This window comes from Clupea harengus, chromosome 5 (assembly GCF_900700415.2).
Source record: "Clupea harengus chromosome 5, Ch_v2.0.2, whole genome shotgun sequence".
NCBI lineage: Eukaryota > Metazoa > Chordata > Actinopteri > Clupeiformes > Clupeidae > Clupea > Clupea harengus.
In genome coordinates this window covers 27,041,986-27,171,476 of record NC_045156.1, presented here as the reverse complement: position 1 = coordinate 27,171,476, position 129,491 = coordinate 27,041,986, and the positions used below count along the sequence as shown (strand labels likewise).

At 44.7% G+C, this 129,491-nt stretch overlaps 3 protein-coding genes across 5 annotated transcripts in view; all 3 read right to left on the bottom strand.

The window, feature by feature from the left end:
- erc2 (ELKS/RAB6-interacting/CAST family member 2) overlaps positions 1-12,128 on the bottom strand; it is a gene marked incomplete at its 3' end in the record, with an annotated part of 39,458 nt that extends 27,330 nt beyond the window's left edge. Inside the window, exons 1-2 of the mRNA XM_031568576.2 lie at positions 12,065-12,128; positions 5,830-6,656 (exon numbers count right to left, since the gene is read on the bottom strand). Coding sequence (XP_031424436.2) covers positions 5,830-6,513 — 684 coding nt within the window. The remainder of the gene's footprint in view (positions 1-5,829; positions 6,657-12,064) is intronic.
- Positions 12,129-43,702: 31,574 nt separating this feature from the next.
- bsnb (bassoon (presynaptic cytomatrix protein) b) lies at positions 43,703-115,030 on the bottom strand. The gene is made up of 12 exons (XM_031568353.2): positions 114,692-115,030; positions 105,943-106,306; positions 94,005-94,919; positions 66,433-66,897; positions 59,558-65,923; positions 56,133-58,221; positions 54,597-55,687; positions 54,333-54,438; positions 53,969-54,100; positions 51,827-51,882; positions 51,598-51,702; positions 43,703-46,964 (listed from the first exon to the last, which is right to left on the bottom strand). The coding sequence occupies exons 1-10, from the start codon at positions 114,868-114,870 to the stop codon at positions 51,842-51,844; spliced, it is 11,748 nt and encodes a 3,915-aa protein (XP_031424213.1). The 5' UTR covers positions 114,871-115,030; the 3' UTR covers positions 43,703-46,964; positions 51,598-51,702; positions 51,827-51,841.
- A 3,379-nt stretch (positions 115,031-118,409) lies between these two features.
- bap1 (BRCA1 associated protein-1 (ubiquitin carboxy-terminal hydrolase)) lies at positions 118,410-127,848 on the bottom strand. 3 transcript variants are annotated; one of them, XM_012831168.3, is made up of 17 exons: positions 127,633-127,848; positions 126,916-126,945; positions 126,758-126,812; positions 126,509-126,641; positions 126,135-126,254; positions 125,958-126,019; positions 125,708-125,850; positions 125,255-125,333; positions 125,006-125,138; positions 124,503-124,641; positions 123,679-123,869; positions 123,230-123,363; positions 122,591-123,096; positions 121,866-122,050; positions 121,084-121,176; positions 120,412-120,484; positions 118,410-119,363 (listed from the first exon to the last, which is right to left on the bottom strand). In XM_012831168.3, the coding sequence occupies exons 1-17, from the start codon at positions 127,667-127,669 to the stop codon at positions 119,230-119,232; spliced, it is 2,247 nt and encodes a 748-aa protein (XP_012686622.2). In that variant the 5' UTR covers positions 127,670-127,848; the 3' UTR covers positions 118,410-119,229. The 3 variants fall into 3 exon arrangements, with proteins under 3 accessions (XP_012686622.2, XP_031424244.1, XP_031424245.1); XM_031568384.2 differs by having other exon boundaries at positions 121,866-122,044; XM_031568385.2 differs by having other exon boundaries at positions 125,015-125,138.
- Positions 127,849-129,491: the final 1,643 nt, after the last annotated feature.

Below are 129,491 nucleotides of genomic sequence, written 5' to 3'. Positions count from 1 at the left end.
ACAGACACAGACACACACACACACACACACACAGACACACACACACACACACACACACACACACACACAGACACACACACACAGACACACACACACACACACGGGCAGACAGACCTCTGAGACTACAGCACAGGCACAGGCACAGGCACAGGCACAGACACAGACACACACAGACACACACACACAGACACACACACACACACACACACACACACACACAGACACAGACACACACACACACAGACACACACACACAGACACACACACACACACGGGCAGACAGACCTCTGAGACTACAGCACAGGCACAGGCACAGGCACAGGCTGATGAAACTAAACTGGCCTGGCACCCTTCGCCTGCCCTCAGACCTTCCTCCTCCTTCCTCTTGTCTCCTCCAGTCCGTTGCCCCGTTCTGCCGGGCTTTCTGCTCCACCTCCCGTGCCCTCTGCCTGCGCGCTCTCTACCGACGTCTCGGCCTCGGCCTCGGCACACGCACACCGCACGATCTCCTTTCATCTCTCTTTCACTGCCACTGATCTCCTGAAGGAATCAGAACAGAGAGAGAGAGAGAGAGAGAGAGAGCGAGCGGGGGGGGGGGGGAAGCAAAGGAAGCCGCCTCCACACGGTCTCCACCGATCCGGCTCTCTTCAGTTCAGTGCTCTGGAGGAAGACAGCTGCGTGTTTCAGGAGGCTGGTTTCCCCCGGTGCTGCATGGCTCCGTTGAGGTCATGGCAAGCAAGGTGTAGTGTAGTGCATGCATACTGTATGATGGGTAAGCTGGTGGGATAAAAGGCTGCATGAGACACTGCATGAGCCAGCCTGTTTTGAGTGTCCGTATGTTTTTTATGAAGTGTCTTTGTTTCTCCGAGGCTCATAGAAGGCAACTGTATCTGTAGGCTATCTATAGGTCGGTGGGATTAGACAGGCCAGGCAGTCTAGTGTGGAACCGGATGGCACAGCAATCCCGATCAACCTCATCAAGCACTTATCTTGGCAGTTATCAGTTCCTTTTCTCACAGGCATCACTCCGTTTGGGTGACATGCTGGAGGTTTTTAGAGGGAGAACAGGATGAATGAGCCACACTCTGCCCACTCTCTTACCCCCAGGAGCACCATTGGACATGTGTGTTTGCTGTGCGCAAGCAAACAGGGCCCGGAGCCAAAAGTGCTTTGCAATGCAGATCTACCGTCAGCCTCTCTCCTTCTGACTGAGACATGGATGCGAAATGGCTCCGTGCTTGCAGAGAGAGCATGGCATGGAATGTGGAACACATAATCTTTACAGTCAAGTACCTGCTGAGAGCCTGGTAGAGGGGCTTTCATATGAATTGTGCTTCGCACGAGGGGTCCTTTATCCATGTGGGGAGATTTTTCTGTAATTGATGCCTTAAGGCATGGGGTGTTGGGTTCTACCATATTATTATTGCAACTCTAAAAAGCAGTATGCGATTTTGGTTCATATGTGGCTATACACTCTGCAGTGTGAGGTGTCGTGTACAGGTGTTTCTGACTGCATTTTCCTGCTGTGAGTTCGAAATTATGAGTGTCGACATGCCGACTAAGTACTGTCCTGAGTCGGTGTAATGTGGCACGCTTAACGCCACAGGGGGAAGATCCCCCAAGCGACCCCATCCTGAAAACATGTCACCCAACAACATTCAACAGAATACAGCAAGCAGATCTCAAACATTCTCGTGTTTCTGCCCAGTCAAGAGGAAGAGAAGCATGTCTCTACATCCACATCCTGATTTTTCCCATCCGAAAATATGCAACAGACAAAACTATTGCACCAAGCAGTCAGCCAGAATCCAGCAGCGGTTAGTTCCAGTGCAGTGCAGGCTGATTCAGAGAAAAAGAAATCAGGTTAGGCCAGCTAATGCCATCCGCTCAGCTGCGACAGAAGTTAAATTACTGTTAAATTACTGCTGTTCACGCTAATCTTCAGTTGTCTTTGTCTCCTGCCCTGTTCATATCACCAGGCTTTCATGTGTGGACACAGAGTCAGAGTCAGAGTCAAAGACGGCACGAGCGCTTGTGACTACACAACACGGCTTGTTAGCATCTTGGCTGTGTCCTCTCCCTCACGTTCCCAACACCTAGGGTCGTCCAGGAGACGTCGCTGAGACAGTCACCCACAGCGCCGCAGTCATAAGCCATCCCATAATTAGCGGATTGATTTGCCCTTCAACTTAGCCGGGCCCGGTCAGGCCCAAACACTTGCCCGAGTGAACCGTGGGATAGCGGAGCCCCACTCTCCGAACGCAGCGCTACAAATGAGCAGTAGCACACTGGCAAGGCGCAGCTGTTCACAACAAGCCTACAGACACACCTCATTCATTAGAAGTGTACCTCCCGGGAGATAACGATCATTTACAGCGTCGGAAGGGAATCTAATGAAGAGGGACAGGGGGGGGGGGGGGGGGATGGACTCTGTGCCACTGCCGCCACGCGTGCACTCATCCCCTTGGTCTTCAGACGATCGGCACATACACACACACACGCCAGCGCTCACATCAACAGCACCCAGGCCGCGTGATGACTGATCTCTAAGAGACCGACAGATCACACATGCAGTCAAAATATATCTTTCAATTTGTATTTCCATATACATTACATCGTTTTCTGTTTTCTGTTATCCGGGCCGATACCCTTGAATTCTTTTTATTTGTGTTTGTTGTTTTCGGATGGTCTTCCGCTACTTTGCAAATCAATGCTTAAGGCTCTAGAATTACTGCTATGCCACTATACTGCTTTATCAGGCTGAGATTTCAGAGTGAGTCACCAGGGCCTGGCGTGTTACAAAGGGGGAGGGGATTTTTCACAGAAAGATGGGTTTGCTGCCCCTGTTTTACACTATTCATTATTATAACTTGTTGGATTGGAAGAGATTTCCGAAGATTGGCCATGCAAATCTAATGTTTATGTCTCCTGGTCTTTGATTTACAAGGGAATTCAAGTTGATTGTCTGTATTGAGGTTTATGAGTTAAAAAGTCCTGTGGATTAAATGGAAGCTGAGTACTACTGGTAATTCCACTTTGAAATGCCAAGATGAATTCTGCAATTTGATCATTATCAGGAACAAAGGAAAAATACTGAAGGAATGTTTTTCTATACAACAATTGTGTATTGAAATTGAAAATTTAAGTGGTATTGAATCGGAAACAATATACACAAAGATGCGTAATCAATGGCTTCTTGTGAAAATACTGTCCTCATTTATAACACAGAACAACTATACAAGATCAGATTTCAGACATCAATTACCTACCAGTGAAATACACCCACACTGACAATACATGATTGGTTAAGTGGATGTCTAAAGCTACACAACCACTAGCACATTCACACACAAACAGCACAGAGCAATTCACATGCACACACACACACACACGCACACACGCTCACACACACACACACACTCACACACACACGCACAGACACACACACACACATATATATATATATATATACACAGCACATAGGCCACTGTCCCTTTCTCTCACACACTCACAGGAAACGTGTGTTTAGCCAGGGGCTTCGTTAGCACAGGCTATTAGATCTGCAGAGACCTAGTCGTTTCTCCTCCACCCCCAGCCGCTTGCGGGTCAGTGGGTTTCTCCTGAGAGGCCTTTTGCCATAGCTCTCAGTGCCATAGCTCTCAGTGCGCTTTGACAGTGACAGTTGGCACCAAAATAAGACCCTGGCCTGGATACACTCTGCTGATGAGATAAAGGATACACAGACAAGGGGGTGCATAGATAACCCGCGACCACTCTGCTAGAAAAGACAGTGAAGGAAAGGCTGTTTTCTTTTGTGACACACACTCTATCAATATTTTAGAGAACCGGGCATTTTTTGTCCAAAAACAGCAATAAATAACTATGACCAATGAAATCTCTCAAATATGCATCATCATGTCTTAAAGCAAATGCAAACACACACACACACTGGGCCTAATAGATGACAGGACAGTGTCATAACCTTGAGAGTTAGCGTATGTGTCTGTGTGCGTCTGCTGAGCTCAAAAATGCGCTGCCTGTCTGAGGCTGTTAAAGAGCCTGGGGAGATCCGCTGCTCAGGCGCAGGCAGACCCACCTGCATGCACAACCCCAGGTATGCTCTACAAGTTCTGACCACACAGAGCTCCATCATGGTGGTCCCCATATGCTGCCTGACAATGAGTAAGCCTCCATACTACTAATAGCCTACTAGACAATGAATGGATTCAGTTTTCTTTCTTATATTATTAAGGACAGTGCTGTACAGTGGACAGTGCTGTAACCGTGACAATTAGCGAATGTTATGTGCATCCTGCTAAGCTCTGTCAGTTAAGATTTTAGATTTTAGTGCTCTTCCACACAACTCTCTCACACAGCTTTCTCTATTCCTATATGTATCATATTTCCTCTTCATAATGCATGCTACAAATACATTTCTGCATCAGTGAATGGGTCAGTGAATGCCATACGGTGCCCTACAGGAGTGAGACAAACACAGGTGAGTTGAGATGAGAGAGTGAGAGAAAGACAGCATGACAGAGGGAAAAGACAGCCCATCAGAATGAGATTAGTCTGAGCAAGAGGAAAGGAGTTACAGAACGAGAGAGAGAACCAAAGAAGAGAGATAAAAAAGGCAGCACGATATAGACAAAAAGAGAGATGTAGAGAGGGAGCATAAGGGATAAACAGAGATAGGAAGAGAGGTAGAGAAGACTGTACACACCCCCCCCCCCCCCCCAAGAACGTTTTGTCCTTGACACTCCTCTCCTGGCCCTACAAAGTGAGTGATGTAACTAGGCCACATCTCCTCACTCTCATCCATGCAGAAAGACAGCGAGAGACAGAGAGGAGAGAGCAGCAGAGTGCTAGAGAGGGAGATATAGAGCAGCAGAGAGACAGCAGAGTAGGACCGTTTCAAACCAGCCAAAGGTCACCTGTAGTGACAGGCAAAGACACCTGTAGGACGAGCATCTGGCAGATGCTTACAAAAAAACGCGATGATTTAATCACATCCGCAATGGCATATTTGCAGTCATTTCACCTCCTCTGCCAAAATATTTTTTAAATCCTGTATCTGTCCCCAGTAATCCCTATATCACCACTCATCAAGAGCTTGGCAAGGCCATAATCCTACAAGATCACAGCACAAAACTGTAAACCTCTTTGACACATTGCAATAACCGTTTTTTGAAATACTCCAGGAAATTCAAGAAATGTGGACAAATCATAGCAGTGGAATGAAATCATTACCATTTGCCACAAATGTGTAGTGCACCCAATCAGCCATCCATTTCACAACTGACTGGGCCAACTGAACCTCTGCATGCTCCTCATCTTTTGAACCACATGTAATATAACTGTCCTATAACAATCAGCTGTTGAAGTGACTCCAGCACCAAAGGACAATATAAAAAGATAGCCACTCTACAAGCAAGTGTGTGTTTGGGTAATTTTTTTTTATATCTGTGTGGATGCAATTGCAATAGTTGACACTATCACATAACCTGTGCTCTTCATTACATCAAAGTGAAAAATGTAAAAAAAAAAAAAAAAACATACTACGTACACCTACTTAATATGTATGTACACATACTACATACACATACTTTAAGTGGATGTAGTGCTTCATCAATTTGAGTTCTTTTAGCGCTTCTCATGATGGGTGATACCCAAACTAATCATTCCAATAAGGGGTTTGCCATGTGCAGACAAACAATTCCTGTGAGAAAGACAGCGAAGGACATCAACAGAAAGACAGAGCGGAAATGTGTGTAGAACATAGAATGCAGTCAATTATCAGAAGGGAGAGAGAGAGAAGGTATCTCTGACCTGGTTCTCTTCATGGGTGATCCTCATCTGCTCCTTGAGCACGGAGGTGCGTGCAGCCTCCTCCTTCCGCATGACCCTCTCCTTCTTCAGCTCGGGGCTCCAGAAGCTCTTGATGCTGTTGGCCGAGGACCCCAGCTTGGTGTCCTTGTGGTCGAGCTCGCGGCGCAGCAGCTCGTTCTCCCGCTGCATCTCCCGAAGCTGCGCCTGCATCTCCAGGATCTCGCCGCCGCCGCGCACCGCCTGCCGCAGCAGGGCCGAGGGCGTGCCGTGGTGGTGGTGGTGCAGCATGGACAGCGAGCCCAGGTCGCTGTAGCCCAGCAGGTCGATGTGCGAGTGCGGCAGCCCCGCCGTGGCGATGTTGGGCGTGCTGCCCATGGCGGTGACGCGGCCGCCGTACATGGCGCGGTTGGACGAGCGGCCCAATGTCATGGTGCCCCGCGGGTAGGTGGCGTGGTGGCTGACGCCCAGGCCCTCGTGGTCGCTCAGGTACATGGGACCGGAGGTGGCGTAGGCGGCGTTGAGGGACTGGATGTTCTCCATGGAGAGGGTCTTCCCCCCGCCGCCGCTGCCGCTGCCGCCTCCGCTGTGGGCGCGCCGGTGACCCAGCCGCGGCGAGCGGGGGAGTCGCGGCGAGCGGGCAGGGCTGCTCTCCAGGTGGCTGACTGTTCGGGCGCTCCCGTACATCTCTACCACCTATCCACCGAACCCCACCTGCGAATGGCTGCGACTGGACACCCCGGGGAGCGTGTGTGTGAGGGCGACGCTGATAGGAGGCTCTGCCCTCTCACTGGAACACATCAGCTGCCTGCCGCTGCCTGCCTGCCTGCCTGCTGCGTGAGAGAGAGAGAGAGGAGAGAGGGTGAGGGTAAGTGAGAGAGAGCAGGGAGGGAGAGAACAACAGAAAAGGAGTCGCTCCAGGTGGAGAAGCCTGTGTCTGTGTAATACTGCCACAGCTTGTTATGAAGGTGAGAGCAACAGCTGTGGGCCAAAGGGCTGCAGATCCCTGAGATGATGATTGAGTCGCCAGGCGTTGGCTTTGAGAACATCAGTATGAATACTAATTCCAAGGTAAGCCCACTGAGATATACAGACTATCCCCTCAAGATGTAGTGTTCCCATTTTCATTATCTCTGACCTACTGTTGACATTTACATTTACATTTAGTCATTTAGCAGACGCTTTTGTCCAAAGCGACGTACAAGGGAGAGAATATTCAAGCTACGAGCAATAGAACCTGGTGTAACAATAAATAAATACTACTTTACATAAGAAATATAACAAAATGAAATAAAAAAGAAAGAAAGAAGTGCAGAAATGTAACTGCTGTAATTGCAAGTTACTAGTCGAAGTGCCAGTTAGGACGGGAAGTGCTCTCTGAAGAGTTGGGTCTTCAAAAGCTTCTTAAAGGTAGAGAGGGACGCCCCTGCTCTGGTAGTGCTGGGTAGTTCATTCCACCAACGTGGAACTACAAATGAGAATAGTCTGGACTGCCGTACTTGCACAGACGGCAGTGCCAAACGACGCTCACTAGAAGAGCGCAGCATCCTGGGTGTAACATTTGCCCTTGTTGAGCGATGACACTGTATATACACACTCAAATACACACGGTCATGTGAATACTACTACTACACACACACACACACTTTTTGATATAAATATTCTACAGTTAACATCATATGTGAGTTAATGAACAAATACTGTGAAAAGAGGTTTCATAATGCTGGCTCTAAAAAATGCACGTATAAAAACTCACATATAGGATGGTGCTTGAATCAGATAGTGAGTTGTAAGTCTTAGATAGTTTCAATCGATATTCATACTGTACATTTATATTGTCGTATAAATCCTAAAAAATGACTGACAAGATGCCAGTTCAGTTTAACTACCCACAATCGAATCAAAAACCTCATATGTGGTGATTTATTTTTGTACAAATGGCTTCAATCAAAACTCTCAGGTCATACAAGCGACTCAGTTTGAATCCTAATGCAGTACAAAGTCAAGCAGGTCACATGCCAACAATGATGTCATTGTGTAACTGACAACTAAAAACTAGTATTCCTCTGTTCTACTGTCTGTTCTACTGTTTAGCCATAGCCATTTCCTCCATTCAGTCAACCGTCTCAAGTACACAGCATGTGTGTGTGAAGTTTATCTGTTTCACCTCAAAAGGCCTGCTGCTGGCTATCGTTCTCGTCCTGCTGGGGTGTGGAAGACTACAGCCCCAGAAAGCCGTTCAGCAGAGAGGAGACCTTAAAATGGCTGCTGCTGCTGTCTTTTCCCATTTTGTCTCTGATTACGGAGGAGGACGTGTTGCACGCACAGATTAGCCACCCACATTGCCTCACTCTCCACCCTCAGAGGAGACTAAAGATCCGTTAATAATGTGTCGTTGTTTGTATGAAGGACCATCAGCCCCAAACCCTGCACTCAGCCCTGGTCAGACCCACAGTGGTCTAATAATAGTGTCAGGTCAGACCAAGTTTAGTAACACACTCTCCCCTCAAAAATATCCATCCTTTGGACTGGGATGTTTGAAAAGAGCCTTAACATGCTTGTTGTGCTATTGTGAATTACAGTACTAAGTAGCTAAGGCAGATTTGTAATGAGATGTAGTGCGTCATCAGATAGAGGAAAAAAAAATGCTTAGATTTAACATTTTATCCTTTCAGGACCTCTTTCTCTATATCGATTTATCAATTTCATCCTTTTAGTCAATTTGTCATGTGCAGACACCTCTTTAAAATGTTGGCATGGAAACCATGCCCAAGAAGTTAAAAATAGCACACCTGTCTCTAATATGTACCACCCAAATCCTCTGGCCTAGCAGGGATACGTCCTTGTGCCGAGCAAAAGAAGAATGAACTGAGGCTGCAGATGGCATGGTCAACTGGTCATCTGCATGGCATCCATGCCAGGGCAATGACACCATCATCCTTCCGGAAACTTCGCTCCCCATTGAGCATCATGACAAATTCTACACCCAATTCTACAGTATTATTGGAAAATGTCACCATCTTGGTGCACTGCACAATGCAGTCCATGTGGGCACTTATGCAACTTATATAACATCTACAAAAAATGACTAAAAATACAGTGAACAAGGATATATTTGTCTGTGCTATGTAAGATTCACAGAAGCAATGTGATGTAAAGGACTGTTGTTGGCAAAACAGAATACTCACAAAATCATGCCCCAAACATCCAGAGAGTAGCAATGGAATGAATAATCATATCACTACATATCCTTAAACAGACTGCTGGGAATTATATAGTGGGTCTATCCACCCACTGCAGGACACCAAATTGAACCCTTTCGTGCTATTTATTCTCATCGTAAGGTGCCATTGTAATAAATGACTTGTGGCATTATCAGCTGTCAGCCACACGGGCCATTATTATCAAGGTTATTAGGAAATGTCCGTTATTATACCACAGCTAGATTAATTTCCCTGTTCTGAAACGTTCTCGATGTGTGTCGATTTTTATATTTATATATATATTTGCACAGCTCTGAAGTAGTGGCAGTTTTTTTGACCGTATTACTTACATACATTCTGACCTGATACTTATCTTCGATTCCACCAGCAGTGTCTACACAAAATATGTCCAACAACGCCATATAAGCAATGTATTCATGTATCCAACTGTCCATGGGGAATATAGGCTAGTCACAGAGTCGGGAGACAGAGGTTCAATTTAAACATATACACACCTTCTACACTAGACACAAAACAATGAAAACTGTCTGTGTGAAGTCAGATGGCATGCATGGGCAAAAAAACGAACTTGACAAGCTAGGTAGTTTAAAGTAGCTCCCCCTGATTATCTTCAAATTCATTTAGATGGTATGTCATCATGTGAAGGACGGATAATCACACCTGTCATCTCCACTAACTGCCCAGTCTATGGACTATGTAGTTCTGTGGATAATCTTAAGAACAAATCTAAAGAAAGTTTTCACAGCACAACATTGACTATATTGCCAAAACGACACCAATTAGCACCCTGACAAGCTTTCATTAGTGCCTATTACAAATAGGCTGGACACATTTAGTTAACTCGACTGATTGTGTTAAAATAGCTTCCATCTATTCTGAAATCCCTATTTGAACTGTTCAGATACATGCCACATACTGTATCTGAGTGGGAGTTAGAGCATCCATATTGAAGATATTCAAGAAGGAAGGTAAAAGCAAGAAAAACTAATATTGACAAGGCGGGATCTGAGTGGGATCATTGTTTCTTAAATGTGTAAAAAAAAAAATAGCACTGAATAGGCTACTTGCAAACAGATAGAACTGTCTTTTTCATTGCATCTAAAGCAATGGAAGGCAGTAGGCCAAGAGACAGGCAAACAATATTAGCCATACTGATTAAACCTTAATTTGATCTGAGTGATATGCACTGATGGGAGCCCTCTCAGCTACCCATTAGCCACTCTTTGTGCTGTCTTAGGTCTCACAGAATTATCAACAATTCTTTTGAATCTCAAGCTTTGGACAAATAAAAAACTAGGACACGTGTATCCGATGACATCGTGTGACACTGCGACTTTTAAAAAATTGGGGTTTTATTTCCAAATATTTGTTGAGAGTGTCTCGGTCTGCTTCTTTCTCCGAATTACTACATACGATTTATGGGCCAAAAATCGATCTTCGTCGACAAAACTAAGGTCTCTTGCAATCTGCCTGGACACGTCTCGCCGGTCCATGCCCCCCCCCCCCCATTCGGAAGTGAAATCCTGGGCAGACGCGCAGCTGTAGAGGCAGCGGAGATAAATTACTCGAGCTTTAGAGCAGCACTGAAGGAAATACCGGTGGCATTTCAGAAATGGAAGTCTCCCGAACCGATGCAGCTGCAGAATAAGTATAGCTTATCCAGGAGTTTCATCAGTGTAGACAACTGACTACTGACATAGCCTTCATCCCAGACGTTATGCCCATCTTCAGTAGGCGCGGCCCCTCAGTGACATCAAATAATTATTCGTCAATGTGCCTCTCGGTGCAACTGTCAAACACATGAGCTAACAATAAAGAATCAACAGCTTCAGTAACCAAGCAATGCATCCAACTCCCTCTCTACAGGGTTACCGGACATATTCGGTTATGATACGAGATGTTGCCTATTAACACTACATGCGCGTCAGTCTGTTCAGCACACCATAAGGAACTGAAGCAGAGATGCACTTGCCGATGGTCTGTAAATGGCACTGTCATTTCAGCTGCATAACCTAAAAAGGCATGGATTTAGGCCTGGGTCTCTGATGGCGTCCGACGCATTAGGCTCAATCATGGTGTTAATGTTAGCCTAATTTATGAAAGAAAACATGCTGGTGATTTAAACTACAAATTCTGGTAGACACACAACCTTCCTGAGCCCTCCTGCTGCCATTGTTAATTGGCCGTCTTAAAGAGGTTGCCATTCCAAGTGGACTCCTTCGCTGTCACTCACGTGAAATGGCAATTTATGTGAGGGTTAGTTAGAATACCACGTTATTTTAATCTATAGGCTAAATTAACAGAATGTACCGGTACTCGAATAGCGACGTTGAATACTACCCATCCCAAATATTACACTACAATGCCTGAGTACTGACAGTGTTGCCAATGGACAAAAAATGAATCCGGACTCATGAAGCACAGCCTATGGTTTAATGGTTTCAAAACGCTCACTCCAAGGCATTAATATACTACTAATATCCTGCATTAAATAGGGAATACTGTGAAATATCATTACATGCTGTCTGATTCTTGGATGGTGAAAAGCTGCTACGCTTTAAGATGAAAAGCAAAGATAGTCCAAGATCCACATGATTTCGCTTTAGAATGTTAGACGACCGAACAATTAGCCTATTATCAGTAGGCTACTCCTTGAGCAACTAGACAGGTGACTGCAGTAGCATTCATTTTCCCTTCATCGACAACTGTACAAAATTGACTAATTCTATTCAACAGATTGTTTACAGAATCGCTGCCTATCGGGCGAAGACATCGCGGTTTACCTCGATTCGCTTTTGCGCTCCACAATTTCAAAGCCACAGATAGCTGTGATTCTCTGCGAACGTTTGCCTGTGCACCAGAGCATCTTCGTTTGCCATTGTACCTTACAATACAGCTTTGAATCATTAAACAACATCGAGTAAAACCCAGATAACATATGTATTTAGTGTAGGTATGTGTAGTGTAGATATAGTGACATGTATCGGGTCTACAGATGCACATATCCATACAACCTTTTTAACGGTAATTCCTCTCCATCACGGCGCCGAGAACATGTCTTGCTGCCTCCATTCACCCGAGTCTCTCAGCATCCGGCGCCGTCATTGGGCCACGGACACGCGCTCCGTTCCTTTACTCACTCTAGCGTCAGCTCAGCTACCGTTAAAGGGACAGTTGGCTTATATATGTGTTTGCCGACTTGCATTAAAGCAAGATAAAGCTGTCTTTTGAAGCAGCCAGACAAGATGGGCAATTTCACTTTTACAAAATCAGGTTACAGACACTATTGTAAGGATCTTTGGTGTGATAAATCTGAATATCTGGTTTTTCTGAATGCATTATAAATTAGACTGTAGCATGTGTGCCTTGATCATTGAGTTAATAAAAATCACCTCTAGATCAATAAACATATAATGACTATATTTGATAGCTACCTCCTGCATGTATATGCGTTGTATAGTGTATGAGTGGCAGAGAGAGAATCTTTGTATGTATGTATTCATTTGGATGCGCATGCATGCATGCATGCAAGTGTTCATGTGCAGAAAGGGTAGGCTACACCTTGCTTGAAGGAAGATCACAGATGGAATCATGTGACTTGCCAACTGTGACCCATCTGAGCATCTTCCCCCAAACATGCTTCTTGGAGATCTCTTAGACTGTTATTGAAACACGCTAAAGTTGGTCTCTGATAGGCTAGTTTCTTTGCTTTTCACGTCCCTCTCCTCAAAAAGAAGAGAATGAAAGAAGTTTTGTGGGTTTTGCAAGACATCAGACTAATCATCATCGGACACAACCCTTTGCACACCGACCTCATTAAGGTGTGTTTGTTGCCTTTTGTTGGGAGGGTTGAACATACAGCCCCTATCTCCTCCTTTTAGTGTGTGTTCAATCCTGATATGTGTTACCCTGCCAATCACATCAGGCCATGTGTGGTCTTCCATAATTGGCTTTGCAGCCAGAGGGTCCTCTGTGATTGGTCTGGCATGCAGCATGGAGTCTCTGCTGCTCTGGTGCTGTCCTCGGGGGCAGAGCTGGGAGGGACCATCTGCTTCAGAGCAACTCCTCAGGAGCCAAGGCAGCATTGCTCTAACGCATCACAGCTTCATAGCTCTGTGCTGCTGCTAAGGGGCAAGGCAGCATTGCTATAACGCCTCACAGCTTCATAGCTCTGTGCTGCTGCTAAGGGGCAAGGCAGCATTGCTATAACGCCTCAGGAGCCAAGGCAGCATTGCTATAACGCCTCACAGCTTCATAGCTCTGTGCTGCTGCTAAGGGGCAAGGCAGCATTGCTCTAACTCCTCAGGACGCAAGGCAGCATTGCTATAACGCATCACAGCTTCATAGCTCTGTGCTGCTGCTAAGGGGCAAGGCAGCATTGCTATAACGCCTCACAGCTTCATAGCTCTGTGCTGCTGCTAAGGGGCAAGGCAGCATTGCTATAACGCATCACAGCTTCATAGCTCTGTGCTGCTGCTAAGGGGCAAGGCAGCATTGCTATAACGCCTCACAGCTTCACAGCTCTGTGCTGCTGCTAAGGGGCAAGGCAGCATTGCTATAACGCCTCACAGCTTCATAGCTCTGTGCTGCTGCTAAGGGGCAAGGCAGCATTGCTATAACGCCTCACAGCTTCATAGCTCTGTGCTGCTGCTAAGGGGCAAGGCAGCATTGCTAAAACGCCTCACAGCTTCATAGCTCTGTGCTGCTGCTAAGGGGCAAGGCAGCATTGCTATAACGCCTCACAGCTTCATAGCTCTGTGCTGCTGCTAAGGGGCAAGGCAGCATTGCTCTAACTCCTCAGGAGCCAAGGCAGCATTGCTATAACTCCTCACAGCTATGAGCTCTGTGCTGCTGCTCTGTGCTGCTGCTAAGGGGCAAGGCAGCATTGCTATAACGCCTCACAGCTTCATAGCTCTGTGCTGCTGCTAAGGGGCAAGGCAGCATTGCTCTAACTCCTCAGGAGCCAAGGCAGCATTGCTATAACTCCTCACAGCTATGAGCTCTGTGCTGCTGCTCTGTGCTGCTGCTAAGGGGCAAGGCAGCATTGCTATAACGCCTCACAGCTTCATAGCTCTGTGCTGCTGCTAAGGGGCAAGGCAGCATTCCTATAACGCCTCACAGCTTCATAGCTCTGTGCTGCTGCTAAGGGGCAAGGCAGCATTGCTAAAACGCATCACATCTGCATCTGTGCTGCTGCTTATGCGCTTATGAAGGCTTCCTTTTTTGTGTACGAGGGCTTTTGAAGCCCACATACATTAATCCGAAAGTCGTCAACCTTATGAAAACAAGTGTTTGAAATTCTGCCCATATGGCAGACACCCACAGGAGTCTTTTGTCAGTAAATGATGGTTGCATTTGATGGTTGTAGTGTGTTGGTGTCTGAACGGTGTTGTGGAGACAGTTTAGGGGTGGGCTGTTTCCATGGAGATCCCCATGACTCCTTATGGAGCAGTGAATCAGCGTTTCCCAGATAATAACGGTAAATCACAGCAGTCGAAGGCCTCCTGTATTCAGCCCTGCTCTGAAGTGAATCAAATTGAAATATGACATTGGAGACACCATGAAGCATTTTGTTCACATTTGCTTGGAATTCTAGGGCAGAATGTCTTACCGCAGAGGCAGTCACCATTGTGAGAAAACATATTTCTGTGATTGTCAAGCATGCTGCAGTGTGTGACATCACAGTTTTTTTTCTTTTGGAGGTGGTTGGTCTGAGTAATGCTGGCACCTGATTTCCCTCTGCATATGTGTGCACGCACGCACGCACGCACACACACACACACACACACACACTCACTCATGCAAACGCACACACACACACACACACGCATACTCACACATGCAAACGCACGCACACACACTCACACATGCAAACGCACACACACATACTCACACATGCAAATGCACACACATACACACACACACCCTGCAAGCAGTGCTGGTGTCATAACTTTCCAAGCCAATGTCAATGATAACTTATTGTGACAGGAGGCAGGCAGAGGAACTTTAGGCATCACCAAGGCCAAGGTTTCACACACACACACACACACACACACACACACACATCTACCTCCACACAATGCATAGTGCAATGGCACCCTTTGACCAGCATTTTACCAATTTAAAAGGCATTTATCACAGCTTTTACTGTAAAAGTGTGAAAGAAAAAAATAATGAAGTAAATAAAACCTCTGAAAGATTAAACCCCAACAGACAGAAAGTTGCACACACGCACATACGTAGACCCACGTGATATGTTAAAGAGAAATATACCTTTTCCCATCACCACCTCTGGCCTCATTGGTTAATCTGGCCATTTCCCTTAGATGGCAATCAATATCAGGCTATTGATTTTCTGAGCTTCCAGGCTAAGTCTGATTCTCACAAAGGAGAAATAAAGCGTTACTCCTTTACAGTGCACTGCCAATGGTAAAACGTTGTTTTAATTATCAAAGAGCCAGCTATTGATCGAATAGCGTTGAGAAGATAAACTCAGATCAGTCTGATTGAGGACCAGATGAAGGAAAAAGCACAGTGTAGACTCTAGAGTCAACTATAGAATGCTTGCTGTTCATTTCTCTTGTCATCATTACACACAGACAGACTCTGGTTCAAAGCCTTTCCTTTCCTGCTGCTCTTTGCTGACCTCTTGTGGTTGTCAGACACACATGCCAAAATCCAACCTGTACATACAGGGGCACAACTACTCATTTATTGAGGGGTATGCAACATCCAATCAATATTGCCCCCCCTCCCCATTGGACATTCCTTTATCTGTTGTTATAGTTGGAAGGAATTGTTGGAAGGTTCTTGATTAGCCTATGAAGTTCAAATTCAAGGCTGCTTTACTAGCATGACTTTACACACAATGGCCACACAGTACAATGATAATGTATAGGACATATAACAGTAAATTAATAATGATACACACAATAACAACTTCAACTGTAGCAGTATAGAGAAAAGAGGCAAATGTTTAAGGTGCCGTGTGTAGTTTTTAGTGACGTCTACCTTCCCTCTCCGTGTCACTTTCCTGCGCCCCCTGCCCCTCCATGGTTCTCAGCTCCTCCCAGTTGTTTGTATCCACCAATGGTTCACAGGGTGGGAGGTGCCGTGTCATTACTTGTGGATCATTCAGAATTTCCATGACCTCACCCAGTTTCTGAGTGTGTAGCCAGTGAGATCCTGGGTGTAACCACAAGTTAAACAAGTGTTGCGTTTTGCCTTACTTAGAACAAAGAAGTTGCCCATGATCTTGAACTGTTTTATTATATAGTCAAACTCTTCCCAACCAGATTTGTGGTCACTTTAGATGACAGGAGAACTTTACTCTATCTGTTAGATATCTGTAAATTGATTTTTTGTGACAATAACAAAAATTGATAGTATAACACAGAGTACTTTAATATCTATTCAAAGAATGATACCAAGTCTACTGTTTGTTTCCAGGTCAATGCTTCACAATGCTTTTCGCCTCCAAGTTAGTTGCCAGCCTACACTTGATGGTTTTCTTTTTGTTTGTGCTATTTGTGTTAATGGTCCAACTGCTTTGTCAGCTCGACATTTGAGCACTGTCCTCAACCCTGACAGTCCCATCTACCCATGGTTTCTGGTTCGGGAAAACTTTTATTTTGACCGACTGAATGATCTCATCTATTAGTAGGTGGATGTAGCTCCCGACCACTTCCGCAAACTCACTGACGTCATCCGAGGACTCCCGGAACATCTCCCAGTCAGCGTTGTCAAGGGCGTTTTTAGGCAAGCCTTCCGATTGGTCAGTCCAACGTTTGACTTTTTTCATCACCGGAGCTTCACTCAGGATCTTCTGTTTATATTTAGGTAGAAGGAAAATGGCAACGTGATCGGGTTTTCTGAATGCAGGCAAGGGGGTAGCTTTGTAACTGTCCTTGAACGGAAGATAGCAGTGATCCAGGGTGTTTTCTTCTCGCGTCGGGAAGTGGATGTGCTGTTTGAATTCTGGCAGGCCCCGGGAAACCCATGGTTTCTGGTTTGGGAAAACTTTTATTTTGACCGACTGAATGATCTCACCTATTAGTAGGTGGATGTATATGGATGTATATGGCAGTATCAGTGTTGGCTTGTGGGGGGATATTATGTCTGTCAGAGAATCTCAGCTCGAAACGCCGACTTGCTGTCAAGAGACGTGCTAACATAAGATAGCCCTAACTGATCCCTAATCTCTAAAAGCGTTTGGTGATCATATCGGATTTTTCCATCGCAACATAGCGGGTGCTGAACTCCTTCGACAGAAACAACAGCAAATGGCATTGCCCTCCCACAAGCTCATCAATGACGTTACCACCCGGTGGAACAGTTCTCACGACATGCTTGAGCGTTTTTTTGGAACAACAATCGGCAGTTTTTGCCAGTCATGTCAAGGGAGCTCAGAAAAGGAGAAGATGTGAGCGCTCTTACTGAAGGTGACCTCTGCAAGGCTGAGGAGATGGTCAAAGTGATGGCACCTGTCAAAGTTATGACCACAGGCAGCCTACGATTTCCATGATTGCCCCCTTCAAAGCAAAACTTAACAAGCACTTTGAGGCGACTACTGAGGACACAGGTCTCATTAAGGAAATGAAGAAGGTGTTCCTGAATGATTTTGATAAGCGGTACACAAAAATTGAAGACCTGTTGTACATTGCTTCAGCTTTGGATCCACGCTTTAAAACCCTGCCTTTCCGGAGTGACCGTGAGACGGAGAGGATCTTCTTGTCCATTATAGATGAAGCTACAGACCTGCATAATAAGCTGCCCCTCCCCTTTACAAATTAACTGTCTAAATACAAAATATTTTCTTGCATTATTGTTATAATATTGTCTTTTCTTTCCTCTCGTCATTATATTGCAGTCATATTATTGAGTGTCAGTCAATGATGGGCTACTGCATTGAACTAGCCAACTAGTTAATCCAAAATGTGTTTGTTTTTCTGTGATGATAAACATCTACCTGGTTAGACTTGGTTACTCATCAAAGATCATCCCTGTTATTTTGTACTATTACATCTAGAGACAATTGAGGAGAGCCATAGCAGTCTGAGTGGTCCTATGCAAGATTCAGATCAGAGAGACCCCAGTTTTGTCCAGTCCAGTTTTTGCATCCTGCATTTACATTTAACACAGCTGCTACTACATTTAAAGTAATGTCTAATGGTATGGTAAAGGGTACAGAGAGAGAATCCTTCTGTGCCTGAATGGCAATCCACTGGAGTGGTGGAGAGCACAGGTGGACTTACCATTGTTGTCAGATATTGCAAAAAGATACCACTGCATACAGGTCCACCATTGGTCAGATAATGGCCACCCTGCCAAAAACTCCTGAACAGAAACGGTATAAAGCTGAAATAAATGCATTAGTATTTTTTTTATGAAGTCGTCTTATATTGTCATTTGTCACTTACGCTACAAGCCCCATATTCGCAACATGTTGGGCCACGCCCCCATCAACAGCGCAAGACACAAACCAACGTGCCTGCATTCTGACAGCGCTTCAATGGAGACTAGCAGCTAACCACTGGCTACCACTGTAACTAACAGGTGAGTAAGTTGGTGATACTCGAAAAGGATCATTGAAATGATAAGATCATAAAGTTAACTTCACACTCAATTTAATGTGTGAGAATGTGTCGACATTGAGGAATTGTGGCAGAGTGAGTTGAGTTAGGCTGCTGCTGTTATTTTTGCAAACTTTAAGATTATCTCTGGCTAGCGAGCTAGCGCTAGCTAGTTAGCTTAAGTCCATTCCCAGGTGTCACTTAGTCATAGATAACACACTGTCGCTAGTTTACACTTAAAATTGAAATAAAAGCAGTCTATAGTTAATGTTGTGTAAAACTTTTCTTTAAAGATGACACAATGAAAAGGATAAATGCCTCAGGGGGAGACAGCCAGCACGCGCACCAGAGACCTGCAACTAGCATGACAGAGAATGTCGCAGAAAGAGATGTAAGGGAAACAGAAGGAGCTAGTGGAGAAAGCAGAACAGGTGCAGAAAGGGAAGAAGCCAGTGGCAGTGAATGTTCAGGAGACAAGTTGTCAAGGACAGAACAGGAGGAGGAGAGTGATTCTGGGAGAAGTGAACTGAATGATAAACAAGTCTGCCCTCCAGGTGAGTGGTTATCAGTAGCTGAAGAATGGGACAGGGTCGGTCGGGTTATGGCAAACAAAAATAATTTTAAGGCTGGCCATATAATAAACATATATTTATTCAATCTGTAAAATGTTAATGATGGCATGTTTAGTCTTAAAAAAAGAACAACATGTAATTGGAAGTGGATAGCACTTATGTTAAAAGCTGATATTAATGGGATTCTTTGGTGTTTTACAGACATTTCTAAGTCCAGGGGTGAAGCTCCAGCGCAACCTCAACTAAATTTCCCCAAGACACTCCAGGGAGACCGAAACAGGAGCTTCAAGGGTGAGTGGTATGCAGTCCACCCCTGGTTAGAATACTTCATAAGTGAAGACTCTACCTTTTACTATGCTTGCAGGCATTTCAGTTTACCTGGCCATGTTGAGTCTACATTTACTTCAGGTTCATGTTTCAAAAACTGGAAAAAAGCTACCTATACAGACGGAGGTATGCTGCACACAGTAGATCTGAGCATCACAAGAATGCCATGCTAGCATGGAAAAAACACCAAATTGCAGAAAAAAAATCAGGGATCTCTAATGGGACAATTAAATAAAGAGTACAACAAAACTGTAGAAGAGAACAGGGGGTACATTAAAACTCTTGCTGAAGTGGTTGTTCATTGTGCAACCGAGAACATTGCTCTGTGAGGGCATCGTGAATCTGTGGCCTCAAGCAGGAAAGGGAACTTTTTGGGTATGTTGAATATCATAGCAAACCATGACGAAAATATTTTGAAAAAGATGGATGGTCCCATAAATGCTAAATATACAAGTTCTGACATACAAAATGAGATTGTCATGCTTAGCAGAGATGGTGCGCACATCAATAATAAAAGAAGTCAAGGAAAGTGGTGCTTTTAGCATACTTGTGGATGAGACTAAAGAAAACAAAAATGGAACAAATGTCTTTTATTTTGAGATACTATTACAATGGTGAAATCCTTGAAAGTTTTTTGGAATTCGAGGTAGCAGAGAAGCTAGATGCGGAGAGCTTGACAAAAAAAAATTATTCACCTCTTGTCAAGATATGGTCTAGAATATAAGAGTAACCTTGTTGGGCAGTCTTATGACGGGGCTGCAGTCATGAGTGGCAAGCACAGCGGTGTACAGGCCCGAATTAAGGAAGTAGCTAAGCTAGCTTTCTACGTTCACTGTAACGCACATTGCCTTAATCTGGTGCTTGTGGACACCGTGAGAGGGATCCCAGAGGCTGAATGCTTCTTTTCCTTGTTAAAACAGCTGTACATCTACATGTCTGGATCGGCAGTGCATCCCGAATGGTTACAGGTGCAACAGGAGATGTACAGTATACAGGTGCACCCAGAGAGTTACAAGTGTTGAGTGACACACGGTGGGCCTCCAGATATTATGCCTGCCGTAATTTGTGGGATAGGTTGCCAGCAGTTGTAAAGGTGCTTGAGGAACTGGGTGATGAGAACAGTGGCGAGAGGTCAGTAGGTGCCAGAGGCCTTTTGCCTCAGATTGATTTCCAATTCATTCGATTTTTTGCCATATTTAAGAAACTTCTGGGAGATGCAAAATTACTGTCAGACACGCTCCAGTCTTCCTCTCTTGATTTGGCCTAAGCAGTGGATCTTGTGGAGGCACTTATTAGTACTTTTGAATCTTACAGGAGTGAGCAGGTGTTTGGTGATTTGTGAGACATCATTAGTGTCCATAAGAAGGTTCAATCCATTGTTTATGGCTAGATGAGCCGTTAGAAAACTGCTGCTCTGAGTGAGGCAGTGTGTGAGTTTTAAAATAGTAGTTTTTGACAATCAAGTGCCACCCCAAATAAAAGACTGGCCAGAGATGCCCCCCCAGAAATAATGTCCTGGCTACGACCCTGACTGCATACCAGCTACAAGTGTAGCAGCAGAAAGAGTTTTCAGTACCGCAGGAGATATAGTTTCCTCTCAACGCAGTGTACATGCCGATCAATTGATTTTCCTGAAGAAGAATCTTAAAAAACTTGAGCACAAATGAATTATTAGGAGGTAGCTCATGGATATCAGTATACACTTAATGTCTGACCAGAACAAAAATATCTCCTTATGCTGTATTTGGTAGCAATTTGTGCCATTACATAAAAGTAATAATCTAGGCCAAAATGGCAGTTGTGTGTTTAGTTAGTTAGTAAAATTAGTTGTTTACAGATATTTCCTATTGCTGCTTCGTACAGTTTGCAGCTTTACTTTGCGTTTGCAGTGAAAGGCTGCACATATATTGATTGGTATTATGTTACCTTATCTTGAGTCTGTATGATTTGCAGAGGCACTTAATTTGCAGAAGCATTTATTCTCAATATGAGAAAAGTCCAAGGTCAAGCTCTGTTTTATTTTATTTTTGTATTGTCATCCCTCAACAAGGGACTTCTTTGAATATAGAAAATATATTTTAATTTTACTCTTTTATTTAATATTGAAATTTTTCTAATACATATTATGTTTTCGTCGCTTCTCTTCTTTCAGGTGTGGCATGGGCCACTGCGATCTGGGCGATGCAGGGTCCCGAGTGCACTACTTTCAGGGCCTTCCGGGATGAGATGTTGCTGGTCTTCGACCAATCCGCGGCCGGGCCAGACGCTGCAAAGCTTTTAATGTCCATTCGTCAGGACAAACGTTGGGGGGGGGCGATTGTCGGCCAGAGAGAGAGAGAACGGCGGGTGCGTGAGGGGCGCTGCCTGTTCTGCGGCGAACCTGGCCACCACCGATCTTCATGCCCCAACTAACTCACTCACTCCTCCAGAACCATCTATTTGTAAAACCCCATGAGTTTCACATGCCTGAGGTTGCCTTCCTGGGGTACATCCTCAGAGAGGCCCAAATCGAGATGGACCCAATCTTCTCCCATCGGCTGAGCCCTGCAGAATCCCGGTATGACGTGGGTGATCGGGAGTTGCTGGCCGCCAAGTTGGCGCTCGAGGAGTGAAGGCACTGGCTGGAGGGTGCTCAACATCCGTTCCTGGTTTGGACTGACCACAGGAACCTGGAGTACCTCCAGGTCTCTAAGCACCTCAACCCACGCCAGGCTCGATGGTCCCTTTTTTTTGTCATTTTGACTTTACCCTCTCTTACCGCCCAGGTTCAAAGAACATCAAACCCGATGCCTTGTCCCGGCAATTCTCCTCAGCTAGCCAAGACAGGGAGGAGAGGTCCGTCATTCATGCTTCCCGGATCATGGCGTCCATCCGCTGGGGTATTGAGGCCAAGGTCAAACGGGCGCAGCGGGACCAACTCAGCCCAGGAAAGACCCGTACTTCTCTTCGTTCCCCAAGGTGTACACTCCCAGGTACTCCAGTGGGGCCATGCTTCGCACATCACAGCACAGCCTGGGGCTCAACGGAAGTTGGAGTTTGTTCAGAGACGTTTTTGGTGGCCTGGCATGGCTAAGGACGTTACGTCTTTCGTCGGGGCCTGGGCAGAGGGTGTGGCTGTCCGCACGGGATATTCCCTTGCGTGTGGAGTCCCGCAAGCTGGCTCCTTGGTTTATCGGCCCGTTCAAGATCGTCCATTAGATCAACCCGGTTACCTACCAGCTCCAGCTCCCTCGCACCCTGAGGATTAACCCCTCGTTCCATGTGTCCCTTCTGCGACCCGTCACGTCGGGTAGGGCGCGGGTTACAGTACCTGGTGGCCTGGGAGGGCTACGATGCGGAGGAGCGCTCATGGGTTCCAGCCCGGAACATTTTCGATGACTCCCTCATCAGAGACTTCAATCTCAAGCATCCAAGGTGCAAAAGATTAGGAGAAAAAACTCAAAACTAGTACAGAAACTGAAATCCTTGCTTGAAAAACAAAAACCAAACGTAGACAAACTTCGGAAAAAACTCAAAAGAAGAGTCAAAGAACCAGCAGGTGTCAGATTTGCCAGCATCAAAAACAAGACGCCAACTACAAAATGCATCGGTCTCTCCTGAGGTGTGCAGATCATTGTTGGCTCACAATGCCCTCATGGCCAATATTAAAGACACGTTCACTACCACCAAAGAGAGCAGACAGGCAGGTGATGTTCAAACTCGTAACTGGGAGTATCCTTAAAAAGTATGGATTAAAAGGAGAAATCTCCAGAGCACTCCACCTCTCCAGAAAGAGTAAGGTGTTTTGTCTTCTTGAGGGTAAAGTGAAGTACCGAAGCCTATGCTTTCGAGTGCAAGAGAGCGTCACTGCTTTCATGACGACAGATGAAAATAGCCGATTGACAGCAGGCAAATCACAAACCATCGCAAGAGGGAAGATCAAGAAACAGAAGAGGTTTTTAAATGACACACTGCGAAACCACAGAAAATTTCTAATCGAGCATCCTGGCAGTAAATTTGGACCGAAGCCAAAATCAACATTCTAATTTAATCATGATCAAGCGAGGTTTCATTGGTGCGTGATTTCGCGCTATATATTTTTTCCCTACTCGATGTGGTTTCTATCTTCCGTGTCCAATCCAGAGGTCCAATCAGGAGCTGTAATAACAACATCACTATGACAACTAACTCACTCACTCAATGTTGGCCGCGAATTCTGTGGGTCACGCAGGTTGTCTATGGCAACAATGCCGGCAGATAGATTTGTGAACGGTATTTTTTTCTCAGCAAACGAAAATCATGGCGTGCTTTAAACCCGACAAAAAGAGAAAAGTTGATTCCAAAAATCGCGAATTTAAGACAGAGTGGACTGACAAGTATGCATTTGTGCTGCCTGTGGGGAGCACAAAACCGATGTGTTTAATCTGTAACGAGACCGTTGCTCTACTATGAAACAAAGCATGCACACTTCGGACAAAAACACCCGCAGAACTCTGAGGTAAGGGGCAGAAAAATAAACCATCTGCAATCATACCAAGCAACATGCAGTGTAATAGTTAGATCAGCCACACAACAAGAGCGTGCATACCTCAACATACATCAGAATCAGAATCATGTTTATTGGCCAAGTACACTTTCATTTACAAGGATTTTTTTCTGGGTTTAGTTGCTCTCAATGTACTTCAACTGCAAATATGCAGTATAACACAACAGTTTAGGATAGAGATACTGTTGTGAGTCTGCCTTTTCAGCCATGAATATGGTGAAAAACAAATACAGGAGCACACCCAATGAACACTTACATCAGTGCCTCCGCCTGTTCCGGACCCTGGACTGAATGGAAATTTGGCGAGTGGACCTTTTGGGTTTCTAATTGAGTACCCCTGTTCTAAGGACTGCATGTACAATGTGTGTCCTGTTTGCAAAGGACAGGTATTTGCAATTGAGGCAGAAGGCAATCTGCGAGAGACTGTCAATGTTACTCAATGGTCCACTGAGACGGTCATCAGAGAGAAGAAAAACAATGATGGCAAAAAGGAAAAGGTGCCTATGAAGTCCACTGATAAAAAGAAGAAGGACATGGAGTTAGGAGACCTTTTAGATTGGTTTCAGGTTCAGCTGACTAATTTTAAATGGCATCTGTTCAACATTAAACAGCAATTTTCACACTACCGTGAGTTGAGTCAGCGCATGACCGATAAAGAATGCCTGATTCATGTTGATTTTTCAGAGAACTATTCATGCAAACATTCATCTGAAATACAAGCCATGCACTTTACCCCTTACCAGAAACAGGCGATTCTCCATACAGGACTTCTGTATGTTGGTGCAACAGCAGCGCACATGCGCTTTTGCACAATTTCCGAATCAAGGGAGAAGGGCTCATTCTTGATGAAGTAAAGGCTACCTATCCCTCTGTTGAAGTCATCCATTTCTTTAGTGACGGCCCAACAACTCAATACAGACAGAAGGGAAATTTCTTCCTGTTAAGCACAGAGCTGCTGAACCGTGGCTTCAAAGTGGGAACGTGGAATTTTTTTTAAGCCAGTCACAGAAAGGGGTCACCTGATGGAGTGGGTGGCCTCCTGAAGCGAACTGCTGACAGGCATGTTAGCCAAGGGCAGAACATCCCCTCAGCAGAAGGTTTTTACCATGCTTTGGCTGAGAGTGGAGCTGTCCGGGTATTTTACATTTATGAGTATCAGCTGGATGAATTCTGCAAGAAGATGCCGAGTGGTCTGCAAGCTGTGCCCTCTACTATGAGAATCCACCAAGTGGTCACAGGGGCACTAGGAGAGATCATTCATCGCGACGTGAGTTGCACTTGCACCACCAGACAGTGCTTTGATTGTTGATGTGAGGCCACACATTCCTGTTGTTTTGAGGTTCAGCAGCCGACCAATCTACTGCGTGAGACACAGACAGTGACCGAAATTCCTTGGGGAACTGACTTGATTGGTCAGTGGTGTGCTGTGACCTATGAGGACACCGTGTACCCTGGCATTATCCAGGATATAAAACAGACGCATGTGCAAGTGAAGTGCATGTCCCGCATCGGTGTCAATCGCTTCTTCTGGCCGTCGAGAATTGACCTACTGTGGTACTTGTTTCAAGACGTCTTGAGAATGATACCACCCCCTAAGGCAGTCACTTCACGTCATGTAGAGCTAGATCCAGCAAAATAGAGTCTGCAAAAGGCCTAACTGAAGGCTCTTGTTTTCACTTCATTTGTGATTCATTTGAACTGTTCTCTCACAAGAATTACTAAGTTTATACAGTATATGCCGTTTCAATCATATCATTCTGATGTTTGAATGGATACTATGTTGTTGAGTATTGTTAGTCCTGTTTTCACTTGGAGGAGTTCAATCATTTGAACTGTTCTCTATGACTTGAATTACTGAGATTATACAGTATATGTAGTTTCATATACGCTTTAATCTCAGTTATTATTGTTAATCCTCACTTGGAATTTCATGTTCAGTCTTGAATAAAATGGCTTGAATTAAATGGTTAACAGTGTGTCCGCTCAACTATGTTACCTGTGTCAACAGTGTGATTGTCATTGTCAATTAAAATACATTTCAACTTTTTAAGATAAAATAAACCAAAGTGTGCATTTATTATCATTTAAAATATTCTGCACATGCACACATGTTGAACATGTTGCATGCGTTGTCTAAAAATGTATTAAATTGTGTGTGATAGATTTATAATGAAAAACCTTAACGGCAGTAACAAACATACTACTTGCTATATAGCTTGCTAGTCTGTACAAGTTTTATATATTTTATATGTATATGTATAATAGGCGAGATTTACAGTTGTACAGAGAGTATTGTTTATTATTTAGTCATTTGGCAGACTAGAGAAAATCTCTCAGGCTTATCTTGCATAGGTAGCTACATGCTCAATATCTGTGTCTTGTGGTTACTGGTACCAGACTCTGAGGCTAGCATCTATATTGTCAGGGACTCTCACTCTGTTGAGTGAGTCACTCCCCTAATTGCTTAAAGGCCCCGTCACACCATAACGTTCTGGTCAACGTTCTCTGAACTTTCTAATCGTTCAATTTCAAGCGCTCTAGGGCGAGGTGGACACATCTGGCATGTGACTTAACAAAAGAATAGCGTAGGACTGACGCATGACTACTAGCGTGGGACTCACGCATGAGGAGCATGTAACAGCGACTTGTGACGTGTCACTGGTGCGCGACAAACGTGTGCTGACGTGTCTGCTACTAGCGCTGCTGCAAGTAAGAAGATGATAAATGCTGCTGAAAGTAAGAAGAATACAAAGCCTCTTTCACTAGCAATGTCTTCGGACGAAGATTTACTGTTATTATTACTGTGATTTACGAAATAACGGGCGTTATTCCTGGGGTTTTATGTTATTAAAATAAATGATTTAAATTTAACACTGATCTTGTGTTTCTCAATGTTTATTATCAGAAAACATCAACACATCCACACACATTGTCCATGTCACAAGAGTCTTCATATCATATCCATCTGCACTGGAACAGCACCAGCTATAACAGTGCTCAGCTATGTTCAAGTTCAGTACATCTACTTCATGCTGGGCTCAAGCAAGTTATATATACCCTCCACTCCGCTTTTCGCTAGATTATGCAATGACCTTGCATGACATGATGGCATGGAATATGTAGATTTATAGTGCACAGAATAACGTTTGCAATGATGTAAGTTGCGTTTGTTGATCACGTATGGTTAATAACATATTCATTGTAGAAGGGACATGATAAAATCAAGATCTTCCCTTGGTGAAAAAACTCGCTGATATCTTTGTATGAGAGATGGGTTAGGTGCTCACATTTCCCGGGATCAAAGAGGACGTTAGTAGGCATATCCAAACTAAAAATCACGTCTCAGGATTGCTGCGCACATAAGTTATTTCGGGTGCATCAACTGTACTCAGTCTACCCTACCCAACGACTGACTACGATAGTCAAACGCGTGCAAAGTTAATAAAACGTTCCACGAAAGTTCTCCAGTGTTTAAATTAAACATTGAAGAACGCTGGTCTCCATGAGAACTTTTGTGCATGTTTAAAAATGTATTTTCGGACCAGCGTTCTCCGCCGATCACCGCCGATTACAGGGTTCACCAGCCTTCACACAACGCTCTTCTGGTGCTATACCAGCGACCATGGACGATTACCTCTAACGTTTCCTCTAACTTCATAGAACGTTGACAAGAACGTCATGGTGTGACGGGGCCTTAAGAGAGGTAGAGAGTAGCTGGAGAACATCTCTCTGGCCATACCTCTCATAGGCTGCTACAGGCTCAATATATGTGCCTTGTGGCTGCTGGTACCACAGACTCTGAGGTGACCACCTGTGGTACCGTTGTTGTTATTGGTACCATCTCTGGTACCACTGTGGCAGAATTGCTGGTACCACTGCATCTGTGCTCGTTGCAGATAAGTGCACACTGATATCACTGTGTTTGTGTTGCTGTACCACGTCTGGTACCATTGCATGTGGCTGTTAGGCTCATTGTAATTTAGTGGTATTACTCCTCTCTATACCATGCCCGGCTTTCACAATTGCACGATCTGCAATGGTAAAATGCCGATAGAGGACAGCCACACCCTCTCAAGGAGTCTGCTACACCCCCCTCTGGTAAAAACCACAGTAAAAGGAAGCATGAGGCATACGAGGCTCTGGCCACTACAATGACTTATTTGGCTAAAGAAGTGTCATCGCTGGCTGTGTCAGGTCTGTGCTCTGTCCCTGTGCTGTTTCCCAGTTTGTTTCCCGTGTGTTGTCACGTGTTCTTCGTTTTTGTGTTTGTTTACCCTTGTCTCCTCGTGTCTGACTCCTCATACCCTCCCCTTGATTATCTGCCCGTTCCGTCTCTTAGTTCGTTTGCCTTGTGTTGTCACGTGTTTCAGTTTTGTGTTTGTTTACCTTTGTTTCCTCGTGTCTGACTCCGCACGCCCCTGCCGTTCATTGTCTTCCCCGCCTTGATTGTTTTCCCCTGTCCCTCGTTATCCACGGTGTATATAGTCGGTGTATTCTTGTTACTCGTTGAGTCTTCGTCATTTAATGTTACGTGTTTGTTTCTCCGTGTTCCTAGAGTTCCGTGATTTATTAATTAAGTTTCTAGTGTTGCCGACCTTGGACTATATCTCGACTATTCTCTTGCCTATGCCCAGTTTGTATTTGTTTGCTTAATCGTGTTTCCGACCTTGGATTGTACCTCGACTATTCTCCTGCCTATGCCCTTTTGAATTATGTTTGCTTGCTGATTGACTGCCTACCTGTGTACCGTATCCTGCAAGTAAAACGTTTATTCTGCATTCCACTACTGAGTATTGAGTCGTGCGTTTGAGTCCTGCACATCACCCGCAATTCGTAACAGGCTGTGAATCAGCAGTGGATGATGCAGCAGCTGTCTGGACACCCAGCCGCTCCAGGCGAGCATTCTGCTAGTGCCTCTTCTTCTCACTGGCCTGCCCCTTGGGGGACCACTGGTGACTTTGAAGGTATTTCACTGATTGCATCTGATAACCTTGAAGACGATTACATTGGCAACCGAGCTGCAACATCCCCTCATCCTTCGGATCTGAGCTCTGACCAAAGCTCCTCCTCACATTCTGTGCCTTCTGACGCTTCTGCTACACTCTCTGATGATGAGTTTATTAGCCTAATGTGCAGAGCTGCTAGGCGTATAAAGGTGGAGATGCCAGCTACAACGCAGGCCCCACTATCTCAGTTTGACAGGACAGCCTTTGGTGCACGCCCTATGAACACTACATCCGTTCTGGCGCTGTATCAAATGGAGCTCATAGAGGACCTCTCTGCTGCCCCCGCACAAGAGGTGGTGAAGGAGCTGGGAAAGGTCTCAGAGGTGCTGGTGTGGGATATTTTCATATGAATAAGGGATAGTTTTACCAGATACCTGTTGAATGAGTGTAAAGATTAGCTTTGGGTTACATTTCAGATGAGGTAGAGATTTAAAATAAGAGGGCGTAGCTTGAAGTGACCTAAGGTAAAAATGGGTGTGGTATTATATACCATGGAAGTCTTTGATTTGGGTGGGGTCAGAATGGAGAGGTCAGGTTTAATTGGCTGGATTGGTCAACCAAGCAAAACATAGATGGGAGGTGCTAATTACAGGTTTAGAGATGTTGGCGCGAATGTAATGTGGCAGATCTATTTCCGGAATACATCTCTTTGCTGTGGCTTAATGTACTACAGTAAATCCGTTGGAACAACACGTCCTTTGTCTTGACTTTCTGATTGTGAAAATAGTTTAAGACTTAGTATTGGCCACCACAGCTTCTCTGATATGGCAGTGATCACAGATTGGGCCAGGTCATCTGCTGTCAAAAGATCAAAATTGGGAGACTGTAGCGTATCGGACATGAATTTTGTCGTTCTAAAAACATCCTCAAAAATAATAAGATGCAGAACAAACTGCTCATCTACAAGTGAACTGACAGATTTAGACTCTGTCCTCCGTTTCACATTCTTGTCGCGAACAGTGTCACGCAGGGTAGCGATGATAGCCGGGAGAGTTTTCTTGACCGCACAGATAGCATCATACTGGCATGCCCAGCGAGTGTCACTCAGTCTCTTCAGCTCTATGAGCTGTGCCGTTGGAAGTTCCCTCTGTTTCTTCAGGAAGAGATCGTGCACCACTGACCCCGAAAAAAACTTGTAAAGGGTTTGCAACGTCTTAAAAAACTCAGCGGCAGCATCTACATTATGCACACAGTCCACCAACACCAGGTTAAGCCTATGAGCATGGCAGTGTATATAAACTGCTTGCGGCACCTCTCTTCTGAAAAGTTCTTGGACTCCGTTGTTACATCCAGACATGACTGCGGCACCATCATAGCACTGGCCAACACAACAATTCAGGTCAATGCCGCACCGACTGAGCGTCTGCTTGATGCTAGCAAAGAGCGAGTCTGCGTCTAAACCATCTGCTGGAGTGAAATGCAAGAACTCCTCCACCACTCTCTCTGATTCCGTGTCTTTGCTTTCATCCACCAAAATTGCAAAATGTTCAGCATCCTTAATCTCATCCCTCAATTGTTTCCGAATCATTTCTGCCATTACATTTATAATCTCATTCTGCACGTCATGGTGCACATACTTTGCATTTGAAGGGTTGTTCTCTAACTTTTTTTTGACGGTTGTATCAAATTTTCCGATTACTGATAGCAACTCGCGAAAATTACCCGTTTGCTGAATCCTCATCTTCAATGTGGCCTCGCTGTGCGATCCCCTGGCAAGCAGTATAGCGCAAGCTTTCCACAACACCCATCATATACTTTCTGTTCTCCTGGACCAATACCGAATGTCCTTTATCCAGCATATTTGGGATTTTTGAGCCACTTTTTTCTTTCAGCTTGTACTCATCCCATGCCTCCATGGCAAATTTATGTCCCATACTCTCATGATGGCCCTTAAAAGATGCAGGTTGGCTCCCGATGAAACCCGTGACCTCCACCGAGAAAGTGCCTGCAGGCAAAGCAAAAGACGGCATCCTTTGATACACTATATTCCACACACACACTATATTGACACACACACACACACTACACGCAAATGGTTCCATCCAGCTCTTGCAAAAACTTCTTTGCTGGACTCTAAACATGCAAGTTGGATACTTCTGTAGAATTGGTCTTTTCGGACCATCCTGGGCGTTCATGCTTAAATCACCCAGGGTGCTAGCATCATGGCTAGCACCCCCAGTAGAGGTAGAGGGTTGACATCTTTGACCAAGACGTTCTTCATCTAAATCAGAATCAGATACTTGCATTTCTTCTTCTTCTTGAACGTCTACTGATTCTTCCACTCGAGGATATTTGCGGATCAAAAACTGATCCATTTTTGTGATTTTGTGAACACTATCGCTTGACTTAGAATTTGACAGTGCACTAGCTCTCTTTCTCCTTCAATCATCATTGAACGTGAACGTTCACGCATGCAAAGTGTCTGTGTCGTGCTACGTTAACAATCTGTTAATTTCAATATGTTATTATTTTCTTTTGTGATTGAAATATTATTATTACACAATACATTAAATTAAGAATGCATAATGAAATTAAATAACAATATTAAATAAACCATTATTTTCTTGGCGGTGCTATGGCTAATCCAGGGGGAGCTCTAGCACCCCCTGGCGCCGCCCCTGGACAAGAGAGATAAGTTGAGCAGCACTAGCTATGTCCGTTGATTCATCCAGCTGAATGGAAAAGTGATCACTGGCTCGAAGTCTGTCCAGAAGTTGTGACAGGATATCAGCCGAGAGGTCACCAATCCTTTGTCTCACAGTGTTGTTGGAGAGAGGTACACTTTTCAACTTGTTAGCCGCCTCTGTTCCGATCATTGCCTCAGACATATCCACTGCTGCCGGAAGGATAAGTTCTTCTGCAATGGTATGTGCCTTCTTGCACTTACCGATCCGCTGGGCTACCAAATAGGAAGCCCTCGGTGCCTTTTCTGAGGTAGTTGCCAGGTTGGTTAGCCTGGTTCGCTGGTGGAAATATTCTTCGCTTTTTCTGACAAAGAATTCCTTCGGTTTGTTGCTGTGTTCCGGGTGCTTGGTAAGAAGATGCCGCTTTAGCTTGGCCGGTTTCATACCTTCGTTTGCTAGCAGCTGGAGACAGATCACACACATTGGCTTCCCCTCGCTGCTTTCAATGAAACCTAATTCTATGTAGTTCGTGTCATATTTTCTTATCTTGCTTGTTTTGGAGTGTCGCTCACTCTCGCCCGTTTCAAATATTTCTCCATTCCGATCACTGATACTGATACTCTGATGCTCTGATACAAACTGCTCCTTCATTCACGTAACCCAGAGTCAGCTTCTGAAGCGCGATTTATAGTTTTGATCGTTTCGAAGACGACCTTCGTGAAGACTACTATCCGGCATGGGATACTAGGCTTCTCGAAGGTCGTCTTCGAAATTTTTTTTTTTTTTCAAACCTTTGGAAGCCAGACTTTTTCGCGGACCCCAGTTTGAGAACCACTGCTCTAGATTGTCATCATCCTAGCTTGGTAGCTATGCTAGATATATACCTCTCCAGAGTCTCTCGCCAGAGACGGAATAAAGAATCTTTGTAGGTTATTAGCTAGCTTGAAATATTATATAGAGATCTTAACTGCGTTCGAGAATGAGGTCAATCTCTTTACATATCGTGTATCATAGTGGCACTGACAGGGGAGAGAGGACGAACAATCTCACAATCTGACCGTCTACTGGGCTGATTGACTGAAACACGGCGCTGCCGGTAGCCCCGCCCCTTGGAAACAGCATGTGAACTAGACGTGTTAAAATTGCAACGTCGTGATGTATTCGCGGGGAATCGTTGAATTTGCGTGAATTTCGTCTGAGGACTTGGTCTACCAATTTGAGGACAGTAAACATTTCCACATAGCTGTTTTATTTTTAACCCAAATACTGACCTTGATTTTTTATTTTATTTTACAATAATAAGTAGAGTGCATATCGACATCAACAGTGTTAAATAGATGTTAATTTAAGTTCAGCAACTTTGTGTGTCATTTGTTATTATTATTATATATAATTGTTGTATTTTATCAGATGCAAACCCCCGTTCTCTCTCTTTCTGTGTGTACAGTGTCTTACTGTAAACCAGCCAATCAGAGCAGAGCTCATCATCATTGTAAATGAGCCCACCAAAAAAGGAAAAACAGCAGTTTCATTCTAGGGCTAAATCACAGGGTTGTAAACAGTGGCGTATCGAGCCCTATTTTGGGGGGGCTGGAGACCCCCGAAAGGTTTCCTTAGCCCCCTCAAAAACCATTTTGGTGGATAGAAATGGCTCCTACAATATGTTTTCAGAAGGAGATATGGCTGCATTGGCGTCATTAGAAGACATTGCCAGCGAGAGCGGGTGTTTCGAGATCGCGCCAACTTTTTGGCAGAGGAAGACGAATGGTTGATTAGCAGGTACCTCTTGCCAAGAACGCCTCTGTTAGAGCTTTGTGCCCAAATGGGCCCTCGTCTACAGAGACGCACCAGCTGCAACCCGGCCATACCTTTACAGGTTCAGGTTTTGTCTGTTGTTGGGTTCTTGGCTACAGGCACCTTCCAAAGAGAGATTGGAGAACGGTCCGGTATATCACAGTCAACGTTCAGCAGAATTTTGCCCGATGTTCTTCGGGGTCTGATCCGTCTATGTCCGCAATATATATCATTCCCATACAGTGCCCAGGAACAGCGAGATGTATAAGAGGGTTTCCTCCGAAAAACAGGGTTCCCAGACGTGATAGGTGCGATAGACTGCACTCATGTTGCCATTCGTGCTCCACATTTGAACTAGTACATTTATGTAACAGGACAAACATCCACACAATAAATGTACAGGTCATTTGTGATGCCAATATGGTCATCCTGAACGCTGTTGCACGCTGGCCAGGGTCGACACACGACTCCTCCATCGTGCGTAAGTGCAGCGTTGGGAACCGACTGGAGGATGGAGCAGGCAGAGACGGCTGGCTTCTAGGTAAAAACTTAAAAATAAATCGTAGTCCAATTTGGTTCTTGCTTTTTAGGGCGTACATAAGGTAGCCTAACCTAATCTTTTCTACACCAACAGGTGACCGAGGTTATTCTCTGAAACCATGGCTTCTCACCCCGATTGCGCCCACTTTAACACAGCCCATGCCCGTGCGCGGTCGGTAGTGGAGCACAGCATATGCATGCTGAAGGGAAGGTGGCGTTGTTTAGATGCATCGGGAGGGAGACTACTCTATGACTCCAAAAAGGTGTGCCAGGTGATCCTAGCCTGTGTGTTACACAACATCTGTGTAAGCCGTGGCATAGAGCTACCAGAAGAGGAAATGCGCATGGACCCTGACGACCACCCTCCCATCCCCGCTGGTCAGAACATGCACATCACTGCGCTGAGAAGAAGGCGGGACCTGATTCACCGATTATACCAACAGGTAAATAATGTTGATAAGAATAAATGCACACATGTTCACATTTTCTTGAATGTTTTATTTAGTTAGTTTGCTCAAAGAACCTGCAATAGCGGACAGAGTTTGGTTAATTTCATTCAGAGCTTGCTGCACTTTCCGAAGTTCCCCAACAACCTCACTTACAGACTCATTCAAGTCCCGTTGTGTTTGTAGGACGGCCTCAGATAAGACCCTGGCATGATGGGCCGAAGAGGAAGCTAGTGATGGCCGGCGAGGCCCCGATGCTGGTGCCGCAGATGCGGCTTCTGGTGCTGCTCATGGCGCTGTTGTGGCTGCCGCAGATGCGGCTTCTGGTGCTGCTCATGGCGCTGTTGTGGCTGCCGCAGATGCGGGTGCGGCTGCTGGTGCCTGTCTTATCCCATGTCCAGCCCTTCTCCTTATGGGTTGTTCGTCTGCACCAATCAATGTGTAGAATTACAACAGTGTTTGAAGTTTCATTATTCAATAAGCAAAAACTTAATATCACATACCTTCTGAACCTCCTGCAGACAAAAGGTCCGTGTCGCCCTCCACGTACACACCTTTGACCGCTTCCTCTCCGATAATGGCGCAAATTTTCTCATCCTCTGGACTGAGAGTGGAAGTGGCTCCACCACCCCCTGTCTCCATCAACATACCCATATGCCTTGCAAGGCGCTTTTTTGCAATTTCAAATCTGCCCATTTTTTTTTTAAACCTCAGGCAGGGTCCTCTGATTCCCCCCAACCTCGTTAACAGCTTGGGTTACACCTTGCCAGGCTAGATATTTAGATTTTGGCAGTATGCTGCCAGACAGGCTATTGGCCCGCATCTCCACCTCCCCCAGCAATACAGCGGTTTCGGCCTTGCTATAGTTTTTTTTTCGTGTATCTTTTCTACTTGCCATCATCACAGAGTTTGTGCCTTGAGAATGCGCTCAATTTATATGCTAATTACATTAAGTAGGGGCGTTTTAAGGGCGGAGATGTGAGAACATTCAGCTGCGCACAATTCCAAGATCATTTGTGATTTATAAACGCAGGAAAGCGTACACATGTTTTTTTGGGCGTACGTTCGTTTTCTGTGAATCACACTTACGACCATTTCAGAAAACGTCTGAGATCAAATGTAGGATGGTTTCTACGCAACATTTTATAAATGAGGCCCACTGTCATATAATTATGAGTGCTTTGTTCTCCGCATCGCAGACACTACACAAATGTACCACTCGCAAAAAAGCGCAAGACAGTCAATGTTCGACTGTGGTGTTTGCAATAAATGACTCGAAGGTCTTGTAAATTAATTATTCCTTGTCGGCTGAATCTGTAGCGCTCATACAAGAACTCATCATGATGGAATAATGGATCTTTGCGATCGCAAATAACTCTCTCCCTACGCTAATCTAACTATCTAATATCGCTCCTTGGTCAATGGGATCTCTCCTTTTCCCGGGGGTGTGGCAAGCTTATCCAGCTTCACTTAAATTAGCCTGCGCTGGAGCAGGTTAGAGCTAATTGATATGTTGCTATGGTGATTTATCGAAAGTTGTGTCCACGAACCAAAAAGAGTTACGTTTATTATCTTAGCCTGAAAATTTGCTCGGTAACTCGCTTAGCAAGCTACGACGAATAGGGCCATGATACATGAATTGTGTATTGCTTGTATATTTCACAAAAGGCTTTCTCTCTATGTAAATGGTTATCACTTCAGACTAAAGACCGTCTTTCAATGGCTTCTGGGTAAGTAATTGAACTGTAATGAGATCAGTCTGGTCTCTTAAAATTTGTATACTGTTTTCCTCTGTATTTCCTGCCGCACAATAGCTCAGAAGGTCGCCGTCTTCACTGACGGAAACGGTCCCAGTTGACCAGTCTCAATCGCTATTGGAAATTAAACTTGTATTGTTAGTATAGGATGTCATGGACACTAAAGTGAGTACCGTAATTTCCGGACTATTGAGCGCACCTAAATATAAGCAACACCCACTGAATTAAAAATATATATATATATTGAACATAAATAAGCTGCACATGTCTATAAGCCACAGGTGCCTACCGGTACATTGAAACAAATTAACTGTACACAGGCTTTAACGAAACACGGCTTGTAACAAAAATTGAAAATTAGCGGTAAACAGTAGCCTACCAAGAAAGTCATTGGTCACTATCTTCCTCCTCCTGTGCACTGAAACCACTGAAGTCTTCTCCTTCGGTGTCGGAGTTGAATAGCCTCAGAATTGCTTCATCCGATGTTGGATCGTTTTCATTGTCACTCATCAGGAGCCAACACTGAATACGTAAATACAAAACCCATTCAACATATATCACAGTTCAAACTCTATACCTCAATAGACCACATTCGCACAAGCGTACAAGTACATTAACAACTGTCAAACCACAAAGACTTCTATCTTACAATAGCGACAGACCACGCTTTCCTCCGTGCTAGCATATCTAACATCTAAATATACTAGCAGTATCTCTACATTTCTAAATAAGTATTACAGTAACTGCCAATACAAATACAAAACACCTCCTTCCACTGCCCCGACGTAAATGTCAGCCGAAATCAAGTTATTTACAATAATCATACCTGAGGAGTGGAGATAAAGTGTGCTTTTTAAAAGAATGACACAGGACAACGTATTGTTCTTATCAGGTCAGTAGCTGTAGTGATGTTAACACGTAGCTACCTCCTGTATTAGCTAGCAGCACACTCCACACAGGTAGCTCCCTCTAGTGGTCACTCAGGGTAATACATTTGTTTTAATGAACTCATGTTCAATTTCCACACTTGCAGTGGTGTTTATTGTAGACAAGATGGTTTAGTGCAGTGGTCGCCAACCCGTCGATCGTGACGGGCCCCCCTAGTGAACGCTAGTTACTATCGTAGCGTTCCCTACTTCCGCACCCGCGGGGGGAAAAAACGCTAAACAAAGATGTTTGTTATCAAAAAAATAGTGTTTAATTAATCAACCTTACATATTCCAGAAGCAACGGGTGTGTACACAATGTAGGTTACCTGTTGCATGGTTGCTGACAAACCACTGAGGGCAGCGATGCTGATCCCAGCTGAACTGCTGCACTGCTGCTAGCAGGGGGGTCGCCCGTGGCGGACTCCGTGGGCTGGCGACTAGTTGACGGGCTAGTTAAAAAGCCAAAAGAATCTAATATAGGCAGCTTTGCCACCTTCTCCTCCTGTTCTTTTCTCTCTTGCCTTTTTCTACTTCCACTCCTATGCTTAAAAGGTATTGTTACGAGTAAAGTTGTGCTGTGCTCAATGAACTAGGTTGACGTGACCTTCAAATTGGTTTAACTATAGCATATTGTATCGTCACATGATCAAATAGAGACTTGACATTGGACAACAACATACTTATTACCCAGCAATCATCATTGCTAATCACAAAAATACCAAAGAACACTTTGCGACCAGTTCATAACAGTATATCTGAGAGGCGAAAATTTGACGCAGTACTGGGGGGGCCCGTCGAGAGACGCATGTATATCTTTGGGCCTGGCTACGGGCCCCAACACCCCACGGGCCCAGGTGCAGCCGCACCTGCTGCACCTCCTATAGTTACGCCCCTGGTTCTCAGCTGTGCTCCCCCGAATAAGGATTCTTAAATTGAACGTGCGTTCTTGTGCACCTGGATTTGCCTACAGAAACGCCCCGCCAGCTCCTTATAAGGGCATGCAACTGAAGAGACGTACACAATCGACAGACTCCACAGGCAACGCGAAAGCAACTTCAGACTTATCATGTCAAAGCGGAAAGCGATCACCGGTCGAGTAAACTGAGACCTAACTTCACCGGTGCAGATACTGTAGCAGAATGTAGATGTGTCCATTCTATTCCACTGTGGCTATATCCATGCGATTGAGTTTAGTGCTTATTTATTCATTCACTCACATTTGCAGTGTTCGTGTAGTGCTTTCGTTTATTTTATGATATCACGATGCCTCGTAGAATCATGACTATAAATGTGAAACGTAATTGTTAATGATACAAGTATTTATTATTATTATAATTATTTAAATCCGAAGATGTCTGTAGAGTTGATGTGAACGTAATCACCAACGATTTCTCACAACCTTAGCTCTTCCCACTAAATGCCCCTTCTAACACGGAGCGGCCCCGTGGGGCATCCGTAGGTAAGGGATCTGTATTTCCGCTGGGATCGGTATTAAAACCAGAAGTGAGTATGTAATTCCGAAGTGATCACACCCATTGTGTAAAATATGCGAATGTCAGCACATTTGATTCTAGAAGAAAAGCCTGTGGTAACAGCAAGTAACGAACTAGTCAGTTGGCGAGCAACTGGATAGCTAACAAGCTAGCTAGACCTAGAGTTTATCGGTGATGTGCTCTGAGTGCAAAAACAAGATGCAGACTATCAAATTCATTTTTACACATGTAAATAATTATAAAGTCTTCTTATCAGTGCTATTCAGTACACCACATACCGCAGCAAATTACAAATGCATACATTAAACTGAATTAAGTTAACACGTAGCTACCTCCTGTATTAGCTAGCAGCACACTCTCCACACAGGTAGCTCCCTCTAGTGGTCACTCAAGGTAATACATTTGTTTTAATGAACTCATGTTCAATTTCCACACTTGCAGTGGTGTTTATTGTAGACAAGATGGTTTAGTGCAGTGGTCGCCAACCCGTCGATCGTGAAGGGGCCCCCCTAGTGAACGCTAGTTACTATCGTAGCGTTCCCTACTTCCGCACCCGCGGGGGGAAAAAAACGCTAAACAAAGATGTTTGTTATCAAACAAATAGTGTTTAATTAATCAACCTTACATATTTCAGAAGCAACGGGTGTGTACACAATGTAGAAAACAAGATGCAGACTATCAAATTAATTTTTACACATGTAAATAATTCTAAAGTCTTCTTATCAGTGCTATTCAGTACACCACATACCGCAGCAAATTACAAATGCATACATTAAACTGAATTAAGTTAACACGTAGCTACCTCCTGTATTAGCTAGCAGCACACTCTCCACACTTTTAATTACACGGTTTTAATACCGATTCCAGCGGGAATATGGATCCCTTACCTACACCATCTAGTGTTTTTTTTGAGGAATTGCATGTAAGAAAACTCTGGCCGATTTTAAAACTGCTATTTAGCGTTCTGAAATTCTGGTCTAAGTTCAGAACGAATCCCAGATGAGAAAACTTTCATGAATGCCAAATTTGTCCCGAAAACCGCGTAAGTGGAGTTCAGAAGAAATGTCTTCCTAACTTCTGCTTAACTGCGTTCGAGAATGATTATTATAATAATTATCTATTTTTATCAGAAAAGCTGGCAGGATCCTTAAAGACTGCTACCATCCATCCTTTAGACTTTTTTCCCCTTTGCCTTCTGGTAGGCGTTACCGAAGTATTCGATCTCGCACCCGTAGATTGGAGAGCAGTTTCTTTCCAAGGGCCATCAGGCTGTGGACAGTGGTACAGTCTCGCCACTTTACACTTTACATGTTACAGTTTTGTACTGTTTGCACTACCAGAAACCAGGCACATTTGATTTGTCTTTAGGTTAGTATAGGTTACTATATGTGTATTATATGTTTAGTAGATTGTATTGTATATTTGTTTTGTAGATTTATTATATGTTTATTATATGTGTAATCTATGTTCAGAGTACCTTATATGTTATGTTATGTTATTTATGTTATGCTATGGTAGTTTGTTGTACGGTGTCTTGTCCTAAGAATTTCAGTGCCCAGTCTGACTCTGTTTTTCTGTGCATCTGACAAATAAATACTTGAAACTTGAATGAGGTCCATTGTGCCTGATTGACGTTCGCAAATGTCGTCACCATGGTGATATCCTGGCGTTGTTGGCAGTCAGCGAGCATGGCGAAGGCTCCACGAAAGAAGGCGAAAACCTACCAACCTACCAATTTATTTTTACATTGGTAAAAGACAAGTGTGTGTGTATGTTGTGCCACCACACACAGCCATCACACTGACTTGAGTCACATGACTTCTGATAGCATTGTGATGGGACACAGAGCTGAACTGCACTGACTGAGGAATTTTGTCAATGTTGTGTTGTTACTTCAGTTGATAAATACAACAGTTAATATTGGTAGTTCATCCAGCCTGCTCATTGCAAATGTGTTTTTTCTTGGTCATATTGTGTGCGGTTAACAAATAATTTTCTTTTTATGTTGCACTGAAATTAAGTAATTTAGTGTGTTCTTGGTCACATCAATTTGAAAGCTGGACCAAAGTGTTTGAAGTTGTAAGTACAGTCTGGACAGTGTTTTTCTCTCAACGCCTCAATAGGTAGATCTTGCCTGTCACGGTGACGATCAGACAGGGAACAGGATGCAACGGGCTGCAGATGAACGGTTTGATCTTGGAAACATGGAAGGTGGGGTGGATACGGCGCAGGGGACCAGGGAGGTTGAGACGGACTGCAGTGGGGCTGATGACTTTGGTGATGGGGAAGGGTCTGATGAAGCGGGGAGTGAGCTTGCGGGACTCGGGTGGTCAGGTGGAAGTCTTATTCCGGGCACAGACTGGGCAGATTTGGACAAACCTGTGGACCTCCTCTTTCATGGAAGGCCACCAGAACCTTTGGCTGATGAAGGCTTGGATCCCGGGTGGCCGGACAGCTGGGTAGAATGGCCCCACTGCAAAACCTGTGGACGGACAGCACTAGGAACATAAAGCCGGTTATTAGGACATTGACTGGGCCCTGCTTCATTAACCTGGGCTGCAGTCATAATGGACTCAATATCGAACTGTGCTGCCCCTAAAACACAATGCGGGGGGAGGATGGTGTCGGGTTCTTGGGGTTTTTCATAAGGGCTGAACCTTCGGGACAAATAACTTAATACATCTTTTTTTAGACTCAACGAAACTGTTCCCTGACAATATGTATATTTCAAGTAGAGCTGCAACGATTAGTCGACGTAATCGACGACGTCGATTATGAAAAATTGTCGACGATGATTTTTATTGTCGACGAGTCATAAAATATATTTTTAAAAAAAAAAAAAATTTTTTTTGGCAGACGCTAGCAGAGCTACCGGTAATTTTCATTCGGCATTGCAATGCACTATAGGAAGTGCGAAATAGTGCATCTTTAACTAATAATAATTGACCATCATTGAGAAAAAGGGAACAGAATCTGCAAATAGCCTAGCATACAAATCATGCACCGTTTTCTTTGCCCTCCGTTCTTGTACCTTCATGTGCTGCATATCAGAAATGGCCGACTGAAAAGCGAATTAATCTGAGACGGCTCATGTTACCATGGAAACAATAAACAAAGCTAGCTTTAGTAGCTGCTGCATATGAGATATGGCTAACAGAAAAGTTGTAATTTTTCTCAATGATGGTCAATTATTAGTAGTTAAAGAAGCACTATTCCAGTATTTCAAAGAGAATGAGCTGTGGGAGCACAAGAACAGTGAGTGTCTAGCAGCAATTATCATAGACATATATGATATATCTATAACTTATAGTAAGGTTTAAGCTTACATGTTGGAAAACAGAACGTCTCATGGAGGATGCTTGCTAACGCTATTTCATAAATGTTAAGTGCAATGTAGTAAATCAGTGAATTATCAGAGTAGCCTGTATTTTCGTTTGTTCTGAATAGTTAACCTCCTCCACTTAGCATTCTTCAAACAAAAGATTGTGGAAAAAATATATATTTCATAAGTTGAATTTGAATGTCACTTGCAGCCCAGTTATTCTTGCGTTATTTTGCACTTGCAGAGGCTTGATTGCTAATTTGAGTTACTTTTAAAACTTTATTTGCACTTTCTCTTTACTTTTAAAAGCATATTTGCACTTTAATTTGTATTACTATTTAATGTATGTATTATGATTACATTTGTTACTCAAATACATTTGAAATTCAAATTCCAACATTTTGAGTCGTTATTTTAATTTGCTATGGGAAATAATCATTAGATTAGTCGATTAATCGAAAAAATAGTCGATAGATTAATCGATTACCAAAATAATCGTTAGTTGCAGCCCTAATTTCAAGATTACAGAACAGACATAATCAACATCACACTTGATTAATATGAATAGCTGCCATAAAGAGAAAATGTTGGAGCTAGCTTAGCAAAAAAAATAGGCAACTCATTACAGTGTTTTATAACTACGCAAATGATACACCATACCAGGGCGTTGCCCTCTTGGGGAAGCAAATTAGTCAATTCTTACAGCAAATACAGACTTCACGGAAATATACAGTGATTCACGCCGATAGTTGTTCACATGTGATAGAGGAGAAATAACTGTTTGCGCAGTGCTTTGGTAACTATCGGCAACGACCAGTAGGTGGTGCCCTAACATTGCAAATGACACAAATTGTAGAAACTGTGAGAATGAACAAATAATGCAAGATATTGAAACAATAACTCTATTTGTATTTCTGCAGTTCAGTGCTTGCTCTTGTCCTGTAAGTAATATTGCTACCCCAGCACTTACTTTCAGACCTGTCTTTCCTACCACTGGGCTTACCATGGTCATCCATCTCATCACTGGCTTAATTTGTCTTGTGTGCCATGAATGAATGAACCTTCTGGGTCTTGACAACGGTATTTTTGGATTTCTATGGCAACTGATATTTATGTCTGGCATGGCATTTGTACTTATGCCTTGGGTCTGTTACAGACTTAAATAAAATAGAAAACAAGGCTTTGTGTATTTGTATCAAAGAGACTGGACCTTTAAGTAGGCATTCAAAACATTATCTGTTAATCTTCTTTTTGAACAGATTGTTTCCTAAAAAATTACAATGTGATAAAGTAGAGCTGACACTTCTTAACTAGCATTGATGTTTATGGACAGCAAATGTTTATCATCCATAATTAAGATGGATTACATCCTTTGAAACATTTTCCAGAAAAAAGCCCTTTCACATATACGTGGTTAACTGATTAATTAAATTAATTTAATCCAAATAAACATTGCATCATTTTATGGTAGAATCATTATTCAGATTGTGTAGGCCTATTTCACCATCCATTCAAAATCGATATGAGGTCTAAGGTTACTGGAAAAAAGGTGTTGTGTGTTCATGTAAATTAATTCAAGTAGGAGTAGGCGTTGTGGCTATTCATTTAAGACCTTTAGACAACACAGATTGCTTGTCAGGAGTTATCGTGACAGTGTTTGCTCAAAGTAAATGGTATCATTTATAATCATTCAAAATAGTACATTCTGCAGATGAAACATCTAAAGACAGGAGTGACATCAGGTGTTTGCATTTTTCTCTTTATTCTTTTCCAGATTGGAAACAAAATTGCAGGGTCATTATTCATTATCACAGTACATGACATGATGCACCAAAATATTTTTTTTTCTATCTTGTTAACAGGAAAACACTGAAAAGAACACAAGGTTTCACAATGGATACTGGACCGACATATAGCCCATTGCACTTACAACAGTGAATGCAGTTTTCTTTTTTTTTTTCCCTTGATTGTATTTTCCCAGATTTTTTCTTCAAATTTAGAATTTTGTTTCAACAGATTAACATCTATCCACTCTAAAATGTTGTAACAGGAACGATGGAAGCCAGGATCATGTTTGACACTTCAGTGTTTCTTGTTTTCATTTGTTTTGTTTTTTTTTGTTTTGTTTTGTTTTGTTTTGTACAAACACAATATTTATAGAAATCCTACACAGACCAGATATGTTAATATGTTTCTGTTTTTTAATCCACTGTCGGAAACAGTCATTGACAGTCAGCCACATACACTATGCTTAATTTTGTCATTAGATTGATCTCTTATACACAAAAGCACAAAAAAAGTTGGCAGCTTAGCCAGCCTGGGGATGCACAAGACGGCCAGCATTTTTACTCAGAAGATTGAACACTGTACAAAAAAGGTCTGTATTTACAGTGAGGGCATGTCTGTGTGTGTGTGTGTGTGTGTGTCTGTCTGTCTGTCTCACTGTGGTTATGTCTGATTGTACCTGTCTGTCTGTTTGCCGAGACAGACAACTGCTCTGGAGGCCTTGGCTCATTCACTGGTTATGGAGAGTTTGTAAATTCCAGGGACCTGTTATTTGTTCATTTGTGTAATCTGGTATGACAGAAAAATGAAATCGATCCACAAATCCCTGTTCCTTAGTGTACTGTCTAGCAGGTGATCAGCCTGACATATAGCACTGCTGTCAGCCTTGTGTTCTGATCCTCTGCCTAGTGGTGTGAGATCTATGATGCCATGGATTCGAGCAAACCTGTGATATGTATGGTCACATGCATGGGATATGATAAGACATGGAACTTTTTGGATAAGTTCTCAGATATGCTGATGGTGTAGTGGGGAGTTTAAAACATTCAGTACATTTGATAGCTGATCTCTGTGTTTGAGACGTTTTCCTTTGCCTTTCTGTATTTGTTAGATTGTCCACCTTGAGGGGTGTCTGTGTGTGTATGTCTCTGTTTATAGCTGGGTTTGGGTAATGGTCGACCACAAATGATATGTTTCCATGTGAAATATTCTGATGCAACGAAATGTAACGAAGAGCTTGGCAAAGACGCATAACCAGTGCATGAGCCAGCGCTTGGCCTTAGTAGGGCTTTGCCAGCCCATAGACAGACAGACTGAGCACAAGCAGAACAAGCCAGGCGTAGCCAAGCAGGACCCATGCTTAAAGCGACAGGATGATGGACGTCATTGATTGACAAGTCAACACAGATAACCCTTTGGCAACAGAGTTTCCCCACCGCAAAACGGAGAAGGGATTAAACATGCCACTGAAATAAAAACAAGTCTAGAATTGTTTTCCAGGAAGTCATACACCATACATACGGATAGCTAAACACACAGTTCATATCCACATTTTGGACTCTGCAGAAACACAATGTCATTGATTTCAGTTGTGTGTAATTGTGGCGTCACGGTATACTTCAATCATTGCATAGAACATCTGGAATGAAACTTGATTTCCACTCTTCATTTTATCATTGTGAGTGTCCTTGAGTGTAGTGTTTCTTTTCATATGTCATGTTTATATGGGCATGTTTGAGTGCATGCAACTTTATCCATAATCCTAAAAGAGAGAGAGAGTGTGTGTGTGTATTTGTGTGGGTGTAATAATCTCAAATATGCTTAGAATGAAGATCAAGAGACACCACTGATTCCCAACCACTTATTTTAACAACAATAACTTCATTGTGCTCTATACTGGTTCTGCATGCTATTGCTTATAGAAATCAACAAGAAAAGAAAAGATTAAAATGCAGAAGAATTACGAAATTAAATCATGAAAATATAAATAATATTACCAAACATTAAACAAACCATAAAATCCGAGAAATAGAAATCCATAAATACACAAATTAATATTTTACAATATCAGCTCTTTCTAGATATGTACATTTACAGTAGTATACAGTTGTGCAAAATAAATTGAGTAAGGATGGTATGAATTGCTTCTTTAAAAAAAAGTGAGGTATACAAGTACAAAACACAAATACAAATAAGGCTCTTATTTTCAAAGAAAAAAAATAGGCAAAATGATATGAAACTAGCAGATGGACAGCAAAAAAAACAAAACAATCCCAGGCGTCCAGTGCTCTAGGACCATCTTGTGATGGCTGAGGGGCAGAAGTGGCCATGCCAAAACTCTGACACCACCTCCCTGGTCTGATCGGAGTCTTTAGTTGCACTCTACCCCATGTGTCACAGTCTAGCCCCTGGGACTTGCGTGGAGCTTGTGAAGTAGATGCTGGGTATGGGTTGGTATACATATGGATTTATATATTTTCATTATAGTCATATTTGTGCGTGCATTCCCATGTCCACATTTTACACAATGCATTCGATAAACACATGACAAGGTCAAGGATAAACGAACAAGAGCAGAAGTAAATCAAAAGTAAAACAGAAACATTCAAAAAAGAGGGCTAATCATCGCCATAGTGGAATGTCAAGATCTTAGAAACCGAGCATTACATTTATTTATAATAGTCAAGAGCTGTAGTCTGTCCATTCCTTTACAAGAGGAAACGTGGTCACTTCCAACAGTGCTCTCTCATTGTTGAACAAGTTCCATGTTTAGTACTGGAAAAAAAAAGAATGAACTGCTCTCCTGTCTCTGGCCATTTGGACCAGGACACCAGAGCAACTGTAATGAAGGATTCTCAAAAACCACAACTTTACATTTACAACATGCATCCAGTAGCCTGTCTTCACCTGTGTGGGTTATACCTGTGCTCAACAGGATGCCAATATGTCTGTACATGCACCTCATTTCACATTGGATCACAATGTGTGAGTTGGATCGTCTGAATGCACGCATACATACGGGATAGATGGCACTGTGTATGCATCCATTCTGTCTTCTGTTCCCTTGACAGGACTGTTTTGCATGGTGAGAATTCTACAGCACTGGCATCACACAAAAGAAAGGAGACTGGGAACTGTCTCCCCAAATGAACCACAGCCAAGCATCCTTTCATTTCAGATCCTATCTCTCCCAGACAGGCAGACCAATCCCACCTCATAAACCTGTAAAAGAGAGAGAGGCAGAAAAGGTCAGACTCTCCCAGCCCAATATCATTCACAGACTATGAGTACCTGAGAGCGTCAGATAAAATGACAATGGTTCATTTAAATGTAGGGCTTGTAAAAATCGCTATCCCGCCGTGCGCTGATAGCACCATCTGATGACTAACCTATGTTTGAACATGTTCATTCTTAAAATACTGGAACATTAGCCTACACAATGCAAGCATTACAGGCATGAAACGCTGTCCAAGGTTCGCTTCACACTCAGGTTCACATCGCTTCAACGCTATGTCCCAGCCATACCCAGCAAAAACGGTCCTCCCATTTATCATCTTGGTAAAACGTCTAAATATTAGAACATAGCCCAAACCAAATTTAATGATAATACTCCATTAATCAATACATCACCAAACAGCATCATGTTGGCAATGTTTCTTTTTAACTGAAAATTTTGAAATAGATACACAGTAAGCAAATAATCTACAGAGGAGAAAAATATTTATTTGCAATATCAAGTGAATAAAGAATAGAATATCTATATAGCCTGTAAGGTATAGGCCTTTTATTTGCTTTAGTTGTTTGTGTGCACATTTGTGTGACTTGTTTTTGTATAGGGTATTGATTTATATTAATTATGCTACAACACACAACATACGGTGGAACTTAAATTGAAAATCTTAAATGAAATGCCCTGTACAGCACATACACCTTCTTTAAGTCACTAATGACTTCACTGGAGTTGGTTTGGTTTGGTGGGAAATTGCATGCACTCAGGATGTTTTAACACTGGCTTTTTACCTTTTGTATTTTTCTCTGTCTTCCCAGATATCCTGGGGCCTCCTAATCAATATACATGTATGTATAAATGTCATTCTGTATATTATGGATGTGGTACTTTAAAATGAATAAATGTAGGAAAATACTCAAATCTAAATCTTGGAGAATACTTTGAGCTTTGAAAATGACTAGAATGAAATCTGTGGTCAAACTACAATGCCAGTTTTTCCATGTTATTGCTATGGCAAGATATACATATCCAGGTAAGATTGCTTTTGGTATCTATGCCATTAACCTGCCAAGTATAAAGCACATTTTTGTCTGGACATCAACTAATGACAAGTTGCAACTTGATGAAAGCCATAACTCATACAGAGATGCTTACAGATAGCCTTCATTTTCAGCCTAAATGCCAATTGATATGGCCTCATTAATTCATGTTGACTTGATAAACATAAGGTGTGTTACTTTCACAGACACTAGAGGGCAGAATAGTTTTTTCACAAAATAGAGTTTTTCACAAAATCACACTCCAGCAGCATTTACAAACAGTGATATTAACTGCTTTTCAGTAATAAGGCAAGGCTAAAAAAAATTACGACAATATCAGGGGATATGATTTTGAAGAAAATGCTACAATTTCAAGAAACAGTACTTGTAATACATTTCTTTTGAAATATAACTTTTCCATAGCAGAAACTGTCCTCTACTAAATGTCAGTGCAATACCCATTTTCACTCAAGGTCAAACGCTACCATCTTGAATCTTTACCAGACTCTGGAATGGGGTTGTCATGCCGACACCAGTGCAATCAGCACCATTCTCTCTTTGCCTGTCTCTGCACGCTGTCCCCATTGCCACACCCCTCTCAGTGACCTCATGAGACTGGCCCAGCCCAAGCAGAGTCGTGCTGGGATTGGCCATAATCCGCCGGGCTGAGTAGGCTTGCCTGCTGCCCTAAGAGGGCCTGAGCCTGTTTTATCTCCCAATCCCCACCGAGAATCCCTCCACACACTCGCTGACGTGAGGCGCCGACACAGTCATCATGTCATACCCCGTCACAGACAGAAGGACTGTACACGGGAGCAGGGCTGGGCCCTTCAGTCATCAGCTCAATCTGTTCGGATTGTACCACAGTGCATCAAAGGCTTCTCTTATTTACCTCTGGTTTAATCCTGTAATCTTGTCCAGTGTTTTTTTCCTTTCCCCCATTCTCCCAAACCCCTAGTGGTCTAGGCTTCATTGACTGTACCTTTTTAAAGGCATTTTCTATAATGACTCGTCACATTCTGAGACCCAAGTGTGTGTAGCCTTGGCAGGATTGTAATGCCTCAGTTAGCACACTGATCTGCTTGCTAATTATAGACTTCTTTGGCTAACCCACTTTCTCGACTGGAGTGAAAGGGTAAAGCCCTCTAGCCAGAAGAGGTCATGTGATCTGAGTGGTGACCTTTGACCTCCCACACAGTCTCAACAGGAACCCTGGAGCAGGTACACTGTACAGTGCCCTCTTGATGAACCGAGTTTTTAGAAAATTGGCTGGTAACAGCTGAGCCTCAGAGTCAATTCAAACTGATCAATTACCACATGACAAGCTAAAAGGATCCAATACAAAATGATCAACTGTACCACCTCCGCCAATGATTTCATTTAAGTGAAAACTGAATACAAGCAATGATAATTTCACTGACAGGCCTATTAGGATGCATTAAGGCTCATGCCGCAGGTAAACACAATGACTCAATCTACGAATTACTTTTTTGTGGCACCTAGCATAAGCAGGTGTTAACTATGCACACCGTCAAAGTACACACAACACCGTGATCAATACCTTTAGCCAAACTGTATAGGTATGAATGTATACTGCTTAATATATACATGTGGTATATTCACAGACAGAGGGCCGTAATGTGAGAGATGCGCACCACAAAGATGGAAAAGATCACGTCGATTACTACTCGTCATAACTCATTTTGATTACTAGTGCACATTCATTTGGTAATTTCATAACATGCACACAGACTTAAGCATCTTAGAGGCTCATTTGGGTGTGTCTGATCTGAAAGGTAGGCGTTGCATGGAAATTGTTTTAAGGAAGGCATTTTGCCCCTTTCTTCTTTGAAATGTAACCTGCATCTTGGTTTTCAGCATCTGGCCGACACACCCAACATAATCTCTTCACAGTATGACAGCATTACATTGACCACTCGCTATCATTTAACTCAACAAAATATTACCAAAAGGCTACGTAGGCTATGCAACTATGCTCAACAGCACACAGACGGTGAATAAAATAATCCAGTAGCCTATCATTCATCACGGCCTTCATGCGCAACTGAAAGTAAGGCAGAAAACTAATATTTATTTTAGTTCTACAGCATAGAACTCACTCGGTTTAGACCACTGATCAACGCATTCTCCCATTTGGCTGTTAAGCACTTTGAGCTGCATTGTTTTGTATGAAAGGTGCTATACAAATAAAGTTTATTATTATTATTTACCGTTCTAATATAGCCTAACGACGCTCAGCATAGTGGCACTGAAGATAGGGGAGTGTAACTTCTCTCCCTACAAAGGGGATAATTCCATAAAATATTTGTTTAGTTTTCACTATTCATTAAATATGTTTTGTTTACACGGGTAAGTTGACATTTCACAGAGGCACCTACCACATAAATGTCAAATACAACTAGTGCCGTAATAGTGATAGTGTTGTGCAAGAATCACCGTCATCATATAGAAATAATTATTCGATGTGTATATGATGTAGAAGGTCAGAAACATAAAGAAACGATGCTCAGTATACATTTCCTGTAAGTCGTCTCATGATCAAATCTATATCATTCGCGTATATGTTCTGTGTAAAACATATTTATTGCAAATTTAGAATGCAATCTAATTATTACAGAGAGATGAGCCGAGATAGACAGTTGTCGTTGTGCAATCAATACTTTTCTCTCGTTCTTCTGCTGGAGTGTGGCTGGGATTGTTTTGCCATTAAACAGTGAGTTTTTGATGTATTTCGTTTATCAATTGATATGCATATATATATACAGCGTGTTCTTTCTTCCACCACATAAGCAGTAAAGGGACTTAGTGATAAAGGTAATAACAAACGAACATGCCCATAGAGATCACAATGCTTCTGTCAAATATCACAACTACAAAAAGTCTCACATAGCTACAGAGACAGAAGCTGAATAATTATACATTTTATCCAAACACTCAGAAAGAAAAAAGGACTTCCTGTGTTGGACACACTTAACTCAAGACTATGTTCCCTTTGTGTGCACTAAGCAAAGGCTTTGCTGACAGCCGTTCTCCCTCATCGTCTCTTCTCTTAGGGTCTCCATCCATTCAGACCCTGCTTAGTGCCGTCTAACGCTTGGCTACCCCACCAAAGAAAGACGAGTCCTCGCGTTTCACCCTAGTGCTGTTTAGTGAATGCAAGGGCCCATATGCAGTATGCTGCTGACAGGGCATAAACTGCCCCCAGGGATGGACTAGTGTGTACAGTGAGCCAGATGATCCAAAAAGCACTTATGTCAGGGCTAAATGTTGGCACTGAGCTCCGAATGAGTCATCAATTTACCTCAGGCCCTCTCATTACGTGGCTAGAAAGGTAATCAAATGCAAGTTGTTCACACAAACATTTACAGTATTACATGTCTTGTTCCTTCATACGTCCTGGGTTCCTTTAGGGTTTACTAATCACCACTATATGTTCTGACGACAGGAAGCATTTATAAGACACACACAACTCTGTACAGAATCTAAAGATTTCATTATGTTACTTCTCTTAGCAGGGAAAACAGATAAAGGCTTAAATGTGTTACATGCTGACATGTGTACTCACCAAAATCACTCAGGTATCCTCCTTCCCAGTAATATAATATTAAATGATAAAAACAGTTTCATTTCATTTTTCCAGTACTAATCCACATATATCTCTGTCTTCGCCCTACAAAAAGGAAAAAGAAAAAAAACAAGATTACTGTCACTAACCTTATCGCCAAGGTGATAAACAAGAAACAATAAACAATGCTCTCTGTGGCCGTGTGTGATTCAATCTCATTAGTGCTTACCTTCCTCTCAGCAGCTCACCAAAATGAGGTGAACTTCTTCCCCAGAGCAGACACAGCTGTGAGAGAGATTGGAGTAATAAAAACAAAGAGATAGGATGGAGAGAAGAAAACAGAGGATGGAGTATATTGCTGTGATGCCCTGATGTTCGCTTTGTCACCTGCAAGTACTTGTCTATCTATTGACAGTATCCACATAACCAAGTTAATCAGTGTACATCACAATGTTTAATCAACTGACAATGTAACAACAGACATATTTTTATGGATAAAAAACACATACCCGAAAACTCAGTAAGCTTTGTAAATTCTGCATAAAAATATGAATCAGTCTCTACACAAGCATGCAAATAACGTAATGGGCCCCAGTTTGAGGGCGGAAACAGCAGCATTTGCGCAATGTTGCCCTAAAAAGGAGATTGAGTGAGAGAGGTAAAGGTGTGGTCAAAGGCACTAGGAGGGCCGATCCAGGCTGAAGTTAATTAGTGAAAGGTTTGGTTAAAGCCGACCAATAGCACTGTCGAGCAATCCCTTTACACTGAATGCGTCAGACGAGATTACAGTGTAAGAAGATGGCAATATTTCCGCTAGTTCTGGGCAGCGTTCGCCGGGAGCACTTTTACAAGGAATAAACCATAGTGCTCTTATGTTGATCAAAACAATATAACTAGTTATACAAATAATTGTAGCTTGTTAGACGTGGTTTAAAATGCCCTACCACATCGCTTCAAACTGACTGTTACATTGTTAATCAGGGTATGTGATTTTGAGCCTGTAAAAAAGAAAGTATTTTGCCTAAATTCCAAGTTAATGTTATTTTTGTCGAGATCAATATAGCCCATCTCACATCCCTTCCTGAGAATTTATTAAATGTCCCAACATGCATAACATGTGATACATATTCAATTTAATAATGGTTAAATGTTTCAGCAGACATTCTGGCACTTCCGGTGTTGCGACTTGTGGGAGCAGGAGAGATCAACTCTATTTTCTACGAAAATGAACTTTGTAGACAACTTTCACTTCTTTCCCCAATAGGATAACCTACGTATTGTGTGGTGATGTGAAAGAGTGCGTGAGCTTTTACTGCAATAGCATATTAGGTTTGTGTCAGGCAACTATGGTATTTGACATTAATTAGATTGAAATTGTATCTTTGTTTCCTTAAAATTATTCTGGGAACAAACTGTAAGCTATTTAGTGCGGTCGATGCATCCAGAACCCCAGCAGAACTGAACAGGTGAGTGAAAGCCTGTTTAGCGGAGCATTTGTTCAATGGGAGAGAGTGGACACATAAAGGTATTCATTTAAGCAAAATAAGGCTACTGGTGACTGTATGTGTAGATAAAGAACATGATGCCTAAATCGCAAGTGCAGCAGTGACCAGTAGCCTGCTTGAATTGGGGAATGCATAAGATATGGGAGGTTGTGAGCTATGTTTATGTTGATGAATTTAAACACCTAGACCAACCTGAATGCAATTTCTTTCTGCATTCCGTTGCGGCTGAGAAAAGAGATCTTTTGTGGAAAATGCTAATTAGACTACAATATGCGAGTAGAAATAACGAGAAAAGTAATTGTGTAGTTACATCATATATGGCATTCGTTTACTGCTGACCGAACATTCATTTAAGTCGGACTAATTAGACTACCTCTTCCCAGACGCTCAAGTCTTTCAAGGCGTTTTTTTGCCAGGATAAGTGTTAACTTAGAGGATATCCAAGATAGATGAATTGCATTAACCCATAACACAGGTTTGCTCCTGCATCCTTGCTAATACAGAAATATGTAAGCCTAATGCACCACTCTTCAAATAAAGGGAGTGTGATATTATTTTGCCAGATAGATTAATTAGACTTGGGCAGTGATGGTTTGTGATGTGAGTTTCTGCCGCCAAACTAGGGCCCAATGTGTTTATAATGGGGCGTCAGTGGTACAGAGGTAGAGAAGTCGTATAGTAATCAGAAGGTTGCTAGTTCGATTCCCTGTCGAAGCGTCCTTGAGCAAGACACTGAACCCCTAATTGCTCCTGATGTGCAGTGTGCCATCAGTGTAAATGTAAAATGTGTATACCTTGTAAGTCGCTTTGGATAAAAGCGTCTGCTAAATGTAAAATGTAAATGTATAATTAGTTTTGAACATTACCATCTCCCAGTTTTCCTGCCTGCTCTGCTGCCCCTCCCTGCAGCATTGAGGTGAGAACGTTAGCCCCCTCCACAGGGGGTTGTCCGGCTGCTGCACTCCCTATCCCCCCAGGCCTGGGGGCTGCTTTCGAGCCTGTCAAAATGGGAACATTGGGACACCTTTGGGATACATGTAACATGCTCTTGCTCTTTTCTTCACAGTAGAATCTGATGGGACCAAACCCTTAATCCTCCTTTTTCGATATGAAACAAGCATTGTAGAGTGCAAGGGCATTTCATTGTATATAGCGTATCTACTGTTAGAGCACTGTATAGAGTGTTACTATTTGAGCGAAAATTCGGACAAAAAGGTAAGTACATCTCACCTATTCCAGTTGCAGGAATCAGGGGAGGTTTGGCAGCCTGTGCTGGAGCAGCTTTCGCCCCTATAGCTGTTGCAGGGGGAGGAGTAGCAGTGGCTGCTGGCCTTGTCTGTGTCCCAAAGAAGAGACAAATTATTTCATCAAATGGTATAGTATCTGCAAGCATTGATCAACATTAATTAATAAAGGGCCATTTTTTAATCAGAGATAAAACATTGAAATGTATTTGGTGTGGGGGGGGGGGGCAGTGTAGTAGGGTGCACTGACCGCTGCAGGTGGTTGGCCTGCTGGTGCTTGGCCTGCTGTTGGTCCTGCTTGCTGGGGTTGTCCTTGTGCCGCAGCCTGGCCAGGTCTGGCTTGCTGCTGAGCAGTGGCTGTCATTGCTGTGGCTGCTGGTGTGGTTGGAGCATCCGCTGTGGTTGGCTGTTGCTGCTGCTGCTGACCAGCATGGTGGTGTTGCTGTTGCTGCTGCGGGTGCTGCTGCGGGTGCTGCTGCGGGTGCTGCTGCTGTTGCTGTTGCTGCTGCTGCTGACCGCGTGACTGCTGGCCTGGGTGCTGGCCAGCATCGAGTGGCTGACTCCCTGGTTGTCTTCCTGGGTGCTGGCCAGCATCGGGTGGCTGACTCCCTGGTTGTCTTCCTGGGTGCTGGCCAGCATCGGGTGGCTGACTCCCTGGTTGTCTTCCTGGGTGCTGGCCAGCATCGGGTGGCTGACTCCCTGGCTGTCTTCCTGGGTGCTGGCCAGCTTCAGGTGGCTGACTCCCTGGCTGTCTTCCTGGCTGCAGCTCTCCTGTGGTGGAGCGCTGCTGCCCTTGCTGCGGAGTCGGTTGACCTGCAGGACCCTGCTGCGGTTGCCTAGAATCTGGATCCTGTCTTCGGGACGAGCCAGGCTGTCGCTGCCCCCTTTGACCCCCAGAGCTGTGGTGGTTTCCAGGGTCTCTGGCATGCTCAGAGTCTCGGTAGCCACCCTGTGAAGATCGGGACTCACCTCTCCTCTGCGATCCAGATGTTCCACGGCCTTCTCCAGATCGAGCAGATGGATCCTTAGGGTGAGACCGCGAGGAACGGGAGGAACGGGGTTCTTCAGAGGAATGCCGGGATGAGTGCCTTCCAGTACTGCTACTGCCATGGTGACGTTGTTCCCGTGACGATGTGGATGAAGGTTGCCTTGGTTGTCCATACTCGTCCTGAGGCCACAAGTCCTCCTCAGGGGGCTCATCATAGTCGTGATAGGTGTGCTTCACATTGCTCCTGCGGCCTGAAGAAGTGTGGCTTCCTCCTTCATGATGACGGGAGCGACTATTCCGAGCCTCTCGTGGTTTCTCAAACCAGTCTGTCTCTTCCTGACCCAAATGATAGGCTTTTTTTGGAAAATCAAAAAGAAGCGTCAGTTGGTAAGGTGAAACAGGGGTGATTGCCATCACCAGGGAGGAGAAGCATGCAAACACAAGGCATGCAGTTTCCACAGCAGAGAGGTGCCTGTCCAAACATTAACACATGCAGTCTTTCGAAGCAAAAGCAAAAGAAAGCTCTTCAAACCATCAGTGGAACAAACACAGTGCACAGAGCATAAACACGGGAAAAAAATGAACAAAAAAGGAAATGAATTATAGACATTCCAAGCCATGCATGCAACATGCAAAAAGAAATATAGGCAAATGTGGTGTAATTCACTGGGCATCACATCCTCAGAAAACAATAATACAAATGATTTATTATCCCACTGCTTTCCAGATACGACATTTACATGCGCACCTCTCAAGAACAGCATGCATAGGAGGCAGCTGTGATTCAGCACCAGTTACCTTCACTGTCAGAAACAGCACAGTGCGAGTCATCTACAAGGTAAGGGTCTTCTGGTTTGTAGACATGGCTCTTTGGCATGTCCTTCATGTGGTGGTCCTGCACATCTGGTAAGGAGTGGGTGGAGCCATATTGGTTCCTCGCATCATGTGGATCAACCCCAACCGTGCCTCGCCCAATGCCCATTGGTTTTCCAACAGGACTGAGTGGACTCTCCTCCTCTGAGTTTTGGGTGCGCATGGAGGCGCGCCCGCTACGACTTGTGCCCCTCTGGCTGCGTTCCATCATGTCTCTCTCATATGACTTGCTCCTGTAGCCACTCGAGTCACGGGAAGAGATCTTGTCCATGCCATAACCTGTAGATCTGGATCTCCCTGAGCCATACATACGATCCTCTTCTTCCAGGGCTTCACGGCTGGAGCCATAATATTTTTGATCATCATATACACTCTTTTTGAAACCATAAGAGTCTTCCTGGAGCTTTTTGTTTCTTCCTGTACCACTGCTACCAGATGTGGTGGTCATAGGATAGGAGGCAAGATCAGACTCCACATCCCTTGCTTCTTCAATTGGCGAAAATTTGGAGACCTTTTGTTCCATTCCTTGCTTCCTGTGCTTGCTGCGCTTGGAGGACACAACAGCTGGGCCCAAACTCTTGGTTGGGTGCCTCTGAGATCCCGCAGCACGACTGGAAGAGTGTTTATTATAATCATCATAGTAATAGGACGAACTTGAAGTGGTGTTTGGCCTGCCATGGCTGTCCACTGCACCTTGCTGATGGTATCCAGTGTTGCCCTTGGGCCTACCATAGGGATCATCATACTCCTCACCATAACCACTTCCCCGTGCAGATGGACCATTCTCACTGCCATAACGACCAGTCGTAGGATGCCCAAGACTGTCAACAGGGGGCCCCATGTTTTCTTTTGTCAGTTCACTGATATCATCACACATGACATAGTTTCTGGGGATGTTCTGTTCCAGGTTGGTAGTGTAGAGACCGTCAGTTCCATACGCAGATGTTGGGCTTGGTATACGATCGGAAAGGCTCTGCTCAGGGGTCCTGTACTGCCCATAGGTGTTGGACATGGTTGTAGACACATAAGCACCACTGAAGCCAGTGTCCTGAACTGTGGTGGCCACAGGAACAGCAGAATTGCTAATGACCTCATAGTTGGTTGGTAGTTTCTGCTCTAGGTCGGCCAGTGAGGTCTGTCGTGGTCTTTGGTGAACAGTGAGTATCTCTGCAGTGGGTTGGAAAGACATGCCCTGGCTTGGGTAGGGCAGAGTCTGGGAGGAACCTGGTGGAGGCTGGAAACCTGAGTGGCTTGGCATATCTGTCTGATAGGAGGGCTGGCCATAGCTGTGGGAGGGGAAAGACCCCGGGGCCTGGTAAGTTGAGGGTTGAGGATGGGGCTGGAAGGTCCCGGGCTGAGGCTGTGAGGCTGCAGGGTATTGTGGAGGCTGGAAGCCAATCTGATGATATGCTGTAGCGGGTTGCTGTGAGGCTATAGATTGGCTTTGTGGGTAGGGGAATGTCCCAAAGGAGGACGTTGGGGGATACTGAGAAGGTGCACTCAGGTCACTGGGGAACTGGTTCATTGGTGCAGTGCTGGGTCGAGTCAGGAGCCCGTTGCCTTCATAGGCTGCGGACATAGCCGCAAGATTACTGAGCTGAAGGCTGTTGAGCTCGCTGTCAGACATGTAGTCTCGCACATCTCCCATGGATCTTAAGTAGGCTTCTCTCCTCTCTCTCTCTTTGACCCGCGTCTCTTTACGCTGGGTGATGCCTAGTTCTAAATACCTCAGCTTGGCATCAATCTCCTTCTCCTCCTCCTCAAGCTCGATCTGCTGCTTGCGGAGCTTGGTGGACTCCTGCTCCACAGCTTTCAGCTCGTGCAGAAGTCCTGCCTTTGTGACACTTTGGGCTGGCCTTGGCAGCACCCGTTGAGGCATGCCTGGAGAGGTGTACATCTGGGGCATGGCAGGGGTGACTATAGGGAGTGGTGGCTCATCTGGCGGAGGGCTGGGAAGAGTTCTCTTCACCTTCCTCATCAGCAAATTCTGCTGCTGCTGCTGCAGGGTAGCCATCTGGAGAACAAGGATGGCAGAGAGGATTGACTATTAAATTGGTACACTAATGAACATCAAGCTTTACGTTTTGAAAACTAGAAAAAAAATGGGATAGCTTGGAAAATAACAACAATGTGGTGTACTACTTAAAGGTGTCGGTTGAGCTGAACTGATATAGAAATTTCTTAAAAAAATTTAAACTTTTGACACTCCTGTGATTCCTCAAAAGGTTGCATCAAACTTTTAAACTGAATTTAAAGTTTTAAAACTTAACACTTGATTACAGGCAGTTTCATATTTTTAATTTCATCTATTTTTCAAGATTACTGTTTATACAGCATTTCCATGTAAATTAACACCTCATCACATCAGTAACAGGGAACTGTACAAATAATGTGTTGTGTGTCCACACAACAGAAGTTGAGGCTTTTCCGTTTAATGACATAAATGTATCCCTGTGTTCCACATCAAAATATCACATTTTTACAATACATCAATCAAAGTTTACATCACTGATTTTTTTTAAATCTTTGGTCTACATACATGCCGAATATTTAAGCATTTAAACATATATGGCATCAAATACAAATGCATATAGAAATACACTGATACTACTTACTACACTCAAGATATATGTGGACCCATGGTGGATGTAGAAAATATCCACAAAGAACTTTCAGTGACTGTCATTGAAGAGTAGTGAGGAATAGCTGATCAAAAAATAACCAATTTGTGCTCTCTTTCTTGCTCTCACCTCCATTCCTAGTGTAAATGAGGGTCTCTGTTTTCCACGCTCTGACAGCATACTGAGTGCTAGAGACTGAGAATACACTCTGACCAGCTGCTGAACATGCCCAAAGACAGCAGGGCAGCACCAGGAAGCCCACACATTGTGTCTCCCTCTGGTCATGTCAGAGGGTTTGCCAGAGAAGCACATGGTGTGTGTGTGTGTGTGTGTCAGATAAAAGGAAATGAAAAAATCCAATGGAAGTGTGATAAATTAACTGCTGAAAATTTGACCAGTTTAGAAGTCAAATAAGGAAGGGAAGTGGGACTAATTTGGAGGGCGGAATAAATGTAACAATAGAGCCACTTCCTTTAAGATTGTTTGTGATGTATGTAGTAGCTTTCCTTTTAAACACCATTCACTAAAAGCTACACATATCTGCATGAATTAATGTGTAAAATATCTCTACCTCTTTGTGTTTTATGTTTCTCAATGTGTTCAGGATACACCAAATGACTAAATGCAATGATATAGTGTAACTCTGCAAGTCATAATAGATAGTAGATCAAAGGTAATAGGTAATAGATAAATAGACAGTAGATGAAATGTGCAATAATTCCTACTCACCTGACTGCTGGGGAGAGTTTGGTTTGAATACATGGAGAACCTGGTCTTGGAGGGGTCTTCTGAAGTGGGGCTGAGGGGCTTGGGGTCTGACATGGAGCGCTGCACACTCTTTATAGGCCTTGGGAGAGACTGGTGCTTCTGAGGGGACTCAGCAGTGAAGGCTTTCTGCTGTGGTGTTACATGGGCTTTATTGAGTTTCTCGCTGGAAGCAAAGGTGGTCTCCAGCATGCGATGTGGAGACAGTGGGGACACAGGAGAGTATAGCACCTGCGGGGACTTTGGAGGCTGGCGGGATGCGGACTCATTTTGCTGCTGGGTTTGCTGCTGGTAGCTAATGTCCAATGGGTCTGGTTTTCTCCTTTCAAATTTGGATTGGGTGGAACCAACCATTTGCAGGCTAGTAGTATATGGGCTGACAGTAGTGGGAACACTTAGCTGCGGTGCCACCACACCCTGGGAGTGGGCTTCAGGATCAGTTTGGCAGGCCAGGCTCTCTCCTTTCTGAGTCCTCTCTGGGGCAGAGATGTAGTGTAAAAGCTCCACCTTTGATGCCTCAGCCATGGTTATGTGAATTGCAGGTGAGACTCTGCCCAGCTGGTCGGGCTCAGTCTGGCATGAGGAGTCATTGACTGTTTGGCTGGCAATGCTTGAGGTGACTTTAGATGTGGCATCACCCTTGTTTTCTGTGCTTGACTCAGAGTGCTTGGTGAACCGTGACCTCCTGCGTCTGACAGGTTGCTCCAACTCTGCCTGGTCCTCCTCATCTGTCTGAACACTACAGTCGACATTGCGTCTGGTTCTCCTACGTCTCCCCATATACCTGTCTTCAGTGTCCTCATCATCTGTTTGAACGCTGCAGTCAGTAATTCTCTTGACAGGTTCCTCCTCTGAGCCATCTCTTAGACGTGGCATGGAATTCTGCTTCCTCATCACCTTTCCATCCCCAGCATCCTCAGTGTTCTTCAGAGACATCTCGGAGGCAGAGCTCGGAATGGACCTTGAGGCAATCACAGCTTGCACTGCCTGGCCATCCATGTAGGGCTGCCAAAACTGTACACTCTGTCCATCTTGACTGATCATCCTTCCACCAACCATCACACCTTGTATGGCTCCTTGAGCAGTGGTGGCTGCAGCTGCAGCTGCAGCGGATGCTGCGGCGGCTTCAGCTGCTGCTACTGCCGCGGTCTCTACTGCCACTGTTTTCTGCCTCTTCTGTTCCTCCAGTTGCTGCTGCAGCTGCTGCTGTAAGGACTGGATCTGGTCCAGCTGGAATCGCTGTTGGGCCAACTGCTCCCTTTGCATGACTAGCTGTGTTTCCCTCTCCACTTGTTGCTGCTGTAGAACATGGTGCTTCAGGCTTTGCAGTTCGTGGATCTCCCGTTGCACAAGTAGTTGCTCATTCTCTCTGTGACGCTGAATCTGAAGGCGATCCCTCTCAAGCTCCTCCTGCAACCGCAACTGTCTAAGCTTCTCCAGCTCAATGCGCTCTCTCTCTAAATTCAACATTTGGTCCTGTTGCTGTTTCATGCGGTCATCTTCCTTGTCTTTCTCAGCGTTACCACTAGTGGTGATGGTGGTGTTTGACACTGTGTCTGGCAACACTTGCGAGATAGATTCTGGCTGTGTCTGTCCTAATGCCTGGGTTTGTTGAATCTGAGAGAGGTCTTGACCTTGTACCTGGCTGACCATTTGAGATTGGACTTGTGATGGTAATTGCTGAGAACCTTGAGACTGTACTTGAGGTCGTGCTGGAGGAATCTCAGATGGGAAGTTAGATGGGGGAACCAGCTGGTTAATGGGTGGCACAGCAGATTGGGCTGACATTCCACTGGTGTATGTCAAATGTGTGACAGGCTGGGTAGCGGGAACTGTAGAGGCAGTGTTCACAGGCCCAGCCACTGAAGGCTTTCCAAGGTACATAGGTGCGTGTTGAGGGGATGTGCTTGGCTGTGGGATGCTTACAGGAGGAGGGACTGTTGTTGGGTAATGATTTGTTGTTGGATATCTATAAGGACCTTGTGAAGACAGAGGCATCCTTGGAGTCACATGAGGCAACCTGGTGAGGCTAGCCAAGGGTACAGCAGTCACATTGCTTGGAGGATATGGTCTATACACTCCTCGTACCATGGGTTGTATAACAGAGGAAGGCTGGGTAGTGATTGGCAACGTGGAGGCTATTGGGGTATTGATAGTGGAATATGTCATGCCATCAGGTCCCCTCATGGCAGATGGATATAGTGCCCTTAGGCTTGCTTGTCTGGCATTGATAAGGTTGGTAAGTGCTTGACCTTGGACAGTGGGCCTACCATCAAGACCATACAAGAGATTGGCCCTGATAGATGCCAAACCTTGTTGAAGGTTGAGTCTTCCTACTGGGCCTCCTCCTGTTCTAGCAGCATACTGGAGAAGTTCAGGATTGGCATAACGGCCACCAAATTGATCTATGGTGTTAAGAGCAGCACACATCCTACCGATCTCCCTGGCTGTGGTGGCACTGTACTGAGCTAGGTTGGATTCTTGAAAGCCAGCCATGTCACGAGAAGACAAGCCATAGTCTGCATTGATATTGGACATAGAGCCATACCTTCTCAGGGGTAAGGGTGGACCAGCAACATCTCCTTGGTGCCGTAGGTCTGTATAGGACCCATACTGTGCTCCCATACCCACATACCCCTGCTCATATGCCTGCTTCATGGTGGTCAAATCTACAGCAAGATCACCTGGATCAGCCCTTTGATAGAACTGAAGTCCTGCATCTGCCAAGTTAGTGTCTGACATTGATGGCTGAAGGCGACCAGGAGGTGGTAAGGAGTATTGTTTCTGCTGTTCAGTAGTTGGCCCATGCACACCAGCAGGCTGAAAGGCGTCTTTCCCTGGCTGAGAATGCTGTTCAGGAGCTGAGTGTTGGGATGGAACAGGGTGGGATGCTTGAGAAAGTTCACCAGTGGGATTTTGGTCTGTGGATCCTACCTGGGGCCTCTGACCAAAAGAACCTGAGCAACCTCCAGCAAATGGCAGCTTATATACAACATCACAGCAAGCAACCTGGTTTTCTGTTTTTATTTGTGAACCAGTGAGATCAAGAACTTCAGGTGGTGGTGGTGGTGGAGGGCGCTCTTCTTGTTTCACAAGTTGTGTCACTGTGGACCCTTGGGAAGCATTACCTTCATCTAGTTGCACCATCATAACATGGGGCTTACCTGTTGAGAGATTCACAACCGTTGGCTTGTTTTTCAGTTCCAATGCTACCCCTCCATATATATCATGTGGAAGCGTAGGCGAGGCAGAGCCAGAACCAGGTGAGGGCTGTGGAGGAAGAGGAGACACTCTGGGGATGGCACTGACAATAACCACATTTCCACTGTTGGCCTGGCTCACCATCAGGTCTTTCTTTAATAATATTGGCTGGACTTGATTTGCCAAGTTGTAACGAGCAAAAGATGATGCATGCTGATGTTGCTGCAGCTGCTGTTCAAGGAGCTGCTGTTGATGTTGTAGTTTCTGTTGTTGCCTATGTAACTCTTCTTGCTGGATGCCTAGGTCTTCCAAACAGGCATCAATTTTGGGGATGGCTGGGTCGTTGATTGGTGTTTTGGTCTGAGTCAGACAAACAGCAGATCCAACCCCTTGCCCAAGGTCTACACGATTCTGAAGGGGGTCTCCATATACCACCGGTTGCTTTGGCTGAGATATGAACATGGAAGCTGCTACTGTCACACTTACTGTTGTTGGGGTTGTCGATGTTACATGACTCTGCTCCTGTGAATTCAGATTCATTATCAAAGGGTTAACTGCAGTGTGGCGAGTGGGGGTCTCTGAACCAAAGGAATATCTTCTTGTATCTGTTGCCAGGGATGTTAGGTCCATGCCCTGATCTGTCATGATGATTGGAGTAGGCTTCATGGGAGTTCTTAGGTCAACCACATTACCACCTGTCTGCATTTGACTCTGCTCTACCACCCTTGAGGTTCCTGGGACAGTAGAGATTCGACAAAGTGATATGCTTTCCGTAGGCATAGAGCTGCGGCTATAAGAAGTTGTAGTGGTTACTGTGCTCATGCCAACATTAACCCTTTCTGCAGTTTGGGCTCTTTGTAAACCAGATTGAGAGTGGTAAGTAGGGTGGGACTGTGGGGATGTTGGAGAACTTGATGCTGGAGTCTGTGATGGAACTGTTGGCAGGTGACGTCTTGTTGGTGAGGACAGAGGAGAGGTAGAGGAGTTTACTGTCATTGGTCTTGCCGGGCTGGTGGGTTCAGGAGTCTTGACTGGTGAATCTTGGGAGGACTGTTGTCTTGAGAGGCGTGGAGCTGCGGCTCGTTGTGGTATGTGGGACCCCTGTGGTGGTGCTGTAGTGGTAGGGCCACCGTGAGTAGTGGGCACAGGAGAACGAGCGGGACTCTGTGAAGGTGAAGCAGAAGGGGACACTGGAGGACTGGGGCCTTTAAAATACGAAAAAACCTTTGATGACAGAGTGGATCCACCAGCATCAGGCGCTGGGCCTTGGGGTGTTCCCTGACTAGGAGTTCTGGGATCTCTCTGGCCAGCATAGGCCTGTGTCATATCCGTTATTCTACCCGTCATACCAGCAACCACCCCTGGCTGCCGAACATTGGACTGAGGGCCTGTTGTAGGGACACCAGTTGTTGGTGAACCTCTGGACTGCTGGCCTGAATACTGCTGAGCTGCTTGTACTCCAGGGGCCCCTCGTCCAGTACCACTTGGGTCACGCAGTGATACGGGAGCTGAGATCTGGGTAGGACTTGAGCCTGGTGTCAAAACAGTTTTTTCAGTATCTAGATGTTGTTTGTCTCTGCTTAACTGAGGTGATCCTTGCTGTTGCCTCTGAACATTGCTAGGTTGCTGGGCTACATTAACTGGTTGTTGGCCTTGCCTTCCTGGCTGCATATGTTGTTGTTTCTGAATCATCTCTGCCTTCCTCATCATTTCCTCATAAACCTCCTCAGCACTTTTCAGTGATTTATCTGTTGCAGACGGTGATGTTGCAGAGGGTTGTTCTGTGGGAGAATAGAGAGACATGAATGTGGGCAGGTTGCCAGACTTGTAGATCTTTGTACCCCCCACCTCAAAACCCTCTGCCTCGGAATCCATGGAGGGAGAGTATTCAGAGCAGGATGACCTGTGAAGCTCCTCCATCTCAGCTGCTTGCCTCAACTCTTCTGTTGGGGAAGCATCCTCAATGGGAGAAAGATTACTAGGGGGTGTTTTGGACCTCTCTCTCCGTCTCTGTGCTCTGAGCTCTTCCTTATCGCGTTTGGTTTTCCTAGCAGTGCTGCGAATCCTCTGCTGCTCTAAGTCCCTCATTTTCTCTTGCTCCATCAGGAGTTCTTCCTCTTCCCTCAACTCATCTTCCTCAGATGAGTCCTCAATGGTAGGCAAAAGCGGGCCATGGGAGCGATGCCGTGCTTTTCTCTGCTGTTTGGCCTCCTCTAACCTTTGCCTTCTGCTAGGACTGCTATCACTATCATCTTCCATAGAAGACACAGATGTGGGAGAGGTGCCTGAGGTATAGCTGGGAGTAGTGGCTGGCAGAGTTGAGGAATATTCTCCTCTCGACCGCTCCTCAGGTGACCCTGTCAGGCTTTCCATCTCAAGTTCTGGCTCCCTGAGATCATGTTCTGTGTTCAGCTCAATGTCACGGTTGTAGCTATTGGTGTTGTTCAGCTCAATGGTCTTGAAACGTCTTAAACCTCCAGCCACAACACCATCACTGTTTTCCCCTTTGTAGGCACCATCACCACCTTTGGTGTCCTCCTCGAAACTGCTGGAATGTTGAGTGAGTCGTCGCTTGTCTTCTGCTGCTTGTTTCTGACTCTTTTTCGTTTTTTTATGACCATAGCCTTCATCTTCCCCTGTCTCTTCCTCATCTGCACTCATTTCCATTATTTGCCTCCTCATGAATTCCTCGTCAGTCATTTCTTTCTGTGATTTCTTCTGCCGAGCCGGCAATGGGGAAATTCCACTCTCACTACTGTCCTCTACATAGTCATGGCGCAGTTTGCAGCTGAGTTCATCTGAAGATGCCTCACGAGCTTCGTCAGAATCATAGCGCTGCTCTTTTGAAATGGTTAGGGAGCCAGGCCTCTGGTGTTCTCTGTCCCTAATATCCTGTGCTCTGCTCTGCTCTGTGGTGGTTTTTGACTCTAAAAGGGGCCTCATGGAGCTCTCTAGCTTGGTGAGTTCTGAGGGGCTCGGGGGGCTGCCCTGATTGATAGGCTGCCCCCTTTCATTCAGCTTCACCCCTTCCTCCTGAATCAGTCCAGTGATTTCACTCTGGGAGCTAGAGATGCCATCTGATGAGTACCCTGTATCACTCAGGCTCTGTGTACTTGATTTGTTTGAGTCCTGTAATAAGAGAGAACAGAAAAATAGCATCTCAGAACTGTATCTGCTATTTCCTTGACCAGTATTTAAAACAACAGTGTAAAACATTTTTCTGACACTGGTCAGTAGAAACATTTATACCATTTACACACAAGAGCGTGCACAACACAAGATGTGATTGATGTACATATATGGGTGATATGATTCTGTAAGGCTTACCAACCTTTACAAAATAACAGTTGTATCAGGGGATGAGTAAACGACCTGGACGATAACGACAAGAGTAACAACACTGATTCTAATTCATGAAGGGATGATGGGAGTGTAATAATCATGCTAAAAGAACAGCTGAGGCGGAGGATGTAAATGACTGCATTTGACATTGACTTCAACGATGATCCTGGAAAATATACGAACGCCGTGTTACTTCTATTTATCAATCATGAAAGGAACATGCTTTGAGGAGGCGTCTCACTAACAGCGAAGTTGACCATGCAGACCATGCAGTCAGGTCACAGGAAGTCACTCACGTCATGGTGTTTAGACTTCTGCATGTCACTGTTTTTCTTTTGTTCTTGCATTATGTTGGGGACATCTGCAGCTCCCTTCTTAAGAGAAACTTTAACACCTTCTTTCTCTACTTTCGGTTTTACACTTGGTTGTTGTTGCTTTCGGGTCTCAGTACCCTTTGGTGAAGGGTGGCCAGGTGCAGGTTTGCTGGGTTGTGGTTGAGCCGGAGCCTTACTTAGGGAGGCCACCTGCTTTGCCAGCGGGAGAGATCCACTTACTTGGGCACCAGGGGGTTTATGTTGTTGCTGTTGGGGGCCTGTGGGCCTTATTCCTGCTTGATGACTGGGTCCTCGTGCCTGCTGCTGATTGGTTGGACCTGGGTGCCTTGGGGATCCCATTGGCTGAGGGACAGGGGTGGGAGGTTCTCCCAAGGCTCCAGACATGGCTCTCTGAGTCTGACAGGTCAGACAGAGCCATTCTTTTTTCTGAAACAAAACAGAACATAAACATTTGAACATAAGACATGTTGAGGCAACCCCCCTTAACAATGAAACCATAAGATATAGAACCAGACTTCATATAAAAAACAAGCCTTTAGCACCAATTCTGTACACTCTAGTCAGTTTTGACTGCAAATAGTCTGGAAACAGAATTTGATAAGGGTATATTTTATTTCAAATTAAGATATGGCATAATGGCAGTGGTCCCCTACTGGGTTCGGTATGTTTGATTTACTCGCTAGCTGTGTCTGTCCTGGCCCTGGCAATGAACACATTATAAGCTCAGTTGTCGCTACAGTGATCTAATCACTTTTAATATGATTTCCCATTAGTGACACCCCAAAACCCAACAGAAATGTAAGAATCTCCACTGTTTTCTCTATGAAGGCAAGGAGAACTTGTGGAATAACATTGCCAGAATTCCACAGCTCTAGAACATTTTTGCTCACACATTCTTCATTTGATCTTTGTGTTTGTTAACAGAATAGTGCTTTCAAAGGGATGCGCTGTGAAGGAAAGCAGCAGTCTTGGGAGACAGCCAAGAATAGGGACTTATCATGCAGCCTGCTGTCTTTGTGTAGAGGGGACTTGTTTGACACTGACCTTTATGTGAACAGTGATATGGATGAGCCAATACTATCTGAAAGTGGTCAGTTAGAGTTGTGCACAGAATAGTTATCAGCATGTTATCAGTGTGAAATAAATGAAAGGTATATTTGGCAATAAACCTGAATGTGGTCCTTAGTTATTATTCCAATCACGGTACCCTGATAGAGAGCATCCCAGATATCAGCTGACTTTGGGACAGGTCAGGCAACATTCTGGTGCCGATCCAATGGGGTGATCTACTGGAGGGGACTTTACCCTCCTATGTGAGCCATAGAGTTAGAAGATGTTAAGTTCATCTCTTTCCGGGTATGGATGTTCTGAATGTGGACAGAATTTTCAGGAGTCTGTCTTTGACTGAAGGAAGTATTAAATTGTCTGTCTTCACTTTTGCCCTCTATTGAAGGGAAAAACTGGCACCAAAATATGTGTGACCTTTTTTGAAAGTGAAATGAAAGTGAAGGTTGATGATATGACAAGTCTTCTTTCATCACTGTACATGTGGAGTGGTGTAACCTTAAACATAACAACAGCTAGTTGTCAATTGTTTGTGTGTTTTGTGTTTCTTGATCTGCTGATGGTAGTTCTGAGGCCACCTAATTTTGACATAACGTATGCTACAAAATCACAAACCAATGAGCCTAAACATCTGCAGGACCATTTCCTCATTTATTTTAAAATCAAATAAACACAAAAACAATTTAAAATAACAGTCAAATCAGTGGCTGGTGATGACCTACTCAGAGACCCCTAGCGTGGCTAACAAGAACTGACATTCTTTTGCTGCATAAATAATTGCAAAAACCTCCCAAGAAGAGAAAATCCACGGAAAGGAGTAGGGCAAAAGATTCCTGTCAGATAAATATATCTGACCCTCTCATGGGCAGTAAAACTGTGATCATAAAAGTGTCTTGGAGGCCAATGATAAATCCTCTCAGTAAACATTGGTAAAGGAGATACATGTTGTGAATCTTTAAAAGAAAAGGCTTTCTTAGAGCAGCTCTGAGAAAAAAAAAACAGACAGTTCTCCTCACTGTCTTGAAGTGACCAGTACCTTCTTAACCCTCATAAAATGATGTCCTCACTGCCACGGCGCAATTCACTTAAATAGACAGTCACAGAGAGAAAAATAAATTACTTTCCTGCACATTTTCCTGTGTTCACTTTAAAAGCTAGCTTCTAAGATAAAGATACCCATACCCAGTAACACCCATTTGACCTGGTCTTCATGAATACGCCTACTCACTTCCGCTTAGATGCAGAACAACATAATTGTAAAATGTATTATAATTGTTCGATATTAACAACAGCCGAATGGTGTATGTATACGTATGTATACTTTCTGTGTGAAAAGTACATGGACATGAAGCGCATTCATCCATTCATTCATTCATCTCGCTATCTTTCTCTCTTTCATTCATTCATTCATTCATCTCGCTGTCTTTCTCTCTTTCATTTCTGTTTTCTTTGTCCTCCTTTCTTCATTTCCTTTATCCATCTCCGTAACATCATTACATGTTCTCTTTCTCTCTCTCACATACACACACACACACACCACACACAGACACACACACAACACACACACACACACACACACACACACACACACACACACACACACACACACACACACACACACACACACACACACACACACACACACATTAGTCTTGTTCATTAGTGGGACTGCTGGTCCTCAGGGTGCTCACTGATTGTGCAAGACATACCGTGCACAACACTCACAGCCCCGAACCTGGCAGAACCTAATATATATGTGTGTGAGTGTGTGTGCGTGTGTGTGTGTGTGTGTGTGTGTGTGTGTGTGTGTGTGTGTGTGTGTGTGTGTGTGTGTGTGTGTGTGTGTGTAGTGTGTGTGTGTGTGTGTGTGTGTGCGAGTGTGTGCGTGTTATAGAAAGAGGTAAATTAGATAAGAAAAGAAGAGAAAAGAAAAGAAAGACAGAGCAGACTTAATAAGCTTGCTAAACAGCTGACAGTCACACTCGACCACATCAAGTTAGATGCTGCAAGGAAGGCTTTATTGATCGCTTAGAAGAACAACAGAGACTCTCATCTCAGCTGTGTCTGTCAAACAAACCCAATCATCTGAATCACCCAATTTCTTTGTTTTCCCATTTCAGCTTGACTTGGTGAAGTTGTGCAGAAAAATGGATGACCACGCTCACTTGCTGGCAGGATATTTGTTTGTCTCTCCAGAGAAGGGCCAAGAGTACGGGAGTAGCCAGTGACTTTGGAGAAATGAAAATCTGTTTTCGCCTGAGACGGCACATGATAAGCATCGATAAGCACTGGAGCATCAACAGCAGCAGCAGCAGGGACGGGAAGGGCAAAGTCATTCACGACAAAACAAATTTGTTTTATCACACTTATTATACAGAAGAAAGGGGAGATAGGACCGTTTTTATTTTTCTGGCTTGTATAATCCCCGGCCATTCTCAGGCAGAGAAACAGAAGTGGGGATAGAGAATACAAACGAAAGAAAAAGACAGAGAAACGGCGGAGATATAGATGATAAGAAAGACGAAGACAGACAGACAGACAGAAAGAACTTATGGAAATAAGAAAGAGAGGAAGAGTGAGGACAGAGGAAAGAAAGGAAGAGAGAGAGAGAGAGAGAGAGACCAAAGAGCTCCAGAGAAGAGATGGAGAGACCGTTGTGTGACTTGCCAGCAGAAGTTTGCTGGCCGCTGAAGCGGCACAAGAGCGGCGGGCTGAGGGAGCGCTTGGCATGCGAGGCAGATGCCTGCGCTTTGTTTGCATCTCCCCCAAGTATTCCACACAGGAGCTAAATATAAACAGGTGCAGGGCCCCTCTAAACTCACCATCTGTGCGTCCCTGCCTCTTGTGAGAAAAACCCAAACAAGACAAGAGAGGGTGTGTGTGTGTGTGTGTGTGTGTGTGTGTGTGTGTGTGTATGTCTGTGTGGGTGCACTTCAGAGAGTGCATTTTCATTTCATTTGAGATGATGCGGTGTGTGTGCATGTGTAAATATATGTGGGAGTGTGTGTGTGTGTGTGTGTGTTCTAGGAAATGCCTTTTTTTTGTGCTTGTACTGTATATGTGTACGTGTGCATGTGAGGGCGTATGTGTGAGAGAAAGCTCAGGGGAGTGTGTGTGTGTTTGATCTGTGCGTGTGTATCTGTGTTCTCATTTGAACACTGCCAGAGTGTCCGATCTTCTTTTTGTGTTCATGTACCTGCATGTCTGCAGAAGACACTGTATTGTGTATTTGGCATACTGTGTTTTGACTCTCGTCGTGCAGCCATACGACTGTATCGTGTCTGTGCCCATTTCCACCCATTCTCCTCCACAGTCCTTTTCCAGCAGGGAAATAAATGTTAATTAATATCCCGAACGTCGCCGTAATGATGGGAATTTGTTTTGTTTACCATCATTGCATTTCCTGCCTCGCAAACAGAGCCAAGCCCTGCATTTCCCATGATCCAGTGCGACAGCATCACTGGCTTGGCGGTGTGGCTGTGGCACTGGTTTTGTGAATGTGACATTACTCATGTAGAGTGCTGTTGATGGCGCCAGGCTGCTGGTGTAGTGGGCTATTAAATCTCTGACCCCTTCCAAGCGAATGAAAAAAAAACACAAATGTAAAAAATATATAGCTATACTCTACGCAGGGTTGAGTGTATTTCATTTAAGAGATTGAGTCTGTGGGCTTGTGAAAGCCCACTCTCACATAGCAAAGATAAGCACCCGCCACTACACATAGGTATATGCAGACACACATATTGAGCAATCATTGAGCGGTAAATCTGTAAGAGAGGAAGATAATGAAAGGAATAGAGCAGGGGGAGGGAGAATGGAAAAGAGAGAGTAAGGGAGAGTAACGGTTGAGAGAGATTTGTGAGTGGAAAAGGGATTATCAGAGTGATTGTCTGTGCTAAAGCCGATGGACAGGCCAGTGTGTAAGTGATCCAGTAGGTCACTGTGTTAGTGACGCATCAGTGTAGGGCCAGGCCTCTGTGTGTGTGTATGTGTGTGTGTGTGTGTGTGTGTGTCTGTGTGTGTGTGTGTGTGTCTGCGTGTGTGTCACCTCTGTTGGAACCTGTGACACGACTACAGACAGCTCTCTCAGAGCATACACACCTTTCAGAGGAGGAGGCACACCTTGAATCCTAACTCTGATCACACACATGCACCACATACTGTATGCCTACAAACACGTGCACACGGACACGTGCACACACACACACACACACTCAAACACACCGTCATACACACACACACACACACACACACACACACACACACACACTCAAACACACCGTCATACACACACACACACACACACACACACTCAAACACACTGTCACACACACACACACACCCACACACACACCCACACACACACTCACACACACACACACACACACACACTCAAACACACAGTCACACACTTGCATGATGGGGCCCGCAACACTTAGTCACTGCCTTTGACAGGAAGGAAGACACAGATGGTGTAGCCTGGCACACCAACCTTCCAATACAAGAGAGGAGACGCACTAACACTCACACACACACACACTCACACACACTCACACACACACACACACACAGACATATCTAGTCACACACAGCAATTTATTTCACTGACAGGTTTTGATTTCACAGGACAGGCTCTTCCTGCTGTGCCATAACAGCCCCACTCCTGATGTGAGGCAGCAATCCACCCAGGCAGCAATCCCCCCATCATCCTCATATGAGAGAATTCTACCAAAGAACCAGGCTTGGTCCAGTGCTGCTCGGTGGGATGGCACCTTACTCAGGGTAAAGTCTTTGCACTTTGCTGTTAGCAGTTTACTGTATGCACTAACGGATACGTACATCTCAGTGCATATATTTCGTATTTTCCTAGTTTTGTAAGAGAGACAGATACACACAGCCAAAGACACACAGAAATCATTCACCTCCTGAAACACACACACACATATGTTCAGATACAAACACACACAGAGACATACCACGCTCAGAAAAAATAACTTGCTTGAACATGAATGTGGTGGCTTCAGCTCGTTGCTGAGATCATCTCATTAGAGTGTTGTTAACCTCGTTAGGGAGTGGAGAATTACAGTGCAGGTCACCTCATTAGAAAGCAATAGGTGCACACTGGGTCTGAAAGGCAACTGTATGATATGCGGTAATTAACAACTGTTATTTCTGGCACACACACAAACTAAACTAGCCTAACAAAACTATTCTTAGAGGCTAAGCCACTCAACAAATAACCATCCATACGTGCATCAACACATTTTTGTAATGGAAGCTTCACACAACATTTAAAGCAGACATGACACAATGGCACTTAAATTGCACATTTCAGATGGGAAAATTGTAAAATGATTCACGAAATGTGTCCCAACATCACTTTGAGGTATTCATGACTTTTGTACAATCACTTAGCCAAAACCTACAATTATCTCTAGAAAGGCAGAATATTCTGTGCTGCGTATGAAGCGTATATATATATATTCTATGACCCTCTGTAACATCAGATGAAAGTTGCTATGATGTGCATGAGGAGTAAATGTGCGTTGTTATTTATACATTGTGGTAGCTGCATTGGGTGAGCCGTGATGGGTCTGACCCTGCAGGAAGGCATGAGCTGATACATGGGGCTGGAGATCTGCCCTTTAGCCTACTGAAATAATCAGGGATAGAGCTCCACGGGTTCCCAACGCAAAAAAGGTCACATGGGATTGATCCAGTACGCTCACTGTGGAACCTGCTGACTCACTCCATGGCAAAGAATAAGTGCTGGCCTTATAAGTACATTTGCATGTGTGTACTGTACAAGCCTGTGTGTGTGAGCTTACCCAAGACTCCCAACAGACAATCTGATGGGTCCACTATTTTTAAACACCTTGTCTTTTTATCTCTCTGTGTCGGCATGTTTCCTCGGGTGCTAATTAGCTCCTTGAAATGTGACAGATGGTAGACAGTCATTTGAGTTTAATTACATTCTTCTAGTCCTGTCCTTGGACATACTGCTAAATCTTGCAACAAAAGGCACCAGACAGGCTCCTTCACATTAATGTGTTTTCTCAATTCTACTTAAAGAACTAGCTTGGGTTCTGAAGACCATCGCATACAACTGGATTTGAGTGCTGAAGACCATCGCATACAACTGGATTTGAGTGCTGAAGACCATCGCATACAACTGGAGTCAGTGCTTATCACAACCTATGGGGGAGCCAGAGGGACAGCCATGCTAAGAACAGTCACATTATGCAGCACAGTATGAACGTCACTCAAGCAAACACACACACCACACAGACACACACACACACACAATTCCGCCGTTTTCACATATGCATGTCAACCTCAACACTGTACTCTGACGCCCATACAGACACATATGTAAATTCACACACACACACACACACACACACACACACACACACACACACACACACACACACACACACACACACACACACACACACACACACACACACACACACACACACACACACACACACACACACACACACACACACAGGGATGTGTCCATAAACCGGCTTTCGTAAGAGCTCAGTGGGATACTCTCCATCCCATGCTGTCTGCCCACTGGGCCCTGATTCTCATGCTGGGTGATTCAAATGTCATCCATCATTAGATGCCAAAACACAGTCTGTAGTACAGTCAAGTGTTCACATATTTGTCTTCTCATCCCTGTCCTCTCCCGTGCCCTTCAATATTACACCTCCCTTTATCAGTCTTTTCACTATCCAACTCTGTCATTTTTATAACTACTGCTAAATATTCATATGAGACAGATATCTCTACTTTTCCACAAAACTAAGAGGAGACAGTTATCATCAGCAACGGCCACATCTCTCTTCCCTATAGCACAATACTGCATGAGACTAGACAGGCGTAGGAGGCTCAACGGGACATATTTTGTCTTTTTGAGATTGCAAAGGTGGGCTCCTTCCCCTCAAGATGGCGTGGAGACAAGGCTCTGTACAGAGAGGCAGAGTCAGAAGAAGAAGAGAGCTGCTCAGACAGCTCAAGATTGAGGGGGCTTGGAATTACTCAGCAGACAGACAGGGCTGCTCAGAGTCTGGCCCCCTCTGACTGCAGGCATTATTAAATGTCTGTTTGTGTGGGTGCTTATTAGGTGCATTATTCAATCTGTGCGTGTGTGTGTGTGTGTGTGTGTGTGTGTGTGTGTGTGTGTGTTTATATTTGTGTCTGTGTCACCTCCTGAGGTCTGGAGGCACAACCCTTTTAGTGTCACTGCCCACAATATATAACATTTTCTGTGGGGGTGTATGCGTTTTAACTGGTGTCTCTCTACGTGTGTATGCATGAGTATGCACATTTACACTTTTAAAAGATATAACATGCATTTATGTCATAACGTTTGAGTCCTGGTATGTTTGGGTGAGCGCCACTGGAAAAGACTGACATCACATGAAAATGTCAACCCAGCTGCGAAATTTGTATATCCAATTATTTGTGTAAAATATATTTATATGTGTCTACATTTGTATGTGTGTGTGTGTGTGTGTGTGTGTGTGTGTGTGTGTGTGTGTGTGTGTGTGTGTGTGTGTGTGTGTGTGTGTGAATGTGCATATACATATACATATTCATGTGTGTCATGCTGCTATGGATTGGCCTCCAGTGTCCCTCCATGACCCCACCCTGCTTCACCCTGGTTGCACCGTCCGCAGGTGCAGGAGACTTGGGGCTCCCGCCAGTCAGCAGGTATGTGGGTCAATCCCCTGGGACTCCTTGAATGGGGTCACGTGGGGCGCCGGCCCGGCAGCGGATTACCCAGAGGAAATGAAGGATCATCCTGCCCTGCCCTGAGCCAGAGAGCAGCGGCCCATTCAATCATCAGCGAGGCAGTCAAGGAGTTCTGGAGGAGAGGAGCACCGAACGTGAAGGAGAGGCATCGCCGTCTCATCAATAGAAGCTGCACCTGAGCTGCGGAATGATGTACCAGCCAAGACTACAGGAAGACTCACAGTACCACATAAACCATATGTGCACACATTCCAAAACGAGGCTTACATACATAGGATATAAGATCTTTTTTAGTGCAGGACACAGTGGTAGCCTTCGTGTTTCTCCGAGCAATAACAGCGGAGTGGGGCAGGCAGAGTTTACCGCTTTCCAGAACATAATTAGACATTAGACTGCAATCTTAGCTTGACTGGCAACGTAATCCCTGCATGCACAGTGATGGCTTGAGGCGACTGCCTGACAGGATAGGGCCAGAGCCATCTCAGGGTCAGAGGTGAACACAGTGCTGCGGAGAGAAACATGGGCTCTCCCCAGCATGTCATTCCAGCCCAGCCTCCGAGAGCAGCAGGATGGGAGTAGCCAGACAGGGAGGCGGGCAAGAACTCTTGGAGCCCATCCAGAGAAATGACTGCCTTCAGAACCCCGATGACACTCCCATATGGGGGGGATGCATCAGCTGCCTAGCATCCACGAAGCTGCATGCTATTGTGCCATAATTACACGGGGTGGTAATAAATCAGTGCAATCTATGTCCCTCGCCCGTGTTTCTAATTATGAAGCTAATTAATACACTCTCAAAGATGTTTGTCCTAAAATAAGGCTCCTCGCTCCCCTGAGAATGAGCTCTGTATCATAAGGTTACACGGCTCCCTTTATTACTTCCCATCATTCTACGTAAAGCTTTGCATTCATGGAAAGGCTCTGCAAAGTGGAGTTTTCGATAACCCTGCCTGGTATTTCACTTTGAAACAATAAATTACCCGAATCGGTATACTTAGTTTTCCTATGATGAAACAGCAGATACCCAATTATCAATATCCTTATGTCTAATTGTAGTGTGTAATGTGTCTGCATCCTTTATATTGACTTTGTGGTCTCGTCCATCTCGATTGGCCTAATCCATCAAATACATTCCCATTAGACAGGCATAAAATACCAGTGATTTCCCAGAATGCTGTGCACACATCGACACACATCACTTTCTCTCCCGACAGAGTTTAGCCAAAAGACTGGTTGAGCCACTGGTCATTTTGACAGACAGGCGAGCTCAGGAGACAACTGTTACTATGGTGCCCTGGGCTCGCAGGCGTGTGGGCTGATGTGACAGCTCAACCTGACATTCTGCTGCTGCATCTGTGGACCTGGATCAAGCTGCTTAAAAGGGCCCCTGTGGTCAGTGACACAGAGACGCCAGCTCAGAGAAAGTGTTGGCCTATGTGACATCTATGTGGGGGAAAAAACAAACAAATAAACCAACCCTGTGATCTCTTAGCGCCAGTAATTGTTAGAGCTGAGTACAATATGGGTGGAATATTCAAAAACATTCCCATGGACCCTCTCCAGAGCATATCTGATTGACAAATCTACATGTAAGGAAATTCTGCATCAGGCAACCACTCATAGTTTTAGAATGCAAGAATGCCACTTTTGGGTAACTCAAAGCAAAATTACATTTTCATCAGAATGTGCCTGCAGACAGCAGATACACACAACGCCCATGTGGACACCCATGGTCCCAAAGGGGAGCTGCAGTTCTCAACACACACACACACACACACACACACACACACACACACACACACACACACACACACACACACACACACACACACACACACACACACACACACACACACACACACACAAACACACACACACACACACACACACACACACACACAAACACACACACACACACACACACACACACACACACACACACACACTCTGTCTGGAGAGCCACAAGATAACTGTCTGTCACTAGTGATTAAGTGTGTGTGTGTGTCTCTCTCTCTCTGTGTCTGTGAGTGTGTGTTGGCTGTTTTGGGGCTGACTGGATAAGGGTCACATTTCCTGTATTTTATTTACCTCGGCTGTCGGGGGCCATCAGCAGCCTCATGCTGACAGCACAGGGGCTGGACTTCACACAGAAGAGCAGAGGCTGGACTTAAGGCTACGGAGCTCAACACAAACACATGGATACACTCACACAGATACACATGTATACACACACACACACACACACACACACACACACACACACACACACACACACACACACACACACACACACTGCTATGCACATTAACACCACCCATAAACTCCTTTACTTCATACAAATGCAAATAGTCATGGATTGTGCACCCTTAAGGGCACACACACACACACACCCAACAAACATATACACACACAATATGTAGCCTTAAGAGTCACACACAAAACACACACCATCTCAGTTGTGTGTGTGTGTGTGTGTTCTCTCACTCAATTTCTTTTGTCTCCAGGTCAAGCCCTGCAATGGCTTCATTTGTAGAGAAGCAGAATAAGGCTGAATTTAAGGTCATGGTTTGTGCTGCCGTTTGGACCACGGGGACCGGGAGGGAGGGAGGGAGGAGTGTGCCCTCCCATACCACTAAGGCTGGAGTCCACACGGCCCTGTCACTGGGGGGTAAGACGGGTGACACAAGGGACACAAGGGTTAAAGCAGGGTCAAACAGCATGGTTCAAAGGTGATGGAGCAGAAACTGGATTGAATTACTGATGGAGTTTAAAATGCTTAAATGATGTGCTATGAGTTATATGCAAACCCTACCTCATTAAAATAGAGACTTCCTACCATTCATTGTTTGCTTTGGTTGGGTGTTTTAAGGGGCATGCTTCGTGCATTCTATTACATCACAACAGTACAAACCAGAAAAGCACTAGAAAAGTCTCTCTCCTTAGACCTCCTCTGACATACCTTAGTGGGGAAGATTCTTCCAAGATGGGCAAGCAAGCTCATGCTTTGACTTCGTATAGGTAGCCTATTATAACTCAGCTATGATTGTGCATTCTAATTCATTCTAATGCTGTGTGTTCCACCATCTTACGGTGAAGGCATTACTGCGGTGGCAAGTCATAGGGGAGAACCGTCACAGTTGAAACACTTTATAACAGGTCTCAGTTCCTTCTCAGCTTATACAAAGATGATGGACTTAAAAGCTGTGAAAATCAGGTACAAAGGAGTCATATATGACTTTCTGAAAGTTAAGTAAGAATTACACAATTACTGATGGAGTTTAAAATGCTTAAATGATGTGCTATGAGTTATATGCAAACCCTACCTCATTAAAATAGAGACTTCCTACCATTCATTGTTTGCTTTGGTTGGGTGTTTTAAGGGGCATGCTACGTGCATTCTGTTACATCACAACAGTACAAACCAAAAAGCCGTAGAAAAGTCTCCTCCTCTGACATACCTTATTGGGGAAGATTATTCCAAGATGGGCAAGCAAGCTCATGCTTTGACTTCGTATAGGTAGCCTATTATAACTCAGCTATGATTGTGCATTCTAATTCATTCTAATGCTGTGTGTTCCACCATCTTACGGTGAAGGCATTACTGCGGTGGCAAGTCATAGGGGAGAACCGTCACAGTTGAAACACTTTATAACAGGTCGCAGTTCCTACTCAGCTTATACAAAGATGATGGACTTAAAAGCTGTGAAAATCGGGTACAAAGGAGTCATACATGACTTTCTGAAAGTTAAGTAAGAATTACACAATAACTGATGGTTTCTTAAGAATTTAACAAAACTCTGTCCTGTGGTAAGACCTTGATAAAGTTGTAAGAGTGAGCATGAAGAATGTAACAGCACATCGTGGATCCTGTAACATATTTGAAGACAAAATTCTGAGGGTTCAAATGAAGACAATCTGTAGTCAGTATGATTGTTAAAGCTGATTTATTGTAAGAAATGGTTATGCTAGCCCATAATAGTGTTATGCTAGCCCTCAATAATCTTTAAAGATGCTTATTTTGGTCATATCAACTTGGAAAAAACAGTATGGATAATTTAGCTTATTATTACATGCCTGCATTTGTTTCCACAGCCATATTTGAGGTGGCTGTTCTGTTTTGGTGTGTTTCATCATGGCTATATATGTATGTCTGAATGTGTGATTAAAGTGAATGGTGAATGGGTACATCTTTGTGTAAGCTGAGTAGGAACTGAGACCTGTTATAAAGTGTTTCAACTGTGACGGTTCTCCCCTATGACTTGCCACCGCAGTAATGCCTTCGCATGAGGTGGCTGTAAGATGGTGGAACACACACAATTAGAATGAATTAGAATGCACAAGCTGTAGCTGAATTATATGTCTAAAGGATATAGTGTATATTATCATGGCATACCATTCACTTTAATCACACAATCAGACATACATACATATATATATATATATATATATAATGTCTGAAGGATATAGTGTATACCATCATGGCACACCATTCACTTTAATCACACATTCAGACATACATACATATATATACATATATATATATAATGTCTGAAGGATATAGTGTATACCATCATGTTACACCATTCACTTGAATCACACATTCAGACATATATATATATATATATATATTGTGTATACAATCATGTTTGTATGTATTGTGTATAAAATGTAAAAGTATAAAACTGCATGCTTCTGAGGACAGCTTGCCTTCCCACGCGTGCATATTTAAAGGAGACGCCACCGCACTGATGGCCACTTGTTCACTTCCAGTACTTTGCTGGATTTGTCTAGTGTTAATTGTTAAAACTCCGAACTGCTTGTTCTGGAATCCTTCCTTAAATATTGAATCTCTCCAAAAGGGAGAGTTATGGTCTTCAGTAGGCTTTTTCCTGAAGTGCGTTTCTTCCACTGGGTGCTTAACCTGAGGAGACCTGCGCTATCAGAGGGGTATTAGCAGTGTATGCCCCAACCTTTCATCCACTGGAAATCTGCTGTAAGCGATGCTAGTAGGATACTGATCATTTTTGTCAGATGTTGACACTGTAGGAGTCCGACTCCTATGCACACAACAAGACACTGACAGGCAGATGTGCACTTCTTGCCTAAAGATTTCTGCATTGGTTTATACAGTCAGATTGTTTCATTTCTCCAGCTGCAGACTACAATACCCAGGATCCTATTTTCTCTGATCATCTATCTTAGTGATAGCTGTCAGGATGTCAAGACAGCTACATTTGGTATTCTAACACAAGACTTCACTTAGAGCTGCTTAAACTGATTGCATTTTTTTCTGAGCTAAGCAATCATCAAGTGGAATTCTATTAAAGCTTTATTAACAGCAGTGTCTACACGACTCAGTTAGTTAATGTTAGCGCTTATGCTAACTCCAGTGTAGGTCAGGGCTCATATGCAGTGCACGTGTGTGAAAGACAATTGCACTAGAGGGATAAAGAGGGTCATTCTATGTCATGCAATAGCATCTCTCTCTCTGTGTGTGTGTGTGTGTGTGTGTGTGTGTGTGTGTGTGTGTGTGTGTGTGTGTGTGTGTGTGTGTGTAGGCTGTAAGATAAAGACATCTTATCTATCCCAAAGGTTCCAGTCATTTCAAAGAATAACACCAAATCTCCATCAAGAGCCTCTGCCAAACTGTACAAATATAACACCTTAAACAGAAGGTGTGGATTGGTTGCATTAGGCCTATCGCCCTTGCTGGACTGTGAGTTCATCAGACTTGAGCAGATAAAAGATGTTAGATAGAAAAGATCAGATGGCGGTGATACTGTGATAACGTATACATTTTTCTGCAACATGGAATTCCGTGGGTGGTGCTGTGGTTTTGCTATGCTAATGCTAGCACGGTGGTTGGAGCGCACTGCTGATATGATGAGTAACATTAAAGACAAGGCAATCTCAGAGAGGAGAGGGAGCAAGAGACCTACATCTGCCCCGCCTTGGTGGCTTTGGCGGCAGCCCGAGACTCAGTGGAACCGCGGGCCCCTGGAGGCCTGCTGGGGCCCGTTAGCTTGGCCACCAGGCCTTGATCCTAATGTCGTTTGACGGGGCTATTAAGCCTATACAGGCTTGTGGATGCTCCCAGGCTGCCTAGCCCTGGCCGTGGAGGGGAAGATAATGCATTTCTAGAAAAAGGGAATGACGTACAGTATCTTAACCGAATTAAATATGGATTTAGATATGAGTCAATTAAATGTTGTATTTATGAGGAGGAGGAGGATGAGATCAGTGATATCTGAGGTAAGAAAGAGAAGGGCTATAATAAAAACTGCTCCCTCTTGCTCTTCATTTCTCCCTGTGTGTCTCTGTTTGGATGGTTTCCCGTTAGAGCTTTCTTGCACGGGCACACGCACCACACTCAATTAACCTGAAAAGGGCTACGCATGAAAGAGTTCAAGTGCTCGAGTCTCCTTCCAACTCAAGAGGACAGGGGCGGGTGGCAGGAAATAAATGGGGAGTGGAGACGGCACGTCAACATAAAACACTGGTAGGGAGGCCACTTAAACATAAAGCAACGATGGGGAGGCCACATCAACAAAAAAGCACTGATTGGGAGGCCACACAAACATAAAAGGCTGGAAGGAGACATAAAGGAAATAAAGGCTTGAAAGCAGATTGAGAGTCAATCAAGAGGTCAATTATTTCAGAAAGCATGCACGACATCCATTTGAGAAAACACACACACACACACACAAACGAGTACGTGAACACAGTAGGGTTTCTCTATCATCGTGTGCGACGCTGTGAGTCATCTATCTGGTGCACGGTGTCGAGGGACCGCACAACATGCCTGAACAACACACACACACACACACAGGGATTCACACGTAACGGGTGAGAAGTTGTTGCGCCCATGTCAGTCGTTTGTGCCAATAAAAACTGACTACTGACTGACTACACTTGCCTTCTATCCGTGGAAAATTCCAAACCACAACATCAGTTTCTAAAAGTAGACCTCTTTTAAGACTATAAACACAATTTAAACCTATTTTCAAACACTTGAAACAATCAGCAAACTCAGCACTGGAACTAACTAATCCTCTCTCTTACACACACAGACACACAGACACACACACAGACACACACACACACACACCCACACACACACACACACACACACAGACACACACCCACACACACACACACACGCACAGACACACAAACAGAATTTCCAAAAGGCCATCCACTGCTCTCACAATTGCTTCCAGGACTATTTTGACAGGAGACCATGTGCTGATGATAGAGAATATGATCCCTCTCTGTCTCTCCCTCCAGTGGCCAGTTAACAAGCTGATATGGCTTTGAAGGACATCTTATCACCATGCACACTCATCCGTTTCATTTGCTTCATGATTACAGGAACACAAGGCCCAGGGGATCCCACTGTCCCTGCTTGGGTTCAGCCCAGTATTTAAATGGACACGTCACCTGCCAGTGTTCCAATGAGCCAAGCAAGCAATACAAAACGGCTGTTGCATTATAGCATTATTTACTGGAATGCATGATTATAATATGAGGTAACTGAGTGATGGCCTATGGCATATGTACAGTGCTGGCTGAGAGTGACTGTGACTGTGAGTGTGTGTGTGTGTGTGTGTGTGTGTGTGTGTGTGTGTGTATGTGTGTATGTGTGTGTGTGCGTGTGTGTGTGTGTGTGTGTGCGTATGTGTGTGTGTGTGTGTGTGTGCATGCGTATGTGTGTGAGTGTGTGTGTGTGTGAGAGAGAGAGAGAGAGAGAGAGAGAGAAATGTGTGTATGTGTGTATGTCTGTGTGTGTGTATGTGTGTGTGTGTGTTTGTGTATTGACATCCGTATGTGTGCGTGCTTGTGTGTGTGTGTGTGTGTGTGTGTGTGCGTGTATTGACATCCGTATGTGTGCGTGCTTGTGTGTATACAAGAATGGCGGACACAGCATGGTGGAGTGCAGGGTCCAGGCAGCCATCTGGCTTTGCTCGAGCCTCCTGAGGTGCAGCGTTTCAACAGGGCCAGCAGCGAGGCGAGGCGGTGCAGTGCGGTGCGACGGCATCACCGGCCCTCAGCCGCCACGCTCCAGCGCAGCCCAGCAGGCTCACCCGCACATGCTCAGTGCCGTCCTGCCAATAAACAAACTATGTGTGCGAACGCCTGTGCTTTGCTGTCAAGCTTTCTCCGACAGGCTCACGCGTGCAAAAAGTGAAATCCCTACTACAGACCTCATTAAACTCGCCTTAGATCCTTACATAGACAAATCATGAACCGTTCAGAAAGCCAGAGCTCAACTGGTCACCACACTGCAGGGGTGATCTGCAAGAAGGATCAAGTAGAACATATAACATTCTATATAACATACAGCTCCATAGAACCGTATGCTGGAGAGAGAGCCATTGCATGGATGGATAGCAATTGATAGCAATTATGCTCCATTCTAACTACTAGCGTAGGTTTGTGTTTTCGGAGTGTGGATCTGTGTGTCTGTGTCAGTATGTGACCTGAATAGTGTTGGCCTGCTACTGTCATTCCAAAGTCTCTTTTTTCACACATATAATCCCTGGACTACAAGAGGAAGATCAATCCACTGGACGGAAATGCTGTAATCCTTGTGTTACACGACTACCGCACACACACACACACACACACACACACACACACACACAAACACACACACGCACAAATACACACGTGCAATGTAAACGCCCACACACACATTTACTACAGTTATCAGAGCTTAGGCTACCCAGTGAATGAACACTAAACCAGCAGAGGTCCTCAGGGACCACTCTGATCATCACAAACATGACTAAACAGAAAACAAGACTAATGGAGTCAACCGTCCTCACAAGAAATCGAATTTAGATTAAAAAAAAATGGGTTGGAAACCACAAGAAATGAAGAGCAAACAAGGAGGAAGTGTGAGGCGGTGTGCGTGAGGAGAAGTGAGGAGGAAGACGGTGATGGGGAAAACGCTGAAAGCCTGGACCACTGACACACATGTCTGACTCATCACTCTAAAATGACCTGTGTGCTCTGTGAAAATATTCTAAAAAAAGAATATTCCCAGAGTCCCTAAGACACAGTGCCATAATTACAGTCCTTACTGCACGACTACAGCACCAAAGGCCCATCATTAGTCTAGATGGAGCACATGTCTCTGTGTTCAGTATTCACCATCAATAGTCTAGATGGAGCACATGTCTGTGTGTTCAGTATTCACCATCAATAGTCTAGATGGAGCACATGTCGGTGTGTTCAGTATTCACCATCAATAGTTTAGATGGAGCACATGTCTGTGTGTTCAGTATTCACCATCATTAGTCTAGATGGAGCACATGTCTCTGTGTTCAGTATTCACCATCAATAGTTTAGATGGAGCACATGTCTGTGTGTTCAGTATTCACCATCAATAGTCTAGATGGAGCACATGTCTGTGTGTTCAGTATTCACCATCAATAGTCTAGATGGAGCACATGTCTCTGTGTTCAGTATTCACTATCATTAGTCTAGATGGAGCACATGTCTCTGTGTTCAGTATTCACTATCATTAGTCTAGATGGAGCACATGTCTGTGTGTTCAGTATTCACCATCAATAGTCTAGATGGAGCACATGTCTCTGTGTTCAGTATTCACCATCACTGCAACACCTGCACCGGCTATGAGGGTAAACTACAAAATCCCTAACGCTAGTGAAACTCCAACTTTCTATATGACTCTCTCGCTCTTTCTCTCTCTCTCTCTCTCACACACACACACACACACACACACACACACACACACACACACAAAGAGTCCTCAAGGGGAATGCAAACATGCTTACTTAGCACACATGCTGTGTACACACTCTGTACACACACACAAACAAACTCTGTCTCACACACACGCACACACTTCACGATACCTACACTGTCCAAAGACACAAAACTGACCTTGTGTGACACCTGGGATCATACACGGCACTCTGACTGTCCTATGTATCATGAACTATTTATAATATTCTCCCTCCTTGAATTATTGATCAGCCATATCTTTTTTTACTCTCTCCTTTCATTCTCTCACTCCCCCATTCCCTTTCCCCATCTCTCTGTCTCTCTCTCTTTCTCTCTCTCTCTGTGTGTCTCTATCTTCACATCCCTGGTGCAGCTGTAACGAGCTGGAGGTTCCTCTCGGCCTGTCAGGGCTCTCAGGTCTCAGCTCTCAGCTCACCCCAGCTGGGCCTGCAGACAGAGTGGAGGCCCTCCCTTCTCCAGCTCCACTATTATTAGTGCTTATCAGAGACCGTGAGTCACACTGGAAGGAGAACTTAACCTGATTGTAGAGGCAATTTCAGCACTCCAACACATGCAACACACACACACACACACACACACACACACACACACACACACATAGGCAAACAAACATCCAACACACTTGCATGCACACACATACAGCATACAGATATGTCTGACCTCATACACACCCACTTAAACACACACTCCTCCTTACACACAAACACACAAACACACACACACACACACACACACACACATATTTAAATGCACTCTTAAACAGCGATTAAGTGGCGATGCTTCACACAGCAGCAGGGTGTGGTGACTCACGGCTCTCCTTCAGGCTGTTGTTGTATGGCGGCTGCAGTGGCATTACTCTGCTGCCTTACACACAGCAGCTGCCCAGAGCTGCGATAATCTGTGGATCAGACTGCCACAATACAGCTCCATCAGGGAGCTAATGTGACTGGAGTGAACCTGTGCAACCCGTGTCAGGGCTCAAACCTGGGTCACACTGTCCACACGCACGCTAGCTGGCTCCACTACGGACGTCCACACGTGTTATTCCCTCATGACTACCTCCAGATAAATCACTCATGGGCTCAGGAAGCTATCATTGGGTACAACTCAAAGGGCCACAAACATTAGGAGAACAGTGTGAGTGAGTCGTGTAGTGCTTGCCTGACGCTTAGCGACAGCTGTTAGCCTCTGTGTAAACTGAGTTTACATATCTAAGCCCTAACTCCCCAATTAGCTGAAAAAATGGCTATCATCAATATCAGAACTCATGTGAGGTCCCACAGGCAAACATCTAAGTGCAACTATATCCATTGTTAAATGTTTCCATTTAAATGTTACGGGCTGGACCAATTTAGATTAGATTTAACGTTTATTTTAACAGAGTACAGATACAAAGCCAATCAAATCCAGCTAGCATCTAACCAGAAGTGCAAAAGAAGAATAGTATTATTTACAGATCTTGTAGGTATAAGTTAAGAACTTTTCCTGCTTCAATCCAACTCCTTTATTAACTTAATTAACCCCATGGTATCCAAATAATGTCGCTAATATTAATAATGGTTCCTATTTTGTTCCATACAATACAAATATTTCTGATAGCAAACCACAATATTATTTCAGTCAATTTAACAAACTTTCATAAGACATTGAGTTGTTCCGCAGTGGAGGTGTTCAGTGCTGACTACTGCCTCCTCAGGCCCACAAAGAGGACAGGAAGAAATCCAAACGTGGATGAGGAACATGGGAGTCATTAGAACGGAAATCTGCTATCTCACAGCTACACTGAAGCAGGGACACGGCAGGTTACAAGAGAGTCTTCTCTGAGAAATCTGTACCTCGAACCCCCGACTGTTACAAACACACACACACACACACACACACACACACACACACACACACACACAAATACATGTACATTCTTGTGCAAAAACCCCTCTAACAATGTCACAATTGTCCACAAAATGTGCAGTCATTCAGCTATAGTCATTACAAAAGGACATGAACTTTGTTCCAGGTATTGGACACATTAGGTTCAACTCAATGGCCAGTGTCATGAGTCCCGTTGTTCCCATTCTCATTCCCATAAAGGTGCTGGGTTGCAAGCATGCAACTGGTCCATTACCAAAGACCACATCAGAAACAGCATCTGCTCTCCATGGCTCACTTCCATAATAACACACGCCTTCAAAGTTGGACTCCAGAGTGTGGTACAACTCCCAAGCGAGCAAGTCCTCCAGGCTGGCCAGCTCATAAGAGCAGAATAAAAACTCATTATGGTCCAATGTTGAATGGCATTTTCACTTAAATTCACCAACTATGTCCTCCAGGCAAAACCACACTGAACAGTCACTCGTCATACTTTTTTTCCCTCTCTCTCTCTGGTACATAAACACACACACACACACACACACACACACACACACACACACACACACACACACACACACACACACACACACACACACACACACACACACATCTTTAAGATATGCAAATCTTATTTGGTTTGGCATTTTCGGTTCTGCTTAATGTCAGCCTGTCTGGTAGAACAACAAGGAATCCATTCCAGACTGACACACATAAACACCTGCCTCCACACAAGCCCCCCTCACACACACACACACACGCACATACACACACACACACACACACACACACACACACACACACACACACAGCTCGGATTTGATTATATATATATGAAATCATAGTGCAAACTGATCAAAAGAGAAAATAATGTAATAATCCCAAGATGGGTCTTAGAGAAGAAGAACAACGGCAGTATTCCTTTGTTTGTTACAACAAGAAGAGGAGTAAAAGAAAAGATACCACAAACAATGAAGAATGACAGTCCAAGTGACAAGCATCACCATGGAAATCTCTTCCCCTCTCTCTGTCCTGTCTGTCCCTCTGTCTGTCTCCCCCTCTCTCTGTTCTGTTTGTCTGCCTGTTTGTCTCTTTCTCTCTCTGTCCTGTCTGTCTGCCTGTCTGTCTCTGTCTCTCTCTGTCTCTCTCTGTCCTGTCTGTCTCTTTCTCTCTGTCCTGTCTGTCCCTCTGTCTGTCTGTGTCTCTCTCTGTCCTGTTTGTCTGCCTGTCTCTCTCTGTCTCTCTCTGTCCTGTCTGTCTCCCTGTCTCTCTCTGTCCTGTTTGTCTCTGTCTCTCTCTGTCCTCTTTCTCTCTCTGTCCTGTCTTTCTCTTTCTCTCTCTGTCCTGTCTGTCCCTCTGTCTGTCTCTGTCTCTCTCTGTCCTGTTTGTCTCCCTGTCTGTCTCTGTCTCTCTCTGTCCTGTTTGTCTCCCTGTTTGTCTCTTTCTCTCTCTGTCCTGTTTGTCTCCCTGTCTGTCTCTGTCTCTCTGTCCTGTTTGTCTCTGTCTCTCTCTGTCCTGTCTGTCCCTCTGTCTGTCTCTTTCTCTCTCTGTCCTGTCTCTCTCTGTCTCTCTCTGTCCTGTTTGTCTCTTTCTCTCTCTGTCCTCTTCCCTTCATTTCTGACTTCCACATACCCTCACAAATATGTAGCAGCGGTTCTGTGGAATGTGGATGAAAGCATTGTATTATGTGTTATGATTTCCCAGGCCTCAGCAGGGAATCTCATTTTGGAATAGAGATAATCCCACCTTTCCCCCCAAAGACTACCTCCTTTTTTGCAAAAGCCCCAGTGCTAAAATACTGATCCCTTAAAGCAAAACTCACTCTGAGATTGATTAAATCCAGAAAATGGACATTCACAGTGTTCGCCCAGGAGGTGAAAAGTCAGCGGTCACATCACAGTGCACCGCGGCCTGGTCACAGCTGAACGAATTACTACATCCTGTATTCATTCATTTAGCTCTCGTCTCTGGATGATTGGGACTCCCAGGTTATGTGTAAATGTGCATGAATAGAGTATCATATTAGGTCCCTTCATTGACCCTTGTTATGTGGGCAGCAGTCGGATCATGGTTTCATTGCGATTTGTAATTTGACTAACCCCGCTGTGACCTCGGCCTGGGCATTCCCAGCTGACCAGTCAAAGGGCTGGTGGGGAGAGAATGTTATCTTAGGGCATCAGGGGCAGAATGTGGCCTTAAAGGATTGGCTTGTGGCAAATACCCAGCAGTCAGTGGGCCTTGAGGCATAAACCCAAAGACTTTAGAGTACCTCCTCTGCTTGTTCTTCTCCTCTCCTATCTGTGACCGTGGGGATCCTCTCCACCCCTGCTCTCCTATTCTATCACTCTATATATCTATCTGTCTCTCCTATTCTATCACTCTGTCTATCTGTCTCTTCTTCCCTCACTCTCTCAGTCATTCCTCTCAGGTTTGGGTTGATGTTCTTTCTATCTCATCCATTCAAGCTGATCAGGTTTATTTGATCATTCGAGTACATTTGGTCTAATTGGCTTCCAACCTGTTTATTCTATTATTTACAGTGGTACTTATCCATTTAGGTTTTATCTTACATTCTTGTAGCATTTAAGCCTACTGTTTATTGTATTAATAAACTGTTCATTCATTAACCAGTCATATTACTCCATGCCATCATATGTCACAACTGGCTTATATACTGCTTGGTAATACTGTAGGTAATTTAACAATTTAATGGAGTCAAATAAATTGTATTTTTGTCCCACAATGTTCAGGCACACACAAACCTTCCAGCCCAGTGTTTGAGATCGTTGGTAGCATTTTGGATGCCCTTACAATTCCAACCAGCACATATTACCCAGGAGAGTAAACTCTGTGAACACACTGACCTACAGCATATCCCCAATACAAACCTTATGGATGACAACGCATTTGACATGAGAATAAGGCTGAGGAGTTAGACAATAGTTTGGCTATTTGTTTTGAGAGACATGTGATTTGTTTGAGAGCATTGCTCTCAGCAGAGCGCTGAGTCATTGTTCCTCCATCAGATCATAAAGAGGCAATGTGGACAAGCCATTGAGCAGGGCTAATAAAACACACAACGCGTTCACAACCCATATACCAAGGCAACTTCACCTTATCTAACCCTTTAAATCATGCAGTAAATAATGCCGTTAGTGAGGGATTTCATTTTAGGATGAGTTATTGATTGCTGTCCCCAGTGATTTCCCATGGAAACAAACGAATCATACATTCACGACTGAAAAGAAGGTAATAATGTGGCCACATAGGAGTTTTGGTCATTAGTTTGATAGCAGGATAGTAAACAACCCTGATGGTTCAAATTAAAACCAGCGAGGTCATTACAGAGATAATTACCAGTGAGGCTGACAATGTTACAGCTCTTCTCTCTCCAGACTCAGAGTACCAACAGGCAATGGGCCATAGGAAAAAGAGAGCTTGCTGCTACAAATGTAATCACAATCATAATATCCACAGAGTAGCACATTTCGCTACTGAAAACAATGTAGTATATAACAAAAATTATACTGATATGTTATACTGATATGAACTATACTCTGTAGACTTAAGCCCTACTCTTCCGCTTGCATATCTGCACATGAAATTCACCAAAAACGTAGAGATGCTAACCACACGATTGGCTCAAAAGCTCTCTTTCATTTAAACATCCTGAACTTAGACATGCTGATTGGTCAGCGCCAAGCCTCCCACAGGAACCAGTGTGTGTGATTGGCTGGGAGAGCGACAGAAACCAGTGTGTGTGATTGGCTGGGAGAGCGACAGGAACCAGTGTGTGTGATTGGCTGGGAGAGCGACAGAAACCAGTGTGTGTGATTGGCTGGGAGAGCGACAGGAACCAGTGTGTGTGATTGGCTGGGAGAGCGACAGGAACCAGTGTGTGTGATTGGCTGGGAGAGAGCGACAGGCCTAAGGTGTGGAAGCTGGGAGGCAGATTAAGGTCATACGGGTGGGCAGGGTGCCATAAGGCCCGGTGTTTGTTTAAGGAACAGTTACTAATCGCGCTGAAAGTATCAACTCAGCCAGGACTTGCCAGTAGGGGTCATGCGCCTCAGTCCAGCCACTCTGAAATAAGCATGCAGGCCTCCTCTGCTGATTCATCATGCCAGTTAATCAAGCTCTTGGGGGAAAGAAAGAGGGAGGCAGTGAAAAAGGGAAAAGAATAGAAGAGATAGGAATAGCAAGGGGATGAAAAGAAAGTGGGGAGCAAAGAAGAGATAAATCAAATAACCCAAAGTCTTGCGCGGAGTGTGAGCGAGAGAGTGACAGCCAGAGATTCTGGGGCAAATCTGAGCACACTGGCAGCAGGCACACAGATCAGAGTGATCTCAGCTGGGATCAGATCGGCAGTCGGGGTTTAGGCAGCCTGCTGAGCGACAGAACAGAGAAGTAGAGCCTTCCTCCAAGAGTAACTCTCTCAGTGGAACGACACAACAACAACAACATACTCAAGTACACACACACACACACACACACACACACACACACACACACACATATTAGGAGACACACAGTGCACACACACAAACACAAAAATACACATGCATGTTTGCCTAACACAGTGCACACACACACACACATACACACAGTGGAGGAAGTCACCAAAAGCAGCACTTCCACACACACACACACACAGACACACACACACACACACACACACACAGCGGAGGAAGGCGCCAACAGCAGCACTTCCACACACACACACACACACACACACACACACACAGACACACAGACAGACACACACACACACACACACACACACACAGCGGAGGAAGGCGCCAACAGCAGCACTTCCACACACACACACACACAGACACAAAGACACACACACACAGACACACACACACACACACACACACACACTCGGTGGAGGAAGGCGCCAACAGCAGCACTTCCAACACTTTGCAAAACTCTTTGGCTGCCGCCAGCCATGAAAGAGTCAGCGTGACAGATGATATCTCTGCGTTTCCATAGCAATCTCGCCATCTCCAAAGCATTGCCTCTGACAGCAAGACTTTGTCGCCTCAAAAAAGTAGATCCAGCCTGAAAGCCTGTTATTACAGTTATCGTTCAACCAGGGTACATTTGCATAATTGAACTCTGTAATTGGCCATCTGTTGTACGCCTTTCTGAAGCATTTATTTCCCCCACTTCTCTGACACAGGACAGTAACTCTTATGTGATCTAACAGTTAAAGGCCCGGGAGGTCATTCCCATTGGCCTCTCAATTACACAGGGGTCAGCCTCATTCTGAGCAGCCCATTTCCATGATGGCCTGATTGAAAGGAACAGGCCAGGACAGGCCTTTTTGACATACACAAAAAATACGCTTTCGTGCTTTACTTGATTCCATGAAATTTAACATCATCTCAACAACAAACAGCTAGGCTTAGTGGTCCATTATACAGACACATTTATCATAACAGGACAATGGGTAGAAAAACTCTATTTTTCCCAAGTCACCATCTGATGTTTTTGCCTGGCCATAAACCTACGTTTGGTCTGGTTCATACTTGCCATCCCCACACTACAATTCCGAGTACATCACTTCACTGCCAACCATTAGTTACTTAGGTACAGGTAAAGCCACATCTTCAGATTTCATTGGCAAATGGGACTGGCTTGTGGACTTCTAATCTCTAGAGAGAGAGAGAGAGAGAGAGGGAGTGTGTGTGAGTGTGTGTCTGTCTGTGTGTGTGTGTCTGTATGCAAGTGTGTGAGGGGATCTGAAGTGGACATGCCCCAGATCGATGCAGACAGCAGCTGCTGGGGTAGAGATCTGACGGCGGATGACACCTCTAACCCCCTTCATGCCTGCCCTCGCCCAGCAAGATCCCCACACAAGGATCACACCACAGCATCATCTGTCATGCCCTCAACCGCCCATACCACTGCTCTCTCCAGCCAGGATCACACAGTGCCCTGCGCTTTCATCTCAATGGCTCAGTGCATCGCCATGGACAACAGCCGCTGGAATCAGAAGAGCACAAGACAGGCCGAACACAACTGAGACAGAGGTCCCTCAGGGGGACACAGTGAGATGGCCATGGGGCACAGACGTGTTTGTCGTTCTCATTTATCGCTTATGTTTCGTCAATCTGTCACGGCTTCGCAACAGTACCTTTTCAGACATTTGCAGTCCAAGCAGCTGCGTACAGCAATACTAGGCTGTGACTCAGCACTTTCTCCTCAGCTGACTCACACTCCAAAGTACATGGCATAATGTCAGCAACACTCAAAGGTGTTCAGTCACCACCGGTAACCATTACTCAGAGCACTGTCCTGAAAACCCACTAACAGCAACACCGAGAATAGGGCCCTATGATTACCACAATATGGAAGACTCAGAATTCAGTTAGTAAAACGGAGATGACAGTTAAAACACGGAATGCGCAGAATTTGACAGTTTGGAATAAAATGACGTAAGAGAAATACATTCGATAGCATTATAGGCAACATTGCTCGACATTGCTCAAGTTAATTAAAAAAGTTAATGAAACGACAACTCGGCAAATGTCATTATATCAACCTGTCATGTTCTGTGTTCTCTTTTAAATTAAACAGAGAGTTTACCACATTGATGGCGGACTGACACTGATGCATTGTGAACCAAACAGGAAATACGGTCACTCGTTGTAGACTAACATAGACTAAACCTGGCTATCAGGCGCAGCATCTGAATACTCTTACAATAACCATGATACTTACAATGCACATGTAGACTATCATAACACAACTGGCCTACTGAATCAGTACAAGGAAACTGGAAGGTAATCTCCCTTGCAATTCTATCCAATTAAATTGAAAATGATATATGAAAATGAGCGAATGCCACTGTATTTGTAGTCTTCGGGGTGCAAATTCTACATTCCCAACCCTATTACAACAGGTCTATCATCTTGACAGATAAAAAAAAAAAAAGAAGATAATAACAGCACAGTAGCCTATGTCCTGAGTACATTTTTAATTTGACATCTGATTTGAAGGTGATCAAATTGATCAAACTGAATCTAGAGAAAACAAGGAAGCACATGTCTTACCTCCGTCATATGAGGTGTTGGGTTGAATCCACACAGGTTGCACACCTGGGTCTTGCACTGGGTGCAGATGTTGTAGTTAGGAGGCTCAGCCGTGTTCCCCACGTTCAGGTCCGTCTTACAGAGGGGACAGTTAACCTTGGGCTTGGCTGTGGGGTCTGGGGGTCTCTGCTGCTGCTGCTGCTGCTGCTGCTGCTGCTGCTGCTGCTGGCCAGGAGGTGCTTGCTGCCCCACTGGTTTCCCAGCAGGCCCCTGTTTCAGAGGGCCTTTGGCAGGAGGCTGCTGCTGCTGCTGCTGCTGCGGCTGCTGCTGCTGCTGAGGAGGAACAGGCCCTCCTTGAGTGGGGTCCATGGTAATAACTTTGGTGGCCTGGTTGAGGAGGGAGGCACCAAAGCCAAAGAGCTTCCCGAATGGCTGCTCAGGGGGTGGGGGCTGGCGGGACGGAGAGCTCCCAGCGCTGCGGGTCTGGTCCTGCCGGGCCGGGATGCCCTGTGGAGAGGGACCCTGGCGGGAGAGGTCTGGCTGGGATGGGGCTTTGGTCATACCTGGAAGAGCGACTGCTCCGGGAGCTGGGAGCTTTCTCTGGGGTGGTGGGCCAGTCTGCTGGGCAGGGCCAGTCTGCTGGGCAGGGCCAGTCTGCTGAGCAGGGCCAGTCTTCTGGGCAGGGCCAGTCTGTTTGGGGCCGGGGGGTGGATGGGCCGCTGGCTGGGCCGCAGGCTGGGCCTGGGATTGTGACTGGGCTGGGGGAGGCTGGGGCTGGGCAGGGGCCGTGGCTGTGGCTGGAGGCCCAGGCTGGGGCTCAGGTTTGGCTTGGTGGGAAGGAGAGTGGATCTGCTGCTGGCTCTTGGAGCGCGGCGTGGTCATGTCCATTCCCAAAGCCCTCTGCATCTGGCAGTTCAGACACAGCCACTCTTGAACCTGTAATGCACACACACACACACACATACACACAGGTTAGTAACCTCATCCAAAAAGACATTGACTGACATGATGGATTGGCAAGCTGGCTTCTGGGCACAGCAATAGGAGGATATCCACTGATATGACCTCCAAAATGACACATCAGTCTCACACATCACAGTGACATATGTGTTTGACAAATACTGCAATATGACAACCCGTCATACTATTCTAATCCCAATAAGCTATAAGCATTCCAGCACCACAGAAAACTTCAAACCTACTGCACAAACATATATTAATAGCTGACAATAAAAATCAAAGGTTCAGTGTGAAAGCCTCGGGCTCTTTCTATGAATGCAGCTGAAATAAATTGTATGCGGAGGCTTGTGAAAGCGAGGCTGATTATAAACAACTCTAGCAGCCGCACAAAGGCAGGGAGAGGAGAAGAAACAGGATTGCAGGGGTTTCAGCCAAAGCAGACTGATTAAACCTGATTAAGCTGGCATTCTCTCCCTTTTCTTTCTCTTCGCTATCTTCTTTTTACTGCCCATCCTTCTCTCCCTCTATTTTACAAACCCTCTGTGTGTGTAGCCGTCTTGTGTAGTTTTCATCCCCGTCCTTCTTGCCCATCCCCCTCTCTCTCTCTCTCTCTCTCTCTCTCTCTCTCTCTCTGAGACACACGGAGAGTGTGTGAGTCTGTCTATGTGACGCACAGGCCTCAGACCTGTGTGATAATTGGCATCCCAGTGCTTTGACAGCTGCTTGGGCCACTTCCCTTTTCCAGGGCGCTGCTGTGAGATCAGGTTTGACAGGCTAGGGTGGGGAGTGGGCACGGAGGGACTGAAGGGCATACGGAGCATGTACACCAGCACACACACTCACACACACACACACACTCACACACACACACTCACACACACACACACACACACACACACACACACAGACGCATACACACACACACACACACACACACACACACACACACAGACGCATACACACACACACACACACACACACACACACACACACACACACACACAGACACACACAAACAGACACACAGACACACACACACACACACAGACACACACAAACAGACACACAGACACACACACACACACACACACACACACACACAGTATACACAATGAACCGAAGTGGAGTGAATATACATTCAGACACACACATGTGCATCAAATAGGTACAAGCACTACACACGTGTGCTTTATATACTTGCACATACATGTGATTTACAGTCCAAGCTCTGCAATGCACACACACACACACACACACACACACACACACACACACACACACACACACACACACACACACACACACACACACACACACACACACACACACACACACACACACACACACACACACACACACACACACACACACACACATACTGTCACTTCAGATCTTCCCTTGACCTCTCCATTCAATGCATGAATCATTCTGAATCATCCACTCATTAACTGCCAGGCCTGAGAGAAGGTAACCAGCGGACGGCCACAAGCCTGCTCTCCTCCTCGAGTGTAACATGAACGCAGGCAGCGCCTCGCCATGGCTAATGATATAGCCACCCTAGCTTTCATTACAAACTCATTTGAATAAGGCATTACAACTAACACTAACTATTTCACTTTACGTAATGGCTCTCGTAGTAATTGCCTTTCAAATAAATCCGTGGCTCCTGGTGGTGCTCATTTCCAGACGAAGATAATGACATTATTGTTCATCATCCTACCGCAAACAGTCACGGGGGCCATTATTATTCAAAAATGACTGCATCACTCCTGATAGTGATCATTTACTGCTGCGATCTGCAATTGCTGTTGTACAGCGTTGGTCCTTTTGACTCCATTTGAATCAAACTCCAAAAGGAGGAGGCCCTTTTTGTCAACACCTCCGAGATCACCATTATGGCAGAGGTATAGATGCTGAGGAGATCTACAGGCCTTTCTTAAAGAATCGCACATTTTGTAGCATCTGATTCAATAGCTAGCTGGTGTGTAGATTGGATTTTTCTTAGGATTTCAATCTTCAGGGACTTCTTGGCTTGGTGCCGTCAGAAAGTCCCTATATTGATCCGTTGCATATCTATAGTCTCAGGTTTCTGTTTGTATATCTCCAGGCTCTCCCCCTCTCTCTCTCTCCGTCTCTCTCTCTCTCTCTCTCTCTATCTCTCTGTCTCTTAATGCCCCTGTTGAGCGAGTGTAGAGAGACCGACATGCGGTGAGCTCACAGAGACAGAGTACAGCTCTAGAGGGTGAAGAGAGAGATGGGGGTCCAGAGCCCTCATGAGACTGTTAGCGAAAGAAGAGGAAGAGGAGGAGGTGAAGAAGGAGGAGGAGGAAGAGAGATTGCCCGCCAACATGTGATCCGTCATTAGATCAGACCTTTTCCTCCGTGCCAGCCAGTATACTCGCCCAACCTGTCAGTGCTAATCTCTCCTCAGAGCCCGTCTCCCGCTCCGGCACTTTTTATTCTCTGTCCAACTCTGACTCTGTCACTCCTACTCTGCCTTCACAGTATTCTCATTTAACTCTTTGTCTTTGTCTGGCTTTATCTTGTTCTCTTCACTCTTCTCTCTCTCTCTATCTCCCGCTCTCTCCCGCTCTGTCTCTTTCTCTCCTCTTTCTTTGAGAACAGCACCCTTCATGTCCTCTCTCTGTTCACTGATCTAAAGGCTCTTCACCTCCGCTCTCTGAGGGAAAACAGTAGTTTGTCATCATTATTCCATTGTATTTAATACTGTATGCAGAGCCAAATAGCTTATGGACTATACAATTATGACAAATAGCTTATGGACTATACATTATGACAAAATATGCCCAATGTACAGTGCAGCATGCTCTCTCTCTCTCTCTCTCTCTCTCTCTCTCTGTGTACGTGTGTGTGGTTAAGCGAGAGAGAGAGAAAGAGAGAGAGAGATTGTGTAAGGTGCCTGTACATGTCTGTTCATGTGTAACAAGTAATATGTTTTATTTCCAGCAAGTGAAAAAGATGACCATAGTGGTGTGTGCGTGAGTGTCGGTGTGTGTGCGTGCCCGTGTGTGTGAGTGTCGGTGTGTGTGCCTGTGTGTGTGAGTGTTGGTGTGTGTGCGTGTCCGTGTGTGTGAGTGTCGGTGTGTGTGCGTGCCCGTGTGTGTGAGTGTCGGTGTGTGTGCGTGCCCGTGTGTGTGAGTGTCGGTGTGTGTGTGCCTGTGTGTTTGCGTGCGTTTGAACGTGTCTTTCAGTTGATTAATTCCCCAGATGCACATACTCTCTCTGTAGCCATTGATTTACCCACAAATTATCCTGCAGTGCCTATCCCATTGATCCTACTGTTCAGTGTGTGTGTGTGTGTGTGTGTGTCTTGAAACTGAATCCTTTACGAGTGAGGAGCCTGTAGTTTCTGCAGACATACAGCACTGCACAAGACACACGCTGTAATCACCTCTGCTCTGATTTCACACAGCTAACTGTTTATCTTGCATGGCTATTCAAGTAAGCTCTTGAGTCACAAAATATTTATGGGGAAGCACCACGGCTCTGCTGCCACTGTGTTCTCTCCTGGGCTTCACTGGGATACAAATCAGCACAATGAAGACAAGCAGGGCATGAAAGAGAGAGAGACAGCTACAAACAAGATAATAAAGATGCTAGAGACACAGAAAATAGAAACAGAGACAGACAGACAGACAGACAGACAGACAGGACTGTGTGACAGGTAGACATAACAGACATACAAACAGGAAGAGGACAGGAAACCATTTAAGAAAGAAAGAAAGAAAGAAAGAAAGAAAGAAAGAAAGAAAGAAAGGTAAGACACACTGGAACAGATGGAAAGACAGACATTTAAGAGTTGGCAAGGCAAACGAACGTACAAGGCTGGGGTGGGAACATGTACATGGAGCCAGTCAGATCATCATGTCACTGCTGAGACAGACACGGAAGAAGCGTCTGGTGGGGCAGTATCAGCTCACTACAGCAGGAGGTGGGGGAACGAGAGAGAGAGAGAGAGAGAGAGAGAGAGAGAGAGAGAGAGAAATAAGGGAGTGAGAGAGAAATAAGGGAGCGAGACGGAGAGAAAAAGACAGGTGGCTGCTGAACACTGCAGTTTGGTGGGGCGAGGAAATCATTTAGAATGCAGTCAGTTTATCAACTCGCTGGCAAAAAAACTGGGCCATGAAACATCAAAAGAGCAGTTGCATGCCTTTGTGTATAGTGTATTTGCGCCTGCGCCTGTGCACACAAATACACACACACACACACACACACACACACACACACACACACACACACACACACACACACACACACACACACACAAACACACACAAGCACACACACACACACACATCTCCGCAGCCTGCCAGCTCATTAGCAGGCTCTCCTCAGCCAACATCAGTTTAAGCAGAAACTGTCAGTTTCCCAACATGATGATTTCATTATGAACTTAAACTGATTAGCAAGAGAATCGAGTGATACTTGACGGACAGCATTGATCACTGCAATCATACCCAAAGCCCTAACCCAGGCATAGTATTCAATTCAATTCCATTACATTTTATTTACAGTATATTGCGCCAAAACAAATAAAATTGCCTCAAAGCGCTTTACAGAGCCCCAGAGCCTGACCCCCATAGTAACATAGTATGCCAGCTCTGCATGTTGACACCTTGCAGTGATGGATTGTATTGGAAGCTGAGTCGCCTGTTTGAAACTCAGGACTCTATCTAGCCCAGTGGAAGGCCCCACCTCTCTGCTTCAACCAATCAGGGCCAGCTGGTCAGGTGACTTGGCTCAGAGGCAGGGTTTTGCAATGTGGAAATTATATGGAGGATTTTTTTTTCTCACCGAAACACAAGGCTAAGTCATAACATTAATGTGTGGACTAAATATAAAATTGTATGATCAACAAAGGGATCAAAGAGCCTCTCCATTCATCGCCATACAGCAATACGCCAGCACAGCCTCTCCCTGTGGTACTGATGCTGCGCTGGGGCTCGTTCTGGTGGGGGTGGAACAAATGGGGATGGAGAAGCTAGAGTCGGTCTGAGCACATACACCACCTCAGACTGGGCATCACTGTACCTCACTGATCTACAGGACACACGTGAGGAGTGATAACATGTCAAAATCACATGCTGTCATTGCAAAGACATTGTGGGCATACATCCATATTTATGCAATGTTTGAAAGTGTGTGTATGTGTGTGTGTGTATGTGTGTGTGTGCCGTCATGAGTATGTGTATGTATGCATGGACTGTATATTCATGCGCGTACACATTTGTATGCGCGCGTGTGTGTGTGTGTGTGTGTGTGTGTGTGTGTGTGTGTGTGTGTGCAGAGCGCTCAGTCCAGATGGCTATGATCTCACTTCCTGCATTTTCCTGGATGATTGATCCAGGCACTGAAGTAAGGGTGTGAGACGGAGGGTCTCATTCCTCCAGATGGATCGCCCCCATACAAATAGCCCCCATCCTTAGGCAGTCTCCCCCAGATACCCCTCTTCATTCCTCCAGATGGATCGCCCCCATTGAAATAGCCCCCATCCCCAGTCAGTCTCCCCCAGATACCCCTCTTTCCAGATAACATTTACATTTAGTATCAGACTCTTTTTATCTAAAGAAACATCCCCATGAAAGCACCACATGAAGGTTGCATCTGTTATCGTGAATCCAAGGCGCACACTATATGACCTTGAGATTGGTAGCACCATCTTCTGCTGATGCAGATGAAAAAGGGGGCTCTGCCTGACTGGATCATTTAGGCCCTGCTGTTTGTCATGCTGCACCTGGGGACCTGTTTGCACCTGCTTACGACCCAAACCACCCCCGGATCAGTGCCAGTGCAGACAGTGTGAATGAAGATCGCTCCACGGTGCGTGACTCCTCCCGTGATTGTCACGGCTAATGTGCCGCTGGTCAAGGGTGCGAGGGGAGGCTGAGACAGAATCGATTTTTCTCACTCATGCTTTGATGGGCCTCGTCGGCCAATTCTCCTGATATTGACCCACAATTCATCTCTCATTTTCTGATCTCACTCCTCCTGCTATGTCTTTTACTTGCATTTTCCACTTTACTTCCATTTTCTTTCTGCCTCTCTCTCTCACTCTTAATACTATGCACCCCCCCCCCCCCCCCCCCCATCTCGCCTCTCGCCTCTCCCTCGATTCTCTCCTCCGAGGCTGGGGCTTGCAGGGCTGGAGTGGGAAATCATTTTCAGGGGGTGAGTGAGATCTATAAATAGAGGATGAGCCAGTGGCAGGCGGATCCTCCCCTGCGCCGTGCCGGGAGACTACTGGAGTGTGTCCGCGCCACTTCTTCTCCCTCGGTGTATCGCTCCATCGTTCTGTCTCCTCCTCCTCTCTCTTCCTCTAAGACGATATCTTTTCTCACGCTCGCGCTAAATTTCCCTTCCTCTGCTTGCTCTTGCCACCTCTCACCAAGCTCTCTCTCTCTCTCTCTCTCTCTTGCACACGCGCGCGCCTTCTCTCCTTCCTCCTTCCTCTTCATTTCTCCCTTCTCTCGCCACTCTACCTCACTCGTGTATCTCTTTCTACCCTCCTTCTCTGTCTCAGTCTTTGTCTGCCAATTTCCTCCATTTCCCCCCCTCAGGGATAAATGCTAGTTAAAGAAAACAGGGAGCATGTGGTTGTTTCAGCTATCTTGCTCCTCGCAGGAAGACCCAACATTAGTCATGACCTGTGTACAGACACCCACTGTAGATTCCACTATAAAAACAAAATGTTCTTCCACAATTCTATAAAAAAAAATGCTTTGCTTAGGTTTCAAAGGTAATGGTCTCACCCTTAACTATGATCAGACACCAAAAATAGACAAGCTTGAACTTCAGATCAGAACAACGTGTATAAAAATATATGTATTTACAAGCAGACAATGTTCTCACTTGAGAAACTATAATGGATATGGTATATATACAGTATATTTTATGCTCAGGCTGCCTAAAGGTAAAGGACTGGTATTTAGCAGACGCTTTTATCCAAATCGACGTACAGACAACCTGCAACAAAAGGGAATCAAACCCTTGCAAAGCGGTGACGCTAACCACTGCACCAATGCACCATCAAAGCCACATTTTCACAAAGGTAGCACTTAAACTTAACACCAACCAATTCTGCTTTCTACATTTTTCCATCTGTGACAAGTTATGTAGAGATTACATGTATTCTCTACATGGCAAAGATGGAGGCCACTGGCTTTCTCTGTATTCACTAGAGTATGTGTTCCAAGAAACATTAACTGTCACAACAAAACACTGATTGATAATCACATCCATTTCAAATTTGTATCACCTGTCAATAATTGCATATTTTCTAAGTTGACAAGTAGAGTATTTCCTCTCATGAACAATCAAAAACAAATACTTAAGAAAGACTATTTTGAAAAAACAGGCCCCAAAGAAACGCAATGCAACAAAAGTGAATTCATTTGTGATCACTGACACACAGGTTAGAAAACCTGTGATCCTTGAAACAGAAACGAATGTGCCTGTCATTTCCTTTTAGCCAAATTGCATGAACATGGTTATAAAATGACCTGTCAACACCAGAACTCTATCAGTTTTTGGACCTATGGATTGAGTCTATCACCAAGGCTCCACATGGAAAACAATTGCCAGAGGAACTGAAAAATATGACTGTGAGACTTCACAAAGATGGAGAAGGATACAGGAAGATCAGTGACCGACTAAACATCAGTTCGAAACCCAGGTGCAGCAGTAATCAGGAGGCATAGAACAAGCCATAGCATCGCTAATCAGAGCCACAGAGGCTGTCCTCCTGACATGACACCATAGATAGTGCACTCCTCACACGCCCTGGCTCTGTGTTTCACTCTTGGCACCGCGGTTATCAATGGAAATCTGAGTTTCTGTGACAGCTCAGACCCGTGTGACGGACATTGCATAATGTCAATCTCTATGGCCGGTGTCCAAGAAAAAAAAACCCTTGCTTGCTCTTTGGCGCAGAACTGCTATATTAAACATGAGATTCATGGTAAAGCAGCTGCTGAGACCACCAAAAGTTGGTCAGCATAGTCTCTAAAATGGTGATCTTATCATGGTAACAAAGGAAAGGTCCCCGCACTGTTATAGCTCAGACACCTCGGGTCAGGAAGCAAACCGAAGTGTGAGCGACTGCAACCAATTATGGGGCGACAGTGGTACAGGAGGTAAAGAAGTCGTTTAGTAAGCAGAAGGTTGCTAGTTCGATTCCCTGTCGAAGCGTCCTTGAGCAAGACACTGAACCCCTAATTGCTCCTGATGTGCAGTGTGCCATCAGTGTAAATGTAAAATGTGTATACATTGTAAGTCGCACATATGTAAGTCGCTTTGGATAAAAGCGTCTGCTAAATGACTAAATGTAAATGTAAATTATAGTATGGGAATGGGGGTAGGCCATTGAGAATCAGCTCAGTCAGCGGATATCATATCAGCTGATTATCATACAGAACAACAAAAGGTTGCCAGACCTGTTTGCATTAGAAGCCTAGCTCATTGACATTAGAAGCCTATGAGGTGTCTTAAACAGTATGTATGGATAGAGTTGGAGATGCTTGCTGTTCGGATCTGCACTGCATCAAACTCAAGATACATTTGTTCCGGCTCAGTTGGGGTCCAGCATGTTTGTGGTGAGCCTGGCCAGGACTACCACAGTGAATGCATAGTGAGCCTGGCCAGGACTACCACAGTGAATGCATAGACCTCACAGTGAAGCACGGAGGTGGGAGTGTGATGATATGGGGCAGCATGAGTGCAAAAGGTGTTGGGGAGGTGACATTTACAGATGGCACCATGAATGGCCGACAAGATGACTCCAGAAGCTTGGCAGAAGAGGAATATTCCAGCATGATAAAGATCCAAAACACACTGCAAAAACCACACAAGAGTTTCTAAAGAAGAAGAAAAAAAAATGAAAACTATGATCTGGCCAAGTATGTCGCCAGACTTTAATCCAATAGACACCTTTGGGGTCTTTTTTAGAGAAAGGTAGAGCAACACCACCCCCTCCAGCAAAGAGCAGCTGAAGAATGGGAGAACATTGACTTTTGTTTCATCGACTACCTACTCTGGGGCCTGTGTTTTTAATGTAGTTAATCTAAACTGGTAGTGTGTTGTAATGGCACTAGTTTATGTGCGGCGCGCAGCGCGCATTGATCGTTCGGTAATTCTACAGTTAGTCATTTTACATAAGAGCACATACTCTTCTGTTTAAGTAAGGCAATTACTGTAAGGCAATTTTGAATCATTTGTCATGTAATTTATATTGCACAGGGGTGCACTCCGTACTTCTGTTTCTATACTGTATACAACAACCATTTGACAGAATTGCAGTTCGCACACACATTAGCCCACAGGCATCATATGGTGACAACATACCATTACGGAACTGTAACCACCTGTCACATCCATCATCAGTGTGCAGCTGGTAATGTGGACATTTGCGCTGAATTATTAAGTGTGTGTGTGTGTGCGAGTGTGTGTGTGTGTGTGTGTGTGTGTGTGTGTGTGTGTGTGTGTGTGTGTGTGTGTGTGTGTGTGTGTGTGTGTGTGTGTGTGTCTAAGAGTGACAGGGGAATGAAAGCTTTACGTAGCGCCTGATTCAGCTCTATTTCAATCTCTGAGGAGTGAACATGGTGGAGGAGCGAGGGGAGTGGAGAGAATGGCAATGGAGGGGAAAGTCAATAAATAGAGGTGGATGCAAGCCCAGGGAAAAAAGAGGAGAGGCACGACGGGGATAGTAGAGGAGATGGGAGAAGGAGGGAGAGAAGCAGAAGGGGGGCTTAAAAGGTGATGAGAAGGGAGGAGAGATTAAAGAAAGAGCGAAAGAAAGAACAAAAAAGAAATAAAGGAAAAATTAGAATGGAGATAGGAGGGAACGGAAAGGTGATGAGAATGGAAGGGGAGAGATTACAGTCAGTGGTTTGGAGGGTGATTCTTCTGCCTCTGAGCTCTCTCTCTCTCTCTCTCTCTCTCTCTCCCGCTCTTTCTCCCTCCCTCTCTCTCTCTCTTTCTCTCTCTCTCTCTCTCTCTCTCTTTCTCCCTCTCTCTCTCTCTCTCTATCTATCTCTCCCCCTCTCTCTCTCTCCCTCTCTCTCTCTCTCTCTCTCCCGCTCTTTCTCCCTCTCTCTCTCTCTCCCGCTCTTTCTCTCTCTCTCTCTCTCTCTCTCTTTCTCCCTCTCTCTCTCTCTCTCTCTCTCTCTCTCTCTCTATCTATCTCTCCCCCTCTCTCTCTCTCTCTCTCTCTGAGTAATCTCAACAGCACACTCATCCGCTCCACCTCTGTCCCCGTCACCCAAAGACAAGCTGGAAGTGACAACACTGAAAACCAACAGCAACCACTTCCAGTCTCTCTCTCTCTCTCTCTCTCTCTCTCTCTCTCTCTCTCTCTCTCTCTTTCTCTTTTATCTTGCCTCATCACTCTCTCTTTTTCCTGTTTTTACTTTACTGTCTCGCACAAGCTCTCAGGACACCAAAACATATTTACACCCCAGGATCACACACCTCCTACTCTCTCTCTCTCTGAGGAGTCCATTTTGAGCATCTCCACTGCTGAACTGTGCCAGGCACTGGGTCAGCTCCAGGCAGGGCGTCCATTACCCCCAGTGCTTTAATTTCACACAAGTCCTCTCCGGAGATCCACCTAGCCCACCCCAGCACTCCCATTAACACTGCGGTTTACAGGGCTTGCTGCGGTCTGTTTGCTATCCATCTTTCTCCATCTCTTTCTTACTGTGCCTGTGGAAGTGTTTGTCTCTATCTGCTAGTTTTTCACGGTCTTCTTTTCTTGCTGCTGTTGTATTTGTGTGTCTGTGTGTCTGTGTGTCTCTGTGTATGTGTGTGTGTGTGTGTGTGTGTGTGTGTCTGTGCGTACATCTCCTCCACAAGAGAAGGTAGTTTCTCTCTCCTGGTTTTATCATCTTCATCTCTTCTCGCTCACTTCATCTCAGCGGTGTGATCTCTAATACACTGACATTCGACACTGATCATTAAATACCCCCAAAGCAAGCACACCTACCTCTGTGAGATGAGGGTTGGGGTTGAATCCACATTGGCTGCAGACCAGAGAGTTGCACTGTGTGCAGGTGTTGCCGTGCGGCTTGCCGGTCGTGGGGTTCGTCAGGTCGGCGGTCTTGCAGACAGGGCACAGTTTGCTGCTGGGCATGGGTGCGATCTGGGGCACAGAGTACGGTGAAGTCGGGGCGCTGCTTCGGTCAGGGGACGGAGAGCGTCCTGTCTTACTGCTGCCCACGTCCACCTGGAGAGTCTTTCGGGCTACGTGTCCCTGGTCGGGGGTGGCAGTCTGTGCAGGGGCCTGCTGGGGGGCCCCAGGCCCTGGCCCCACTGGAGCTGGGGCTCCTGGTTTAGGCCCTGCACCAACACTGTGGAGAGAAAGGACAGAGTTACATTAGAGATGCTCGAACATTATGAACGCGGTCCTATATGGACCCACCTACAGCCACGGTAGCCATCTATGGTGTTAAAGGATTTCATTCTCTGAAAAGACACTGTGTTTAAAAAGACATGAAAGACGTGAAAACTGACCGGTTCGGGTTTTTGCTTTGCTTTTTAACCAATTTAACCTTGCAATGACACACCACCGTGGTCCACCAGGCTCTGGTCAGGGAGGAGGTATGGCGGGTTACGCGCTGACATGGGAGCGAAACACATTAGAGTTCCCCCACAGAGCTAAAAGCAGCTGGGCTTGGTTGTTCAGGTGTACTTAAGCACCCTATATGACGCCACCAACGTTAGTTACACCCAGATAGTCACTGCAGGGAGAGTGAGCGGATGGTCGGGATGCACCATTACCTGGGCGCTCTCTCTCTGAGCTTTATTGCATTTTCAAAATGGGGTCCTCCATTGTGCGCAAGCTGTTCTCAGTATAGCCATGAGTAGTTTGTGCTCTGACTGTGGAGAGTGGAGTGTGCAACCCTCTGGCTTGAGGGAAGGTTGCAATGCAGTATTTATTAAAGATGGTTATGCTATGCTATGCAGTATGGGCATGTGGTATGGCACTGACTTATTCATTTCTGAATGGCTGGTTCATGTTGCAGACCGGTTGTTCATTTTTCTATCAGCTTCCCATTCAGGCTCATTTGTGTTGGCATTTATACTGTATACCCTCGCTACTGTCGACAATTCGGTTAATTAGCTTGTGTTTACACTGAGCCGGGAGTCTGTATTTGGAGGTGTTATTTACTCCCCTCGTTTGCTCTCTGTGTTGTTGTTTTACAGTCACTTCTCAGTGCAGCTAGACAATGTAGCTTTTTACCCTCGGTACTCTGCCATATCCATGGTTGATTCTGAAGCTGTAATGTGCTTTAAGTGGCCATTTGGAAGGGTACTAAGAGGAGGCTGCTGTAGCTATATCCCCACCACCCACCAACTGTGCACCAAAAGTACCCCCTTCCCTCCCATCTAAAGCCCAACTGTACCCCACTGTGCCCCTACTCTCACAGCAGCATGTATAAGGCCAGGTAACTCTCAGGCCAGGTAACTCCAACATTCTCTTTTAGATGCCTGCTCAGACTGCTTGGTTATATATAGAAAACAGAGGAAGAGTGAAGGAAGAGCTAGAGACAGTTAAACTAGCTGAAAACAAATGCAGTCCTGTACTCCTGTAGTAAAAGCCCCTGTTGTTCTGCTGTCTAACAGGAATCTTGTTTGCGGTCCACTTGGGACGTCATCAGTGTCCCATCACCTAATCTTGTTCTCTCTCTCTCTCTCTCTCTCTCTCTCCCCTCCTCTCAACAACCTGGACAGTACACACATAGCCACAGAGCCTTTTAACAGCCCCCAGCACCCAACGCAAGCATCTTGTTTTCAGACTGACTCAGCAGACCGGCTGTTAGGACCTAATCTAGTCCCACGGACCACCAGTGCAGCAGGGAAGAGTTTCAAGTGAGAATGAGGCTCTGTGATTTGAGACTATAGTGTATAGCAACCCTTTGGCGCGTGACACTGATTCAGACAAATAGCGGGACTGTACCACTCAGGGTCAGAGGCATCATCACTCTGACATCACCCTGCCAGTAAGAACAATGAGATCACCCATCACCGAGACACCAGGACTCTTTCCTGGTACTCTGTCAGCAGTGACAGAAAGTGTGACTACTCATGGCGAGGTGCTCTGTCACTGTGATGGACCTCAGCACCTGGGTGGTCATTTGCTTCTCGGTTGTCATGGCGATAGAGACCTTGTTGGCGTGAGTAGGGGGTCAACTCTTCCCAGAAGGGAACTGATAAATACATGCACTACATCAGCAGTGGGATCTCCGTACCCCCCTCTAAGAAGGGATGTGGAAGAATGGTGCAACAGCTCAAAGGCAGATTTGGTGTCTTGTTTACAGTCACAAACCAAGCAATTAAAAAAGCAATCACACAACAACAGTGTTTTGAGAGCGTCTGGGATTTGTTTGCTGTTTTTAACTTTTAACTAAAAGAAAGTTACAACACAAAAATAAAACAGAATCAATTATTTTTGTCACTGACTCGATGTTTAAAAGCCTCCCAGGAGAAAGGAACACCAAATACATCCATACATCCATAATATTCATTGTCAGCCACCCAGATCACCTGGGGAAAGGAATCCTCATGACTAATATCTTACTGTAAATATGGCTTCATTAGCCCATCCACCTGGTGTTGACCCATTCAGACCCCTTTTCAAGCATAGTCACAGAGACTGACTTACTGTGGCCTCAGCGCCACTGTAGGGGACCAGAACGAGTGTATTTATCACACTGTGTGTACCAGTATGTGGGAAAGGGTCAGGTGTATTAATCACACTGTGTGTACCAGTATGTGGGAAAGGGTCAAGTGTATTAATCACACTGTGTGTACCAGTATGTGGGAAAGAGTCAATGGCATTTCATAGAAATAAGGCAAATTGTCCCCTCAGATTTGTTGTCATTACACTACCCTCAGCTACTTGTTCAACAGTTCACACCAACTGGCATGCATGTTTTGGCTAGGACAGACACACCTATATCCCAATTTTATTCTCAAGCCAAACACAGTGCTGCATAATGGGTACAAGAAATGAATATATGTGGTTATATGACAAACAGATCTCCGAATCTGAGCGCATGGGAGTGTTTGACAGCGAGGTACCGCTGGGCTCGTGACAATCGATTGCTGCGGTAGCTGCAGCCCAACTCCTTTCTCTACGGGATGAAACCAGGGAGCTGTGCAGCGGGCTGACACAGTCTGTAATATACTACTCTTGCTGTTCAGTTCTGTAACATTTAAATATGCTATGCTTCGACATCCGCCTATATCTCCAGCCCTCTACAGTGTGTATATACATTTGGTCAAAATGAGAATACACAAATACCCCACCAAACACATAGATTACATACATACATACATACATACATAGATTATTAAACAGCTTACTGTGGCAGAGTCTGCAAAATCCTTGTGACAAGCACACCATATTTTCCCATCACAATTACCTTGACCATTTGTCAAACAAAATGACACCTCAACAACGTGAGCGGAGAAAATGCAGGCAATTATTTCTGAGGCATCCTGCAGATAGCACTGCTGTGTCTGGTCTTTTGCCCCTCACAGATAACAGTGGAAAGCCCATGAGATTTATTTCTCACTGATCTCTACCAATGCCTGTATCTACCAGAGCTGGAATGTAAAGAGCCTCTCTCTCTCTCTCTCTGATTTTAATGGAGACTACCAGCCTTCGTGTGTAAGCATGTATCTCTGTGTGTGTGTGTGTGTGTGTGTGTGTGTGTGTGTGGAGGTGATGGAGGGGGAACATTTGAGTACTTACATAAATATCAGTGTCTGTTTTATTTTCCAGCCACTAATTATGAAGTCAACTAAACCAAGGCATTCAGACGCTTATCTCCCTTTCTCTTTCATATGTCTCACTTTCTCTCTCTAATCTCGATGCTATTTTTATGAGGGTACCTCCAGCACCTCAGAATGAACATGTCTAACACCAGCAGTGTTCATACAGTGTTCAGAGACACCATGGTATGCGGGAGCCATAAACACAATGGAAATATGGAAGGTTAGAAAAAAGCCTACTCTGCCAGTTAATCCAAAACACTGGTTAGCATTCATAACTTAAATTAGGACACATTTAACAGAGGACAATGCATGAAGCACCAGAGTTTCTGAGGGGTCAGCCTTACAGTGCCTACACACTATGCAAAGCAGTGGTGGTAAAGAATTAATTCATGTTTGGACGTTTGACCTTAATCCAGCTACTTTATCAATTCCATCCAGGACTGCAAGAATTCATTTTCTCTGACCTTTTTGCTAACTGAATTGCTTGGTTTTCCTTCACTGGCAAAACTGACAAGCCCAACAAATCAACCAATGTTCGGAATCATTCAAGGAACAACAAAAAAAGAGTTGCTTTTTTTCCAGACAAAAACAGGCAAGAACTACAAATCTTATGCAGATTAGGAGTCAGTGACGCATTCCGCGAGTTGAATATTATTACTTGTTTGTTTTTCACATAGGTTATTGTAGTCTTTCATTTTTTAAATCATCGTTCAGTTCACCTCCAAGGCCAGAACAGTCTCATAGCCGCCTATGATGTGTATGTCCAGTGTAATCTTAAATAAACACATTTTCATTTTTGAGGAGATCTGGCAACACTTTCTTGTTTTCTAAATAGAATAAATAGCTCACAAATGCTTCAATTCAGCAATGTACAAGCAAAGACTAAGATCAGGGTTTTTCTCTTTCTTCTGTGACACATAATTAGATAATTAAGATGTGGGCTTTTAAATATACTTTGCAAAACAAGAATTGTACTTAAATTGCACATTTTACTATTATTTAATTATTATCTCTGCCTCTTCAGGATTGAGTTTGTTTCCTGCCAGACTCACAATCATGGTTACTACACTGGCATCCAAACCTGGACTGCAAGGTTTACCTTTGATTGTTTCTAAGATGGACTGTCTAAGATGGACTAAGTTGGACTGTTGGAAATGTTAAAAATGTATCTACGGGTAAATGCGGCTATCGGCTATTAATCACTTGTAATGATAGGTGTAACCAGACGGCCCAAAACATTGGACGAAGGCAAACCCTATGACTGTAGATCAAGTGCTGTAGTATAAACATTGCCGACGCAACTAAAAGTTCCAGGGCTTCTGCACTATTGTTTGTAGTGTAATGCAGCATCTTTGCTAAATCTTACTTTCTATTCTAGTAACTATGCACTAAGTCACTATTCTGTATCACATTTGTGCACTTGTGCACATTTGTGATGGAGCCTGGGATGAGAGCGAGTCTCCTTGATCAAATGAACACTGAAGTCTCATTCCCAGAGGTTAGCCTCACTGCTGAGTGACAGCGCAACGGAGTGGGTGCCGGGAATTAGCAGAGAGAGAGACGGTGAGCGGAGTGGTGATGTACGGGCAGAGGAGTGATGAAGCCACGTGACCCAGCCTCAGGGTCCAGGACACAACAGGGAGTCCTCTTTGGGCTGACTTACGTGAAGGAGGTGGTGTCTGTGTGTGTGTGTGTGTGTGTGTGTGTGTGTGTGTGTGTGTGTGTGTGTGTGTGTGTGTGTGTGTGTGTGTGTGTGTGTGTGTGTGCGCGCGCGCGCGCGTTTGTGTAACAACACAACCAAGAATCACATTTATTAACCTACTTTGTCTTCAATCCAAAACTGCTCTCATTCAGTATTTTAAAAAAAAATCCTTATATTCCCTGATGAAATCAGTGAAAACAACCAATAATGTAATCTTTACCTAAACACCGTCATTCTCATTGGGAATAGACTCTAATCATCCATTCAGTTCTGCTTAATATATAAACTGCTCCTGGACCAAGCTAGTCGGTTCCTGTTCTGTCTTGTACCACTGTGTGCCACTCATCTCATTCCATCCCCTGCGTAATAAATTGATTCGTTACCAGTTGAAAATTGCAGTGAAAAAGAGTGTGAAATATTGCCATCCTGATCACTGTACTTGTGCTCTAGCGAGGGGATTGGTGGTGTGTGTGGGAGGGAGGGTGGGACGAGGTGATAAGAGGGGCTCCTAGTAAGGCTCCACAGACAGAGAGATCACCGGGTTCCCGCTTCACCTACTGTGTCCTGAAAAGAGACATCACTTCTCTCTCTCACACACACTTTCTCTTTCTCTCTCTCTCTCTCTCTCTCTCTCTCTCTGTCTGAATCTGTACCTGCACTGTGTGATTTCCTCTTTCCTGCTCACACCATCTCACTCGCTCTCTTTCTCTGAAGCCACCCACACGCAGCCCGCTTTCTCAAGAACAAATGCGAGGCACGCGCTTGCTATCGGCCAGCCTTCCACAGGCCTGTGTGGGCTTCTGGGGTTGGAGGAATATCAACAACGCGGAAGACGGAGGAGAGAACAGCACCAGCCATCAGGCCCATCTGGACCCCATCCCCCTCACTCCCACTTCCTGTCACACACACACACGTACATTACACAAGGGGAACGGGGACAGTGTGTGACAGGGTGTCACATGAAAGTAAGGGGAATATTAATAATCTGCCATAGGATTATACAACATTACACTAGCAAATGAGTTACATTAATCTGGCCACTGTCATTGTGATTGCCACAAAAATACATAATTAACAGTTAACAGTTATATTGTTTTAGTAAAGCCTTTTCAGGTTTTCTGAGTGAACTGGTTGAATACATGCATTTGAAGTTAAAACCATGAATTGGTGCAACATTTTCAAAATAATACATGCGCGAGCTGGAGAATGTAACAGTCCTTCACACATGTACACTCAGACACATCAATAACAGGACTAACGTCATATAAATAACATGGGAATAAAAAACAAGGCATTTGAGGACTGCCATGTTGACAGACACACTGAACCAAAAGGCCCTACAAGACAAGGTTAGAACCCAGCGGATGGCTGAATTTGGTTCCAGTGATTTATCATAGCCCGTGTGTAGGTCCCAAGAGCTGCTATTGTGTTGTGCTACACTGTGCTCCCATAAATGAGCATAGCTTAAATTGTGCAATTAGAGCCAGAAAAATGTCACAACACCGTAGATATTTACTACTTTGAGGATACTGACATTTGCTTGTTAACTCACTCTGCAAAATGTTGCTGGGATAAATATGTGATTATTTATCACAAGCATAGAAACTCCATACAAATTGTCATCAGTCTACTTCAAATATTTTGATATCAGTGTACAGGCATTAGCTACTGCACGTATATTCAGTTATTTCCATACATCATATACATGTTTCCGACGTTCAGAATAGATTAAGAGGCAAGCTGTGTCCTCTGCTCTGCCTTGTTTCACAAAACTGAACAAACAGTGTGAGCAGTACGTGACTGACACAGCTGCTCTCTAGCTGAGGTACTGTACCTAGCTGAATCAACATCAGCTCCGGCTGTTCAGCTCACCACTCTCAGCTCTCGTACTTTTACCTCCACGGTGAAGAAATAGGAAAGATAATGTAAAAACATTAGGAGATAATAGAGAAGAAAACCCCAATCAAATATAACTGCTGAGTACATTATTCATGTGGGTGTAAGTGTGTGTCTGTGTGGGGGTGGAGGTGTGGGAGAAAGGGAGTTGAATATCCCTAGCACGTGAAACAAATGGTTCACGTTTTCTGCAGTATTTCCATGAATTGTTAACGAGGTAGACTTCGCTCGTGCATCTCAGGAACGCTGATTTAGAGGCGTTTTACTGCTTTACTCTGAGCGAACATCGCCGTCCCTATAGAAGCAATAACATCGACCATTCTGAAAGGTGTGGCGGGCTAGCTGGAGCTCCATTAAGACACTACTGCCATTTACAATGGAGGCGTTTCCTTCGAAAAAGCTCTGTTTCCTGCTAATATTACGCTAACCATGACCACAATCTGATATTGCCTAGATATCAACGTACGTTTCAGCAACCTTTTAAGGTTTTCGTCCGATGAATAGCCTACTTGCGACAACTGCTGCATTTTTTATGTGTAATTGTGTCTCTGATGATGAATGACATGTTTTTCTATTGCTGACCACAAATGTATTGTATGTATTTATAAAATCACCTGCATAACAAGGCGTAGACACTGTAGATTTCACACGCATTTTTTGCCATTCAGTGAGCATGTTACAAACGTTTATCTGCCAGCTGCTGTTGTGATGAGGAGCTACTAAAGGCGAGCAGCACGCTGGATGTCAGTAAGATACGAGGATTCAACTTTTTAAAACAATTAGCTTGCAATAACCAGTTTGCACCCTGCAAACTGAGATAGTTGACTGGAGATCAGCCCACCATAAGAAACTCTCTCGCAGAGACACGTCTTTACACCCAGTAGGATAAGTAGGTGGAACACCTATGTTTCATTCAACAGTTCCGTGGAGAGTAGCTATCGAGAATAATGTGTTATTATTGCGATGCTGACCAGTAAGAACATTTCATCCTTCCTTGGCCTCTGTTATTAGCACTAGCGTTTTACGTGATGGCCACGTCCATACCCCTGGCTAAGGTCTAAATACAGACTAGCATATATTCTGCTATGCTAATGTCTCAACTAAAACTACTACTCTTTATGCTATAGAACCAGAAGACTGCATGTAGTCTCGTTACATTAATGTGAGGCTATAAGGCTTTCGACATAAATAAACAAAATGCCAACAGTTACTCTTTTTGCATAAATGCAACCATTTAAAAGGCTACGAATAGCTAACAGGCTATAGAATGTTTGAATAAATCTATCTGTTGAGGACGCACTCCTTAAAATACAGTTTATGTCCACCGAACTGCAAAGAACCGCCCAAGGAGTACCTGTTAATCCCCAGGCCGGGTCCGCTACCGGTGCCACCGACTGGCGCACCATTGCTGGGCTTGATGAGCTGTCCAGCGCCCGCCGGTGCTGAAATAGAACCCGGAGCCCCCGCTGTAGGAGCAGCGGAGCCCGGTTGCCCCGGCTGGCCCTCTCCTTCCACGCTTCCTTCGTTCCCCATGATTTCGGGATGCGAAACGGAGGGCAGTGACGATATTTAATGAGGAGTCTTGTATTGTAATAATAAAAACTCAAAAAACTCAACGTAGCTCCTCTTCCGCCATCATCGCTTACAATCCAGCATCCTGCACGGAACACGCACGCGCGATGGTGGGAAGGCCGATTGAGCACGCGCGCCGACTCTAGAGGCAACAGGCAAGAGAGGGAGGGGGAAGGGGGCGAGTACGCGCGCTTGTCCCAGATCTCTGTTTCTCGGGTTTTAGTCAGAGTGGACCGGTCACGCGCGAGGGTTGAAACTGATGAGTTGGGTGCCCTGATAGATGGGCCAGTCAGTTCGCCATAAAAAGCTGAAATGTTTGTAAATGTGGGCTTCACTCATCAATACCCTGGTGAATTAATAATGCCTACATATAGTAGCCCTACATTGCATTAACACTCGGTTAATTTGGTCAGGTACCCATAAAGTTCTGCAGTAGACTAGTCTGTACGTGCTCTCCATACTGCGCACTGATCCACCAGAGACTCGCCATCATTAGAATGCGTGTGAAACAGCTTGGACTGCTTGAGAGCACTTTGAAGTAAATGTGCACTTGTTTTATCCGCTGGCTTCTGCATAATGATGGTGAGAGATGTGGAGCCTTTGTTGTGATGCCAGTTTTCCTGCACAGTGCATATAAGAGGAGACCATCCTCATGGTCACACAAAAATTACCTTTCAGCAACTTTCCTCAGACATCCACTGGGCCCTAGAGGAAGAAGCAGGACTGACTGGATTATTGATCAGACTGAACCAGTGTCTCTCGCTCTTGAACTTGAATTTATATTAATTGACTTTGAGCACAGATTTGCAGCCTTACAGACTCATAAGGAGATAACTAGGCAGACGGGCATGAAGAAACATAGACAGAGACCGGTAGAGCAGCATCCCCTCTAGCAACTACACCGACTGAGAGGGTGGCAATGGCAGGAAGCTCCAGGTGAGATTAGAAGTTCATCCAAGTTCAGGATGCAGGACAAGTCCTCTTTTATGGCCATGAGGTTAGGGTTGATGCTCTGGCCAGGTGAGAACCAGTATGCTTCACTGTGTAATGTATTTAGTCTGAATAGTGGGATTTAGCCAATCGACTTCATTGACTGTGTAAATCGTGCCTGGGTGTGTTTGTGTATCCTTAAAAGTGCACTATGTTATAGAATATGTCAAGTATTTAATGTGATTTGTAGTAGCATATAGAGGCTGAGGCAATATTTATTGTTGAATTGTATTGGAATATAGTATTGGAATGGATGTTCATGTTCATGTTGAGTAGAAAAGGTATGACACACAGGAAGCGTTGTTTGCTGAGTTTATTATGCATACCACATCCTAAAAAGATGTGTAGACTGTTAGATGTGTCTCAGTAGACTGACTCTACTTAGTGCAGAGTTATGGAATCTGTGTTTTGGTTGTTTTTCAATTTTCAGGTCTCCTTTCATCTTAAGGCCAATAAGTGGTATGTATCGGCAAACCAGATTTTTTTTTTGCACCCCTAAATCCCAAATCCCCAAGAAATCTGGCAGCTCTCAGCGACTGAAACCCATCAGTGTCAGACTTGAATGGACAAAAAGACTTGGATAGAAAATCGGTAGCAGTCAAATGAGATGCCACAGAAGCACTGCAAACAAAACCAAAAGAAAATGACATCAGGAAAACATCTATCTGTGCACTGACACATAACGCCATATAGAATCAATGGAGCTCTGGAATCCTGACAAGAATGCAAACTCTACCCACTGGCACTTGGCACTCAGATGGAAGGACATTTCAGCAACAGACAGTAAGTCAAGAACTGGCCCAGCGCCTGTGTTCATCTCTGGGCATCCAGCTTTGCAGCAGGCCACTTCACTCACTGGCAGAGAGAGGCCACACAACAAATATGCCATTTATTCTGGTGTTTGGCATTTAAACAGTGCCTTGCAATGATTCAGTTGCGCCACAAGCTTGTTGACTTTTGGACAAAGCTGTTTTCTGTGGGGTTTTGTTGAGTTTAGACTGAATGGTTTCTTGCTTCTAGGTTTTGTGCTCAGCTGTTTTGTTGAGTGTTTGCATATGAGAATGTTTAAGGATGCCTATGTCATGAGTGTTTTCGGCTTGTACAATGCAAAACCTTGTATCTCACATTTTAGTGTTTAAAATATTTTTTTCTTTGGATCAACAGTATGACATCCTCGATGTGCTTTACACGTACGAAGTTCTGTGGCAAAATTCACACCGGGGAACAGGTGTGTAGTTTTGTGTAGTAGCGTGTTGCATGATGTGGCAGCATGACTGAGAAAGCAAAAGTTGATTTAAAGATTGTGTGAAATCCTCTCCATGACAGATGGTGTAGAGTCTTGACTATATCATCATACAGACATCCCCGTTAACACAGTCCTTGGTGCAAACCCTAGTAAGTCCTGAGTTGGGGTTTGTTTTTGGGACAGACTAAACCAGGGCTTTTTAAATGCTCAGGTTAGATATTGCCCAAAGCTAGATTAACCATTTCACATAATTTATCAAGCATCCTAATTGAATTGCATATATATAGTATGTTAAGTCATATTGGTGAATGAAATTCCACTTGGCCCGTGTTGTCCTGGTGGGTGATGTTCCCCTAATTGGAAACCTGTGAGCAGGTACTCATTTTGAATGCACTTCTCCATCTAGAGGATTGTCCATGCTACTGCAACTGCCTTGCCTCATTGCCCCTTGACTGGTGGTCCTTTTGCAGCTCACAGAGTGACACCGAGCAGGTGAAACCAAACCAATAGCAGCTTCATCCAGTTTTTCTGAAGAGCTTCTGTCTTTTTTTGCTTTTGTCGTCATCAATCTGATTGGCTCAGACAGGACATGCAGAAAACACCTTAAATGTAAAAAGTATGGATGCTTGTTGCAGCATGAACATCTGACTAGTCCTTTACGAGACTAATACACAGAAAGATTCAACAGTCTCTTAAATCAGTCAGTTAGATGGTTAGTTTAGTTTAGCCGTTTTCTTTTTTGTTTTGTTGAATCACATGGTCCCCATCACAGAGGAATCTAAGGGGTCTCTGGTGTCTCCTCAAGCTATTCACTGCAGCTTAGCTTAGTATGGTCATGGACGTTTCCTGCGGTCTCCTGTCCTCCCTCCCCCCCCCCCCCCCGGCTGGTGGCCCTTCCACAGCTCTGATTCTGAGCAGGTGACACTAAGCAAAATGACAGCTTCATCCAGAGCAGATGCAAAAACAGCTATGCTTTTTGCTGTTCGGGGCTTTCTCTTTCGATACAAAAATGTTTGGACTCACACAATTGGATTCTTTCATTACTTCTTTTTTTTATTACTTTATTACAACACTTACATTTGCCAAGAGACAGAGGCCTCAGAGAAAGGAGATAGTATGGAGCTGACATACAAATACATATTTACAGAAGCCTTGTCTAACCAGACACACGCAGACGCCCACACACACACACGGACGCACACGCCCCCACACACACACGCACGCGCACGCACACGCACACACACGCCCCCACACACACACGCACGCGCACGCACACACACACGCACACGCCCACACACACGCACAGAAATATGCTAAGAGCAAGAGGAAGAAAATCTTGTGGCTTGTAATAAAACACTGATAATGTACACATCAAAAGTTCAAACAACAATATCCCACCTCCACCTCCCCTTTAAAAAACAGCAGGGAGAGCAAGGCTTCCACATGATCAACATTCTCACACTACATGAATAAGTCCTGTCTGCAACCCCTAACAGCCCAATAATAACATCAACATGTTTCATAAAAAAAGAAAAATATTTTCATTGGCATTTCTTTGAAAGGGATCCATCATTAGCTACTTCAGAGGCAAAGTACATTTCCCTTTCGATTAGAAATGGTTTCCTACAGGGCACCTGGATAGATTGGCCCTACCAGGCATACAATGCCAGCGTCAACAGGAGCAGTACGCAGTATGAAGAAGTCTTTCAGTATGACAGTATGTTCTCCCTAAAGTTGCCTTTAAGAGCTTCTTTCCTTTGTCCCCTGTTGTTATCATCAATCTGATTGGCTCAGACAGGACATGCTGAAAACATTCATGTAAAAAGTATGGATGACTTGTCACAGCGTGAACATTTGACTGGTCCTTTACGAGACCAATTCACAGAAAGAGTCAGCAGTCTCTAAAATCAGTCGGTGAATTTCATACATTTTCTGTTTGTGATTTTTTTTGTTGTTGTTGCAAAGGACAGAGTTGGGAGGATTGCAGTTATATTAAACTACTTGCAAGGTTCTGCGATTGTTGAATCACATGGTCCCCATATCCCAGCGGAATCTGAGGCGTCTCTGGTTTCTCCTCCAGTTCTTCACTGGCGCTTCGCTTTGTATGGTCGCGAACGTTTCCTGCGGTCTGGCTTCCTCTGCTTGTGTAGCCGGCCAATGCTCACACCCTGACGGCGGCGTACGGAGATGTTCTGCTCCACAAGGTTGGCCAGCATACCTGTGCACAAGCGGTCAGCACGCATTAGTTCAAGGAGGAAAGAAAATAAGGAAAGACTAGCATTCAGTTACCAAAACCAGGGCTCAGTTTTCAACGATCAGGCGTAGGGTTAGAGTTAGAGGCTTTATCGTAAACGGTGTTATTTATCGGACGGCGTGTGTTATCGGCAAACGTTCGCGTTGTCATGTTAACCCATTATTAAACTGAGCATATCGATTGTTAATCCATTATTAAACGTAGCATTTTGATTGTTTAACAGAACGGCCGATGTTTGACACTGTCCGATAACTGACATAGCTACACTACATGCTTGATCTGGGATTGCATTGTCCTGCATTTAATAGTGCCCAAATCATTTAATAGTGCCCAAATCATTTAATAGTGCCCAAATCATTCTCAAATTACTCCTGAAACACACCAACAAAGAAGGGTCTGCAAAAGACAGCCAGGGTATGACTGGGCCACTGAGAGACATCTGGTTTCATTTGGCCAAAGAACTAAAATAAGGGAAATGACAAGGGCCTTGAGAATAACTGAGCTTCTGAGGCAGGCAGACCGGTTCGACACCCGAATTAGCGAGCAACAAGCTCCCTATACTGAGCACTTTTCTTTAAAGCTTTGGCAGCTTTGGCAAGAAACTCATTTAGGGAGCAGCAGCTCCAGAAAAGCCAGATGAGAGGCAGGAATGTGTGCGTGAGAGGCCAGTGAGAGAGCTGACGTCACAGGGGGAGAGAGAGAGAGAGAGAGAGAGAGAGAGAGAGAGAGAGAGAGAGACAACAGAGCTGAAGTGACTGAGAGGGAGAGAAAGTAAGAGTAAGTAAGAGAGAGAGAGAGAGAGAGAGAGAATGGTGAAAGGAGGGTGAGAGATGAGGGGGAGCAGATTTTTCGCTCTAATCTCCTCAGCTGTGGGTGTCTCGCGCAGTAGGGAGCTGAGGCCGGGCTGCAGGAGATTAGGGCACTCATAAAAAAAAATCCCATTTCAGGGGAACCATGACGGGAGGGGTAGAGGACATGATGACATGCAAGAGAGGCAGCGGTGGAGTCTTACCCTCCTGTGCCAGCATGGTGATGAAGGTGCAGATGAACTCGTCGTAGTTGTGCGTCCTCCGCTGATCATCAATCTGGGAAGGAAGGAACCAGTGAGTGTCAACTCTTTCATCATAGTCATCACTATGGTCATTAACATCACACTCATCTCACCGTTATTTTCAAAATTCAGACTGAGGAGATGGGCATCTCTGGTTCTTCACAAAGCCTTGCTAATGGTCATTTGAACCTGCTTACACAGCAGCACTCTCCTGCTGTTTTAGACCTGCTAGGCCCTAATCCATGTTCAACTAGGACACCACGAGTAGACAAGCTCAGCATATCTCATTGAAAAAAGCGGAATATCTTAAAACCATATATTATGGCTGCCATCACTAATAATTCAATACTTCCATCCGAATGTACATTATATGGGATGCTGGATATTTTTTACACTGTTTCAACATTTCAAATGGATAGAGTATACTGAATACACTGTTTTTTAAATGAGATGCTAATCAAGACTTCCTCTGCTGAGACCTGCGCCAGTTAGTGGGAGGACATGTCAGTCGTAGAACATCGGCGAGGCACTTCAGAGAGATGTTTGTTGTGGTGCAGTGAATCCCCTGGAGAGAGTTCTCAGGGCTCTTGAACACTGCATGGCAGAGCCATTCTCACACACACACAGCCTTGCCTTATATTTCTTCCTCTTCTCCACCTCCTCACGCAGACACTGCTCGTAGTTGGAGATCTCCGCCTCGACGTACTTCAGCAAGGCCAGCAGCTCCTGCAATGAGGACAACAAACCATTCAGGCTTACAACCCCCCGCAATCTTCACACTCCAATGACAGTCACAAAAGAAACCATTTTGTGACAAAAAGGGCAAAAATGGAGGAGGACTGTTTGAACATTCATGACGTGTGTGTGTGTGTGTGTGTGTGTGTGTGTGAAGACTCAGTCAGTAGATGAGACATAGTAAATAGGAAATAACAGGGGAAAAGAAGATGAATCTGTACTTTCCCTTGTGATGGTCTAAAACCACAACTCTTAAAAGGCTTGGCTATGAGAATATTCAACACACACATCAATTTAAAACCATTAAATGCTCAGTTACAAAGGATGTAACATTTCACTGCTGAGGAATTACTAAAACCACACATAGCCCTGATGCGGCTGTCAACCATAACTCCTATGAAGAGCTATATCTACCCAATTCTAAAACAGCATCTGCTCTGATTCCAGGAATGATAATAAAGCTGACGTGAGTATGTACACATCAGAATTATTCCATATTAACAAACCAATTATGTAAGTTAACTTACACACAGAAGTTGCATAGTGGTGGTCTGAGCCAGACACAGCAGTGAGAATGGTCTTTGATCTAAAAGTAAGGCCGATCATAGGCACACCGTGGGCCTTGTGAGGACAGTTAGTAGGTCCTTCTACCTCCTCAGAGTGGACAGTAACAGACTTACCTTCGGAGAGTACTTCTCCCCCTGGGGCTTGAGAGCGTCTTTGTTGGGCTTGACGTCTGCTGGCTCGGTGCCCTCCTCCTCCTCCTTCACCTCCACTGACGGACCCTCCTTCCCCTCCTCCTTTAGGGCTGGGCTGCTCCCCTTCTCCACGGGGCCCCCTCTCTTAGTGCCCTCCACCCCTGCGTCTAGGGGGACACAGAGCCATCTTAGCAGTCTAGTGGGCTTACAACTGATTTCCAGCAGGGGAAATTTCATGTTTGTGCACGGATATTTGTGCAGTCATCAATATATAATGACACCTTAAACCCATGTCTGTGGTTGTGTGTGTATGGATTACTGTATATGTGTGTGTATATATTTCAGTATGCATATATGTGTATGACTAACAGCATCTGTGAAACTGTTTAAATGACTCCTGAGCTACTGTGTGTAAATGACTCCTGAGCTACTGTGTGTAAATGACTCCTGAGCTACTGTGTGTAAATGACTCCTGAGCTACTGTGTGTAAATGTCATGTAAAGAGCATGTGTGCCTCCAAATGAGGGTTAACTGGGTTTTCTGTGTTCATATAGTGAAGCATATACTTGGAAATCCCTACCTGTTATATGTGAGGGCATATGCATTTGAGTGAGTTTATATGTGGTCACAGATATATACATGGAGGCAGATGTGTCTGCCTGTGGGAGTGTGTGAGTGTGTGTGTGTGTGTGTGTGTGTGCCCTTACCTGTGGGGGGCATTGTGTAGATCACCCCATCCTCCTGCAGTTGGAGCACAGAGGTGCTGATGTTGGGCCCCAACTCTCTGACGGCGCGGTTGTGTCGGGCGTCCAGCCGGAGCAGCGCCGTCTCCTCGTCCCCGAAGAGGGCGCGAGTCAGCTGAGCCGCCACGGGGCTGGAGGGCCGCGTGGCCGCCTGGGAGCGCGCCGGCGAGCGCAGCGGCGAGTTGAAGGCGCTGCCGATCTCCGACGCCGTGTCCGTGCTCTCGTTGCTGGGCGTGGGCGAGGGCTGCGAGCCGGCCGTCACGCACACGCGCCCCTCGGTGCGCACCGACAGCGGGGTGCTGCCCCCCCCCGCCCCGGAGGCGGTCGCCGTGGCATCCTTCCGCTGCACCTCCTTCTTGAGTTTCTCTGCCAGCACGCTGAGTGCCAACTGGCCCTCCATGGGCGCGCTAGCACTGCCCGGCCCTGGGCGACTGGCGCCCCGCGTCCTCAGTCCTGCCTTCCGACGGAACCTGACAGAGAGAAAAGACCCACGAGTCAGGGTGAACAGCCTGGGAGCTCAGATACCAATAACAAATTAGATGACATGGAGACAAAACCATCTAGACATAAACACACACGCACGCACGCACACACACTTCTTACCTGCTGGAAGTGGCAGTGGCAGTACACTGTTCCTCCTCTTCATCCTCATAATCATCTTCATCATCTGAGTACGAAGGCTGGGGAGGACCAGGCACCCTGGTGCGCCCCATGCCTGCTGCTAGATCCTCCTCCTCCTGTAAATCACAGCAGCACCACCCAAATTGACTGGAATCAGGCATCCTCAATCAGCAAGTCAAAGCTTTCAAAGCTTTCAAAGCTTTCTATTTACAATAACAAATACATAATTTTAGAGAACTTCTGAAGAAAACAGTTCTGATTGCAGAGGCAGAGCCAGAGCCAGAAATACAGCCAGCATAAACATACACTGCCATCCTAAATAGTACATACTTTCTTTCTTTCTATAAGTTGTTTAGACCCAGTCAATTCCCAGCTGATTCCTATCCACCTGTGGGGGGGGGGCAATCACACCAGTTCACTTCAGCTCTAACCTGCATGGGTGACTTGGCATAGTTGTGGTTGTCGAGGAAAGCAGGGAGCCGCTGAGCGATGGGGTTGGGGCTCGCCGCAGGGGGAAGAGGCACTGCTAATGGAGCGCTGCTAGTGGGCTTAGTGGCCCCCCGACCACGACCTGAAGTAGTCGGGGCTGCAGGGGAGGTCATGCCACCACCATCTGGAGAATCTGAGGGAAGCAGAAAGGAGCGCATGACAAAAACTTAAGTAGGAATGGAATTCTGGTTCGGATGTAGACAGGGATCGTACATGACTGGACTGGGGCTATTTTCCTAGAAGCTATTTTGGGCAACATCTTCACAGGCGATTTCCAAATCATATAAATGAGTAGTACAGCTTGCGTAGTACGCATGATCCCACATCTAACTCAATGCATTAACAATTTGTCAACCGATATTTTTTCATTTGTTAACCTTGGTGTGGTGACCCATTGTTGTGGCAGGATTATTCATGGGAGACCATGCACACATTAAGTCAAATTGCAATCATGCACATGATAAATCTTTTCTAGGGTAAACACTGAAAACGGCAATCTCTCTGCCATAGATCCATCAATAAGCCATGCTAAGAATGACCCTGACTTAAAAGACCAAGAAAATGAAATGGTCTACGGCTACTATTCACTCTCTGTCTCTCCTACCCACTCTTAAGCTGACTTTGTTCTCTCCTGCAGAGTGGGTGTTTTGTTTTCACACTGTAAAATCAAATTGCCAGTTTTGCCAAGTAAAAGAGAGTGAGCGTAATGGTGTTCTCTCTGCCATACTGTAATCACTGCACTCCGCTGACTTCTTGTTCTCAATACCTGTGGGAGGGTTCTGCTCGGCAGCCACTGGCTCAGTCCCTGGCTCCTTCTTGACTACGGGCGGCGTGTCCCCAGGAGAGGAGTCCTGTTGCGGCTGCTTCCGGTCCTGGACCAGCTCTGGCTGAGTCACCCGGATCAACTGGGCATGGAGAGGGGCACAGGGGAAAATCAGTGCAAATCATAAAACTACCCAACTACATAAACCCATACAACTAACAACTTAATATAAAAACAAATATTCTCAGAGATCCATGATAGATATCCATAGATAGACACATCAACACACTACAATAAACATGACCACACAGTAGCCACTGTAATGGTGACACATTAATCAACTAATATTGCATCTGAATGCAATGGATGGTAATGCAGTATTCTAGGTTTACATAGTCACAGACATGCATTTCAGCAATTGAACTACTGCTCAATACCATAAATATACAGACTCATAGTGTCTAAATAGTGATAGTGATAAAAAGAGAAATTTAAGCGATCACAACCTTTCTGACCTGCTGCAGGCCTTCCAGAACCATCTGCCTATTCCGCTTGAGAAGTTCCAGTTTGGACTCGTACTTCATGCGCCGATCCGTCACCACGGCCATCAGGTTGAATCGGATATCGTGGTACGGCTCCCTGAGGAGACACGTGCGACCATTATGTGGGCTCACCCATCTACACCGGCGGACTCACCTGTCTGCGGCACATGAATGAATGTGCAGCTCTGCCTCTGTAAGAGGCCCGAGTCTTACCCTGCTGTGGCCAATCCAATCCTCTCCATGATAACCCGCCGTGCTTTGTCAGTCCACTCTTCCTCCTCTCCCCAAGGCCCTAAAACCGTGTCATGTGCGAAAGTGAAAGGTATATGTGAGAGGACAGATTACAATCACTAGGGACTTCATTGGATGTCACATTTGAGCTGAGTCATGTCATATTTCATCAGCATTATAATAATGGATATATATATCAGCATATTAGAGTTAGTTAAGTTATTAGTTATTTATATTATTCATCACATTAGAGTTAGTTAAGTTATTAGTTATCTATATTATTCATCATATTAGAGTTAGTTAAGTTATTAATTATGTATATTATTCATCATATTAGAGTTAGTTAAGTCATTAGTTATTTATATTATTCATCACATTAGAGTTAGTTAAGTTATTAGTTATCTATATTATTCATCATATGAAGTGCATTTTTACCATGGTCAATAGGATAGGCTTTGAGTCCATCCAGCTCAAACAGTCTGTCCTTGATGGGCACATAGCTGACGAAATGGAAGGCTTCCATCGTCCGCACCGCACTGATGCCATTTTGCTTCTCAGGAAGGTGCCTTGGCTCCGGTCTCCATGGAAACAGGAAAGTAACACACATGACACACAGTCCTCCATCGTCATCCTACACTAGGGCTGCAAATTAATGGAGACGTGTATGCATGCGCATCTGCACTACCTTGCATGGCTATTGTGAGCTCTGGCCAATTCAGGGGCATTTCCAATGGCATAGCCTTTACTCTGCAGGATTCAAAGAACAAACAAATTGTCGTTACTCTCTTTTTGCAGTCTGGACACATCTACATTGCAGGTTACAATGAGAACGGATCGAAGAGAAGCAGATATGTGTGCTCACCTCCGGGCTGAAGCCTTTGGTGAATGCCTTCATTCGGCTCAGGGTGGTGCCCAACCCCACCCCACTGCAGTTGAGGAGCACGCTCAGCAGCGCATGGGTGGCGCAAGAGTTTGGGATCAGCTAAACACATAAACAGACCCAATCAAAGCTTTGAATACAATAATTAAGAGGTGCTCACTTCATTTACATCATCACTCTTCCATTTTCTTTCATGACCTCTCTCCTTTATTATCCCCAAGATGCTCATCATGAATGTAAAGCTTTCGGTGCTTCCACACTTTCACTTTATTCAGTGTTAATAAGTCTGAGATTAATTAGGGCATGTACCACTACTATTTATTAAAGCAATGTGCATCAGCGGATTTAGCTTGTACCTGATGGGCAAAGAACATATCATTGACAATTTCCTCATCAATGACTGAGGTTTCATCCACCAGGGTGGAAACCTTCCTTCTCGACCGTCGCTCCTCAATCCACTTAAACAGGAAGATGAAGCCATACACAGGGCTGTGTAGCACAGGGATGACAGCAAGGTCAGAGAACACCCACTTTGCATGCTCAGTGAAAAAGAAGTTGAAATGAATCAGTCATCTATAACATGGTTGTGATAGTAGTGAGCTGACCTTTGACATTTACTCTGGAGATCATAGATCTCCTCCACCTGAACACCCTTCACTCCTAAAAATGTAAACAGGATATGAAGTATCCAACCTTTCCACGTTATGTTCATCGCCAAAATATGTATATCACAAAAAGTTAGAATTTCGTGAATTTCACTTACCAAAGTCTTCAACCAGGAGGGTAAATAACCCTGGAATTGTAACCGATAATTGTGATTAAAAAAACAAACAAAATACAACGGGATCTCAGCTAGAGGCCCATGTGGTAATTTGCTTACGCTAGTACACAGCAATAATGCTGTCACATGCATACAGACACTTTAGCACAGTCAGACAAATAATGGTCGATTAAAGTTATTGCACAGATACAGAAAATATAGTCAACTTGGTCTTTTAATCAGATGTCCAATAAATGTCTCGCGATGTTTCACCATCTTAATGTATATGAAAACATGAACTAAGCAGAGTCAACGTTTACATTTGACATCTCAAAACGTGCTAACTAGTCTTGATCAAAACTTGTATTACAACTGTATTAACTAGATAACGTTAGCTACAGTACGGACTGACAAATACTTATGTTTATAGAATAGTTTTCCCCACCCACTGAAGTTAACAACTTATTTCACACATCCAATATTAAGGTCTCCACAGCTAATGGTAGCTAACTGGCTAGCAAGATGATTAAGGCTTGAGCTCGTGCATAACAAGTTGCCTTATGATCAAGTCACACTAATGCGTTAAACCCCATAGTAATGATGTCTAAAATCACCAGAAAAGACGGTTAAAGTGCAACGTTTTTTAAGACAGCAAACCCACAATCACGTTAGCATAGCTTCAAGACTGCTACCATTTGCTAGTAATAGTAAGCTACATACCCGGGTCACTCTCGAGTTCCAGCCAGCCTTTATTCATTTTAACAGAGATCGAGTCGTTTGACTCTTAGCTATGTCGTATATCAATCCATGTTATCAAAAGAGATTAAGAAATATGGATATCCGTGTACATTCCAAAAATTGACACCGCTTACAAATAAACACAAAAGAAATGGTTCATGGCGCACACAACCTACGTCATTCACACGCGACTTGATTGTCTGTGTTCGCTATGTTAAAAGTCCCATGGCTTCATCACCTTACAATTACACACTTGCACCCTCGAAGTGCACCTTGTACTGAGCATGTAAAAAAAACTGTAATGTTTTTTCATTCCTTTCTGTCAATAACTTTTTTGAAATATATTTTCTATGGGAATTTTCCATTTCATGCATCATTCTAGGCTACATCAGACTACTTTCAGTCCATAATTTGATTATGTGCTTTAGTTCAAGTTCAAGTTTATTATCATGTACTCATAAAAAGGGCATTTATCATTAATGAAATTCCTTGGGCTCAAGTGTCTGCTCAACTTAAAATAATAAATAAATTACTATAATTTAACTGCTAGAAAAGAAAGTAAGAAAGACAGGATGGAGAAGATATAAATTAAAGTGGCAAGTGCCACTTGCTTTAGTGATAGGTCACAGTTTTTCTATATTATATTTATTTTGGTAAGATATGACTACTGATTTTAAAAACATGTAAACTTGTAGTTAACATGATGCGTGACATTTTTGTTCTGTTTCAGTGCACTTTGAAAGAAAAATGTGAGTTCACTTGTGTAGCGAAAGGAGAGAGCAGTCACCCCACCTAGCCTTGAACCCCGGAGTATGGGGTACCGAACCTGCACCCTGACCACATTTCTAAAGACCCAGGCTTGTTGGTATGGCAGCCAGAGCACATACTCATCCGTAGATACGGCACTCCGTCACAACTTGTATTAAACAACAATCTAGATGAGCTTGCATGCACTGCACATGCACTTGATCCTGTCGTGGGACAACAGGTTGAGCCTGAAAATGTTGCAGGTAGGCACACAGATAGATTGGTTGATAGATAGTTCATGGTCATAAGGTTGACTGATCATTAATTCTTGTTTGTCCTTATAGCTGCATTGGTGCATGATGTCTAGGTCTGGGTCAGTTCAGCATTATACAACAATACTCTATACTGTAGGCCTTTATACTAAACTAGTAAGACCAGGCCTGTGACAGCATGCCTTTGATGTCTACCAGGTAGTGACTTTAAAACACTTCACATACATTAGAGCAAAGATGTAGTGAATAAATAATATTGTCATTCTAAATAACACAGCCACATGATCTGTTCGCCAGTGGACCAAAGGTCCCAAAGTGGGATCAGCCTATGAATGCGTCATGTTGTTGACTACATCATTACTACAATAGAAGGTGTGTGAACACTACCGTATGGTCATTGAATATCATAGGTGTAGCAAAAAGGTGTGTGGAGAAATTCAAAATAATCATTAATTGGGTCTTTAAAATAATGCATGTGTTTGGGGAAAAACTGAATTGTACATTCATTTTGAGTGCATAACAAACACGTAAGAAACATATTTAGGCTAGGTATAAAGTAAACATAAAGGTTGTTGTTTTAGCCTTTTCTCTTGCATGCAATTGTTTTCTGTATTATTTTATTGTTGAATGTATCAGACACTAAACCTTAAAGGACGACTAGGGTTTTGAGTCCCTGGTGTTGAAAGCTCTGCCCCAAACATCAAACTTGATATTTTTTTTGAATATTATTACTTTAAGCTTCCTTAAAGTATTACACCTTAGGAAACTGGTAGCTATTTCTGAGAATTTGATTGGGATATAGATAAAGGAAAATTGCTTATA

Bases quoted from the DNA above. Each gene is read 5' to 3' on its own strand.
- bap1 (XM_012831168.3), bottom strand. From the start codon at position 127,669: ATGAATAAAGGCTGGCTGGAACTCGAGAGTGACCCGG. The intron at 126,255-126,508 runs GTACAAGCTAAA...TTATGTGTTTAG, and splicing joins ATATGTTCTTTGCCCATCAG to CTGATCCCAAACTCTTGCGC. The intron at 120,485-121,083 runs GCAAGGCTGTGT...CTTCCTTCCCAG, and splicing joins AGAAGAGGAAGAAATATAAG to ATTGATGATCAGCGGAGGAC.
- bsnb (XM_031568353.2), bottom strand. From the start codon at position 114,870: ATGGGGAACGAAGGAAGCGTGGAAGGAGAGGGCCAGCCGGGGCAACCG. The intron at 94,920-105,942 runs GTAGGTGTGCTT...TGTGCATTACAG, and splicing joins CCAACCCTCATCTCACAGAG to GTTCAAGAGTGGCTGTGTCT. The intron at 55,688-56,132 runs GTAACTGGTGCT...TTCCAAAAAAAG, and splicing joins TGCTGTTTCTGACAGTGAAG to CCTATCATTTGGGTCAGGAA.